At 52.8% G+C, this 142,270-nt stretch overlaps 1 protein-coding gene and 1 long non-coding RNA gene across 7 annotated transcripts; both read right to left on the reverse strand.

The window, feature by feature from the left end:
* Nucleotides 1-26,790: 26,790 nt before the first annotated feature.
* TCERG1L (transcription elongation regulator 1 like) lies at nucleotides 26,791-75,201 on the reverse strand. Of its 6 annotated transcripts, none has more exons than XM_085583013.1 (13): nucleotides 74,866-75,201; nucleotides 73,340-73,474; nucleotides 72,191-72,371; nucleotides 63,438-63,599; nucleotides 46,851-47,015; nucleotides 43,958-44,055; nucleotides 42,767-42,855; nucleotides 41,681-41,835; nucleotides 37,638-37,704; nucleotides 36,449-36,584; nucleotides 32,037-32,126; nucleotides 29,868-29,986; nucleotides 26,791-28,054 (listed from the first exon to the last, which is right to left on the reverse strand). In XM_085583013.1, the coding sequence occupies exons 1-13, from the start codon at nucleotides 75,136-75,138 to the stop codon at nucleotides 27,898-27,900; spliced, it is 1,827 nt and encodes a 608-aa protein (XP_085439139.1). In that variant the 5' UTR covers nucleotides 75,139-75,201; the 3' UTR covers nucleotides 26,791-27,897. The 6 variants fall into 6 exon arrangements, with proteins under 6 accessions (XP_085439139.1, XP_085439138.1, XP_085439137.1 ...); XM_085583012.1 differs by having other exon boundaries at nucleotides 37,638-37,707; nucleotides 46,851-47,012; nucleotides 74,866-75,199; XM_085583011.1 differs by having other exon boundaries at nucleotides 37,638-37,707; nucleotides 74,866-75,199.
* Nucleotides 75,202-89,817: 14,616 nt separating this feature from the next.
* LOC146767098 (uncharacterized) lies at nucleotides 89,818-99,831 on the reverse strand. The gene is made up of 2 exons (XR_014956206.1): nucleotides 99,159-99,831; nucleotides 89,818-91,816 (listed from the first exon to the last, which is right to left on the reverse strand). It is a non-coding gene; the product is annotated as an uncharacterized LOC146767098 (long non-coding RNA).
* Nucleotides 99,832-142,270: the final 42,439 nt, after the last annotated feature.

Here is a 142,270-nt window from a genome sequence, read left to right on the forward strand (position 1 = left end):
AAATGCACCCGAAGGCCCTGCAATAAATACAACTGCTTTTTATTCCCTTAATTCTGCCTGGCCAATGGTTTTGGGTAGCCCCAAAAAGGCATCAGCGGGGGCAGGGACCCGTCCCCGTGTGCCAGGGGGGTGCAGTGCCTGGGCCATGGAGCTGCCCTGAACTCCTGGTGCTCCCCACCTGAGCCTGGCCATTCCTGGTGCTGATTATTCACTTGCTCTGGCTCTTAGGGACAGCCATAAAGCCTGACAATGCCCTGGGGGAACGCTTTCAAAAAGGCTTTTTCATAAACTGGGAAAAGTGTTGTTTCAGCAATTGGAAAATAATTAAGGAGCAATTATGGGAGCAAAGAGAAATCCTGAGCATATAGGCGAGCTATTAAAATATGTTCCTTAAGAAATTATTGCAGTCACACTGGAAAGAAAAGCAGCTTTTAAATAAAGTTATGGTTACAACAGATTGAAAGGAGGGGGGAAATGAAAGGAATTATTCATGCTGGAAAGAGGAAATACTCACTGCCCTCCCAGCACACAGTCCATCTGGGAACTGGCCTTCCTTAATTTTCTTTTGAAAAAACATAATTGCATTTTTCCCTGTCAGTGTCCCAGGCCAGGCTGGAGAGTGGGAGGTGTCCCTGCCATGGCAGGGTGGCACTTGGTGGGATTTGGGGTCCCCTCCAAGCCCAGTCAGGGATTCTGTGGGAATCCAGAGCTTCCCTCTGGCTGCTCTGGGACCCTGGCAGGGGTCAGGAACCCCCTGGACAGAGCCCCCAGAGACACTGGCTGTGATCTCTGGCCATGGAAAAGAGTTTTCAATCTTACAGGGTGAATTACCAGCTCTGAGTGTTTGATATCAGTAATAATTAAATGTGGCACGGGTGCAAAAGTGAAATTTTAGGATTCTAGATTAGGGGTCCAAAGGGGACAAGATGGAGGAAATTGGGTGTGCCTTGTCCTTTTTCTCCTCCTTCATGCCCTCCATGTCTCACTGTGGTGTTGGCATTTTTCTGTTGGTTCAGGCTAGGGACACACTGTCCAATGTAGGTGACAGATATTGGCACGTTCTTGTAAATGCAGCCCAGGGAGTTTCTGGTATTTAATGTTTGTCACATCCCACTGAGGGCAGAGCCCCACACACTGCTCTGCAGGACAGAGCTGGGCAGGGCAGCAGAACATGTGAGAGATAAACAGAATAAACAACCTGGAAACAGCACAGACCAATTCTGGCTTCTGCTTTGGCAGCGGGGCACAAAGACAGAGACTTTTACAATCTCAGAATCATCAATACCTCAGATTCCAACAGGATTCTGTGCCCTGCCTCGAGCAGCCCAGCACAGCAATCCCTTGGGCCCTCCAGGAAGGAATTTCAGCTTCACCCATTCCCAAAGGTGCAGGAGCTGTGGGAAGCACAGGGATGAGAGGAGGCACAGGAGCTGTTCCCAGGGTTGAGGAATGCTGATATTTGTGTGTCACCTGCTGCCAGCTCCTCCTGCACTGAAGGGTTGAGGAGCTCACCTGGCACAGTGACACCTGGGGCTGCTGCTGGTGTCGCTGTCACCTGGCTGGCACAGAGCAGCTCCTCCTTGTGCAGCAGAACCAGGAGCTGCACTGATCCCACAATCACAGAATGGTTTGGGTTGGAAGGACCCCAAATCCACCCAGTGCCCCCTGCCATGGCAGGGACCCCTCCCACTGCCCCAGCTGCTCCAGCCCCAGTGTTCAGCCTGGCCTTGGCACTGCCAGGGATCCAGGGGCAGCCACACCTTCCTTCCTGAAAGTTTCCTTCTGAAAGGACTGGAGAAAGATGCTGGCTTTTGTCCCTATGTGTGTGTTGTGATTGCTTAAAATTGTTTCTCATTTTGAGGACGTTAAATAGTTCTGGTAAGGGCTAGCCTGAATTCTCATTTTGAGGACATTAAACAGTTCTTCTGATAAGGACTAGCCTGAATTCTCATTTTGAGGACATTAAACAGTTCTTCTGATAAGGACAAGCCTGAATTCAAAGGTGCCTCAAGCCCCAGGAAGGAGTTTGGTGCACAAAGCAAGGCACAATTCCCTCTGGAAATGACAGTGCTCCTTCTGGGGGATTGGTTCTCTCCGAGTTGCCGAGGTTCTGCTGGGTGTTTCTCCTTTGATAACCAAGTACACAAGAACAAACAAATCCACCCAGCTCCAGAATTATGATGGTTTCCTCCTTTTTATATAACGATATTTCCCTTGAGGCTGCTTTCATGGAGCCTGGAGGTGCCACCTCCGCTGCCACTGCAGCTCCTGTGCTGTGGGACAGAACAAAAGCCACGGAGAGCCTTGGCAGGGCTAATGAGCAGCGCTAATGACCCCTGATCAATCCTCCTTGTGGCCAGCCCTGCACCTTCAGCACTCCCCCCTCCTCAGGGGGAGCTTTACCTCGGTGGGGTTCCCTGCTGTTCCCATTTCCCTGCCAAGGCAGCCGCTCCTCCTGCACCCAGAACTGCTCAAAGTTGTTATTTCTGGATCAGCTGATTCTGCAAACACCACCACAAGTGAGAGAGTTCTCAGTGCAGCACCTCCCTGTCAAAGCCAAAATGCCTTATTTACCCAGGGAGCAGAGCAGGAAAAATCTGGGATTTCAGCCCGGCGTTGGCTGCTGACAGTGATGGTAGCTAAAGGCTATCACATGAAACATTGAATTATCAGCTCAGGTGCAGAACTGCAACGAGATAACAGAGAATTCTGAATAATAATTGATAACTCCATGCTGAAATCAATGCTATTAGACTGCACTGATGTAGAGGCTTCTTTTACCCATAAAACACAATTAAAAATTGAACTGGGGAGCTCTAACGTGGGGATCTGTGTCACATGTGTGGCTGCCAGACCTGCACTGACAGGCGTGAGAGCACAAAATTCCCAATGTGAAATGCTCAGAGAGCCCTGGCAGGGTCAGATTTCTGCTGGAGCAGCCCAGCTGTGGGGTGGGATGGCCAGCCTGCCTCCAGGAGCGATTCTCAGCCCAGTCTCACCATGGGGCACAGACAGAGCAAGGCCAGGTCCCTGCAGTCCCTTCCAACCCCAGGTGAATGATTAAAGAAATGTGGACATTGATCTAGCACCGATATCACTGGGTGCCTCCTCTGGATCCTCTGCAGCAGCTCCAGGTCCCTCTGTGCCAGCTCTGCAGGTGGGGCTCACCTGGGCACGGGGCACAATTCCCAAATTCCCCAAGCCACGGGGAGGAGGACAGGGCCCAGCTGCCCAGGCAGAGCTCTGGGAAGGAACTGGGGCATTGCAGCATCCCAGGTTTTCCCAGCAGTGCTCCAGCACTTCCCAAGGCTCAGGATCCATCCCCAGCGTGGAACTGAAGGCACAAAGGGCCCTGAGCCCCCGGAGCAGCCCAGAGCCAGCAGAGGGGGATTTGAGCTGCAAAGCTGATCTAATGAAGAGCAAAGCCCAGCTCTGCAGAGAGCAGCAGCTTTTAACAGCATTATTTGCTGTGCCTAAAGGTGACAGAGGAGCCGGTGTCAGCGAGCTCGGAGCCGTGATCGATGGAGCCCACGCTGCTTTTATTGGAACAAATGCTCCAACAAGCCCCATAATGTGATTGTATCTCCGGCTGCTCGGTGTTCTACAACTCCAGATCGCTCCCAGCCTCCTGCAGGAGACGGGCAATCATTTCCTGCAGCAAATAAAATAATTCCCTATTACTCTCTGTTATGAAAATGCCATTTGTTGTGATTTGATAAAGTGACTTCTGTTTAGCATCTTCACAAAGCAGAAGGGTTGATGGGTCTGATGGATTTTCCTCTCTTTTTTGCAGGTTTAGTTGCACCTGTTAAACACACACACATAATTTTCAGATATGGCTGGTTTGGGGATTGGGGGTACCACGCTGATACAGAGCATTAACTCCCACAATGGTTCTGAGAAGGGATGAGAACGGATCTCCCTCAATCACATTCCTGTGAACAAATGATCTCTGGGCGTACAAAGGCAATTTACAGGAAATATAACTTCGTTATTCAGTGTCTCACAACAAATGCCAACCAGAATTCCACAGAATAAACTCACAAAAAGGAAAGATCACCCGTGTTGGAAGAATAAATTGTTCAAAACGTTTCAGAGGCCAAAAAATCACAGCAGAACTTTTTAGGGGAAGTGACACATCCTCAGCACGGAGGGCTGGGCCATTCCTACAACCCCTTTGCAGCCCTGAACCCTCCCCTGGCAGAGCTCTGCCTGTGCTGCTGCCTCCCCTCTCTCCCTAAAGCTCCTGCAGCTCTCCAGAAATGATTCCCAGGCGTTTTACCCTCCCCAGAGAGTGCTGGGGGGATTGCAGCAGAGTCTGGGGAAGCTGGGGCTGCCCCACCTCTGCAGCAGGCAGCTGCTGCAGGAGCTGCAGAGGTGCGCAGGGAGCTCCAGATGTGCAGGTGCTGCTGGCAGGAGCCTGCAGGACAGGCTGCCTCATTACAAGGGATAATTAACGACAGCTGCCTCCGCGGCTGATTGCTGCCAGCAATTAAACCCCGAGACACATCGCAGCAGGCACCCAGCGAGAGGGGCTGGGCATTGCCTCACCACAGCCCTGAATTCCTGCCCCTCTCTGAGAACAGCTGGGATTTCTTTCCCAGGGCATCCTTTGCATTCTCTTAGGGAATCCCTGGGGCTGGAAAAGCCCTCCAGGACCATGGAGTCCCAGCTGTGCCCCATCCCCAGCTCTGGGTGCCACCTGCAGGGATGGATCCAGCCTTCCCTGGGCAGTGCCAATCCCTGACCCCCTTTCCATGGGGAAATTCCTGCCCACCCTGAGCCTGCCCTGCCCAGCCTGGAGCTGTCCCTCTGCTCCTGTCCCTGGTCAATGGAATCCCAGGATCACTGAGGCTGGAAAACTCCACCAAGCCCAGCCCAGCCCAGCCCCAGGTGTGAGCACTGAGCTCCGTGCCAGGGTCTGAGCCCCGTGCCAGGGTCTGAGCCCCGTGCCAGGGTCTGAGCCCCGTGCCAGGGTCTGAGCCCCTCCAGGGATGGGCACTCCAGCACTTCCCCGGGATCCTGCTGCAGCAGCAACCTCAGCCTGCAGAGAAACCCCTGCACAGATGGTGCCAAGGCAGGTCCTGGGCTGGGAGCTGGAATCCATTCATCATACACGCTCTGAAATATTTCACATTACAGCTTTTGATACGGGAGGAAACAAGAAATGTGTTCTCTCCCTCAGGAGAGGGGGAACAAAAGAAGTGTAATATTAATTTTAATATTATTTGTTGCCCACAACAGCTTGCAGAACATGAAGAGACCTCAGCGGGGTTTGAACACGCTGCTTTAGGAAGCTGCACCCAGGGTAGAGTTTATGAAAAATTAAAATTACACCACCAGGATTTTCTGCCAAAAATCCCTTAAAGTTTCATCATCATCAACAGGAACATTTGTCATCTTTGTAATGTTTTAGGTTGTATTTTCCCAAGTTTTATCATCCTTAGGATTCCCTCGGGAAGGGAAGGGCAGAGCAGTGACAGCATGTTCAGCAGAGCTCCAGCTTGCAGCCAAATACTCCCATTAAATACAATCAAATGTATTCTAATATTATACATGATCATAAACTACATTCCATACAACAGATAAATAAAATTAAACGTAATCCATGAGCTGCACATTTCCTTGCAGGCACAAGAGAAAGGCAGAGCAGGGAGGGGCAGATCCATCCCCCTGAGCTCTCCAGGACCCCTGTCCTGTCCTGTCCTTCCCAGCACATCCCTCTGGCTGCCCTGGCTGATCCCAGACCCTGGCACGAAGTCACAAACACCCGTGGCTTCGACTTTATCCTGTGGAAAAAGCTGCCAGCTCTGTGTGAGGAATTACAGACCACAAGGGTTTGAGTAGTGTGATATTTGAATTAACACAAGGTGGAAAATTTGAATTTTGAGGGTTTTAGAATGGGGTTCAGGGGGACAAGATGGAGGAATTTGGGCTTGTCCTGACCTTCTTCTCCTTCTCCTTGCCCTCCATGTTTTGGTGTGATGGTGACACTTTTCTGTTGGTTTAAGGCAGAGACATGTCGCTCTAGGACACATGAAAGCACCACACGAGGTGAAAAAGGGGAAGTTTATTTTCTGACTCCAGCATTTCTACTTTTCCAAAAGTGACAGTGGATTGGAGGGTGAACGTGCCACCTCTCCAATGACATTGGACAAACCACCAGTACATCCAATTTCTCTGCCTCTATGGAGGAATGGTAAATAACAGATTGTTTACAGAAAGTTGGGTGAGAAAGTTCTCTAACAGAACGTAACTCAGAAGAAGGATTTAGAAAATTCTAAGAATCAGGACAACAGAGACACTGTCAAAAGCCAGGGAATCTCAGAAAACGTGAAGCTCGACAGGACAAACGCAGATCTGAACCAATGTGGTTCATCAAACATTATCCCTTTATTTGAGATAAGATGGTATTTTATATCAGCTTCTACATAGTTTACAAAAACAAAGGCACTCTGGCAAGCTAACATTGTTTACCTTTTCCTTAAGGTGGCCTAAACCTTACACTATAAACCTATACTAATTCACACCCAGACAGCCCAGTGGTCCCCATCACACCTTAATACTATTTTTAACTGCACCACAAACTCTTCATTTTTAACTCCGCCACAAACTCTTAATTTCTAACTGCACCACAAATTCTTAATTTCTAACTGTGTCAGAGGCTGGAAGGCCTCACAAGGCCCAAATCTGAGGCCAGGACTGGAGTAGTTCAAATCTCATAACTCGTGTCCTCTTTCTCTCAAAAATGCTGGAACACCGTCCAACATAAATGATCGATTTGGGCACATTGTTATGAACAGTCTGTTTGTAACTTTTGATATAAATGCAAACACTGCCCGACAGGGCCGCCAGAAGCCATGGCCTCCTTCTGGACAGAGCTGGGCAGGTCAGAGAGAGAATGTTGAGATGAGGAGAAATAAACAGCCTTGAAAACACGACCAGACCCATTCCAGGCTCCTCCTTTGGCTGCAGGGCTGGGAATGACTTTCACCCTTTTTTGGGGTCCCACCAGCTGCCCTGACCCCGAGAAATCGAACCCCCAGCACCCTGCAGGGATGCCAGTGTGGAGCTGACCACTTCTGCTCCTGGCTTCTCCCATCCCTGGGGACACGAAAGCCGCTGAGTGAACGAGGGGAGAGGAGACCAGTGAACACAACTGGCTGCCAGCCCTTGCAGTGCCCCAGCTCAGCCCGGCTGGTTCTTAGAGTGAGAGCCAGAGGAACGGCTCACAGCCCCATTGACTCCCTCAGCAGCACAGGGAAGAAGAAAAACCACCCTGCTTTTCCATCCTTAAAGCACTTGCTGGTCTGAGAAAAGTGAAATAATGGCCCTGGATGGAGCCAGGAGCAGCAGCACGAGCAGCGGGGACACCTCTGCTGGACAGGCCAGGCTGGACACAGGGCAGGGGAAGGTGTCCCTGCCATGCAGGGTGGCACTGGTGGGATTTAGGGACCTGTCCCACTGTGAAAAATGCACATTTTATGGTTGGCTCTTTGCAAATATTACAGTGAATATTATATGTGTAATGTTAGAAAGTTATGCTGTTTTCATTCTCTTAAGCAGTGTGTTAAATACAGTTTTAGGCTGTAACACAATGTTAAAATAGAAAGTCTGCAATGTAAGATATTTTTTAGTAGCTCAAGAAAGGGATGAGATAATCAAGAAACTCTTTGCACAGAGATAACAGCGACAGGAAACCTAAAGAGTTACAGCCTCCTTATCAGGAAAAACAAACATTCTTCCACCTTCTTTATGGAACCACCAGGATTAAGGGAAGAAGTTGACAAAAACCAGAAAAAAATCTTAATTTGCAAGGAATTTATGCACCATGCATGAGATATATGACTATGCAACAGGCTGTTGCTTTTAAGGATTATTCCTTTGCTCCCAAGGCGTGGTTTTCGGAGCTCAATGCCCAAAAACATCCAGATATCCATAATTCTTTAGTTTTCAATTGTCTTGCAATTGTCCTAGGTCTAAATTTTCATTACTCTAATTATATTACTATTTTTATAACCATTTTATTATTACTGAACTTTTAAAAATCCTAAAAACAAGTGACTGGTGTTTCTCACACCACCCAAAGCATTCCATGGTCCTGGGGCTGATCCCTGCCAGGTCCTGCAGCCCCAGCCCTGGCAGCCCCTGGCCACGAGCTCCGGGCTGGGTCTCCAGACACTTTTCCTGGAGGGACGGGGAAAATCCCCAATTCTTCCCTGCCGGGGCTGCTTTCCCTCCCTGTGTCACCAGGTTTGTCTGCCTGCAAACTGACAGCCTGCTCTAGGAATCAACAGAGGTTGTGGAAGCTCTGAATTGTCTTTTCAACACGCATTTCCAGCAGGATTCTCGCTGGAAATAGAAATCTTGAAGTGTGCACACTGTCCTGAATGTATGGGTGTGTGCAAGTGCAGAGAGGCCTTGCCCCACTTCATTCCACTCTGGTGACTGATGCCAGCTTTTATTCCCTTTAACTCTCCAGGAAATCACCCCAGGAGTCACAAATAATAGAAAAACATCAGGCTCAGGAAGTTATCTCACTTTCCCCATCTGAGAAATCCCTTCCTTTCGTGCGCTGCTTTATCTGCTCCCCCCAAAAACTGCCTGGCAATGAGACAGAAAAACCGAGTGGCTTTGGGCTTGTCTGGAAGTGCATTATTGATAATTACAGGGTTTCCATTCCAGCCCCAGCCGTCCTGGCTGAGGACGAATTCCTTGTCAGGTGAAGCAGGAGCTGGAACTCCCCCCTGCTCTGTGCTGGCAGAGCAGCATGGAATGTGTTTGGAATTCCAACAGCAGCACGGAAGGGGCACTAAAAGAGATTTATGTGTGCCCATCGAGGATGCAGTTTGACATCTAAAGCCATGAGCTGGGGAAGCTGCAGTTGGAATAAATGGAAATGAGAATAAATAAATAGTGTTTTACAGGGGAAGCAAGTGGACAATGGGCAAGTACCTCGGGCTTTTAGAGCCTGCCTGCAGGAATATCACTTCATCTCCCACAACTCTGATGGGCTTTTTATGCCAAATCGAGCGATGTCTTTGTCACCTTAGGAGAGTGATGCTGAGAATGCCCAAGGGCTCTGTACCTGCCTGCCAGCACCGTGTGTCACCCTGACCTCAGCCCACTGCAGCCCTGCTGAAAATGTTAACTGGCACAGCCCCTGAAAATCAACAAAGCAGCTGGTTTACCCAAATCGCTCAAAATCCAGGCAGCAGTTCCCAAATTGTCACTGCCACTCCCCGTGCTGCCAGCTCCCTTAAAAACCAAAGCCAACAAAGATGAAACTGCTTAAGGAGCAGGAGTTTTTTGGGTTTTTTCCCTTTGCTAATATGCTCTGCCTTTCAAGCAAACATAATTTTACAGCAGCTTTAAATACGAGCACATTTGGAGCGTTTGTTCCACGCTGAGCACAGCCAGCAGAGACAAGCAGGAGGAAAGGATTGACTGGGGGCTTTTCCTGCAGCAGAGTTTTTCCCTCTGCCCCACCAGGCACCGGCAGCAGCTTCCATGGAAATAAATCACGGACACTGAGCATTTGTTGTGTGCAGGGAAAGCTGGACATGGCTCTCCGGGCTGGTGACAAGCTGGGGACAAGCACAGCTTGGGCTCAGAGGGCTTTTCCAAGCCCAGAGCTGCTGGGATCCTGTGGGAATCCAGAACATCCCTCTGGAAGGTCTGGGACCCTGGCAGGGGTCAGGAACCCATGGACAGAGATCACAGACAGTGTCTCTGGGGGCTCTAGAGCCCCCAGAGACACTGTCTGTGATCTCTGTCCATGGAAAAGAGTTTTCAATCTCACAGCATGAATTACCAGCTCTGAGTGTTTGATATAAGTAATAATTAAGTGTGGCACGGGTGCAAAAGTGAAATTTTAGGATTCTAGATGAGGGGTCCAAAGGGGACAAGATGGAGGAAATTGGGTGTGCCTTGTCCTTTTTCTCCTCCTTCATGCCCTCCATGTCTCACTGTGGTGTTGGCATTTTTCTGTTGGTTCAGGCTGGGGACACACTGTCCAACGTAGGTGACAGATATTGGCACGTTCTTGTAAATCCAGCCCAGGCAGTTTCTTGTATTGAATGTTTGTCACATCCCACTGAGGGCAGAGCCCCACACGCTGCCCTGCAGGACAGAGCTGGGCAGGGCAGCAGAACATGTGAGAGATAAACAGAATAAACAACCTGGAAACCAGCACAGACCAATTATGGCTTCTGCTTTGGCAGTAAGGGTGAAAGACAGAGACTTTTACAATCTCAGAATCATCAATAGCTCAGATTATGACAGGATCCCATGAACTGACCTGCAGCACTCTCTGGAGCCAAAGTGCCCCAAACTCGAGTGGAGGGGCTGCAGGAGCAGGGACCCCCGCTCACCATCCCTCCTGTGCTGCCTCCTGCCCCCTTTGCCTCTTTCCTGGCCTTTTTGTAGAAATGAGGTTAACGAGGGCACCACCTGCAGCTCAACCCCACTCCCTGGCACAGGGGACCCTGCTGAAAACAACTGTTTAAAATGTGGTTTGGAAAAAAAGATCAGTGACATTCCATAAGCCCCACAGCAAACTGGGGCGTTTAGACCTGGTATTTTATATGAAATATATAAAAAATAGATACATAAACCATGAGGTATTCCTTTGCAAAATGATTTACCTGTTTTCTTCTGGTCTCCTGTGTGTCAGATTAATCATTTTCTTACTGTAAGGATGTGCCCAGAGACAAAGGTGGGATGAGCTCTTGGAGCGGAATAAAAAATATATTACATCCATTTCAACATAAATGAATACAATTCTATATACTAAAGTATATAAAAATGCAGGTATGCATTGCCTTATCCATAAATTCATTTAATTATGGGGTTAATTGGTGCTGGAAGGGTGTGGGCTGGATGTAAACACTTGTTTGATTGCCTCATCCAGCCCACACAAGCCCACAGCAAGGGGGGAACATCCCCTGAGTGGCAGAGAACAAACCCAAAGTGGGACAGGAGAGCTCCTGTGCTGAGAGCAGCTCCCAGTTCCACCCCAGCACAGCCCAGCCTGGCAGAGACTGATGGGACACAACTCAATAAAGATCCCACATCTTCTGTAAACTGAGGCATTCATTAGGCTAGAAGGCATCATTCACGCCAGGTAATTTGTATTGCGCAGGTAATTTAGGTAATTACCTGCACAACGAGGTAATTTATATTACACAGCAAACCCGCCTCTCCCCCCTCGGTGGATTTGCTGTTGTTATCCTTGGTTAAACGACGCTGAACTTCCCACAAAAGCTGGAGCGGAGGCTTTGATGGGCTTTGAGCATCTTCACATGGAAAACAGCTCCTGGGCAGGAGCCGTGCGCCTCGCACCGCTGTGCTACTGGCTCTTATTATTTTCAGGAGAGGATTTATGGGATTGCTTGTAGCAGGTAAAAGCTGCTCTGTGCAAACAGTCCCTGCAGCTTTCTGAGGAGGAATCTCCTCCTTTTCCTAGGGTCAGCTGCTCCAGAGCTTGGGCAAGGGCAACCAGGCAGGGCCAGAGCTTGGGCAGGCACAAAATCCCAGAGCTGGCTTGGACTCCGTCATCCTGGAGGTCTTTGCTCATTAATGCTCCCGATTTTCGTTGCAGCTGGAGCGTTTCAGTGTCTATCAAAATGTCCTTGCCTGACAAAAAAAGCTAAAAAAATCCTCCCAGGCCTCCTTAACAAGCCCAAAAGATTGGAGGAAAGGGATGGGAGAGAGCCAAAGCTGAAACAGAAATGGGATTGCTTGTTCTGAAGGAAGTCCTTCGATGGCACTGTGCCACCACCAGCACCTCCTGCCCCTTGTCACAGCACCAGGGGCCCAGAGCTGGGCTGGCCTTGGGCTCCCCATTCCCCCCAGCCCTTCCCAGGGATCCAGCCCCCACAGGGGAAGGGGTCTGCCCACGCCCAGGGGGCATTTGGGGCACAGAGTTTCCCTGCAGCCAAAAAGGAAAGTCCCAAAGAAACCTGTCCCTCGGGCCAAGCTGCCAGTTTGTGTCTGATGGATGCTGAGGGACTCAGCCCTGCTCCCTGACAGCTTCCAAATTAAACTTTGGGCTGCTTAGGAGGATGTCAGTCAATAAATCCAAGTGTTTTAGAGATCCAAGGCTGTTTCTCCTGCCTGTTAGACAGGATGGATGATTTGGTCTGTGGGAATCTGGAGGCACCAACCACCTCAGCTTTCCCTGTTTCTGCCTCATGTTTATGTAGCTACTGAGGGAGATTTTGTGCTTTAAAAAGAACTCAGGAGCTGTTATCTGCTTGGGCTGAAATAACTCCGATTCCTGCCCACACCCACTGATGAGAGCAGGGCAGGAATTCCCAGGAGTCCCCCCCTTACCTGCGGCAGGAAAAACCAGCCCCATTTTGAAGCCAAACAGTTGAATTTCCCCTCCCAGGCTGCTGTCACATCTCTCCCTCCCCCAGATTTTACCCAGCAGCTCATGCAAGCCGCCTTTGAATCCCAGTGGGTTCCAACAGCTCACCTGAGTTTTTCTCCAGGGAATCCCTGGAGCCCTGAGCTCCTACAGAGCCAACAGAGGCAGCCCCGTTCCCCGTGCAGGAGCTGCTCCCCGTGGCCCCGAGCCCATCCCACCCTCTGCATGCCAACCCCACGGCTCCCTTTTCCTTCCAAGCCGCCCCCTTCTTGGGAATTCCTGTTAAACTCAGCAGATTCTGGGGCAGAGCTTCAGTCCCAACAAAAAAAATGCTCTGGACCCAAAAACGCACCCCATGCCTGTCGCTGTTGAGGCAGGACGGGAATGAAGAGACTCTGACCAGATCAGAAGGCTGTGAAAGTAAAACTCTGATTTAGTTAAAATACAGGGAGGAGCCTTGCAGTTTTAATCTCCAGAAAGAAAAACCCAATGTTTAACCCTCCTGTCTCAGGGCTGGAAACAAACCCAAGAGGTTTTCTTCACTCAGCTGGGGAAATAAGGCAGGGATGGGGAGAGGAGCCCCTCCCTTTGCTTGGGGCAGATTTTATCACCCTGCAAGAAGTGAAGGCACCTCAGAGAGCATTGGGATAGATGAGGAACTGGTGTGTGTCAACATTCCTTTAAAATCCTGCACTCGAAAATGGTGAAAATCCAAAGTTCTGAGGAGCCCTGAGTACAGCAACAGCTGAGGGAAAAAAGATCTGGATTTATCTGATGTGAATTTTGGGAGCTGCAAGAGTCAGCCGGCATCACAAAAAGAGGATGAAGCACTGCACCCCGGCCCTGGAATGAAATGTTAATGAAGGGATTTCTGTTTCCACACCTCCCCTCCATTTTCCTGTTGCTGGTGGCTTTGTTCCTGCTCCGCTGGGCCTTCCCCAGCCCATCCCCAGCTCCTGGGCTGCTTTTGATGTGGGGCTCCAGCAGCCCCCTGGAGCTGTCAGCATCCTGAAAGAGAAATAAATTCTGCTGTGTGAAAGGCACCGGGAGCTGCAGCGACTCCGGGATCTCCTGAGCACTCAGAAGGATTTATCCACAGATGAAAACCGCCTCAGGGCTCCCCACTGGCTTCGTGCTCCTCTTTTCCCTGCTCCCCCAGCTGGGATGGCTCCTCCTGACACATCCCTGACACCCACACAGGTTCCACACCCTGGATCCAAATGGGAATTCACATCCCCAGTTCACCCCCCAGGGCTCAGGGATTCTCCAAGGGTTCCAGCCAGCTCCTGGGCTGAGCTGGGAGCAGAACCAGGAGCGAAAACAGGAGCTGGGAGCAGAACCAGGAGCAGAAGCAGGAGAAGAACCAGGAGCAGCCAGGAGCTGGAGCAGAATTTGAGAGCAGAACCAGAAGAAGAAGCAGGAGCAGAACCAGGAGCAGTCAGGAGCTGGGAGCAGATGCAGGAGCAGTGGGGAGCTGGAGCAGAAGTTGAGAGCAGAACCAGGAGCAAAACCAGGAGCTGGGAGCAGAAGCTGGGAGCAGAAGCAGGGGCAGGAGCAGAAGCCGGGCCCGTTCCCAGCCCATGTGCAGCAGAGCAAATTATTGTTGTTTGCTCTGTAAGCAGCCTGAGCTCTTTTCCAGGGAAACCAATGAGGGCTTTTAATCTACTTAAAGAGGGGACTGGGGAGTTGCATGATCCACCAAAATCCAGCTTCCTGGCTGTCCTTCTGCTCCTGCAGGTCCCCTTTTCCAGGGGAACCAGCACAGGGAATGAGGGGCTTGTTCTAAAGAAAATATTCCCAGATTCCTCTCAGGTTGCCTTCTCCAAGCTCCATCCTCCTCCTTCAGGACACGACACCCTGGTGAGTTCTGTTCCATGAGATGTTCCATGAGATGGTCGGGGTGTGGTGAGTGGTGGGCAGGAGCAGGTTAATATTCACCGTTAATGGCAGGGCTGTAATTAGTGGCATCGGGAGCAGGTTAATGCTCACAGTTAATGGGTAATTAGTGTGTAATTAGTGGCATCGGGAGCAGGTTAATCCACAGCACCCTGCTGGTGACAGAGAAGGATGGTTGGTGGCTCCTGCCATCCGTGCCACCGCCCTCTCCATGCTGCTGTTCCAAAGCAGTCCCACTCCTCTCAGTTTCAGCCTCTGCACCCTCTGACATTTCTCTTTCAGCTCCTGCTCTGGACTGATGCTCTTGTTATTTATTCCATCTGATATTCTCAAATCAAGCAGTGGATCTTCAAAAGAAATCCTCGATCAAAGTGCGGCTCCACCTGGGCCTGGCTCTGGCCAGGTTAAACCTGTGCCTTCTCTCTCTGATGGGAGCGTGATCGTGGAATATTTCACTCTCAGGCTCTGAAGGAAATTCTGGTGATTGATAATTTTCCATTTCATTCCCTCTCATCTCCTTGGACTAAAGTGAAACAATCTTTTTTAAGAGAGCCTGCTTTGATGTTGCTGGGAATGTTGGATTCAGCTAATTCAGACAGATTTCATATTTATTTTTGCTGTTATCATCCCTGGCTGGGAGATACCTACACTGGCAGCTCTGGGATAATGGGGTGGTGATCCTGTGCCAGCAAGGGAACAAGTCTGGGATGTTTTGGGAGGATGGGAGGAAGTGGGGAAAAGCCTTTGTAGCTTCAAAAGGTGCTGAGATGGGGCAGCAGCATGGGTGCTCGTAACCAGAAATCTGCGGGAGCTTTAGGAAGGTTGGTACCCACAGCCAGTAATAAGGAAAAACTCAGGAAAGCTTTGGCTCAGCAGGAATTTCCCCCTGGAAAGGGGCTCAGGAACTGGAATTGCCCAGGGAGGGTTGGATCCCCATCCCTGGAGTGTCCCAGGAACTCCTGGAGGTGGCACTCACAGCTCTGGGCTGGGGACAAGGTGGGGATGGGCCCAGCTGGGACTCCCTGGGCTGGGAGGGATTTTCCAGCCCTAAGGAATCCAGGATTCTGTGTTTTTGGCTCCTGGGACCAGGGTCAGTGTTTGCAGCACCTTGAAGGAGAACTGGGTCTGTCCTGCTCAGGTCGAACCTCTCCAGAAGAAGCCAAGCACCTTCCCTGGAGCAGTTTGGCTGTAAATGTTCAGGGCTGAAAACACATGAAATAAGTGCAGGTTTGGAGCCTGGAGGCATCACCAGATATAACAACCACGTGAGGAAAAAGCAGGTACCAAATGTTCTCCACGTGGGGATTTAGACTCCACGTGCTTCCCAGTTACAGCAGAACCCTTGACGTTTCTGGAGGAGAAACCCTCCCATGGCAGCACTTCAGGGAAGGCACAGGGAGCCCAGAGCCCTGCAGGACCTTTCCCTGCTGCCACACCCCAAACCCCAAACTATTCCCTGTGCTCAGAGATGGCATCAGTGGGACAGGGGAGCCTCACCTTGCACTGCTGGGCCAGGTTCCTCCTGCTGTCCTTCAGGGGGAGAAGAAACGGGATCTGTCAGTGTCCCAGGTTATAATATTGGGGTGTATTCCATGACCACCTCGAGCTGCAATCCCTTTCTTTCCTTATCTGGTGGCTCAGAGATGAGTCCCTCCAGGAGGACCTGTTCTTTCAGCCACATGGCTGAGAAGATCACAGCAATGAGATCTTATTGTGAGATGCTCCACCCAGAGGGAGGAGCCAAACGATGCCATCAAGGATATCAGCGGGGTTGTACAAACAGCAAGTAAATCCCATTTTCCAAGAGGAACAGCCGAGACCTGCTCTGCACTGGACCTCCAGAGGGAAACCACATCAGTCTACAGGAGCACTGCTTGGACAGAACCACATCTGCCACCACCCCAGCGAGTGTCAGGCTGTATCTCTGACTCTGCCAGTGGCTCTTCTTTTGTGCTGTTGTATGTATTTGCTTCTTTGTTCCCTTTTCCTAATAAATTGTATTTCTGACTTAGAGCCCCTCGCTGGCTTTGCTTTTCCAACCAGGACAGTCAGCATTCTCCCTGCTGGACTGTCCGAGTGGGAAAGCGCCCAGAGGCAAACCCCAGCTGGATTTTTGCTGCACCAAAAAAGGGATGCAGCAGGCAGGCAGGACACGGTGCTAAGGATTCTCCGTGTGGGAGGCACTGCTTGAGAGCAGGAGGGGAGGACTGGCAGAGGAGCTCTCCACAGGCTCTCCATCCTGCAAGGATGAGAGCCCTCTCCAGCTGGGACAGGGCACTGCCAGCACCCACATCCCAGGGGGCACTGAAAAAAACAACCCTGTGACATTTCTGATGGCTGCGAGAGGAGTTTCTACTCAAAGGGTCAGGAGTTTTCCAGTCAAAATAGCCTCTGATAACAAGGAGAAAATTGGAATACGCCAATAGATCTTGTGTTGCTACACAGCCCTTCACTGAGCTGCCCGAATTTTCCATCTGCTCAATGTGATAGATTTATTTCCTGAGCTTTGAGGGCACTGAGAATTTGTATTGGGTTTTTATTTGGAGTCATTGATACAGCGCAGTGACAGCCTGATGGAGATCGGTGTGAGGGGAAGGGGATTGAACCACTCAAGGGTTGGGGCTGGGAGGGACCTCAGAGCGTCCCCCTGGGCTGGTGACGAGGACCAGCTTTGATGAACAAACCCTTTTAATGTCCCTGATTTCCTGATGTGAACCTGCCCAGCTCCCTCAGCAGGATGGGGCCCTGGGCTGGGTGCTTGTGTCTGAGGGAGCAGTCCTGCACAGCCCAGCTCTGGGTTTGAGCAGCCAGGTGACTGCTGAGGAAGGCAGCAGCCTCCCTGAAATGGAAAATGGAAAATGGAAAATGGAAAATGGAAAATGGAAAATGGAAAATGGAAAATGGAAACCCTCTCCCTCCAGATTGTTATCATTTTGAAATTAAGGGGCTCTGAGGCAAAGATGTGGGAAGAGGAAGAATGGTTCTGTACTAGGAAAATTAAAAATACAAATGCAATAGTAAAAAAACAAAAACAAACAAACAAAAAACCAAACCAAAACAACAACAAAAAAAAAAACACCAAAAAAAACCTCCCAAAAAACCCCCCAAAAAACCCCAAACAAACAAACAAAAAAAACCACAGCAACAACAACAACAACAAACATTAAAAAAAAAACCCTCCCAAAAAAATAAAAAACAAAAACCAAACCACTGCCAGAGTCCGAGCAGGCCCTGGCAGCCTGTGGGTCAGGGAGGTGGCAGCAGGAAAGGGCAGGGAAAGCAGACCCAGGACATTCAGAGGTGGGAGGATGGAGCTGGACGAACCCAGCCTGCCCAAGACACATTTAATATATATAAACTTTATGTATATTACATTTATATCAATTTTGGGAGATTTCTTGCGGGGCTGATGTGGGAATCATTCCCAGGCTCGTTTGCTCCCCGTGTGGCACTGATGGGCTGCATCCGACCTGGGGCAGAATCTCTGTCCCAGCCTAAATCTGTGGATTTGAATCAGAGTGGAGAATGCAGCAAGGGTTTCCCAGGGCCTCAGAAGAGCTGGGCAGGCAGAAAGTTGTCGTGATCAGCCAGGAGATGAGAAATCAAAGAAATGGGCTGGCTCTGTTCAAGAGGAAATAAATGAGAGGGGATCCTGGAGAGATTGGTGGAATTACAAAGAGAGGAGCAAGAGGCATCAAACCTGCTGCTTGATATCTCTTGCTGGGTATAAATCACCGATTTCTAACCCAGAACTAATTTTCCTTCTGACTTGCTTTGTTTCACTGAGGACACAGCCTTCCATGAGGTAAAGCAGGGAATTATCCGTGGAAAAGGAGCTGCCAGAGCATCCTGGGGCTGGAGCCTGCTGCCTGCAGCCTCTCCCTTCCTGGGACCTGCCTGGCACCCAGGGGTGCTCTGGAGCAGGGCACCACGGGGGCTGCACGAGATAGACCAAATAAATGCTAATATTAAAGCATCCCCTGGCAGCTCTGGGATGAAATATCCCAGCCTGCTGGGCTGGGCTAAGCAGACAAAGCCCTGCAGGCTCTAATTCCATGATGAACTCATTGGTTTGGAAGGAATAATCCCAGCTAAGAGGCTTTTGCTCAGCACAGCTGAGGGTTTGATCAGAGATCCCCCAGCAGTGCACGAGTCAGGTCCGTGGGAATGGCTGTGGGTGCCAAAATGCTGGCTGGGCTGCTGAGCAACCCAGCAGGTTTAGGAACTCCAGGTTTAGGGGAGTCCCAGGAGCATCGCAGCATGGGAAGGATAAACAAAAGGTTCTGCTTTGAGCAGATTTTACCTGAGAGGTGTCACAGCATCTGCCCACCCACCAATGGGGGGAAAAAGTGCAGCTCATTCCTTGGGCACCTGCAGGGATGGGCACTCCAAACCTCCCTGGGCAGCCCCTGCCAAGGCCTGAGCACCCTGATTAAAAAAAACCAAACAAACCCAAAACCAAAAAACAAGCAAACAAACAAAAAAACCCCACCAAAAACAAACAAAACAAAAAACAAACAAACCAAAAATCAAACAAAAAACAAAACAAAACAAAAAAACACACAAAGCAAAAACCAAAAAACCAACCAAACAGAAAAACCCAACCAAACCAAAAAAACCCACCAAACAAAAAAAAAAACCCAGACCCAACTGATGCCTTGTGAGGCTGCCCTGCAGCAGAGTCACAGAATAAAGCAGGGATTTATTCCAGGATCTCCTCTGGATCCACCTTGGGCAGCACCAGAGCCCAGCCAGGGCTGCACCCAAATGACCCAAAATGGTCCCAAAATGCACGAGCGCTCCCGGGGCTCTCCCTGGGATCAGTTCTGCTCCATTGGCACCTTGGAGTTCATTGTCCCATTCCAGCTTCAGCCCATCAGTCCCATCCTGCTTGTTTTTCTCTCTCCAGCCCACGGTGTTTGTGCTCCTGGGCTGAGGTTTGGATCATTTGTCCTTGGTGCCCAGCTGGAGCAGGAATTGTTTTGTGTCTCTGCTCTGTGCAGAGCTCAGCATCCCCTGGTATAAATCCCAGACCCACACCTAAAGCAGCACAGACCCTGGAAAAGAGAAAAGCCAAACCAGAGGGAAATCCTAAAGCACAAAGCGTGTCCTGTGGGATCCCGACTGTCGCTGTCGAGGCAGGATGGGAATGAAGAGACTCTGACCAGATCAGAAGGCTGTGAGAGTAAAACTCCAATTTATTCAAAATACACTGGTGTTTTATACAGAGCTTTGTGAGGACCAAATCCACTGGTTCTGAAGTGAAAACAACCCAGACCATTGGTGCAGAGTGCTTGATGCACAGTGATAGAACTTAACTATGAACAGTGTGAACAACAAGAGACATAAAGAATTATTTATATTCTTCTCCAGCTCTTTCCCAGGTGTCTGCCTGGCCAGAAACTCCCATTTCTCTCTTTGACTGAACCCACACCATCAGATATCAATCCCACACTGGGATTTATCCCTGGGGAGTGCCCTGGGCTGGCAGGAGGCAGGACAGGGCAGGACAGGGCAGGACAGAGCCCGGAGCCCACCGTGCCCATCTCCAGCTCCGCGCGCTCGGGCACCCCCATGGAACGGGGCTCGGGGACTGGCACTGCCCGGAGGAATGGATCCCACCCTGAGGTGTCCCGGGGCTGGGACATCCATGGAACGGGGCTCGGGGACTGGCACTGCCCGGAGGAATGGATCCCACCCTGAGGTGTCCCAGGGCTGGGACATCCATGGAATGGGGCTCGGGGACTGGCACTGCCCGGAGGAATGGATCCCATCCTGAGGTGTCCCGGGGCTGGGACATCCATGGAACGGGGCTCGGGGACTGGCACTGCCCGGAGGAATGGATCCCACCCTGAGGTGTCCCAGGGCTGGGACATCCATGGAATGGGGCTCGGGGACTGGCACTGCCCGGAGGAATGGATCCCATCCTGAGGTGTCCCGGGGCTGGGACATCCATGGAACGGGGCTCGGGGACTGGCACTGCCCGGAGGAATGGATCCCACCCTGAGGTGTCCCAGGGCTGGGACATCCATGGAATGGGGCTCGGGGACTGGCACTGCCCGGAGGAATGGATCCCATCCTGAGGTGTCCCGGGGCTGGGACATCCATGGAACGGGGCTCGGGGACTGGCACTGCCCGGAGGAATGGATCCCATCCTGAGGTGTCCCAGGGCTGGGACATCCATGGAATGGGGCTCGGGGACTGGCACTGCCCGGAGGAATGGATCCCATCCTGAGGTGTCCCGGGGCTGGGACATCCATGGAACGGGGCTCGGGGACTGGCACTGCCCGGAGGAATGGATCCCATCCTGAGGTGTCCCGGGGCTGGGACATCCATGGAATGGGGCTCGGGGACTGGCACTGCCCGGAGGAATGGATCCCACCCTGAGGTGTCCCGGGGCTGGGACATCCATGGAACGGGGCTCGGGGACTGGCACTGCCCGGAGGAATGGATCCCATCCTGAGGTGTCCCCGGGTTGGGGTGGGCACGGCTGGGACCCCCGGGCTGGCCGTGCCCTGCCCCAAATCCCCCTGTGCCCACGGGGAGGTGTTGGGGAAGGCACAGCTCCCATCGCTGCGCCCAATCAATTGTGGATCAATTAAACAATCTGCTGAGCTGGGGGAGCGCCGACCCTGCTGACACTCCTTTATTGCTCCGGGAAAATCTGCTTTATTGCCAGACCCCTGCTGACCCTCCAGACGTGCCCTTAACTCAGCACTGGGGAGGGGCACTAAACCTATTTCCCATTTGCTCATTTACAGTAATAGAACATTACCGTATATAAGCAGGATACAGTACTTGTAATACTGTATAGTAATAAAAAACATAACGTAACATAATATAAAATAATAGAAAAATAAGACATACATAATAGAAATACAAAACATAAATTTATATAAATTAAAATATAGAATATAGAATATAGAATATAGAATATAGAATATAGAATATAAAATATAAAATATAAAATATAAAATATAAAATATAAAATATAAAACATAAAATATAAAACATAAAATATAAAACATAAAATATAAAACATAAAATATAAATGTAAATACAAATAATAAAAATAATAATTAATAACGTAATAAAGAATTAATAAAATAATAACAATATAATATAAAACCAAAATATAAATAACAAAAATAGAATACAAATAATAAAAATAGAATACTAAAATATAAATAATATAAATAAAATATAAATAATAGAAAATTATACAGAATAATAGAAATAATATAAAATTCTATAAAATTATAAAATAAAAATAGTATAAAATTATAAAATAAAATGAGCCCAGGAGGTGGGACAGAGCCCTCGGTGCTGCTGGGCACTGAAACAGGGGGTTTTTCTGGGGAAATGCCCTGGTCCAGCCTCTGCTGCGGAAGGAACCGCCCGGCTTGCTCTCTGTCTGATTCTCGGACTGGAGCAGCTGAATTTGGGGATGTGACCTCGGGAAAGGCTCAGGGGCCCCTCAGCACCCAGCAGGGTGAAGCTGCTCCCTGCCACCCTCCCAGCAGCCTCCGAGCAGCCCAAGATTAAAAAATCCCTTCCACCAAGCAAAGTCTGCCCCCCTGCCTGGACTTGGCTCAGCCACACGGTCAAACAGGGAGGAATGTTTTCTCCTGCTAAAAAGAGCCTTTAACAGTGACACTTCCTTGCGAAAATGGGACTTTTCAGCAATAACAAAATCCAGTTTCTTTGAGGTGGCTCTGCAGAGCAGTGACTGAGGGCTGGGGGGTGAACCCCTGCCAAGCCTGCCCAGGCTCAGCTCAGCCCCCTCCGCTTCAGGGTGGAGGAGAGCTCCTCTCCAGGAACCAGCATTGTGAAAAATGCACATTTTATGGTTGGCTTTTCGCAAATGTTACAGTGAATATTTTATGTCTGATGTTAGAAAGTGATGCTGTATTAATTCTCTTAAGTAGGGTGTTAAACAGAGTTTTAGGTTCCAAAATAATGTTAAAATAGAAACTCTGCTATATGAAGGGGTTTTTTTTAGGAATGAGATACTCACTTCGAGGAACACCTAAATCTTCCAGAGAAGACAAATTTACGGTTTTCTTATCAGAAGAAGCGAATTTCTTCAGGCCTTGCTCAGACTGAAAACACAGTGGGGATTTAAGGAAACAGCTGACATACAACAGAGTTTCTTGTTTAGAACCGAATGTATATGCATTCTTCATGCATAACCATGAAGGATGTATGAATATGCAAAAAGTTTATTGGTTTAGGGGTGATTCCTTTGTTCACAAGGGATGCTTTTCATGACTCAGTGTCCAAGAGCATCTGTAATTCTTTGCTTTTTATTGTCTTGTAATTGTCCTAACTCTAAACTTTATTACTCTGATTGCATTACTATTTTTATAACCATTTTATTATTATTAAACTTTTAGAAGTTTTAAAAACCAAGTGATTGGCGTTTTTCACACTGCCCAGCCTTGCAAGCTCCAGGTGGAAACCACAAAGGGTTTATCAATCAGCACGAGGCTCTCAATCAGCACAGGTTTATTTATCAATCAGCACAGGTTTATTTATCAATCAGCACGGGTTTATTTATCAATCAGCACAGGCTTTATCAGGCATGGATAATCCCAAGCTCCATGCTTTGCTTTTGCCCGGGATCTCCTCTTGGGTAAACTTCCCTCCAAGCAGAGGACAGGTGTGGAATGCTTAAAGACACAGCAAAGCTGAGGGGAAAGTGTTGCTTTTCTCTCTCCAGGCAGCTCCACGTCCTTCTGATGTTGGACCCCAGGTCTGGGCTCAGCACTCCCAATAAACAGAATAATTTACAGAAAAACCTATGCAGCACCTCATGGAAGCAGTGAGCAGGATAGTCCAGCTCTTCATTTCTGCATTAGAATTTATAGTTTCCTTTGGCTTTTTTAATATTAAAAGTCAAAATGGATTTTTTTTTTTTTTTTCAGAAACTGCCCAAAGCAAAGACTTTAATTTTTAAGCAGTTCACTGCTCTGCTTTCCCCAGAGCATCCCAGGGAAATGGAGGTTTTGGTGCAGCAGTTTCAGAAGCTGACGTGGAACAAACTCTCTCTGTGCACTGCTGACACCAACAGAAGTGCAACAGAAAGCAGTGGCAGTGATTTGAAAGATTTACTCATTTTTAATTAGTGAGAAGCCACAAATCCATCAGTGCCTCACCTGGACTCCTCTCCTGTCAGTGCCAGAGAAGAGAATCCATCAATTCTGCTGTGCTGAGACCTTTCCTGCTCTTCACCCGCAGCCACAATCACTGACTGAGTGAGCCCGTTGCCCTGATTTTTAAAGGTGTTACCTTTTCTTTTATCATTCTTCTGAAAGTTTTAAAGTTCTTTTAAAAGTTTTCTATGCCTTCAGATGTTTACATATTTCTGATGGAGTTCTCACACATGTTCATGTAAATAATGATTGTTTTGCATTTTTTGTGGGAGCAGAGAATTGATGGGCTGTTGGTTTGACCAGTGTGGTTGGAGAGGTGGGAATTCCATCCTCCAATCCACTGCCACTTTTAAAATCCTATATATTGCGGGGTCAGAAATAAAATTGGCTTCTCCAGCCCAGAGCCAGCTCAGCACCCAGAACAATCCTGAACCAGCTCAGCACCCAGAACAATCCTGAACCAGCCCAGAGCCAGCTCAGCACCCAGAACAATCCTGAACCAGCTCAGCACCCAGAACAATCCTGAACCAGCCTAGAACCAGCTCAGCACTCAGAACAATCCTGAACCAGCTCAGCACCCAGAACAATCCTGAACAATCCTGAACCAGCTCAGCACCCAGAACAATCCTGAACCAGCCCAGAGCCAAGGACACGCTGCAGCTCCAGCCCCAAAAAGTGCAACCAGCAGGAATGGAGGAGAGCAGCCTGGGAGGGTGGGACTGCAGCACCTGGGGCTGGAATTGGGCACTGAGCCCGATGTGGGAATGGAGCAGAACTGATAAAAGTGTGAGAGCTCCTGGGCCGGGCTCCTGCAGGGCCCAGGGTGTGTCCTGGGAGGGCTTTTCATCAATCCCTGCTTCGTTCTGTGCCCGTGCCCAGCCCCTGGCACGGGGAGCTCCCGGGCATCGCTGCCCCGTGTGTCCCCAAGTGCCACCTCCACAGGGATGTCACCTGTAGGAACGTGTCCCCTGTTGAAGGAGTAAACAAGTTAGCCTCTGTCCCCTTAAAAAGGACAAAAGCCCAGATGTTTCTCTCCTCAATTTGGTTAAAAGACACTTCATGGCACCTTGGGGACTTCACCCCAAATGTAAGGAGAGCCAAAAAGTCCCACCTAAGCAATTCCCTAGAAAAAGAAGAAAACAAAATAAGTAAACCTTTTTTGTGAAGTGTTCTAGCAGGAGCAAGAACCTCTTGCCCTTGTTGGGTTTATCTCTGTAAAGAGCTTTTTTATTTTGCCTTTTATTAAAACTTTTTTGTTTCCAGCACTGTCACAGGAGCCATCCTGCTACTTTTGTGCCACCTGAGGTAGCTGAGCTATTAAAGGTGTGATGTTTGTCTCTGAGAGCCTGTAAGAGCAGGCTGGAATAGACAAAGCATGAATTATCCCCAGGGATGGGCACTCCCCAGAGCCCCCCGAGCTGTTCCCCCAGCCCCGGGCAGGGTCAGGCTCTGCAGGAAGAGGATTTCCCCTGCCTTTGTAACATCTCAGCTGCTCGGGGTATTTTGGAGAATATAGGAGCAGCGTTTGTTTCACAATAAAACCCTAAAAACACACGCTGCAATTTGTAAGGAGATCTGGGCAGAAGATGCAGACACATCAACCTGCAGCTGACTGTTTCTGAATTATTAAATCAATATTTTATTCTTTTAGGAGGAAAAACATCACATCTGAGGGGAAAATTATTTTTAATACAAACAAAACACGGGCCTTGAAAGTCTCAGCCTACCGTGCCTACGCTCACAGCCCACTCAGATGGAGAAGGTCTTTATTAAAAATGCTCTTTAAAGTTAAATGAATTCTTGTTTTGCAGGCAGTGCCTGTTCCAAGCAGAAGCACAGCTTTGCTGTGATTCCAGGGAAAGGCTTTTCTCTTCAAAGGAGAAAAAGGAGAAATATATAATAAAAAGATATTTTGTTTTGTGGGGTAAAGCCTGACCTAAGAACAGCCTGGTTTGGGTTGGAGGGACCCCAAAACCAGCCAGTGCCACCCCTGCCATGGCAGGGACCCCTCCCACTGTCCCAGCTGCTCCAGCCTGGCCCTGGGCACTGCCAGGGATCCACAGCAGCTCTGGGAATTTAATGGTTAATCCCCACCTGGTGTCATTGGTCCAAAACCAGCGATGGCCACATTGATTCCAACAGGTAAGTGTGGAAAAGTTCATTTGGAAAGATTTCCCTGAGCCCTTCCAGCACTCCCAGAGAATTGGGGACCCTGGTGTCCTTGAAAAGCTGCCCAAAATGTGCAGCTCAAGCAGAATTTACAAAGGCAGGTTTTTTTCTCTTGGAATAAATAACAAGCTGAGAAAGGAGTGTTCAGAGAATGTTCAGTGAACTGGCAAAGATTTCTTTGCCTTGTTTTTATCAAACCCTTCATTTTTATCAGTAGCTAACTCCAAAATGATCAGCTACAGAAGGCACTGGGAGGAAGGAGATCATCTTTAAGGTCCCTTCCAAGCCAGACCTTTCAATGATTTACCTTGAAAATTATCCTCAGAGTTAAATATTTATTGGCAAATTATTTGCTTATATTAAAGAAGAAGAAAGAAAAGGGATGGGGTTGTGATCTGCAGTGAAACTGAGAGCACAGGATCAGTTCTCTGACTGAAAAAAAAAAACCAAATAAACAAAAATTAATCCTTGATTCTCTGCCAAGGCCAAGCCCTGCTGAGCACCTGGATAAGGAAATACAACGGGTCAAAAAGCAGTTGTAGGCTCCTTCCTCCCTCAAAGGAGAGGAAAAAGGTTGAGTTTAGAGCAATTTTGACAAATGGAAGCATCCAGTCAGGGCTGAAGCCAGTTCCCTGCCTGAGAGGAACTTCTCCTCCAAGCCAGCTCCAGGTCTCTCTCTGCAGCAAGGGAAAACTCCATCCCCTTTCCAAGGAAAAGCACCATTTCTGCATTCCCAGTCTCTCCCATTTCCTTTCCCATTGTGGAGAACTGAAACACAACAAGCCCAGGTGGAAGAAACCCACGGAAAAGTGCCGGGACCCAAGAGAGCTCCGAGGAAACAGAATTCCATGGGAAGAGCCCGGGAGAGGCAGCGATGGCCAGTGCCAGCAGCACTGCCAGGGAAACACAACCACAACTGGAGCACAAATCACCTGGAGCTGCTGGCAGAAGCAACCCCAGAGCATCTCGCTGTGAATCCAGGGGAGGAAACTCGGAATCTCCTGGGAGCTGTGCCGTGGTTTGTTTTCATTTCTCTGGCTCCATTTCTGCTCGGGATTAGCTCTCCCAGCAGTGCTCACAGCAGCAGGGAAACCTGCTCCCAGGGGAGCAGCATGGAAACTATTTACCAAAGCAAACCCAAGCGAAGAAAGCAAAATGTGAAGAACTAAGTTAAAAAAAAAAAAAACAGTCACAAAGTACTTCAAAAAGAGAGCCAAAATGGCTTTAACTCTTGCTCAACCACCAAAACATCTGTAGCCTTGTTGGGAGGCTAAAACGCAGAGAAAAAAACCATCCCAAACTCACCAAAACCTCCCAAAATCATCCTTTGTACATCTTCACATTGCCCACATTATTTCCTGGAATCCCAGAGTATCCTGAGCTGGAAGGGACTCACAAGGATCCAGTCCAACCCCAGGCCTTGCACAGACATCCCAACAACCCCTGCCCCCATCCCTGACAGCATTTTCCACTTGAGTTCTGACAAAAAAAAACCCAAAAAACTCTTCAAAAAAAGTTTTGCCCCTGAAATCAGGCTTGAAATGCTTCTTAATTACAAAAGTTAAATATTTATTTATACAAATAGGATGAGAAAAATCTCATGCAGACTCTTCACACACAGGAACAGAACCCAAGTCCCACTGGGATGGCTTCAGCACAGAACTGGGGTTGGAAGGCTGAGGGGGACCCCGCCCACGGCAAGGTCTGGGTCGGAGAGTTCTCCTAAGGAACATGTGCCAAGGTTTTCACACTCTTCACCAAGATCAACAATTAACAGCTGATTACTACTACTCAGGACTGGACAGACGATGAGCAGCGGGAGCGGATCCTGCAGACCACCAGAGCCCACACGCTTGGTGGAGATGCAGAGTTGCCAAAAGATCGCTTGAGATAATTCCCCTAAATGATGGAAATGCCTTGAGATTGCTCTGGATGGCATCTGCTTCTGCTTAATTATAAATCTGCATTGGAGTCATAACTTGTGTATATTACAAGTAATTTGCATAATTAAAACAATTAAGGGATCGACATATCATGGCAATTAGAAATGCATCAAACTCTGGATGTTGTACAAAAGAGAGCTTCAATATGAAACATTAATTCTTTGAGAACAAAATATCCTTCCCATTCCTGCAGCACAGCCTTCCCAAATCCAGCGGGCGCTCCCCAGACTCCGTTCAGAGGTTTTCCCTGGCTCCTCCGAATTCGGGTGCTGCTGGTGGCCCCGGGCGTTCCCTCCTTCCTTGGAACCTTTCCCACGGCCCCAGCCCGGGCTCGTGCCTTTATTGCCAGCTCCAGCTGCCCTTATCTCATTTTCCGTAGCCTTATCCTGTTTTCTTTGTCCCTCTTTTTGAGGATGAGGATGAACTGGTTGAAGAAATGCTCCTGGTCCTTCTTCTTCTGCACGAGGCGGAAGCGCTGATCCCGGCCGTGCTTCTCGGCGAATTCCTTGAAGGTTGTCCTGTGGAAAACCAGATTTTGGGAAGCTGCTTTGTGGAAAGTCAGATTTTGGCTGAGCCTGCCACCCCCAGGCTCCTGCACCTGGACCCACGCCAAAAATGAGGGCATGGCAATGTTGGACAGGAGCAGTGTTACTCTGATTTTTAAAAGTGTTAAGTCCAGATGCTGTTATTGGACACAAAGGTATACAAATGTTTGGTAAGTTTAAAGGTTAAAAAGAAAAGTATTTTATTTAAGTATTTGATATTTATAGAATTCTAGAGGTGACTGTGGATTAGAGGATGGAATTACTACTTCTCCAGTCACACTGATTAAACCAACAGTTGATTAATTCTCTCTTCTTACAAAGAGGAATGTAAAACAATTATTATGTATATGAACAGTGTGTGAGAACTCCAGTAGAAATATATAAACAGATCAGAAGGTTGAAGGAATTTTATGAGAACTTTAAGACTTTTAAAAGAACTGTAGAAGAAAACTTAACCCTTTTAGAATTCAGAGTAACAGAGCAGGATGGAGAACGGGGGATGGAGGGAGGTGAGCCCACACAGAGGCTCTGGACACCTGGAGCACTGCAACGAGCAGGGACGAGCTCTGGGATGTCACAGGGATTGGGGCTGGCACCAATGGCACCTCACTGACCAGGACAAGGAGTTTTTATTCCAGCTCCTGCCCGCTCTGCATTTCCACAGCAAGCTCTCTCCTAGCAGGGCTTTCTACCTTCATTGCCTTCCAGGCTGCATGCCCAGCTCCTTTCCCCAAGGTGACTCTTTGCTTTTTATTGGAAATATTTGGGATTTATTCCTCTCCTTGCGTGCCTAAATCAAGGCAGGGAAAGGAGCTTCCTCAGTGCTTTGTGTCACAGTCAGCTCCCAAAACCCTTCAGGCGTGGAATGCTCCTGGCCTCTGGGCCAGCACAGCTCTTCCCCTGGGGACTGGGAACAGCAGTGCTGGAAGCAGGGTTTGGGTGGGACATCAGCCCAGAATATTCCTGATTTTGTTGTAAAACGTTTCTTGTAATTACAATTATTACAGCCCCACGTGCTGTTTGGATCCGTGTGCCCACGCAGGTCGTGCTGAATAGTTATCTGCATGTTTTATCAGAGAAAACAGTAATTTCTTTGTTCCAGCAGTTTAGCAATATTTATAACATAAACCCCTTTATTTTCATGTAATTTACAAATGAGAAAGCACTGCCCTAAGCACTGCCACTGTGTGAGTCTGGATCCACCACTACAAAAACAAGGTAAGACATAAATTGTGCCTTGCACGCTGTATTTCAATTTAATCACGGAATTGTAGAGTCACAGAAGGGTTTGGGCTGGGAGAGACCTCACAGATCATCTTGTTCCACCCCCCTGCCATGGGCAGGGACACATTCCATGAATTTAATGGCATGGCATTAACAGGAACTTGGAGAAATTATATTTCTCTTCCACCAAACCCCAGGACTAAATACAATTTCTGAGTAATTACACCTGCATGTGCAATATGGATGAGAATGAACATTGTGGTACTGATTTTCCATAAGTAATGTGTGTTCTATAATCCCAGCGTATACAGGAGTATAAAATAAATGTGCTGTGAAAAGTGTTGCACATTCTGAGGGAGAGAGGGAGAGGGGGAGGGACAGGGGAGACAGATGGAATATTTCCTCTCCCAGGAACACAACAGAATACTGGGAAATATCAGGGAAGAGATGCCACCCCAGCATTGGAAGAGGCACTTCCACTTGCTAGGAAGAATTCAGGGCTGAAAAGCTCAGCCTGAATAACAAAGCCGAGCTTCCCAACCCTTCCTGAGGCAACACCCACCTTGGGGATAGCTTGGATTCTTCCAGAAGCTTCTTGAATTCTTCCTTGGCCAACAGCAACTTGTTCTTCTTCTCTTTGTACTCCTCCCTGACCCGGGTCTTGACAAACTGCTCGAAAATCTGGCCAGGGAAGGGAGCCAGGACAAGGAATTACTGGTGAAGCAGGACAAGGAGTTACTGGTGAAGCAGGACAAGGAGTTACTGGTGAAGCAGGACAAGGAGTTATTGGTGAAGCAGGACAAGGAGTTATTGGTGAAGCCCTTGGGGGTTTTGGCAAGCCCAGGGCCTGCAGTCCTCATCCCCTCCCCACGTGTCCAGGAGTTTTTATTCCATCACCTCCAAGGCCTGGCGCTCTGCTCTGGCTGTAATTGGGATTAATTAAAGGGCAGCCATGTTTATGTTAATCCCAGAGGCCCAGACTGGTTTGGGTGGGAAGGACCTTAAAGCCCAGCCAGTGCCACCCCTGCCATGGCCCACGGGCCTGGGCTGCTCCAAGGCTGAAGAAATGATTCCATGATTCCAAGGAGTATGTCCGGATTGACTCATCACATCCAGGTGCTGTCCTTGCCCATTCCCTGAAATAAATCCCAAACTCCCTGCTCAGGCTCTTTAGCAGCACTTTCCATCCTGGCAGCTCCTCATACATTTTAATTCCTGCATTTCTTTATTATTTTTGTTTCACTTTTTTTTCCTTAGGAAAGGAGATATTGGAAAGGGAGCAAATGAAGATGTATGTGCCCAGTCCTGTGGTAAATACCTACAGGAAGCTCTCTGGAGAGCCACGGGACAATATGGAATAAGTTCATTTTTTATCCTGTTTATTTTAAAAATGGACTGTTCCATATTAAAAATTATTCCTTCTGCAGGATGACAAAAGACTTTTAAGGGAGAGAAATAACCACAGAACAGCAGCGTTCACCTTCTCTGCAAGATCCCTGCATCTCTCCTGAATTCTGTACACTCATCTGCAGACTTTGGGACCCCTGGTGACAATTAATGCCAAAATCATCGAGGCAGCAAAACCCCTTTGGAGCTCCCCAGCAAAACGAGTCCCTGTCCCGGCCTCAGTGCTCTGTCCAGCACCAAACCCTGCCACACTCCTGGGAAATGTCCTAAACCATGGAAATCCAGCAGTGTCTGCACTGTCCAAATAATCCGGGCTAGAACCGTTCCCCTGGGGCCACTGCCCTCCCCACAGCCAGGTCCCGATTTCCAGTCCCTGTTCCCAGCTCCCCATTCCCAGTCCCTATTCCCAGCTCCCTACAGCCAGTCCCTATTCCCAATCCCTATTCCCAGCTCCCCATTCCCAGCTCCCTGTTCCCAATCCCTATTCCCAGGTCCCTGTTCCCAATCCCCATTCCCAGTCCCTATTCCCAGCTCCCTACAGCCAGTCCCTATTCCCAATCCCTATTCCCAGCTCCCTGTTCCCAGCTCCCTACAGCCAGGTCCCTGTTCCCAATCCCTATTCCCAGCTCCCTACAGCCAGGTCCCTGTTCCCAGCTCCCCATTCCCAGGTCCCTGTTCCCAGTCCCTATTCACAGCTCCCTACAGCCAGGTCCCTATTCCCAGCTCCCCATTCCCAGCTCCCTACAGCCAGTCCCTATTCCAATTCCCAGGTCCCAGTCCCTTTTCCCAGGATTCCCAGGCTCAGGAGCTGCTCCTGCATCCCAAGGCTCCCTGTGATCAGACCTTGGAGCACCTGATTGTCCAAGGAGAGAGCCCTGAGAGCCAAAGATCATCCTAAGTGGGAAGGGACTCACAGGGATCACAGAGTCCAACTCCTACATCCCCAAAACTTCACAGAGCCCAACTCCAGACCCCAAACCCCACAGAGCCCAACTCCAGACCCCAAAACCCCACAGAGCCCAACTCCAGACCCCAAAACCCCACAGAGCCCAACTCCAGACCCCAAAACCCCACAGAGCCCAACTCCAGACCCCAAACCCCACAGAGCCCAACTCCAGACCCCAAAACCCCACAGAGCCCAACTCCAGACCCCAAACCCCTCGCCGTGCCTGGTGGGCACCCCCGATGGGCAGAGCCAAACCTGTGAGTGTCCAGCCAGCAGCTGTGCTGGTGGAACTCTCTCACCCTCCCAGGACAGCTGCTGCAGGGTTTCGGTGGGTCTGGGAGGTGTTTGCTGTGCCAGGGCTGGGCAGGGCTCACTCACCTGCTTCCTCTCCTCGGGGTTGAGCAGGAGGTAGCGCGGGTCGAACACGATCTTGTGCAGCTCCTTCTCCCAGGTGGAGAACGCCGACACCTGCGGCACAGACAGGGCACGGGGCGTGGGCAGGGGCAAACGTCCCAGAGCTGGGCAGCCGAGCAGCCTGGGCAGCGTTCTGGGGGTGCCCAAGGAGCATTTCAGACTCTGGCAGGGCTCTGGTGGCCCCACACGGCCAGGATGGATTTGCTCCTCAGTGAGGCTCTGGGAGATGCTCCCTCCCCACCCGTGCTGGAAGGGGCTGAAACAGAGATTTTTGGAGTTCACTTGAGTTAACTAAATTAATGGAGCATTTAAATTTTAGCTTGTAAAATTATGTGTTGAATATTTTTTTTTTTTTACTTAAGAAACCTCTGCCCTGGTACAAAGGGCATAGGGAAATGCAAATTTCTTTAGCTCCTTGCATAAAGAACAATACCAGAGGAGACCAAGGACGCAAAGAACCCAAAGGGGCTCCTCTGCCCCCAAGCCCATCAAGACTGACAGACGTAAAAATGTACACACAAAGGAGAAAAGTCCAAACATTCAACCATGAGGAAGACCACGATCTTCAGCCTCAGGGACCCCCGAGGGATCCCCTCAGGGCCACCACGGTGCCCAGAAGGGCCAGGCTGTGTTTGGCACCGGGGCGAGGCCAGGGTTGGACATGCACGGAAAGGTTGTGAGATGTGCTGCCCGTGGAACACCTTTGGGAATAAAGTGTGGGTCAGACTGGGGCTCAGGGCAGGAGTTTTTATGAGGGATCTCATTGGGAATAAAGGTGTGGGCCACACCAGGGCTCAGGACAGGAGTTTTTATGGGAGTGATCTCATTTGGGAATAAAGGTGTGGGTCAGACTGAGGCTTGGTGCAGGAGTTTTTATGAGAGGGATCTCACTTGTGCCATCACTGCCATCCACACCCACTCTAGAACTACCCCAGCCTGTGCAGTCTTTTTGTTATTTATATGCAGTTATTTCTGTTATTTATCCCGTGTATTGCCTCAGAACCTGCAGCAGCAGGTGCTGTTTGTGAAAGGCACAATTCCAGCTCCAGAGGGGAGCTGGGACCCCGCTGAGGCACAGGGAGAGCTGGCAGTGACATACCCAAGGCCCCACCCCACAGGCACTGGGGTGGGGATGTCACATCCAGCCACTGGAGTCACTCACGGAGCCCTTTGGGTTGGGAGGGACCTCAAAGCCCACCCAGATCCATCCCCTGCCTGGGCAGGGACGATCCCACTGCTTCAGAAGCTTCCACAACATCCCTGCTAACTCACTGGCGACAGAAAAATTGGAAGGAAATAAAATATTCTGATCACTCCAACTAATTACAAAGGAGTGAATTCGCTAAAAATAAAAAAAAAGGATGTGAAGTAGAATTAAACAGTAATTAACACTCCAGCAGGAAAGCTCTGATAAAGCAAAGTGGCTTTAAGTGGACTCGTTTTCCTCTGAGAGCGGCTTGAGATTAGAAAATGCAAAGCTCAGGCTGCCTTTGGGGTGTGAGGCCATTGGAAAATCCTAAATTCAGGCTGCCTTTGGGATCTGAAGCCACTGTAAAATTCGAAATTCAGGCTGCCTTTGGGATCTGAGGGCATTGGGATACAAGTTCAGGCTGCCTTTGGGATCTGAGGCCACTGGAAAATCCTAAATTCAGCTGCCTTTGGGATCTGAGGCCACTGGAAAATCCTAAATTCAGGCTGCCTTTGGGATGTGAGGCCATTGGAAAATCCTAAATTCAGTTGCCTTTGGGATGTGAGGCCATTGGAAAATCCTAGATTCAGCTGCCTTTGGGATCTGAGGCCACTGGAAAATCCTAGATTCAGCTGCCTTTGGGATCTGAGGCCACTGGAAAATCCTAAATTCAGGTGCCTTTGGGATCTGAGGCCACTGGAAAATCCTAAATTCAGGTGCCTTTGGGGTCCCACAGCCCCAGCTCCCTGCCTTGTCCTGAGCCCTGGGGGTTGCAGCACCAGGAATTCTCTTCTCCTGGTGCCTTTCACACTCTCCTGGACATCAGCTTTGCTCCCAGCACAAATCCCACCCTGAGCTAAGGCTAATTAAGCTCAGACTAGTTCATCACATCATCATTCCAGCTGATGATTTTGTGATTAGCAATTATTACACTGCACATTTGGCAAACATCACCTAAAATAACCTGGTATTTCTGATTTCGCTCCAGCTACACTGCACACACAAATCCCCCTCTCTCCCTGGGATTAAAAAGGGAAAACCTTGAGAAAAAACACTCCATGGAAGCCTTGGGAGCAGCCCAGCAGGGAGAAGAATTTCCTGGAAATGCTGGCTTAGAATGTGGATATTTGATGCAGGGTGGGAGAGGGAGCCAGGAAGAACCTTAAATTTTCCTCTTCCCCTTAGAATTTTGTAGAAACTCTGAAACTTCCAGAAGAATATCCAGATTACATTTTGATAGAGGAAAACTCACCCCAGACTTGAGAATAAAGAATGCCTGTATCTTGGAGCTCCCCCAAAGCCCCACTATTTTTAAAGTGTTACAATAAATATTCTTCTCTTGACATAATTTCTGTAGGAAGCTGCAGAACTCCACTGGCAAACTCCATCTGCTTCGAGCTCTTTGTGATCCCATCCAGCAACTCCTTGAGGAGGAAAGGGCAGGGGATGGTCATGAAATAATCAGATTTAAATGGCATTCATGGTCTCCCTGTGCTTCAGGCACGCCGAGCAGCTGCTGTGAGCTGGGCAGCTGGAAAATGGTCAGGGTAAAAGCAAAGTAACTTCTCTCCCTATTTTTAAACATCAGCGAATCCAAACAGTGAATTTCCCAAATTTCTTTATTTTAGGAGCAAATCTTACATAGAAACACCTGAGAATCCTGTCCTAGAACACCTCTAATCCTTCCAAACACTGACTTATTGCTCCCGAGTTCCAATCTGGCAGCAAAGCCTTCACCCAGGGCTCCTTCGTGGCCCTTCTGCATTTCTGCAGCATAAATAACGAGCAGCATTAATAAAGCAGCTCTGGCGTGGGGATAACTCATTGCTGAGCTGCTGAAGCTCTAATTAGCCCCCTTTAAAGCCTGCTGATTACTGGGATAAATTTTACAGGCTTTGGTGCCTGACAAGAGCCACCTTGGCTGTGTTTCCTGCAGGAGTGACATTCCCTCCACGGGGCACCCGTGGCAGTGGGGGAGGCAGAGGATCTGCTCCCACTGCTCATTTTACACCTCCTGTGCCCACGGAGCCCAGCCCAGAGCATTCCCTGTGCCTGCAGCTCAGCACAGCTGGAACCACCTCCAGACATCCCTCCCAAGGGCCTGGGGAGCATTAATGGCTTTATGCTGCGACAGGATGGGGAGAAGGGATTTTGGGAATTGGGAATTGTTCCCTGGCAGGGTGGGCAGCCCTGGCACAGGTGCCCAGAGCAGCTGGAGATTTTGGTTAGGAAAAGTTCTGGGGTTTTTTATTTATTGTTTTCTTACTTTTCTCCCCCTCAGGAATTTTGCTCCTTTGCTTTCCTTCTCACTCTGAAATTGAATTGTGTTCCTTACTAGCAATCCACATGCCAAAAATGGCTTTTAATTAAATTCTTTTTTGGTATGTTTGCAAATATAGGTAATTCTGGATTATTTCCAGAGAGATGATGGTGCCTAGATGTGAAATTTGGATCTGCTGCCTTCCAGAACAGGGTGGTTTTCTTGAGAATGGTAAGTCCCTGAAATGCTGAAGTATGGCTAAATTGAAAAAAGGTAAAATTTAGATGGAATATCGGGCAGGAATTGCTCCCTGGCAGGGTGGGCAGCCCTGGCACAGGTGCCCAGAGCAGCTGTGGCTGCCCCTGGATCCCTGGCAGTGCCCAAGGCCAGGCTGGGCACTGGGGCTGGAGCAGCTGGGACAGTGGGAGGTGTCCCTGTCATGGCAGGGGGACACTGGGTGGGATTTGGGGTGGCACTGGGTGGATTTGGGGTGGAACTGGATGGGATTTGGGATCCTTCCAACCCAAACCAGGCTGGATCCTGGGGATGTGGGGCCATGGCAGGGTGGCACTGGGTGGGATTTGGGATCCTTCCAACCCAAAGCACTGGTGATTGCACGATTTTGGATGGGCAGTGAGTGACACTGGCTCCCCAGTGCTGGAGTTTGTGGTGATGGACACCCCAGGGCTGGCCAGGACAGGTCAGTGCCCACAGCCCCAGGTGCCCCTGAGCCCTGCCCATGCTGGGAGGGCCCCTGGACGTCCCTGGGTTTGTCTGGAAGGGTCCCCGTTCCCAGGGGTGGCGGGGGGACACAGCAGCAGCAGTGCCAGCAGGGCTCAGGGACAGAGCCCCAGCGCTGCTGGCTGCTGAGCCAGAGCCAGGGCACAGCTCCGGGAGCTGCTGAGCCCCAGCAGGGCTGGTCCTCACCCCCCTCTCCAGCAGCATGTCCCTGAAGTGCGTGATCCTCTCCTCCAGGGGCGGGGAGAGCCGCGGGGCCGAGCCTTCCTCCCCTGCCTGCTCCTCCTCAGCGCCAGCCGTGCCCGCAGCCTGGCACTGCTCTGTCCTGTGAGGGCAAGAGAGGCAGGAGGTCAGCCACGCTCCCCAGGCATGGGGATTGCATCCTGAGATCCTTCCATCCTCCCCGGGACATCCCAGGAGCTGCCACACAGCTGGGGAGTGCCCCGAGCTGCAGCCGGGCTGGAGGCACTGCACTGCACATTCTTCTATTTCAGGAGTTCTCACAAGGAGCACAGAGGGAAGAAAGAGAAAACAATTTCTGATTCTGCTCCTTGTTTTCCCATGTGGAATGTGCTTGGAGAATTGTTTACCTGGGGTGAGTGCTTGGTTGGGTTCTGGTGAGGGTTGTTGGAGCCTGGTGGCCAATCCAATCCAACCCAATCCAATCCAATCCAATCCAATCCAATCCAATCCAATCCAATCCAATCCAATCCAAACCAATCCAATCCAATCCAACCCAGTCCAATCCAATCCAATCCAATCCAATCCAATCCAATCCAACCCAATCCAATCCAATCCAATCCAACCCAATCCAATCCAATCCAATCCAATCCAATCCAATCCAATCCAATCCAATCCAACCCACCTGGGGCTGGGCTCTCAGAGAGGGGCACGAGTTGGGAGTTGGTCAGATATGGGAGTTAGAAAAAGTCGGTTTGTAGTTTTAGTGTCTCCTTTAAATGGTATATTAATGTGTTATAGCATAGTTATAATAAAGAAATCATTCATCCTGAGCTGAGTCACACATCAGCATTTCTCCCCAAGCCCACCTGCATTTCCAACAGGCTGCAGCAGCTCCTGCCCAGGCAGGACGGTCACTCGGGGCCTTCAGAGGGACCTGACACCCGAACTCCAAGTGACAGCTTCATACAGCCCTTGCCAAGGAGGGGGGACCTTCAAGGGGTCATTTTTCATGCCAAAAATCACTAAAGGATCCAATTCAGCACAGCTGTAATAATCCACTGATGCCTCAGATTTGGCTTTTCTATTTTTCAGGTTCTTTTTAGTGTGTGGGTCTTGGATTTATATCAGGGGATGGTGAGCTCTTTGTACCAACCCTTCCCACCATTAGCAGACACAGGGAGACCTCAGAACTCACTTATTTCTCTTGGTTTTGATGCTCAGCTCATCGTTTTCATCCCCCGGACAAGAGCTAACACACTTGTCTGCTGAAAAGAAAGAAGTCATTATCAGACTTGAATGAGATAAATGGGAATACAAATTCCTCAGATTGACTTCTCTTCCCTTGTCTCTGCTGCTCAGGTATTTCCTGGCTTTCATCCCCCACAGAGGGCTTTAAAAACAACAAGTATTTTATAAAATCCTTGGAATTGCCTTCATGCAAATGGAAGCGACAGCAATAAAGTGACCCTTTCCAGTCAGCAAAATTCCTCATTTTTCATTCATGACATGATTGCTTTAAATCTTATTATTGCTTCACCTGCTCCTCCCTCCTCCCTTCCCTTCAAAACTGCTGAAGACATTCCTGCAAAGTCATTTCCGAAGGATTCCCTCCTGTCCCATCTGTCCCCTGGGCTCAGCCAGTCTCAGGGGCCTTTCCCAGGAATTCCAGCAGCAGCTGGCAGGGCTGGGGGATCCCGCAGCCCCCACGCTCCCGAGGCTGCAGAGCAGCTCCACGGCCAGGCCACCCCTGCTCTGCCCTGGCTATGGGTCCTGAGGGGCTCCGAGCCTGGATTTTCAGTCCCAGGCAAGGGGAGCAAATCCTGACTCTGAAAACAAACCTGAATTCCGAAAGCTTTTCTCTGCACCTCTGCCAGCTGCAGCTCTCACCAAAACCCCAAGGGACACAGAGGTCAGATCCCTGCACTGGAGGGATCCCACACAGGCTGGCAAAGATTCCCTGCTGGATCCAGGGACGGGCTTCAGACTCCTGCACGAGGGCCAAAGGGCCCAAAATCCCCGGGGGATTCCCTAAATGCCATCAACACTGGTTTGCAGCTGGAATTCTACAGCTGTGTCCAGGGCCAGGCTGGACACTGGGGCTGGGAATGGGAATGGATGGGATTTAATGGCACTGATGGGATTTAATGGCACTGATGGGATTTAATGGCACTGGGAATGATGGGATTTAATGGCACTGGGAATGGATGGGATTTAATGGCACTGATGGGATTTAATGGCACTGGGAATGATGGGATTTAATGGCACTGGGAATGGATGGGATTTAATGGCACTGATGGGATTTAATGGCACTGGGAATGATGGGATTTAATGGCACTGGGAATGATGGGATTTAATGGCACTGGGAATGGATGGGATTTAATGGCACTGATGGGATTTAATGGCACTGGGAATGATGGGATTTAATGGCACTGGGAATGGATGGGATTTAATGGCACTGATGGGATTTAATGGCACTGGGAATGATGGGATTTAATGGCATTGGGAATGGATGGGATTTAATGGCACTGGGAATGATGGGATTTAATGGCACTGGGAATGGGTGGGATTTAATGACACTGGGAATGGATGGGATTTAATGGCACTGGGAATGGGAATGGGATTTAATGGCACTGGGAATGGGTGGGATTTAATGGCACTGGGAATGGGTGGGATTTAATGTCCCTCCCAAGCCAACCAGTCCATGACTGGGTGACTCCATAATGTCCATTTTCCATTAATTAGCTGGAAAAGCTTCCTGAGCCCGGGCAGCCAGGCAGGCCCTTGAGCAGCTGAGGCACGGATGGAAGCAGATCAATTGCTCTGGGCCCTGGACCTCCTCTCCAGCCCCATGGGATGCCCTGATGGGAACCCACCAGGGAAGAGCCACCTCAATCCCCTGCAGCAAACACTTGGTGGAGGAGGAGAAATGCAGAAACGAGTAATTTCTCATTCATGCCCCAATTTAAAAAGCACTCGATCCTTCAGCAGACACAACTCAGAGCATCTCGTGGATAACTTTGCTTGACATCTATTTTTTTCTTTTTTTTTAAGATGTTTGATTTGAAAATTCTAATTAAATCTCAGCAGCAGCCACTCAGCTAAATAAATGTGGGAAGCATTGTTGGGGACACGGAGCTCGTTTGTGTTATTTATTTACTGGAGATTACAAGCTAAGGGAAGAGGTAACAAATAATCCCCCTCACCTCAGAGCTAATCTATACTAATTATAAACTGCTCCAGCCTCAGTAACCACAGGGCCCAATTACAGCAGGGAGGATTAAGACTATTTAACAACAATGGAAGTCATGGCCATAAAAAACCAGGAGCATGAATCAAATCTTTGTGGTAGAGATAATACATAGAAAGGATGGAGTGCAGCAAAAAATAGATTTTTGAAGTGGCACCTCTCAGCCCTGACTTAAGACTCTTGTGTTAATTAATTGCAGAGCAGGAACAATGCTAGAGACCGTGAAGAATGACCCTCAGCTTTGTCTCTGGCCATCCCTTGGCAGGAATTCACTGAGCTTGCAGCAGATCCTGCAATTAAAAGCTCTGTTTTGCTCCTGAAGAATGAGTTTCAGCAGATAGGCTTTGGAGGAATTTCATCCACAGCTAAAGCTCTTCAAGGCATACCCAAAAATGATACAGGAATGTACACACAGGCTCCTGCTGTGGAAATTCACAGAGGAAAATGGAATTACAGGAGGACACAGATAGAGACCCCTCCTTGGAGCTGCTTTTCTGCTGACAGACAAGCTGAAAGTGGCTCACTTTATCTCCCTGCAGGCATGGGGCTGGTGGTTCTGTGGGGTTTGCAGGGGTTCTGAGAGGTTTGCAGGGGTTAATTATGGGTTTACAGTTGCTCTTTGGGGTTTGCAAGGGTTATTTGGGGTTTGCAGTGGTTAATTAGGGGTTTGCAGGGGTTCTTTGGGGGTTACAGTGGTTATTTGGGGTTTGCAGTGGTTATTTGGGGTTTGCAGTGGTTCACTGGGCTTTGCAGTGGTTATTTGGGGTTTGCAGAGGCTCTTTGGGGTTTGCAAGTGTTTGCAGTGGTTCTTTGGGGTTTGCAGGGGTTAAATAGGGGATTACGGTGGTTATTTGGGTTTGCAGTGGTTCACTGGGCTTTGCAGGGGTTAATTAGTGGTTTGCAGGGGTTAATTAGGGGTTCTTTGGGGTTTGCAGGGGTTCACTGGCAGCTGCCCCCCTGAACCAAAGCCACTGCCCATCCCTGCTGCCCGGGGGGACAGGGCAGGTCCTGCAGCAGCCTGGCAGTGCCACCAGCCCGACTCAATGATAAATCCCAGCCCTTGGAAACAAGCACAAAACTCCCACTTCCTTCCCCCTGGCCTTTCCTCCCTGTCCAGTGCAGAAGAGGCAGCAGGGGAGGACAGTGACAGCTCTGTCACCACCAGCACGGACAGTGCGTGCTCTCCCCACCAACAGCAGCACAATTCCAGAATCCCCGGCAGGGCCAAGGCCAGGAGCAGCCCCAGGAGAGCCGTGCCTGATGTCCCAGCACGGGACAGCAGTGCCAGGCAGCAGAGCCCCGGGAGCAGCCATGGCACACAGCAGCTGCCAGGAGCAGGAGAGCTGCCCCAGAGCTCCCAGTGCCACGGGCACTCCCAGCTGGGATTTCTGCTCAGCTGGGCTGGTGAGCAGGACAGATCACCTTTGGAGCCTGTTTGACCTACCTTCCTCATCAATTCTTCACTGAATTAGAACAGACTTTCCTCAACTATGTTATATTAAGATGTTCTATGAACATTTTCCAGGTAGTTCATGGCATCCTATTCATCGGCAGAATTTAAGGATTTGTTTTGCCTCAGCCTGCTTTGTAGTTTGCTCGGCTTGCTTGGAAACCTTGAGGCCCATAAGAAATTTTGACAGTTCTCAGATACTGTCAGTTCAAACAATTAAAAAATTATTACAAATGATCTTTGTATCACAGATTTTAGAACAACAACAGCCTGCTCTGGGGCTGTGCGTTCTGAGGGGGACTCAGAAAAACCAGCCCCCAGAACTCATCTGCTCTGGGGAGCCACCTCTCCTGCCCTGCCAGCACGGAGGGGCCCGGTCCCCCTGCAGCATCCCAGGGAAAACAGGGATTTTGGGTGAACAGCACTTTGCCTCTGTCGGGAGCATCCCTGGCTAACTCAGCTCGAGCTCCAGCGAGCCCAGCCAGCCCCGGGGCTCGGGGGGCTCGGGGGGCTCGGGAGGGGAGCGGGGCCCTCTGGTTACTTGCTGCAGCCTCCAGCTTGCGCTTGTGCGGGGGGTCCTCGAGCAGCCGCGCGATGTCCCCGCGGTGCCGCAGCGCCAGCGGCCGCTCCCACACCGACAGCTGCGTGCTGGCGTTGAAGAAGAACACGCGGTCATCGCCAGTCCACACCACGCACCTGGGGACAACCCGGCCTCAGAGCCTGCCCACACGGCAGGGACCCGCCCGCAGAGGGGGCACTGCGGCCCTGGGACCCCGGGGAGCACCCAGGGACACCCAGGGATGCCCCAGGGACACCCAGGGACACCCAGGGATACCCTAGGGACACCCAGGGACACCCCAGGTACATCCCAAGGACACTCAGGGTCACCCCGGGCACACCCAGGGACACCCAGGTACACCTCGGGCACACCCCAAGGACACTCAGGGACACCCCGGACACACCCAGGGACACCCAGGGACACCTGGGCACACCCAGGGACACCCAGGGATGCCCCAGGGACACTCAGAGACACCCAGAGACACCCTGGGCACACCCAGGGACACCCAGGGACACTCCAAGGACACTCAAGGACACCCAGGGATGCCCCAGGGACACCCTAGGGACACCCAGGAACACCCCGGGCACACCCCAAGGACACTCAGGGACACCCTAGGGACACCCAGGAACACCCCAGGCACATCCCAAGGACACTCAGGGTCGCCCTGGGCACACCCCAAGGACACTCAGGGACACCCTAGGGACATCCAGGATCACCCCAGGCACACCCAAGGACACCCAGGGATACCCCCGGGCACACCCTGGGTACACCCAGGGACACTCAGGGACACCCTGGGCATACCCCGGGCACACTCAGGAACACCCAGACACACCCCAGTGTGGACTTGGAGCAAAGATCCCATGGCTGCCAGCCCCTAGGTATAAACCAAATAAACTAAACCAGGTATAAACTAATTATTGCAGGGGTAAAGGCGATAAAAATCCTTCTATCGGCCACTCAGGCCACAAAGTGCAGTGCTCTGTCCCCATGGCAGCCCAGGGAGGGTCCTGGGGAAGGGGTGGCCCAAGGGAAGGGGTGGCCCAGGGAAGGGCCCTGGCAGCTCCTCACCACGGCGATCCTGGCACTGGGGCCGATGCCACGGGCTTGTTCCCGCTGGAAGCGCTGTCAGCCTGACACAGGAGCTTGAAGGAGTGATCCTGGAGGCACAGGGGGGTGAGTTAACAAACACAGAGCTGCTCCTGGGGTACCAGCCCCCCTCAGCCTGCAGCGGGGCACCCTCTGGCCAGGAGGGGCTCTATGGACAGCGTGCTGCCCCTGGCACAGCCCAGGTGAGTGGGGATTACAGAAATGCCTCCCCACTCAGAGCAGCATGCAGGACAAAGCAGCCCAGCAGCTCTGGCCGTGCCAACAGCTCCCGTGGCACAGCGGGTGAGGGATAACCCCGGGGGAGGCACCCAGCAGGGGCTGGGGGGCCGTGCCAGCCCTGCTCCTTCCAGCAGCTCCCCTGGGACTGCCCGGGGCCATCAGCACTGCAGGAGGGACAGCCTGGCCCCATCACACAGCAAAACAATGCCTGGAGCTGCTGGAGAGGTCCAGAGGAGGCACCAAATGATCCCAGGGTGGAGCCAGCCTGGCACATCTGGGGGGCACATGGACAGGAGCAGCTCCAGGGCTGGAGCCCCTCTGGAGCCAGCCTGGCACACCTGGGGGTTCACCTGGGCAGGAGCAGCTCCAGGGCTGGAGCCCCTCTGGAGCCAGCCTGGCACACCTGGGGGTTCACCTGGGCAGAAGCAGCTCCAGGGAGAGCTCAGAGCCCTGCCAGGGCCTGGAGGGGCTCCAGGAGAGCTGCAGAGGGGCTGGGGACAAGGGATGAGGGACAGAACACAGGGAATGGCTCCCACTGCCAGGGGCAGGGCTGGATGGGAGATTGGGAATTGGGAATTTTTCCCTGGCAGGGTGGGCAGCCCTGGCACGGGTGCCCAGAGCAGCTGTGGCTGCCCCTGGATCCCTGGCAGTGCCAAGGCCAGGCTGGACACTGGGGCTGGAGCAGCTGGGACAGTGGGAGGTGTCCCTGCCATGGCAGGGGTGGCACTGGGTGGATTTAGAGTCTTTCCCACCCAAAATGCTCTGGGATTCCACGGGGACCCTGATCCCCTGACAGTGCCAGACCTCCTGCCCAGCTCCAAGGTAAATTCAATCCATGGCTCTGTAAACCCCACACAGAAGGATCCCGAGTGTGCAGCCCGGCCCCGAGGAGGGTTTGTGCAGCTCAGGGGCTCTGGGGGCTCCGGGACAGACCTGGCCACTGTCCCTGCCCCTGGGGACACTCTTCCTGTCCGTGGTGTGCAGGATCAGCGTCGGGGGGCAGGCGGCTCTGCTCGACTCCTTGCCACGCTCTGTGAGGGAAGGGAGCTCTGTTAAGGTGCAATAAATAAACTCACAGCAGGCCAAAACTGCTGAACAATCCCCAGAGCCTCCTCCTGCCACCTCCTGCCCTTTGCTCACAGCCCTCGTGCCCGGGCTGCTCTCCAGGCAGCCCATGGCAGTCCATTTCCACTGGAACCAGGGAAATCCCATCTCCTGCCCTGCACAGAGGCTGTCTCCATCCTGAAATCCCAAACTTGAGCTGGATGCTGCCTACAGCAGGTGTGTGCCAGCAGGGGCACAGCAGGGAGGGGCAGGGAGGCAGCGGCCGTGGGACAGAGCCAACACCCCCCCAAAGGATGTTCAGAAATGTGGGGTTGTCTTAATCTGGCATTTCTGTCTGCTTGTCCTCTCCAAACGCATCTCTGGGCTCTGAGCTGGGGGAGCTGGCCCACCCCTCGTGCAGCAGGGAGGACAAGGTGTGTGTGACCCCTCTGCACACCCCCAGGCCCTGCCACGTGTCCCTGGCTGCCCCCGGACCCCCAAAGTGTCCCAGGCCAGGCTGGACCCTGGGGCTTGGAGCCCCTGGCCCAGGGCAGGTGTCCCTGCATGGCAGGGAGGGGCACGGGATGGGATTCCAGCCCAGAGCTCTGGGTTCCATGGGGCAGAGTCACCTGGAAATGCCACTCCAATTATTTCACAACTCCCTGGGGTACAGAACAGGCCCCCATCTGACTCTGCTTCCCTCGGAACTTCCCAGAATCATAAAACATTCAATCCATGGCATTTTGCTCAGAAGATGGCTTTATGGGAGCAGAAAAGGAGATTTACAAACCAGAGCCATTAATTTCCACATTAAAGGAGCCAGGAGCAGAGAGCTGCTGATACACATCAAAAGGGGCTCGAAATTCATCTTCTTTCCCTGCATAGCTGTAATTGGGAATCAAAGCCCTCCCAGGCACTTGGGTCCTCTGGACACGGGGAGGTGTCGGTGCCTCCTCCTGCCTGGCACTCAGGGGTGGCACAGGGGACAGCAGTGCCCCAGGGACACGAGCAATGGCCAGAGGTGACGCTGGCACTTTTACAGCCAGCACTGACTTGAGACGCAGCCATGGATTCCACAAGACACTGAAGCCATCACGAGACATTTCCAGCTCCTTTTTCACCCCAAACTCAGCAGCACGACCAGCACTGGTGAGTTCTGCTGGAGGAAGTGAGGAGGTGGGGATAAAGGCTCCTGATTGAAGAGGCTTCTCCCAGGCTCCAGGCAGGCAGGGACATGAATAATTCAGAGATGGCAAGGAAAGGTGAAGCAGCAAAACTGCCTTGGGTATAGCACAGAGGATGTTGGGTGTGATCACAAACATCTCCTTAAGAGCAGAATTAGAGAGGGAGGGGAAGAGGGAAGATGGATTCATGCCTTGAGGAGCTGTGGACAAGGCATAGTCAACATTTGTTTTGTAAGAGGCCAAACCTCCATTAATCTCAAAAAAGTTTAACAGTTTGACCCTTAAGTGCTCCCAAGAACTGGATTTTTTAAGCACACACATGCCACACTGTGGGGTTTATCCTCCCCCAGAACCTCCCCAGGCCAGCTCTGTCTGTCCCCACAGCCTCATGGCTCTGGTGTCTGAGATCAGCCTAAAACCTTCCCTGCCTGACCCCCAGCTCCTCTTCTGCTGCCTCTTACTCAATCCAGGTGTGGGACCCCAGCTCTGATCCCACCAGCCAGGTCCTGGTCCCAATCCAGGTGTGGGATCCCAGATCTGGTCTTGTCCCAATCCAGGTGTGGGACCCCAGCTCTGATCCCACCAGCCAGGTCCTGGTCCCAATCCAGGTGTGGGATCCCAGCTCTGGTCCCAGCACCACAGACCCTGAGCCAGCCCCACCCCAGCAGGTCTGGGGGTCCCATACCTGCAGGACAGGACAGGACACACCTGGCTGCCAGTGAAACACAAACTTTAAGGAATTTAGAGATTTTAGAGGAGCTAAGATTTTAGTTAGAGATAAGCCTTACTAGAGTTAATTGAAATAAATGAGTAGGCCTTGATGAAGAGTTAGTAATTAACTAATACTTGATTTCTTGTCAGCACAATGTTTAGTTAGATGGGTTTATAATGGAGAATACACAAACTGATAAAGAGCTTTTAGGAACATAAGACAATTGTGGGGCTCCTCTGTTCTGAAATCAATTGAAGACAAGGAATGGGAGTTCTACCAAGAGTTCATTTGTCATATTTGCATTGAAAAGGTAGAAAGGTCAGAATGAGGAAGACTTCATTGACTTCCTCATTTTGGGACCCCTCCCCATGAAAGGGACACTGACCCATTTCAAGGAACAAACTTCATGTTTAATAGCTTTTGAAATGATTAGCATAGGAAGTGAGGGATGGGATGTACCAAAATGATGAATATTTGCATTTTGGGTGTTCCAATACTTGTATGGATAAAAAGGCTCTGTAATCACCTGGAAGGAACGGTGTGGATTTGGGAATGGGATGTACCAAAATGATGAGTATTTGTATTTTGGGTGTTCAATACTTGTATGGATAAAAGGGCTCTGTAACCACCTGGAAGCTGCGGTGTGGAATGGGATGTACCAAAATGATGAGTATTTGTATTTTGGGTGTTCAATACTTGTATGGATAAAAGGGCTCTGTCATCACCTGGAAGCTGCGGTGTGGATTTGGGAGCGATCCCACACCCAATAAACACTCACTTTCTAACTTTAACCTGTCAGAGAGGTTTTGTCCCTCACAGCTGGATATCGGTGCTGGATCAATGTCCACATTCCTTGAATCCTTCCCCAGGCCAGCCCAGCACCCACCTGCTCGCGCGGGCTCCAGCAGGTTGGTGGCCAGCAGGGTGACGGCGGGCGCGGTCACGGCGGTGACACGGGTGACCTGTGCTGGCAGCAGCGGCCCCGCGGCGGTGTCCAGCCTGGAGGCAGAGCCTGAGAGCAGAGCACAAGGCAGCAGTGGGACTGTCCCTGCTAAAGAACAATTCCCTTTAAGACCCCCAGCGTTTCTGCCCAGCCCTTGGCACTCGAGGCCATGGGCAGTGGTGGCACGGTGATGCACTGGGGGATCTCAGGGAGCTTTTCCCACCCCAGTGATTCAGGGAATTCATCTACTGAGCGCATCTCCTGCTCCCACTGCAGGGTTAAAGCAAGCTCTGTGTTCAGCTCGATTCCTGGCCACGATGCCCATGGATTTTCAGCCGATAAACAGCGCCAGAAATTTCAAACTGATGAAAATGTGGCCCTCTAAGTAAGAATTTGCCAGGATAGATCAATGCCCTCCCAGCAGGTCACAGAAAGATCAGTGTTCTCATTTTAAATGGTTTCCACTGGTACTCATCACAACTTCTTGGTGTCCCAGTCTATCCATGGGAAATGATTTTGCCAGCACTTCAGAAGTGCAGCTTTCTCCAGGGACACAGAGTCTGCTCGGACAAGGCCCAAAGCAGAAACTCTCTGATTTGCTCACGTGCATTATTCACGAGCAATCAGTGACCCAGGGTTGCTGCTAGAACCAGGCCAGCTCAAGCAGGCTCCCCAGCCCTGCAGATTAATTCCTGCCCCACCTGAGGCCAAACCTGGAGCACCCATTTCCGATTGACTGGGGAGGTTTTCAGCAGCTGAGCCACACAAGAGGCACCCAGCCCTGTCTCCTGGCAGGGTAAATCCATGTCCCATTTCCCAGCCAGCACTGCCAGTGCCGTTTGTTGTGTATTTATAGCTGTGCATCACATCCCTGCTTTAGGGCAGGCTGGGAATAACACAGTTCCCAACACAGCCCAAGCTGCAGGATTTCCTGTCCCTTCCTTTCACCAGCTGCCACGGGCTGTCCAACAGCTCCCATCCCAGTTCTGCCCATCCTGGAATGACATGGATCATTTCTGAAACCTGCAGTCTGTTCTACAAGCCACTCACACACTCTGAACGCTCTCATGGATCTGTGTCCCTGCAATTCCAGGTGCCACAGCACAATATTCCAGCACAGAACGTGGAATCCCAGCCTGCTGTGGGCTGCAAGGGACCTCAGAGCCCACCCAGTGCCACCCCTGCCATGGCACGGACACCTTCCCTGGCCCAGGCTGCTCCCAGCCCCGTCCTTGGGTTCTGTGAATTCTCTGCACCCAAAACTGGAATAATTTCCATAAGTTGTGTAATTATCCCCTGCAATTCCACCCAGCACTCGAGACGAGCTCTGCTCATTCCCCACCTCGGCTCCTCCGCCTGCTCAAACGTGACTTGCCATTATATAATTTCAGCTGCTTCTTTATGTTGATTTATTATCCAATCCAGGAACAATATCAGTGCATCTTTTGATGTGATGGAAGCAATTATCCCACAGCTTCCATCCGCACCAGAGTCAAGTATATATAAATATATATTCATATACACACATATATGCATTTCATACATGCGGATCGAGTTCAAGTGCTTATTTTAATTATAACTGCCGCTCACCAAATAAGCTGGAATGATTTAAGGCAATCTTAACCTTTAAGGAATAAATATTTATGCTTTGGAGCTCTTTGTGCTTATGAAGAGCAGCCTTTGCAATGGATGGCTTTGGAATACAAATCCAGCCTGGCTGGAGCTGAATGCCACGATGCAACATCAGCCTGAACTGAACAGAACCCAGGCTGGAACTCCACCTGAGCGTGAGCCCGCACGCCGAGTGTGTTGGGATTAAATTTAGGCCAATTTTACTCTAAAACAGCCCTGAGGAGGGGGAGGGAGGAGGAGAGTGTGGTTCCCTGTGGAGTTTTGGGTGCTTGCAGAGCCAGGGCGGGCTGATGAGCCAGCAGTGCCTCTGGAGAACATCTGCCCACTCCTGAGATCATTTCAGCCATTGCCCAGCACCTCCCAAACACAGCCTCCCCTCCTTCCTACTGCTCCTGGCCCTGTCACCCTGTCCCTGTCACCTCCTGCTGTCCCTGCCACCTTCTCCAGCCTCTGCTCACTTCCCCAGCCCCGTGGGATGTGAGGAGTGCCTGTAATTGCCAGCCCTGTGTGAGGAGAAGGAGAAGGAGAAGGAGAAGGAGAAGGAGAAGGAGAAGGAGAAGGAGAAGGAGAAGGAGAAGGAGAAGGAGAAGGAGAAGGAGAAGGAGAAGGAGAAGGAGAAGGAGAAGGAGAAGGAGAAGGAGAAGGAGAAGGAGAAGGAGAAGGAGAAGGAGAAGGAGAAGGAGAAGGAGAAGGAGAAGAGAATAATCTGAGCACTCTGATGAGGCTGAGGCAGCTCGGGCAGAGGCATCAGCACAAACTCCTGCCTGAGATGAGCCAGGCCCAGGCTGGTGCTGCTGAGGGACGTTCTGGGCAGAGCAGAGCAGGCTGCAGGGTGGGCTGGGGAGGGACAATCAAGGTAAATCCACACCTCATGCAATTCTGGCACTACTGGAACACCACCAGGGAGGAACTGGCCCATTCCCAGCCCCTTGGTGGGGGACAGCAGCACCAGCTGGCATCAGCAAATCTCAGAGTCACTACGTGTTGCCCTGATTTTTAAAAGTGTTAAGTTTTCTTTTATAGTTCTTTTGGAAGTTTTGAAGTTCTCATAAAACTCCTTTAGCCTTATGACAATGTTTACATATTTGAGAGTTAGAGTTCCCACACAATTTCATGTAGAAATAGAATAGTTTACATATTTCTCTGTGGGTGGAGAGAAATGATTGATTGATCTTTAGAAAAGTGGTAAGCCCATCCTCCAATCCACAGTCACCTTTAGAATTCTATAAATAGCAGATGTTTGAATAAAACAGGGTCTTTTTCTCTTTTGAACTCACCAAGCTTCTGTGTACTCATTGTGCGTCCAGTAGTGACAGCTATGGTTGGAAAGGACCTTTGAGACCACCAAATGCAGCCAGCACCACCACCATGGTCACCATCAAACCGTGTCCCCAGGTGCCCTGGAGCCCTCCAGAGATGGGGATTCCACCACTCCTTGTGCCAGGGCTTTACAACCCCTTCCCTGACAAAACCTCCCCCGAATTCTGAGCTGAACCTGCCCTGCTGTGGCTGCCCTGCCCTTGAGAGGAGCCCCCAGGGCTCGTCCTGCTGCCACCCAAGTGTCCCCAGCACGGGGAGGAGGAGTTGGTGACATGCTGGGATGTCACCAGGCAGCCTGATGGCAGAGAAATCAGTGACTGCAGCTGCTGTCCTGACAGGCAGGCCCAGAAATGCACCCAGACATTTTTATTAGTGCTGCTGTCACCTCCCGAGCCCAGGAGGTGCTGCAGGTCAGGCCTCAGGGACCTGCTCCATTCAGAAGCACAGTCCATCCTGATGAGATCATTTGGGGCACTCCTGCCTCTCTGCAAAAGACAAGAGAAGTCTCTCTGCTTGAAAAAAAAAAAGGAAGAATCGAGCAGCAATAAAAATAAAATCGACTTTTTCCCAAGCAGGCAGCATCCTTGAGCTCCATGCAGCCCCCCAGCTCTGCTCCCTTCCCCTCAAGGACACCCCCACTCCTCCTCGAGGCAGTTCTGGCCGGGTAAACACGAGGCTGCCCAGGAGCCACCTCTGAGAAATTTTCCTTCCTCCTCTGTTCCTTTGTCAGGCCCAGACAGGTTCATTAAAAACATTCAGCACTTTCTGAACCTGATTATGCCCTTCCCTGTGCCTCAGAGCTGGGGACGTGTGGTGCTTCCTGAGCAGCAGCTGCCCTTGGTGCCTGCACTGGGGCTGCTGGGGAGGAGATCCTGGCACAGCTGGCACAGCTGGCACAGCTGGCACAGCTGCTGCAGGGCTCAGCACAGCTGCCCTGCCCCACTGCCAGCCCAAATTCAGCCCTGGGGTGAGCTGCAGCCCAGCTGCTGCTCCCTGGGTGATGGAGAGAGCCCCAGCAGTGCTTTGGGAGCCAAACCCAGCCAAATGGGGCTGGGAATGGCCATCCCTGCCTGCCCTTCCTGCTGGGACCCAGCCCAGGGGCTCGCAGGGCACCGGGGTGGATGGGCAGGGCTCCGGCCCACCTGGGAACAGCAGCAGCAAGCCCAAGGGCGAGGGGCACACAGGGCTGGCCTGGGACAGGGGACACACCAGGCACAGAGCCTGGGGTGCCAGGCTGCTGGGGGCTGCCTCAATCCCACTAAATCCCATCCAGGGACACCTCCTGTGGGAATCCAGGGCTTCCCTCTGGCTGCCCTGGCAGGTCTGGGACCCTGGCAGGGGTCAGGAACCCCCTGGACAGAGCCCCCAGAGACACTGGCTGTGATCTCTGCCCATGGAAAAGAGTTTTCAATCTCAGAGGATGAATTACCAGCTCTGAGTGTTTGATATCAGTAATAATTAAGTGTGGCACGGGTGCAAAAGTAAAATTTTAGGATTCTAGATGAGGGGTCCAAAGGGGACAAGCTGGAGGAAATTGGGTGTGCCTTGTCCTTTTTCTCCTTCTTCATGCCCTCCATGTCTCACTGTGGTGTTGGCATTTTTCTGTTGGTTCAGGCTGGGGACACACTGTCCAACGTAGGTGACAGATATTGGCACGTTCTTGTAAATGCAGCCCAGGGAGTTTCTGGTATTTAATGTTTGTCACATCCCACTGAGGGCAGAGCCCCACACGCTGCCCTGCAGGACAGAGCTGGGCAGGGCAGCAGAACATGTGAGAGATAAACAGAATAAACGACCTGGAAACCAGCACAGACCAATTATGGCTTCTGCTTTGGCAGGGGGGCTGAGAGACAGAGACTTTCTACAATCTCATTTAAATATCATTTAAATATCACAGATTCCAACAACCTCCCACTGTCCCAGGTGCTCCCAGCCCCAATGTCCAACCTGGCCTGGGGCACTGCCAGGGACCCACAGTCCACTTCCACCAGCAGGGAGGAAAAAGGAGGAGAATTTTATAAATCTGACTTTTCTGGTCTCCTCCCCAGTCAGAAACAACCCTGGAAACGTTGGCAGCATCCCTGGTTTGGGCAGAATGAGCCCAATTCTTTGCCCTCCATCCTTCATCCATCCGTCCTGTGCTTTGTGTTTGTTTGGGTTTTGCCATTCTTAAACTGAAAAAAGGAAGTGGAAATTTCTCCTGAAGAGCTGAGCTCCTCTCCTGCTGCCCTGGGAAGTGACAGAAAGAATCCATTTGTGCCCTGGGGTGGAGCACAGGAGTGTTGTTATTGGACACAAAGTACGAAGGACACAAATGCTTGGGAAATTTAAAGGCTAAAAAAGAGTGTTCTGGTATTTATAGAATTCCAGAGGTGACTGTGGATTGGAGGATGGAATTACTACTTCTCCAGCCACACTGGTTAATCTAACAGTCTATTAATTTTCTCTTCTCACAAAGAAGAACACAAAATAATCATTATTTACATGAACAGTGTGTGAGAGCTCCAGTAGAAATATGTAAACAGATCAGAAGGTTGAAGAATTTTTATGAGAATTTTAGGATTTTCAAAAGAGCTATAAAAGAAAACTTAACACTTAAAAATCAGGGCAACATCGGAGAACAACACCGAGCTGGAAGGTGAGGGGTGACAGCAGCAGGGATGTTTGTCCCTGGCAAGGCAGAGCAGGGATGGCACAGCCTGGCACTGGCACAGGGGACTCGAGGCCACCACCAGGGCTGGGAGAAGCAGGATTTTGGCACAGAAATGCTTTGGGTTTTTTTTAGTTTAAAATTGATGGTGTAGAAGCCAAGTCACCCCACAGGATTCCATCAGGCGAATAAATTGCCCTGGAAGGGGGTCAGAAAATTAGTGAAGGGTCTTCTGTGTCAGGTGAAATGAAAAATAAAAGCATGAATGAAATAAATAAAATAAAAGGCACAGAACTAATAAATAAAAGGCACGGAACTACAGCTGGGGAAGGATTTATGCACAGCTAAATCAGTGTACAGAGAGCAAAACTACGGAGAGCCATCACGGGTCTGTTCCGTGGGACATTCCCACCCTGGCAGTGTCCCGGGCCAGGGCCAGGGCTGGAGCAGTGGGCAGTGGGAGCTGTCCCTGCCCTGGCACTGGAGGGCGTCTGAGCCATCCCAGCCCATTCCACGGCTGTGGATCTCCAGCAGATCCCAGCTCCTGCTGGCCCCAGCCCGAGCCCGCAGCCTCCCAGCGGAGCAGGAGTTTGTTCTGCAGGGTCGTTTGGAGCTCTCATCTCAATCTGCATGGCCATAACCACCTCAGGAGCTGCTGCATGCTGGAGTAAATTGCTTATTGGAGCGGGAAGGGAAGAGGGAGAGAAGAAGTCAGCAAGAATTCCTGAAAATCTGCAGAGTCAGGGCAATGAGCACCTTCTGCAACGAGCTGTGCTGTGTTTCCCTCCCCGCTTTCCCCTCCTTTAACAACCTGTTTTTTTTGCAATTTCCACCAAATGAGCAGCGAAACGAGGGAAGGCTTCAAGAGCAAAGTGAAATCCAAACCAATCAACCCCCCCTAAAAGCAGGAGTGTCACATTGAGCCATTTCTTACAGCCCTGTCTGTGCTCTGGGTGTTTGCAATGTCACCTGTAAATCCAGCCAGGGAAACGCTCCTGCCCCGAGGGAGGGGACACTGCAGGACGACCTTTGAAGGGCCCCTCAAAACCAAATTATTCCATGGATCTGTGAGAGTGACAGTGCCAGCAGAGCCCCACACCCCAAACCGCTGGGTTTAGGGGATGAAATATCCCCCAAAGCCCAGTGAAGTGCCCTGCTCCTCTGTGCCAGGGATAACCTGGGGAAGCCACAGCTCTGATCGCCCTTCAAAGCCCTGCTGCACATTTGGGGCACCTGGGGAGTCCCAGCTTAAAAATTCCTCAGAGGAATCACTTCAGACAGGGTTTATCATCCCCATTTCTTCTCTTTTGGGGGGAATGGTTGCTCAAGGCCCTGTGCCCATCCCAACAATCCCTTGCCCAGCCCTGACCAGCTCTGGTGCTGCCCTTGTGATCCCAGGCAGGAATTCTCCCCTTTGTGCCAAATCCCAACATTGGCTTTAAGTGGGAAAAAAGAAGTTCAAAGTGGAACAAGAACCCTGTGAGCAGCAGAAGCTAACAGGAAGCATTTCCCAACTTTTGATGAGATTTCTCATCACAAGAGCTGTAGGAGCAGGGCTCACCACAGCGGAATTGAACCTGACATGTTGAATAACAAAAACAGCAGGATTGTTAAACCCCATTCAAGCCTTGCTTAGAAAAGCAAATGATGCAAATCCTCGTGGGCTCAGCTCGTGGCCCTGGGTGAGTGCTGAGCTGAGCCCTGCTCCAGACCCTGCTGGGCTCAGACCCACAGCTGCAGGCTGATGTCACTGCAGGACACGTGAAAGCACCACACGAGGTGGAAAAGAGGAAGTTTATTTTCTGACTCCAGCATTTCTACTTTTCCAAAAGTGGGTTGGAGGGTGAACGTGCCACCTCTCCAATGACATTGGACAAAGCACCAGTACATCAAGTTTCTCTGCCTCTATGAAGGAATGCAAAACAATAGATTGTTTACAGAAAGTTGGGTGAGAAAGTCCTCTACAAGGATGTAAACTCAAAAAGCTTTAAAAAATCCTGAGAACCAGGGTGGCAGGCTGGGAATGCAGCTCCTGCTGGAAGCTTCCTCTCCCTGCTCTGGTTTGGAAGCTGAGCAGCCAGGGAGGGTTTGGGGGGACTGCTGGGTGCCTGTGCCACGCCAGGAGCTGGCCTGGACCCTGTGGGGCCCCTCCAGCTCAGGATGTGCTGCGACGATGTCGGAGCTCAAAATGTCCCTCAGACATTTTTGGATGTTCCGGGTCCAGGTCAGAAGCATTTGAGACCCTGGCAGGCAGCTGGAAACAGCTGTGATTTTGGGATTGAGCCATGGAATGATTTACCAACCTTGCAGGAAGAACAAGAAGTCACAAAAGTTTAGATATTATAGTAGAAGTAGTCACAGAGCAGAGGGAAGAATTTTTGAGTGCTGTACAGGGGGGTTTTTACTTTGTACATGGGGGTCAGAGGTTTTAACATGGATTTGGGATTTGGGCCTGCCCTGTCCTCCCTCTTTCTTCTTCCTTACCTCCATGTTCTTGGTGATGTTGGCACTCACATGTTGGTTTAGAGTAGAAAATCACCATTTAATATAGGTAATAGGCATTGTGAAAAACTGTAACCATGTAACACGTAATGTACCATATAAAAGATAGAAAAGCACCATTTAATATAGGTAATAGGCATTGGGGGAAAACTGCAAACATGTAACACGTAATGTACCATATAAAATATAGAAAATCACCATTTAATATAGGTAATAGGCATTGGGGAAAAACTGTAACCATGTCACACGTAATGTCCCATATAAAAGAGAGCAGCAGCCCTGGGTGGGAGAGAAGAAGCAGTCGGGGTCAGAGAGGATGTCAGGGTGTGTGTGTGCCTCTGCCTGAGCTGTGAGCAAACCACAGCAGCCCCAGAAGAAAATCTTTTAGATAACTTGCAATAAACTGCCTTGAGACCAACAACAGAGACTGCTGAGCCTTTCTTTGGAAGCACGGGTTGGAGGAGAGACTTTTCCACCACACGGAGCCACCCCTGACCTAGAGGTGAGCTCCAGCATGACCCCAGGGTAAAACTCCCCTTTTCTCACTCATTTCCACGTGCCCTGATGTGGAGTGTGAGCCCCTTCCTGCAGAGCCCCAGGGGTGGCTCCTCCTTGAGCTCGCTGCGTGCAGAGAGGGACTGGAGAGCAACAGGCAGCAGAATTTATCCTGGGGAGCACAGAGCATTCCTTTAGGGACGCTGCTGGCATTATTTGGGATTTTGACACGTTGCTCTGAGTCACTGAGCTGCTCTGGCAAGGTGGGAATGGCTCTCCTGCAAAGGGATCCCACAGGACACCACAGGGGGAACTCAGAGTGGAACAGGGGCTGGCAGGAGGGATTTTCTGGGAAGGACAGAATCCCAGCCTGGCTTCTGTTGGAAGGACCTTACAGCCCATCCCACCCCAGCCCTGCCAAGGGCAGGGACACCTCCCACTATCCCAGGCTGCTCCAAGCCCCAAATCCTTCTCCTTTCCCCCTTCCACCATCCCCACACACTGCATGTGCCAACAGAGCTGCAAGTGCAATAAAATCCATGAAATTCCATTTAGCACTCTGGGGAAGCTCCTATGGCACGCTTAAAGATGGGAAATGTAATTATTTTCCCTATTTTATATTCTGGCCAAGAAGGAAGATTCATTTTACCTCATCGTATTTCTTTACACTTTAGTGGGGCCTGGCTGAGGAATGGGGGAGTCAACCAGGAAACACCCAGAGCTCCAAAGCAAAACGGGGTGCAAACACCCCAACAGCAGGAAAATCCCTGTGGATTTGGTTCCTGCCATGCAGGGGGCTGGAGAGCAATAGCTGTTTGACTGGAATAATAATAATAAATAACAATAGCAATAATAATTACACCACAAACCCTGATCTCTCAGCCTCAGAGACACCCCCCCCCCACGTCCTGCCATGGTGCCCTGGAATTTCTATTCCCTCATCATAAACTCCCAGTCAGGTATTTCTGTATTAATTTTAGTTTCCAGGATGAAGTGTAGCAGCAATTTGAATGGCTCACAGGATGTTTTGTGGCACAGGGTTTGCTCTGCTCTCAATCCCCTTAGAGAGAATGTCTGGAGCATTCCAGGGTCCCCTTCTATTCCAGGGAATGCTGAGATTATCCTTTCCCTAACACGCCATACTCAGAATTGCACCAGGAGGCAAAAGACCCTGCAGATGCAAATCCTAAAAATGGAGATCAATCCAGTTTTGCACTGAGTTTACCCCACATCCAGCTCTGATTCAGGCCAAACATTGGGAATATATTAGTTTAAATCCACTCTGTTGCTTCATTTTACAGCATCAAAACCAGTTCCCAAACAGCTGAATAATAAGTTGAACACATAAAAAATAATTTAAAAAAAATCCTTTTTTTTCCCCCTCACTAATAAGCAAGACAAAAGCACACAAAGCACCATCACCCCCATCTTTTACAGGGGCCTCAGCAGGATTTGCTGCCTTGCTGCCCTCTCCAAGTCCCCCAGTATTCCTGCTGGGCACCCCCACGCAGCACAAAAGCTGGGCCTGAACATCCCCTGGGAATTATTTTGCATCCCAGCACTATTCCACTAAGCCTTGGCCACACTGCACAGTTCCTAATGCTTTAATTGCATAAATAAATTTCAGGACGCAGCAGCAGCCACCAAAACAAGGTGTTCCCTCAGCCCTGATTAAAACTCACGGGATTCTCACAGGAATTCTCATTCATTCATCTTCTCCTGGAGAGGGACAAGCAAGGACTCCTGCTGGAATGATCCCATTATCCTTCCAAGGTTTATTCCTTTCTTTCTCTGTGTTTGGGTTTTCCTTCTAGGACTTCTGCTCCATTTACAAGGCATATATCCAGTTTAGCGAGGGCTTTTTAAGCTACACAAATCTCAGTGAATCTGGGTCTGTAACAGAAAGAAAAGAGCCCGACCTGCCCCTCAGAGGGACCCAGGGAAAATGAAAATTCCTGTGCCAGGTGACCCCGAGGGCTGGGGAGATCCCCCTGGCAGGGCTCCGAGCAGGGCAGCAGCTGGGAGCTGACTGAAACACTGCACAGCACTGCACTGCTCCCAGAAAAACCCAGCTCAGTGCCTTAACAAGCACTTACAGACACAGTAAATTAACTCTGACTCTCGTGACATTTACCAAGAGCTGGGCGCCACGGAGAGGATTTGGGTTGTTTGTCTTTTGTAGCTGCCACTGGGGTATTGATGTTTTTCCTTTTGTCAATACCTGCAGTTACATCCCAGGCACTGGGAGCCTCTCCTGGAGCACAGCGTGGGAGCAGCTGCCTAGCCCTGAACCTGGCCTAAACAGGACGGGGTTGTGGTTTTTCCTGGTGCCCAGCCTGACCCTCAGCTCCTGCCCCTGCTCCCCAGACATCCCAAAGCCTTGGGAATCCCCTGTTGGTACAAAGTGCACTGAGATCCATAAGCCCAGTGTGGTCCATCCAGGGATTTGCACCAATAAACTCCCCCTGACTGGCTTTGGGTGGTGCAGAAATGTGCAGTATCACAGAGCTGTGCCTGACCTCACCCTGCCTGTCCTCCTCCTGCTTGGCAACCCAAAAAAGCTGAATTTTCACACTGAGAGCCACCAGCCCATTTCTGACAGAGTCCGAACTGGGCAGCTCCAGCTTCCAGCAGGGACTCCCCGTGCAGGGAGGAGGGAATTGGAACCATTTCAGTGGGTGCTGTGCATTGTTTGAGCCCTGTACCCCCTCACCTTCCCTCTGGTGTGCCAACACAGGGAACCAAAAGGGGATTCTGTGCTGCACATTAGCCCAGGCAGGCAGCGATCACTTTAATAACTATAAGCATTCATTACTTGCTTCGTTACCCAGCATTAGAGCTGGGCACATCATTTACAGCGAGCTCGTTGGAGCCACCCAGCACTGCCAGGCCAGCCCGTGCCAGTGCCAGTGCCACCCACGGGGCACAGCCAGCAGGGCCAGGGGAAGATCCCTGAGGAGAGGAACGCCACGTTCCTGCCTGAATCCAGAGAGGAACACCACATTCCTGCCTGAACCCAGAGAGGAACACCACGTTCCTGCCTGAGGAATGCCACATTCCTGCCTGAGCCCAGAGAGGAACGCCACGTTCCTGCCCTGAGCCCAGAGAGGAACGCCACGTTCCTGCCCAGAACCCAGAGAGGAACGCCACGTTCCTGCCTGAAGCCAGAGAGGAACGCCACGTTCCTTCCCAGAACCCAGAGAGGAACGCCACGTTCCTGCCTGAACCCAGAGAGGAACGCCACGTTCCTGCCCTGAGCCCAGAGAGGAACGCCACGTTCCTGCCTGAAGCCAGAGAGGAACACCACATTCCTGCCTGAGGAACGCCACGTTCCTGCCTGAACCCAGAGAGGAACGCCACGTTCCTGCCTGAACCCAGAGAGGAATAAACTGCCTTGAGACCGATCAACAGAGACTGCTGAGCCTTTCTTTGGAAGCAGGGTTGGAGGAGAGACTTTTCCACCACACGGAGCCACCCCTGACCCAGGGTGGGCTCCGGCACTCTCCCAGCCCAGGAGCCATCTCCAGCCGTGCCCTGAGCTGGCTCAGCCAGCAGCCCTGCCAAGGAGGGACTGACAGACACAGACAGAGCTCGGCACAAAGCTGGCACCGAGAGCTGGCCTTGACACACAGCATTGAGGTGCAGAGAGGAAAAAGGCTCCGTCACTTCCCAGCTGTTCCGTGGCAGCCTAAACCACCACATTTAAACCCTTAAATAATGCTGAGAGCCAGGGAACAGGTGGCAGATGGATTCTATGGCAGATGGTGCCTTTTTTAATATTTGTGCTCGCTGCTAATTTACAGAGTCCATAAGCACAGACTCATCTCTTACCTTCTTCACTGCCACCATTAAAAACCTGCATGTGAGGAAAATAAACACCCACTTCTTTATGCAGTAGCTGCAGAGGGGTGTTAGAGATTACCAGACACCCCATTCCTTAATTACTGCAGGTAAGTGCTGGTGGTTGCAGATTTAATGCATTTAGGGTTCCTTTGAGGCAGATTTCAGAGCTTGCATGGCAGTGCTGGGAAATGCAGTTTCCTCCCCCAGCAGAGCCCAGGAAGATGCAGCACAGCGAGGAGCTGCATCTCCTGTTTAGTCTTTATGTTAAACCTGGCACAAAATCCACGCTCACAGCCAGGCTGCCATGAAATATTTAAGGGAACATTTGCCTGGGAGATGCACGAGCAGCACCAGCAGTAGATGCAAAATGAAGAAAGGAAATAAAAGCAATAGTAACCCAAAATGGGGTTACAATGGCATTGCTGGAAGCTTCTCTGCTCACCTCGCTGGGGTGGGAGCAGAGGGCAGAGCAATGTGGGGCCAAGGCCCCTCTTGCTGCTCAGAGCCTGAGCTGGAGCCTCTCCAGCCACAGATCACTCCATGGACAGGTTCCTCAAGCTTCAATATTTTATTCCATATAAAACAGCATTTTATGCTGCTATTAAACCCAGCACTTTTATGCTGCTTCTCTCCCACACGTTTATTTCATCATTACACGTTTTCCTCGGCTCAGCACGGTGACAAACCAATCCCCAAGGGCAGCCCTGATGCAGAGCCAAGCTCAGCAGCCTGCAGCAGCCAGCACCTCCCAGCCCGTGCCCAGCCCCGCTCCCAGGGATCCAGCCGGGATCCCTCACAGCCTCCTGCTGCACATGGCTTTAAACTCCTTCAATAGCCTCTGCTCCCCCACTGCTTTGCTTCTGATTTTCCTTCCCAAAATGTAAGATAAATGGTATTAAAAACGAATTTTTTTAAGTGACCCCTGCATTGTGCGCGCTCGCGGTTCCCTGAAATTCCTGGTGATTTGCTTTGAGGGATTCCAAGGAATTTCCTCTGTGAGGATGGAAAAGCAGCAAAGCCTGGATGCTCACCTGCCCTGTGCCCTTCCCACAGCTCCCACCTCGTGTTGGCACCCTGCTATTCCCAAAGCTATTCATTAGGAATCCAACTGTATTCATTAGGAATTTACTGCAAGGCTGCAAAACTGACTACAATCAAAGGTCTAAAATATAAATATTCACTCCTAAGACTGAGCAAATCCCTGTGACTGCAGACACAGGACTACACAAGGTAGAAACAGGACACTAATTTCAAACAGAATCAATTAACAGGGGATAATCAATTAACACACACAATTCAGCCTTCCAGGCACCAATAAACATGGAGAGTGAAGTTGGAAAAAATGTCATTTTGGGGTTTCTGAGGTCATTAGCTCCGAGTGCCACCTCCAGGTGACAACTTCAGGGATGGGATCCAACCCTCCCTGGGCAGTTCCAGTTCCTGAGCCCCTTTCCATGGGGAAATTCCTGCTGGTTCCACCCTGAGCTCCCCTGAGCCCAGCCTGAGGCCGTTCCCTCTCCTCCTGTCCCTGTTCCTGGAGCAGAGCCCGACCCCCCGGCTGTCCCCTCCTGGCAGGAGCTGTGAGAGCCACAAGGTCCCCCCGATCCCCCTTTTCCTGCCCCTTCCCTCCTCTGGGCCCGTCCCCAGCCCTGCAGGAAGGAATCCCTGGGATCCATCTCTCATTAAACTCTCCCACCAAGGCCACCCCAGAACTGCACCTTCTGCAGAATTCCATCTCCCTGAGCCTTGCTGTGCTGCGCTTCAATTACCAAAAAGATGGAAAACGCACCCTCATTTACATTTTTAACTTAATTGGCAGGTAACTGGTCTAAAAATAGCCCCGAGCATCCCAGGTGCAGTTCCAAACATTGTCCCAAAGGCTCCTGACCAGCCAGACCTGCCTGGCCAGGCAGGGCTGCCACCTTCAGAGAGGTTTCACTCAACACCCAAAAAGAGGGATTTCCCCAGGACACACAAAAGGAGGTTTTTCTCCAGCACACCCAGAAAAGAGGGGTTTCTCCAGGACACACAAAAAGAGGGATTTCTCCAGCACACCCAGAAAAGAGGGATTTCTCCAGCACACCCAGAAAAGAGGGGTTTCTCCAGGACACCCAGAAAAGAGGGGTTTCTCCAGGACACCCAGAAAAGAGGGATTTCTCCAGGACAACCACACCTCAGCTCTGGGAAAGGACCCGGGCTGAGCTCTCCCAGAGTTTGTAACTAAAACCACCCAGAGAATTGCTTGGGACTTCACCAAGTGCTGTCCCAGGCTGTGCAGACACCTTGTGAGTGCCCGTGAGCATTTTGGCTCAGCTGGGAACCCTCACCACACCCTGAGGGTGTTTGTCCTGCACTGCAAGGCAAGTTTATTCAATTGCCATCTGTTAGAGGTGTGGCACTTATCCTCTGTTAATCAGGCAGTTTGCTTTATCTCTTCCACAGCCAATCCTCCCCTCGGGGAGATATCTGCTGATAATGAACCATTGAATGTCACAGCATGACTGATAAGAACTAGAACAGCCCATTGTGAAGGCTCCACCCAGAGGGAGGAGCCAAGCATTTCTACCTGGATATAATCTGGATTCTTGGGACACCAGCATGGCTTTTCCTGCACTGGATTTCCCAGAGGAACAGCTGCCCCTTCCACTGCAGGAAGACTATACCCTTTTCTACAGGATCACTGCTCCAACAGAGCCACACCTGCCACTCCAGGGACTGCAGCCACAAATCCCAAATAAACTGCCACCAACAGCCTGTGCAACAAATTGTCAGGCTGTACTCTGACTGTCAGTGTTGTTTTGGTTCACTGCACTGTTTATTTTATCTTTTATTTTCAATCACAGAATCCCAGAAACACAGAATAATGAGGTTGGAAGAGACCTCTGAGATCATCAAGTCCAACCCATGCCCTAACGCCACAACTAGACTGTGGCTCTTAAACATATCCAGAAATGGTGATTCCACCATCTCCCTGGGAAGACAATTCCAGTATTTTATTATTCTTTAAGTGAATTTTTTTTTCCTAATATCCAACCTAAACCTACTCTGACATAGCTTTAGACTGTGTTTTCTTCCCTAATAAAGAAATATTATTCCTGCTCCCATGTTTTTGCCTGAGAGGCCCCTTTAATTTCAAATTTATAACCATTCAGAGGAAGGGGGTTTCCATTTCCATTTCCATTTCAGGGGCGGCTCCTGCCTTCCTTAGCAGACACGTGGCTTTCCAAACCAAGACAGCGTGCTGCTGGGGCTCAGAGGTTTTCCCACAGAACCCCCTCAGCTGAGGGAGGAACCAGCTCAGCTGCCCCCAAATGTCACAGCACACACCCATGACAAACATCCTGAGCACACAGCCCGGAGAACACCTCCAAACTGCCCCAGAAATGCCCAATTTACCTCTGGCAGTGCCACCTGTGCCCAGCATCTCTCAGAATCCAGGGCTTCCCTCTGGCTGCCCTGGCAGGTCTGGGACCCTGGCAGGGCTCAGGAACCCCCTGGACAGAGCCCCCAGAGACACTGGCTGTGATCTCTGCCCATGGAAAAGAGTTTTCAATCTTACAGGATCAATTACCAGCTCTGAGGGTTTGATATAAGTAATAATTAAGTGTGGCATGGGGGCAAAAGTAAAATTTTAGGATTCTAGATGAGGGGTCCAAAGGGGACAAGATGGAGGAAATTGGGTGTGCCTTGTCCTTTTTCTCCTTCTTCATGCCCTCCATGTTTCACTGTGGTGTTGGCATTTTTCTGTTGGTTCAGGCTGGGGACACACTGTCCAACGTAGGTGACAGATATTGGCACGTTCTTGTAAATCCAGCCCAGGGAGTTTCTGGTATTGAATGTTTGTCACATCCCACTGAGGGCAGAGCCCCACACGCTGCCCTGCAGGACAGAGCTGGGCAGGGCAGCAGAACATGTGAGAGATCAACAGAATAAACAACCTGGAAACCAGCACAGACCAATTATGGCTTTGCTTTGGCAGTAAGGGTGAAAGACAGAGACTTTCACGATCTGGGGATCGTTTGAACACGTCAGACTCCAACAAGCACCCACCAACACCCTCGCGCCGCGCTGCCCCGGCCGGGCATTACCTGGGCAGGGCGAGGGCAGGAGCGGCGCCTTGGCGGGGCAGCAGCCGAGGAGGGGACAGGGCTGCGGGCCGGGCCCCGGGCCCTGGGCGGCCGCGGGCTCCAGGGCCAGCAGCGCCAGGCCCGGAGAGCCGCCCACGGCCTTGAGGCTGTTCTGGCAACCACCTGTGGGACAGAGAGAGAGAGGCGTGAGGGGGAGCTGGGGCAGAGCAGCGGCGCCGGGACGTGGGCACGCGGTGGGACAATGCGGTTCGTCCCGCCCGGCCCCGCAGAGACAGCGGAGCCTGAGCAGGCGTGAGGTGGGAAAAATCGGATCATTGCGTTCACGCCGGGCTCCAGAGCTCAGGAAGCACAGAAACACAGAATCATTCACAGCGGAGATCCGCAGGGTCACCAGGTCTAAATCCTGATCAGCCCCCACCCTGTCCCCAGCCCAGAGCTCCGAGTGCCACCTCCGGGTGACACCTCCAGGGACGGGCACTGCCACCCCCCTGGGCACCCCCTTGAGCACCCTTTAGCCCCTCACCATCCTCTCCCCAGCCTGACAGTGGCAGGGAAGACCTCCAGAGCTCAATCCTGGCTAATTATGTTAAATAAACAAGAACAGGAGTGATAAAACTCTTGAGGAGCAGAGCAAATCTGACAAACAGCATCTGTTCCTCCCTGCCGAGCTCAGCATTCCCAAATTAAGCATTCATCACCCCACCCCTGCAGGCACTGGGGACACCTGAGGCTGCACAAAGCCCCAGCTGATCCCCTCCTGCCCCAGGCCCTCCCTCACCCCGAGGGTCCCTCCCCGTGCGTATCCCAGCATGGAGAACAGGGATGGGGTTTGGGGAGGGGCACTCTGGGGTGGGGATGCAGCCCCTAAACAACGCCAGGACAACCCCAGCAGGGACCTGGGGTGAGATCACGGGATCAGGGAATGGTTTGGGCTGGAAGGATCCCAAATCCCCCCCAGTGCCCCCCTGCCATGGCAGGGACACCTCCCACTGTCCCAGCTGCTCCAGCCCCAGTGCCCAGCCTGGCCTTGGGCACTGCCAGGGATCCAGGGGCAGCCACAGCTGCTCTGGGAATTCCATCCTGTGCCAGGGCTGTCCACCCTGCCAGGGAACAATTCCTAATTCCCAAAATCCCATCTAAATCTACTCACTGTCAGCTTAAAGCCATTCCCTGTCTCCTGTCCCTCATCCCTTGTCCCAGTCCCTCTGCAGCTCTCCTGGAGCCCCTCCAGGCCCTGGCAGAGCTCTGAGCTCTCCCTGGAGCTGCTCCTGTCCAGGTGAGCCCCCCCAGCTCTCCCAGCTTTGTCCCAGCCCTTTACAAGCAATTGTTTCCCAACAAAATAAGCCCTGCATTAGCAAAGCAGAAGTTTAACATTTTCAGTGTCACCAAAACAAGTCCATTATTTCCACAGTCATTATTCCTCCATGCCAAGAAACACCTGCAAGATGCACTAAGAAACAGGCACTCAGGCCAAACAAACCCCACAAATATTTAAGTTTTGATCACTTAGCAATGGATAAATGAAAACAGACTTTTCTGCCAGACCAACAGTGGAAATTAAAAAACAGAAAATAAAATACCGTCAGCGTCCAACCAATCCAAGTGCTAAATACAAGCTGACTGTTCATTCACCTGGGAAGTGGAGCAATCCTTCAGTGAGATCAAACTCTGCCCTCCAAGAGCCTGTGCTCATTGCAATTCCAGCTGCCTGCTGCTGGGAGAAGCCCACAGAACATCTCCTGCAGCTCCTGTGAAAGCTAATGCTGCCTGCAAGCACCGCTTTGCTGCGCCTTCCTGCAGGGCACACGAGCAGAAAGGTTGTTTACTTCTCATTTCGGTCTTTTCTTCTGGAGAGGAGGATGTGATTTCCCCAAAGAGGGCAGGAAACAGGAGAAGGACGTGAGCCCGGGCAGGCTCCCGAGCTGGGCTGCCTCATTAAACTTGCATCAATCCCCTCATCAAAGTTTCATGCTCGGCTCAGAGACAACTTTGGGTGGTTTCCCCTCCTTTGATGAAGTTCTCTGTCCTTCTCCCCTGGATTAGGAGAGGAATTCCACGGAGGAAGGGCCATGTCTGGGGGTGCAGGGCTGGGGGGAGCACGGGCAGGGGTCAGCGGGGTCCTGCCACGCCTCAGCTCAGCAGATCCCCTGGTTTTTGGGGCTCAGCACATCCCCTGGTTTTTGGGGCTCAGCAGATCTCCTGGCTCTTGGGGCTCAGCACATCCCCTGGTTCTTGGGAGGTGACCCCAAGATTGTAAAAAGTCTTTTTCTCCAGCCCCACAGCCAAAGAAGGAGTCTGAAATGAGCAGGGTCAGCTTCTCAAGGTTGTTTCTTTTCTCTTATCTCCAACATGCTTTCCCAAGGAGCTGGATCTGTCCAGCAGGACAATCTGCACAGACACCCCCACCTTGGGGTGGTGTCACCATTTTATACCAAAAACTGCCTGTGCCATGTTTACAATAACGTGTTGCCAATATCTGTCATTTCTGTTGGGCAGTGTGTCTGTGCCTTAAACCAACAGAAAAGTGTCACCAGCACAGCAAGACATGGAGGGCAAGGAGAAGAAGAAGGAAGGACACGCCCAAATCCCTACATCTTGACCCCCTTAACACCTTATTTTAAAACCCAAAATTTCTAATTTTCCACCCTGTGTTAGTTCAAATATCAAATCTTACTCAAACCCTTGTGGTCTGTAATTCCTCACACAGAGTTGGCAGTTTTTTCCACAGGATAAAATCAAAGCCACAGGTGTTTTTACTTCATGCCAGGGTCTGGAGCAGCCAGGGCAGCCCGAGGGGTGTCCTGGTTCCCACAGCTGCCCATCCCCTCAAACACAACCCAGCTCTGCCAAAGGCACTGCCAGCTGCCCAGGGCTCCCCCAGAGCTGGGGGCTTCCACCCGAGGAGTTCTCCTCACAAACAAACCAGATCTTGCTGCGAGGTTTTTTTTAAAAGTCCTTGAAAGAATTTTAGAGTTCCCACTAATCACCCCACACTCACAGAGGGAATTTAGAAAGCCAAACGCCATGAGAAGAGGAGTCAAACACCATCAGTGATACTGCAATGAGGGGGAAAATGCAGGATTTTTTCCAGCAATGGTGTTTTCCCCAGCTCTGTTTTTGCCAGGTCTGGTACCCCCTGGCAGTGGGGCTCAAACTTCTCTGAATCCCAGAGTCACTGGGGCTGGAAAAGCCCTCCAGGATCACCAAGCTGTGCCCCATCCCCACCCTGTCCCCAGACCAGAGTCCTGGGTGCCACCTCCAGGAGTTCCTGGGCACCCCCAGGGATGGGACCCAACCCTCCCTGGGCAGTTCCAGTGCTCCTGTTCCCAAACCATCAGCACACCTGGCACCAGTCCTGCTGCACCAGGAGTGCCAGTGCAGTGCCAGCCTCCAGCCCAGCCCCCACAGCCCCCAGCCCAGCCAATGCCTTTAACCAGAATTTTCTGTGTTTTTAAAAAGTACTCTCTGCATGTTTAAGCTCTGATGTCTTTAAGCAGAATTTTCTGTATATTTAAAAAGGATTCGCTGCATCTTTAAGCTCTGATGTCTTTAAGCAGAATTTTCTGGATTTTTAAGAAGGATTCTCTGCATCTTTAAGCTCTGAGTCTTTAGGCAGAATTTTCACTATTTTTAAGTTGGATTCTCTTAATTTTAAAGCTCCAGGACTTCAAGCAGAATTCGCTGTCCCTTCCTTTGACCTCAGCTGCAGATGGAGCCCGATGGTGCCACTGTCACCCTCAGCCCCTTCTGGGTGCAGACAGATGTTGCCAGGTGTGCCAGGCAGCTGCTGCTCAGTTTGCTGAAACTTCTGTGCTTTACAACCCCAAAAGGGGCCAGGCAGGCACAGGGCCACGGGAGAGGTGGAAGGATTCTGCAGGAGGGAGGTGACGGGTACAGGACACAAGGGGCTGAGGACATCCCAAAGCACAAATTCGGATTTGTGCAAAACTTTCACCTCCTGTGGAACAAAAGTCTCCTTCTCAACCTGACCCTGTGTTTGGAGTTCCAAAAAAACTCTGAACAGCCTGATATCCTGCAAAGGGAATAAACATATCCCAGAGCAAAGGACACAAACACAGGGATATTCCTGCAATGGGAACACACACAGGGATGTCCCTGCAATGGGGACACACACAGGGTTGTCCCTACACAGGGAACACACACAGGGAACACACACAGGGATATTCCTGCAATGGGAACACACACAGGGATGTCCCTGCACAGGGAACACACTCAGGGATGTCCCTGCACAGGGAACACACAAAGGGAACACATACAGGGATGTCCCTGCAAAGACAAACACACCAATAGTCCTGGAACTGGAAACAAACCAAGCCAGGGATTTCCCTGCTTCCCTGGTGTCCCTGCTTCCCTGGTGTCTCTCCTTCCCTGGTGTCTCTCCTTCCCTGGTGTCCCTGCTTCCCTGATTTTCCTGCTTCCCTGGTGTCCCTCCTTCCCTGATGTCCCTGCTTCCCTGGTGTCCCTCCTTCCCTGATGTCCCTACTTCCCTGGTGTCCCTGCTTCCCAAGGGGGAGAGCAGCTCCCAGCACTGCCTCTGTAGCCCCCAGGGATTTCCAGGAACAGCCCCCTGGCTTTCCTGCCCACGTGCAGTAAATAGAAATCCCTGGCTGCTCACAAACAGCCCTGCAAGCCCCCGGGCTGGATTTATTCACACGGAGCTCTGGGGGTCAGGTGCGATGATGTTCTAGAAAGGTCAGGACAGCAGCCTCGCATAAAGACATTGCTCGTGGGCTTATTTCTGTAGTTGAAGTGGGAGAACAAACTTCACTCGAAGTTTCTCTTGTTTTGGGGAGATAATGGGAAAAGCACCAAAAAACCCATAAACTTAATGAGCAAAACAAAAACTTCGTGAAGCCTGTGGTTAAAGCCAAGCATTCCCAGACCTAATAAAGCACTTGGCTGGCAGTGCTTGAATGCTCCACAAACAAGGAGAGGTTTGATGGCTTTTCAGGGACATGAATGGGGTCCTGCTGTGCTATTCTCTGTCCCCAAACAGGGAGCCCCAGCACACGCACTTAAATACAAGATAATCCAATTTGGGAAGCCAAAACCCGAGTGCTTGTAAATGGAGATGTGCTTGGAACACAGAGCTCGTGCTTAGGAAACGCAGGAGGTCAGGGGTCCTGGGTGGTGTCTTTCACGAGAAAACAGAACCCAAATGTCATGGAGAGCAGCCCCATTTCATTCAGACTGTAAACTGGGATTACCGAGCAAACTGGGCCTGTGTAGGGATGTGTGTCTGCATGCCAGTGCCAGTGCTGACAGTGCCTTGGCTCTGTAAAGGGCACTGCCAGCAGGAGAAAGCAAAGACATGCAGGAGAAGGATCCAAATGTGACCTCCTCGGGATGTCCCACCCCACATCCTGGTCTCCTCACAGGGGACACGTGGAACCAGATCAGCTGTAAGGCCCATTCCTGCCCCAGCCGTTCCCCAATTCCCTGAAAACCTTCCCAGATACGGGCACAGGAACACCCCCTGGGCCAGGGAGCACGGGTGGCGATGGCCCTGAGGGCCAGGAGTGCCAAACAGCCCAGCACACCCCCAGATGACACCCGTGAATGCCCTGTGTCACAGGGCTCCAGCTTCCACCTAATGAGTGGTGGAACCCCTCCACAGGGTCCTGCCACCCACCCAGCTCACAGGGATGTGCAGGACACCCAGCTGGCACAGACACAGGGGGCACGGGGCACCTGGGCAGCCCTGAGCTCACCCACAGAGCGCAGGAGACAGAAACGTGAACCCTTCCTCCTTTCCTTTCCTTTCCTTTCCTTTCCTTTCCTTTCCTTTCCTTTCCTTTCCTTTCCTTTCCTTTCCTTTCCTTTCCTTTCCTTTCCTTTCCTTTCCTTTCCTTTCCTTTCCTTTCCTTTCCTTTCCTTTCCTTTCCTTTCCTTTCCTTTCCTTTCCTTTCCTTTCCTTTCCTTTCCTTTCCTGGCACTGCTGCCAGGGGCACAGGGCACCCTTCTCCCCAGGAGCACCCAACACAGAGCACAGGGCACCCTTCTCCCCAGGAACACCCAACACAGAGCACAGGGCACCCTTCTCCCCAGGAACACCCAACACAGAGCACAGGGCACCCTTCTCCTCACAAACACCCAACACAGAGCACAGGGCACCCTTCTCCTCACAAACACCCAACACAGAGCACAGGGCACCCTTCTCCTCACAAACACCCAACACAGAGCACATCACACTGCCCGTGCCCCACAGCACCTGGGGCAGCAGGACGGGCATGGGGCCACCCTGCAGGAGGGGCCACGGGTCCCTGGCGAGCTCTGGAGTCCCAGATGGGTTGGCACCAGCCACAGCAACAGCTCCAGAAGGATAGGAAGGAATTCCTGAGTGGCCCTGGCACAGGATGGAATTCCCAGAGCAGCTGGGGCTGCCCCTGGATCCCTGGCAGTGCCCAAGGCCAGGCTGGGCACTGGGGCTGGAGCAGCTGGGACAGTGGGAGGGGTCCCTGCCATGGCAGGGGGGCACTGGGGGGATTTTGGGATCCTTCCAGCCCCAACCATCCCAGGATTCTGGGATCCCGTTATTTACAGAGGTGCCTGGGGGGATCTGAGCTGTTCCCTGCCCCTCTCCCGCCCAGGGAGCTGAGCTGGCAGGCAGCACTGGTCCTGCTGCTGCAGGGCTCCTGAGCAGACAGCCGTGGGCACTGCCCAGGGGAGGAAACCGAGGTGGCAGCAGGCTGGCAGTGTCCCTGTTCTGCCTGGCACTGCCCCTGAGCTGCTCCCAGGAGCACTCCTGACTCACACCTGCCCCTCTGCACCTGGTAAAATACGCCTGTGCTCGTGTAAAATACTGAAATATTTTAAAACATGGAAGGCTTTTAAAGGTGCAGAAACAGGAGGGGCTGTGGCTGCCCTGCCCAGACCCCCTCCCTCAGCAGCACACCCAGCCTGGGATTCCCCAGGCACACAGCTGCTTTTATGTGCAATAAATACCAATAAATCCTCTAATAGACAGAAATTAATTAATACCAGGGTTTCCCCACAGCACTGACTCCTGCAGCTGAGCCCCAGGCAGTGCTGGCAGGAGAGGAAGGCTGAGCCACAGCTCTGCTAAAACACCAAAGTCCAGACCCAACTTGAAGGGGCCGACATGTGCCAGGGCACTCCCTGCTAATTAATCAGGCTGGTAACGAGCCCAGGAGCGAGGATCCCCCCCAGCACCTCTGCCCTGATGGCAAACACGACGTCCTGGGTGCTGCACAGCTCCCAAATCCAAACTGCTTTTGGGGAGAGCCCCTGGCAAGGGAGCCCTGCTCTCAGCCCCAGGGACAGCACCTTTGCCCTGAGGAAGGCAGAACAGCTCGGTGCAAGCCAGCAGCTCTATAATTTCCACTTTAGGGGTGTAATTAGGGGCTGAAACATCAGAGACACTTTCCTCTTCAGCAGTATAGAACTGCTATTTTAATTTACTCCTGCAGCCACAAAACAGAGATTCAGCCCTGCTGGAATGCACTGTCTGCTCTTGTCCAAGGATAAATGCTCTTTTCCAGGAGTAAATCTTAAGTTACCTAAAGCATCACAGAATATTTACACAGTTAATATTTATAACTTTTCGTTCCTCTGTTCAGTTATGCAGATTAATGGAATTTCTTTCACAAATGACTGCGCCATAATGAGATGATGGATCCAGTGCTCCTCTCTGCTGCTGGCTGTCTGCACAGATCCCCCCAAGACCTGGAAACTGTTGGAACTCAAAATGTCCCTCAGACATTTTTGGAGGTTCCAGGCCTTGGTCAGAAGCATTTTAGACCCTGGCAGGCAGCTGCAAACAGCTGTGATTTTGAGTTTGAGCCATGGAATGAGTTACCAACTTTGGAGGTGGAACAAGCAGTCACAAAGGGTTAGATGGGACAGTAAAAATAGTTACAAAACAGACAGAAATTGTTTTAGTATTGTACAGGGGGTTTTAGCACCTGTGCAGGGGGTTTTTACTTTGTACATGGGGGTCAGAAGTTCTAAGATGGAGGAAAGTGGGCTGATCCTGTTCTTCCTCCTTCTTCTTCCTTGCCTCCATGTTCTTGGTGATGTTGGCACTCACAGATTGGTTTGGAGTAGAAAGGCACTTTGTAATATAGGTAGTAGGCATTGGGGAAAAAAACATAAACATGTAATACGTAATGTACCATATAAAAGACAGCAGCAGCCCTGGGTGGGAGAGAAGAAGCAGTCGGGGTCAGAGAGGATGTCAGGGTGTGTGTGTGCCTCTGCCTGAGCTCTGAGCAAACCACAGCAGCCCCAGAAGAAAATCTTTGAGATAACTTGCAATAAACTGCCTTGAGACCAAACAACAGAGACTGCTGAGCCTTTCTGTGGAAGCAGGGCTGGAGGAGACTTTTCCAGCACATGGAACCCCAGAGCAAGCCTGGGGTTCTCACAGGAAAGGAGCAGCCAGCAGAATCCATCCCACACGGACCGTGCCACGGAACCGTCGCGTCCCCGAGGCTGAGGGAGATTTCCACGTGGGAAATAAACTCAGGGGTGGGGAGTGGCTGCTCCCGTCCTGGCACAGGTCAGCGAGCAGCCACAGAGCAGCCCGGCACGCTCTGCTGCCATCACACAGGGCCCTTTCTCCTGCCAGGGCATTCAGAGGGCAAGCTGCACCTGCCCATCGAGGCTCTGCAGCTGGCTGGAAGGCAATCTTTGCTTTCCAGGGTGTGCAGTAAGGGAAAACCACCGGGAAACAGGCAAGTACTTAATGAGTGCTGTAATTATTTCCTGACCTGGGAGGAGCTGAGGGGCCAGCAGCAGCGTGGGCAGTGGTCTGGAGGCAGCAGCTGGCCTGGCCACAGCCAGGGCCACTCGGCTGCTCAGCAGCAGAGGCTTCTCAGCCCCCTGCAGCAGCCGGGGCTCCTCGGGCTGGATCCAGGCCGGGTCCAGGGCAAAGGCGCTGTTCAGGTAGATCTGTCCAGAAGAAAGAAAGGAAAACGTTACAGTCTGAGGTCCCCGACTCAGAAACACGAGTGAGAAGGAGTCTTTAACTCGGCATTTCAACAGGCAGAGCCTCAGCTGGGGACAGACTGCCCGAGCCAGGCGGGTTTCTGCTGCCTCGGGGCTGATGAGGCTGAAGTGAGCGCTTAAAAATGAACTGAACACGACTGATCAGTGCTGCAGCTGCACGGGAGGCAAGGAGTCCTGGAGGCAAGGAGTCCTGGAGGCAAGGAGTCCTGGAGGCAAGGAGTCCCTGGCTGGGCTGCCACAGCCACTCCCTGTCCTGACACAGCCACCCCGAGTGGCCCCACTGCACCAGGGACTGCAGCCACCTCCCCAGCCAGGGGGGACAGGGGAGTGAGGGACAGAGGGGACAAAGGCACAGAAATAGCTCAGGGACAGAGGGGACAAAGCACAAAACCAGCTGAGGGACAGAAGGGACAAAGGTACAAAACCAGCTGAGGGACAGTGGCACACAGCCAGGTGCTCAGCACTCAGCTGGCAAAGGGGCAGATGTGGGGAACAGGGCTGGGACGGGGACACGGGACCCCGAGGGCCACCCTGGCGCCAGGGATGTGGCAGTGCCCACGGTGGCACTGCTCTGCCAGCACTGACCTGTGGCACCCCTTTGGGACAAACAGTGGGAAAACCAGGGAGAAAGGGAAGATGGAAAAGCCCCTGATCGCATCTGGGAGGCAAACGAGCACATTCTACGCAAAGGAATAAACATTAAGGACATTTTAGTCCTATTAAAATTTGGGAGCAGTGAAGCTGTAACTGCTGCTCCATCACCTGCCCCTTCCAGCATCCCAACCTTCCTCCTCCTCAGGGTTCTCCTGACAAACAGCGACCTCCCAGAGCCCTAAACCCACAGCACTCTGCAGCTCAGGTACTCCAAAAAAAAGCCCCCAGAGCCCTCAGCACGCCAGGCTCGCACTTACTTTGCAGCTGGGCAGCCTTTTATCCATCCAGCCCTTCGGCACCGCGGCTGAGTACGCGGGCGGGAGCACCGGGACGAATTCCACGCTGGAAGAAGGGGAAAATCCTACGAGCGGGGAATGAGCTCCAAATATCCACTTCGGAGGGGCCGGAAAAAACCAGACACACAAGAAGAGGAGGAGTTAGAAGGGTTTTACGCTGAGTAACCGATGCTTTCCATGATTTCCTAATTCCGCGAGAGAAGAGCACGGCAGATGCCGGGATTGCCCCTTCAGCCGCCAGGCTGGTGCTCGCCGGGCACGGCCCGGAGCGGCTCGGGGCGCAGCTGGAGCGGGGCGCGGCGGCCGCAGCCGGGGCTCCGCTGCTCGCAGCGACCTCGCAGCGCCGGCAACAGCCTGGAAATGCCTCTGGAGAGCCCAAGCGAACGGCAGAGACGTTTTTAGCTCAGCTTAAAGTCGCCCGGCCAACGGGCTCCCGCAGCAAAAGCAGCTCTGCAGGTTGGTGGAGCGTCTCCCGCTGGGGAATAATTGATGTTCCCGTTTCATCAGAGCAGCGCCGACTGTTTTCTCGCGAACCGCAAGAGACGCTCGAGCTCGAAAAGGCTGGAAATCATCACACGGAATCGAGCGGACGCCACGGCGCTCGCGGCTCGCGTTTATTTTTACTTCTGTCTACCAAAAACCATAAAGCCGAGGCCAAACTGCGCGCACGGCTCCGACCCCTCCGCTGAGAGGGGCGAGCTGAGCGCTCCGCTGCTGCCAGCCGCCTCACGGCAGCAATTAATAATTGAAATATTCATCAGGGAAAGCCCTGGCGCGACACGCTGGTTCCAATGACACGGCTCAAAACTTTCGTCTTTATAAATATTCACAGAACGCTCGGCGGCGATGCCGCCCCGGCTGCCGGGAGCATCGCTCCCGTTCCGGCCGCATCTGCGGAAAGCGCATCCCGCAGGCGGCGGGGAGCCCGAGCCGAGGGACCCCCAGCCCCTCTGGGACCCCCGGCAGCCGAGGGACCCCCCGGCAGCCCCTCTCCTCCCGGAGAAATCCCCGCCTCACGCTTCCAGAGCCTCGGGAAGCGACGCGCTCCTGCACACCGGGACCGCGACCGGCGAGCGAGCCTGGGGGATGCGGGGCTGGGAAAGGGGGCACGGGGCTGGGGAAGGGGGCGCGGGGCTGGGAAAGAGAGGGATGCAGCGCCCCGAAGGAGTGGGATGAAAAACCCAGGAAGGGTGGTACGCACAGCTTGGGAAGCGGGGATGCAGAGCTTGGGAAGAAGGGGATGCAGAGCCCGGGGAAGGGAGCTGTAGAAGCCGGGAAAAGAGGGATGCAGTGCCTGGGGAAGAGGGGATGCGGAGCCCGGCAAGCGGAGGATGCGGAGCTCGGAAAAGGAGGATGCGGAGCCCGGGTAGCCCCCGGCGCCCCGCGGGGTCCGTTCTGCCGCCGCGGGCGGAGGTCTCGGTGCCGGGGCCGGCGCCGGGCGGCAGCTCCCGGAAAGTTGGGTGCCCGCACGGCGGCTCCGCCCTTACCTGGCCGTGCAGGAGCGGCTCGGCGGCCGCGGGCAGCAGCGGCAGCAGCGGGGGCTCGGCGGGGCCGCGCCAGCCCGGCCCGGGCCGCAGCAGCGCGGGGGGCGGCAGCAGCAGCGGCGGCGGCGGCGGCGGCGGCGGAGCCCCGGCGGCGGCTGCGCCCACCCGGAGCAGCCCCGCGGCCGCGGGCAGCACCCAGGCCCAGGGCGGAGCGGGGGGCTCGGCGGGCGGCGCCCACAGCAGCGGCGGCGGGCGCGGGGCGGCGGCCGGGAGCATCCTGCATGGCCCGGGCCGGCGCCGGGGCCGGGAGCGCCGCGCTCCGCTCGCCTCCGCCGCCCGGCGCAACTCCGAGCCCGCCGCACCGCGGGCAAGCTCCGCCCGGCGCGGGGACAGCGGGGCGGGGGCGCGGCGGGGCCGCCCCGCGGAGGGGAGGGACGGACGGACGGACGGACGGACGGGTGGATGGAGGGAGGGAGGGAGGGATGGAGGGATGGACGGACGGATGGATGGAGGGATGGATGGATGGATGGAGGGACGTATGGACGGATGGAGGGAGGGATGGAGGGATGGAGGGACGTATGGACGGACGGATGGATGGATGGATGGAGGGACGTATGGACGGATGGAGGGAGGGAGGGAGGGAGGGAGGGATGGATGGAGGGGGCGGCGGGCTCGGTGCAGCCCCCGCTGGGAGCGCGGGTTCGCTGTAGGAGCCGGCGGGATTTTCGGGTCATCCCCGGCGGCCGCAGGTGCGGGAGGCAGCCCCTGCCCGCGGGCACCCCCGACACCCCCAGGTTCCCGGAGCCCCCCTCACCACTAAAATCCCCCAGACACCCCAACACCTCCGAGCCCCGGAGGTCCTCAAGCTCCTCGCCATCCCCAGAAGCCTCAGCCCCCAAACCTTCCCCAGCCCCCCAGTCTCCCCCTGCCCCAGGCCGTGCGAGTACACGGCACCAGCGAGCTCAGGTGTCCCAGCTATCCCACGGCTGCCCCTCAGCCGAGACCCTTCCGTCGGCAAGGAAAATAACACGGATTTAAACCGCCAGAGGACAGGCTTAGGTGGGACTTCCCTAGGAGCAGGGGGACAGGGTGCCCAGAGCAGCTGTGGCTGCCCCTGGATCCCTGGCAGTGCCCAAGGCCAGGCTGGGCACTGGGGCTGGAGCAGCTGGGACAGTGGGAGGTGTCCCTGCCATGGCAGGGGGCACTGGGTGGGATTTGGGGTCCCCTCCACACCAGTCTGGGATCCTATTGATTTCCTGCAGACAAGCAGAGAGCAGCCTGGGGCCGCTGCTGCCGGAGAGCAGCGCCCGTGTCCAGCCCAGCCCAGCCCAGGCGATTCCAGGCTGAGCCCCCAGGGCTGTCAGTGTTCCTTCACAACCCGTGGGTGTCTCCTTTAACCGTGGGTTTGTCCTTTAACCCGTGGGTTTCTCCTTTAACCCGTGGGTTTCTCCTTTAACCCGTGGGTTTCTCGTTTAACCCGTGGGTTTCTCCTTTAACCCGTGGGTTTCTCCTTTAACCCGTGGGTTTCTCCTTTAACCCGTGGGTTTGTCCCTAACCCGTGGGTTTCTCCTTTAACCCGTGGGTTTCTCCTTTAACCTGTGGGTTGTTTCTCCTGCTATCTCCTCCCTGCTGTGAAAGGAAGGAGCTGAGCAAGCCTCTGCTGACGGCATCGCAGCTTCCAGCAGCTCCAGCAAAAAATTAAAGGAATGAATAATGGCAAAATGGGCCAAGCCTGAATTCACACAACACACAAATGGTTCAGCTTCACCGTTTAAAATCATTGCAGAGGAGTTTGATTCCCATGGCAGCAAATAACCTTAACAAAGGTAATCCCCAAGAAGTTTTGGAATCAAATGATGATGATCTGTGGCTAAACACGGGATCAGGGAAATACATGGCTTCTAATTACCCTGAGAGACACTGGGAGATGGAGATGGGAGTAATGCACAAAATGACCGAAATCAGATGGACAGAGGATCACTGCTAAATGTTTTAGTGTGTGGCTGTTTGTAAAACTCAAAACCACATCCTGGTAATTGGGACCGAGCAGAGGAACAGAAACACAATGACAAGATCAACAGCAAGAAAACAACAAACAGAAAGGGTCTGTTCCTATGAAATGCAGAGGTGCTTGAGGAGCTGGGTTTGCATGCAATGCGGGAAAAAGGCACCTGAGAGTTGATCAGTGTCACCTCTGGTGCATACCTTGGCCCTTGAATACTGCAAAGAGCACTTTAGGCAGCCAAAAAGACAATTTAGCACTGAAATAAAAGGTTTAGACCCATCATCTTCATTTTTAAGTCTGAAAAATGAGTCTGAGCACTCCGAAGAGACATGCCTTTTGTTAATATCTACATTATGGATTTCTCTCCCTGAGGACATTCTTCACCACTTTTCCTCCTGCCGGGCTGCCTGGTGAGACAATGCTGGGTAATGACCAAACCCTCTGGTGCTGATGCACGAACAACCGAAGGAAAGGGGAATGTGGACCAGCAGCCACCCCCGGGGGTCCCTTTAATTTGGAGTGGTGGCCCCGGGAGCCTGGGTCCTGCAGCACACCCAGAGCTGTGGCAGCACATTTCTTTTTTTTTTTTTCCCACAGGGTTTTTTATAGAGAAGCACAGAGGGAAGAAAGAGAAAACAATTTCTGTTTCTGCTCCTTGTTTTCCCATGTGGAATGTGCTTGGAGAATTGTTTACCTGGGGTGTTGCTTGGTTGGGTTCTGGTGAGGATTGTTTGAGCTGGTGGCCAATCCAATCCAATCCAATCCAATCCAATCCAATCCAATCCAATCCAACCCACCTGGGGCTGGGCTCTCAGAGAGGGGCACGAGCTGGGAGTTGGTCAGAGATGGGAGTTAGAAAAAGTCGGTTTGTAGTTTTAGTATCTCCTTTAAGTAGTATATTAATGTATTGTAGTGAAGTTATAATAAAAACATTCAGCTGTCTGAACTGGAGTTGGACATCAGCATTTCTTCCCACCAGCTTCACCTGTATTTACAATACAGAGATATCCTGTGGAATGCCCTGAGCGCAGCTGCACCTGTGGCACGCTGGAGCCTCTGGAGGTGCCAACACCACCCAGAATCCTGGCACAGCCAATTCCCAGTGAACAAATCCCACTGCCAATTCCCAGTGGATAAACTCCTCAGAGTCCCGGGGCAGCAGCAGGGACAGGAATCTCCTCTGCCGATGCTGCGGAAGAGAGGAAGGGTGAGCACATCTGTTGCCCTGATTCTTAAGATTTTCTAAAGCCTTCTGAGTTTACATTCTTGTAGAGAACTTTCTCACCCAACTTTCTGTAAACAATCTATTATTTACCATTCCTCCATAGAGGCGGAGAAATTGGATGTACTGGTGGTTTGTCCAATGTCATTGGAGAGGTGGCACGTTCACCCTCCAATCCACTTTTGGAAAAGTAGAAATGCTGGAGTCAGAAAATAAACTTCCCCTTTTCCACCTTTGCAATAGCAGCGGCTCACATCGTGTTTTCACGTGTCCTTCAGCGACACACATCCAGCCCAATCCAGCCCAGCCGTGCCAGGAGCTCTGTTCCTGTGGGCACAGCTGGCACAGCACCCAGGGCTGCTCAGTGACCCTGCAGGGAGGGAACACCCATGTGAAAAATCCCGGCAGGAATTCCCGTGTGAAAAATCCCAGCAGGAATACCTGTGTGAAAAATCCCGGCAGGAATTCCCATGTGAAAAATCCCGGCAGGAATAAATACTCGTGTGAAAAATCCCGGCAGGAATACCCCGGCAGGAATACCCATGTGAAAAATCCCAGCAGGAACACCCATGTGAAAAATCCCAGCAGGAATACCCGTGTGAAAAATCCCAGCAGGAATACCTGTGTGAAAAATCCCGTCAGGAATACCCCGGCAGGAACACCCGTGTGAAAAATCCCAGCAGGAATACCCCAGCAGGAATACCTGTGTGAAAAATCCCAGCAGGAATAACTGTGTGAAAAATCCCAGCAGGAATACCCCGGCAGGAACACCTGTGTGAAAAATCCCAGCAGGAACACCCATGTGAAAAATCCCAGCAGGAATACCTGTGTGAAAAATCCCGGCAGGGATTCCCGTATGAAAAATCCCAGCAGGAATTCCCATGTGAAAAATCCCGGCAGGGATTCCCGTGTGAAAAATCCCAGCAGGAATACCTGTGTGAAAAATCCCGGCGGGAATTCCCGTGTGAAGAATCCCGGCAGGAATTCCCGTGTGAAAAATCCCGGCAGGAATTCCCGTGTGAAAAATCCCGGCAGGAATTCCCGTGTGCTGCAGGACTTCAGCCTGCCCAGGAGCCCCTTCTCAGGCTCGGGGATGGTGGGGATGGCCTTGGGCTCCTCGGGCAGGACATGACCTCTGGCAGGCTGGGTGGAGAAAAGGAGACAGCAGCATTCCACCTGGAAAATTCCCCCTGTAGAAGATCAGTTTCTGCTGGACTCAATCAATTTGATTTCTGGTATTTATACAATATTCACAAGCTGGTTTTATCTAAAGTTGGAGTTATTGATACCAAAACTTCAAACTCTGGTAATTTAGGAAGGAAAAACAAACGAGGGCTCAGTGCCCTTCAGTTCCTGCTCAGCTGAAAGGACAAGGGGGCACAGGCAAATACACAAGCCCAGATTGGTTTGGGTGGAGGGACCCTAAATCCCACCAGGGACACCTCCCACTGTCCCAGCTGCTCCAGCCCCGGTGTCCAGCCTGGCCCTGGGCACTGCCAGGGATCCAGGGGTGGCACAGCCTCTTGGGGAGCATCTGAGTCCATTCCCTCAGATCCTCAAATTCTTCTGATCCCGTTGGACGCAGAAGTTGAAGTCACTTCTCTGCTTTCACAGGTGCAGGGTAAGGCTCGGCAGGGTTTGCACACACAGAGATCACTTTGAGTAGCTCTGAGAAGAAACAGAAAACATTCAAACCAAGAGAAATAAAACAAAAAACAACAACAACAACAACAAAACCCCCAAAAACCAAAAAAAAGGCATCTTTTGTGCGTGCATGAGAGCCAGAGAGGCTGGAAACATTCTCTTTCTGAATTGGAGAATAAAGAGCAGAGTCAGTCTGGGAGGGTTTGCTTTGTGCCAGCTCCCGGAGCACAGCTCCAGTGCAGGATTTAACCCCCAGTGCCCCTCCACAGCAGCAGAGGGATGGAAGAAAGGCAGGATAAAGACACTGCCCCTGCCCCCCGTGTGCCAGGGCTCTCCTGAGGGCACACACAGCTCTCCTGGATCCAGGCATCCATGGAAAACCCTCCGGAAAAGCTTCCACGCCCAGCTGGGGGCTGAGCAGTCGGGAGGTGCAGCAGCTCAGCTCCCTCTCCATGCAGAGATGGGGGAGGATGGCTCAGCCCACGCTCAGGGCAATTCCAACCTCCTGGGACTCAAAATACACCTGGTGATGCCAGGGGGAGATGCCAGGGGGAGATGCCAGGGAGGCGGGGGCCTCCCTCAAACCCTGGCATTGCTGATGCCAGTGACCCTGGCACAGGATGAATTCCCAGAGCAGCTGTGGCACCCCTGGACCCCTGGCAGTGCCAAGGCCAGGCTGGACACTGGGGCTGGAGCAGCTGGGACAGTGGGAGGTGTCTCTGCCATGGCAGGGGGGCACTGGGGGGGATTTGGGGTCCCTCCCACCCAAACCAGGCTGGGGCTCCCTCATTCCGTGGATGTGCTGCCCTGGGGTGCAGAAGGGCCCCAGGACCAGCACTCCTCCCTCCCATGGGAGCTCTGCTGGCAGATCCCAGCAGAAGGAGACACATCTCCTCCACCCTGGCAGAGCCAGCAGCCTGTCTGGGGACTCGGGATCTCCAAGGAGACGCTGCAGAAGCGCAGCCTCCTCACACTTGCACCTTTCAGCCCTGCAAGACACAGGAGTGGCACCAGGGTTGAGGGGAGGTTTGCAGCTGCCTCAGCCCCGGCTGTTTCCAGGGGTGCTTCTCTCATTCTCATTCCTCTGCCGTCCCTGGAAGCCGGAGAACTGGTCCTCTGCACCACCACTCATCTCATAAGCATTCCAGGAACCTCAGGGAGCTAAGGGAGAAATTCTGAGCGTTGCAGCTTCTCCGTGGAGCCAGATCAATGAGTTCACTCCAAATAACTTGTCTGGAAATTAACTCCTTCATGAATTTCAGCAGAATGTTTGTGTGAGAAGCTCCAGACATCCTGCTGTTCCCAGTATGGACAGGAACTGCAGGGCCTTGAGGGATGCTCGTGTCATCACAATTCTGGAAGCACTGGGGCTGGAAAAGCCCTCAGGATCACCGAGTCCACCCTGTGCTCATCCCCACCCTGTCCCCAGCTCCGAGTGCCACCTCCAGGGATGGGATCCAACCCTCCTGGGCAGTTCCAGTTCCTGAGCCCCTTTCCATGGGGAAATTCCTGCTGGTTCCACCCTGAGCTCCCCCGGCCCAGCCTGGGGCCGTTCCCTCTGCTCCTGTCCCTGTTCCTGGAGCAGAGCCCGACCCCCCGGCTGTCCCCTCCTGTCAGGAGCTGTGAGAGCCACAAGGTCCCCCCGATCCCCCTTTGCTCCAGGCTGAGCCCCCTCAGCTCCCTCAGGAGTTCCCAGCCCCTTCCCAAATCCCTCAGGAGTTCCCATCCCCTTCCCAGCTCCCTCAGGAGTTCCCAGCCCCTTCCCAAATCCCTCAGGAATTCCCAGCCCCTTCCCAGCTCCCTCAGGAATTCTCCATCCCCTTCCCAAATCCCTCAGGAGTTCCCATCCCATTCCCAGCTCCGTTCCCTGCCCTGGTCACACTCCAGCCCCCCAGGGCTCTCCAGAGCTGCCCCAGGAGTTCAACCCATGAGCGCAGGGAGAGGATTCATGGGCACTGGTGTCTCACACGGGGGAAATCATCACCACCTCTGCATTTCATCCATTATCCCAAGGTAAAACACATGGCTTTGGCTCCTTAATTAGGTGGTTTCACCTCCCCACATTAACGCAATTATGTCAAAGCTGATTGCAAGTTTTAAACTTCACTTTATCAGCCGAGCAATTACAGCTTTATGGGCTTTATCCTCTTCGCAGTAACTTTAATACACTTTTGTTTCCTAATTATTTCCCTTCCCAGATTATTGCTGTTAAGTAACATCACCATAACTCCGGGGTCAGGACTGGAGACAGGCCCCAAATCACACAGCACACTTCCCGCAGGAACCAAGGTGGCAACAGCAGTGTCAGGTTACAAACAAGGCACCGAGCAGTAATTACTGCACTGGAGCCCTTCCCCTTGCATTTCCCCAAGCAGTAATTATTGCACTGGAGCCCTTCCCCTCGCATTTCCCCAAGCAGTAATTACTGCATTGGAGCCCTTCCCCTTGCATTTCCCCAAGCAGTAATTATTGCACCGGAGCCCTTCCCCTCGCATTTCCCCAAGCAGTAATTATTGCACTGGAGCCCTTCCCCTCGCATTTCCCCAAGCAGTAATTACTGCATTGGAGCCCTTCCCCTTGCATTTCCTCAAGCAATAATTATTGCACCGGAGCCCTTCCCCTTGCATTTCCCCGGCACTGAAGCCCGGGATGGCTGCACAGGCACTCAGCAGAAATGGGCTCTGTGTTCCCACAGGAGAATTCCAGGATGGAGCTCCCCGTCCCTGCCTGCCTCATCCCCACGGCGGGGATGGCGTTCCTCAGCCTGGTCCTTCTCCTGCAAGGCAGGACAGGGATGGACAGGGATGGGCAGGGATGGACATGGATGGGCAGGGATGGACATGGATGGGCAGGGATGGGCTGGGATGGACAGAGATGGGCAGGGATGGGCAGGGATGGACAGGGATGGGCAGGGATGGACAGGGATGGGCAGGGATGGACAGCGATGGGCAGGGATGGGATGGGATGGACAGGGATGGGCAGGGATGGACAGGGATGGGCAGGGATGGGATGGGATGGACAGGGATGGGCAGGGATGGACAGGGATGGGCTGGAATGGGCAGGGATGGGCAGGGATGGCATGGGATGGACAGGGATGGGCAGGGATGGGCAGGGATGGACAGGGATGGACAGGGATGGGCAGGGATGGACAGGGATGGGATGGGATGGACAGGGATGGACAGGGATGGGCTGGGATGGGATGGGCAGGGATGGGCAGGGATGGGATGGGATGGACAGGGATGGACAGGGATGGGCAGGGATGGGATGGGATGGGCAGGGATGGACAGGGCTGTGATGGGACCTGCCTTGGACTCTCCTGAGCTGCAGCTCTCTTGTCCTGGAGGGGCTGCAGAGCTCCAGGGTGGGCTGCAGGACATGGGGACACCACAGGGACATGGAGATTCCGCAGGGACACAGGGACACTGCAGGGACATGGGGACACCACAGGGACACAGGGACATCAGGGACATGGGCACCTAAAGGAGTCCCTATTACTGCTCAGCCAGGACTCATGACTGTCCTCAAACACCGGATCCCCTAGCCCTGAACACTGCAAATCTAAGACAGAAGCTTTCCAACAAAAACACAAACCCAAACCAGCCCCACGCCTGCTGTGGCAGACCTGTCCCTTCCCTCTGCAGGTGGAACAGCTGGGGATGGGGAATCTGCTGCTCTGGACTGGGCTTTAAGGAGGACTGATAATCACTGAAATCCTCCCTTCCTATTAGAAAATTCCTCTGCTCTCTTCAATTTAAAAATACCCTGAGCAACTGCTGGTAGTGCCATTCTACTGCAGAGGAAAAAAAACAACTCGGATTCTTTTTAGGATATTTCTGAGCAGATGAAAATTGAAAGAAAAAAGAAGTCTTTCAATGCAGGCGAAGCTCAATCGACGAGCGAAGTCCTAAAGGGAAAAGGGAATCAATTCCAGAGGGTCCTGCTGGCAGAGGACATTTCCATCTGCCACGGGAATTGTATTGCTAATGAAGTTCTGGGGTCTTGTGACCCTCGAGAAAGTGGGGGGAAGGTCCCTGAGGTATCCCAGCCTTCTGTGGGCTCTTCTGGGCTTTGGCTGGGGCTTGTTTCTTGGTTCCTTTAAGGGTTTTCATGGTTTTTTTTTCAGAGAAAACTCCATAAAAATACCCAAGCATTTATCCTCAGTGGGGCTTGCTTCCCTAGATTCCTGAGGTGACACCAGGAGGGGCAGTTCCTGTCACCCCCAAATTCCTGAGGTGTCACCCACAGGGCATTTTCAGCACCCAGGTCTCTCAGGTGTTACCCCAGGGCAGTTCCTGTCACCCAGGTCTCTCAGGTGTCACCCACAGCACAGTTTCTGTCACCCAGGTCTCTCAGGTGTCACCCAGGGCAGTTCCTGTCACCCAGGTCTCTCAGGTGCCACCCCAGGGCAGTTCCTGTCACCCAGGTCTCTCAGGTGTCACCCAGGGCAGTTCCTGTCACCCAGGCTCTCAGGTGTCACCCAGGGCAGTTTCAGCATCCAGGTCTCTCAGGTGTCACCCACAGCACAGTTCCTGTCACCCAGGTCTCTCAGGTGTCACCCCAGGGCAGTTCCTGTCACCCAGGTCTCTCAGGTGTCACCCACAGCACAGTTCCTGTCACCCAGGTCTCTCAGGTGTCACCCAGGGCAGTTCCTGTCACCCAGGTCTCTCAGGTGTCACCCACAGCACAGTTCCTGTCACCCAGGTCTCTCAGGTGCCACCCCAGGGCAGTTCCTGTCACCCAGGTCTCTCAGGTGTCACCCCAGGGCAGTTCCTGTCACCCAGGGCTCTCAGGTGTCACCCAGGGCAGCTCCTGCACCTGCCCAGGCTCTGGTGAGCTCAGCCTGCCCCAGGCAGGAGCAGGAGGAGCTGCTGCCCTGCTGGGGACGTGCAGGGCTTTGTGCCAGGCTGACAGTGACAGACACGGCAGAGAAGACCCCAACTCCTCAAAGGGGAGGAAGGTACCCCCGGTGCCCCCGTGACAGGGAAACGTGGCAGTCCAGGCAGCTCCTCTCACAGGCAGGGCCATCAATGCATTATGGAGCTCCCCGTTTTGCTCAGGTTCTGTAGCACAAGCTGCCAGGAGCACAGAACATTTCATGCTTTCATCTCCCAGAAATAATTTGACAGTGCTTGAGGATTTGATCGCTGCGATTACATTATTATTGTTTGTTGAATACCAATAAAAGCTTTAAAAAAAACAACTCCTCACTGCCTGTTGCAGCAGCAGAATGGGCCAGCACAGGGGACATGGAGGATTTTTCCTTTCCCATGGAATGGGGATGAGCAGGAGGGCTTCCCACCAGCTCCTCGAGCCCCCAGTGCTCCACTGCTGCTCCTGGTGGGGCCAGGGTGTCCCTGGAGCAGCTGATCCTGATGGATCCCGTGGTGGAGCAGCCCAGCTCAGCCCTGGGCTCCACACAGCTCACTCTGATCCTCCAGACCTACAGAATCATGGATGGGTTTGGGTGGGAGGGATCCCAAATCCCACCCAGTGCCCCCCTGCCATGGCAGGGACACCTCCCACTGTCCCAGCTGCTCCAGCCCCAGTGTCCAGCCTGGCCTTGGGCACTGCCAGGGATCCAGGGGCAGCCACAGCTGCTCTGGGCATCTGTGCCAGGGCTGCCCACCCTGCCAGGGAACAATTCCCAATTCCCAATTCCCAATCTCCCACCCAGCCCTGCCCCTGGCAGTGGGAGCCATTCCTGTGTCCTGTCCCTCATCCCTTGTCCCCAGTCCCTCTGCAGCTCTCCTGGAGCCCCTCCAGGCCTGGCAGGGCTCTGAGCTCTCCCTGGAGCTGCTCTCCTGCAGCAGAACTCCAGCAGCACACGGAGCTGGGATCTGCAGGGCCCCAGCACTGCGGGAGATGTGCCCCAGGTGTTCTCCTGCCCCAGGTGTTCTCCTATCCCAGGTGTTCCCCTATCCCAGGTGTTCTCCTATCCCAGGTGTTCCCCTGCCCCAGGTGTTCTCCTGTCCCAGATGTTCCCCTGGCCCAGGTGTTCTCCTGTCCCAGATGTTCCCCTGGCCCAGGTGTTCTCCTGTCCCAGGTGTTCCCCAGGTGTTCCCCTGGCCCAGGTGCTGTCCCCAGGCACAGAGCCACGCTGGCTGAGGCTCGGCTGCCCAGGACAGGCAGAGCCCCAGCCCTGCCTCCTGCCCCGAAGCCAAGAGCCAAACTCCACAGGAGCTCAGCAAACCCCACCAAGCTCCTCGTGCCCGCTGCTGCTCTGGGACCCCTGCAGGGCCCGGGATTGCTCAGCTCCGAGGGGCCCTCCAGGCTTTGTGCCAAACCCCAGGGTTTGCTTGGTGCCAGCTCCAGTGCAGGATTTAACCCCCAGTGCCCCTCCACAGCAGCAGAGGGATGGAAGAAAGGCAGGATGAAGACACTGCCCCTGCCCCCCGTGTGCCAGGGCTCTCCTGAGGGCACACACAGCTCTCCTGGATCCAGGCATCCATGGAAAACCCTCTGGAAAAGCTTCCACGCCCAGCTGGGGGCTGAGCAGTGGGGAGGTGCAGCAGCTCAGCTCCCTCTCCATGCAGAGATGGGGGAGGATGGCTCAGCCCACGCTCAGGGCAATTCCAACCTCCAGGTGCAGCCCTGGCCCCACAGCCCCCCACAGCCCCCCAAAGGCTGTCCCACCACCCCTGACACACCTCAGCTCCTGTCCCACCACCCCTGACACACCTCAGCTCCTGTCCCACCACCCCTGACACACCTCAGCTCCTGTGCCACCATCCCTGCAGCACCTCAGCTCCTGTCCCACCACCCCTGCAGCACCTCAGCTCCTGTCCCACCATCCCTGCAGCACCTCAGCTCCTGTCCCACCTGTATCCACTGATGAGCCTCTCTGGGGGCTCTCCAGGGAAGGTTCTTCAGTGAGGGTGGGCAGCCCTGGCACAGGTGCCCAGAGCAGCTGTGGCTGCCCCTGGATCCCTGGCAGTGCCAAGGCCAGGCTGGACACTGGGGCTGGAGCAGCTGGGACAGTGGGAGGTGTCCCTGCCATGGCAGGGGGCACTGGGTGGGATTTAATGTCCCTTTCCACCCCAACCAGTCCATAACACTCCAAATCCCCAGCTCTGGTGGGGCAGCAGAGCAGAAAAGTGTTCATTTCCCACCCTGAATAATCCCATTTCCTCATTTTCAAAAGTTGAGTTTAAAGAGAAATTCAACCTTCTTCCCTTTGAATTTTCCTTCTGATCTCTGTGTAGGAATATTTCAGGGGTTGCACTGAACCAACTGGAAAGTAATCACATAAAGCTCCTGTCAGAATTTCTTAGTGCTCCAGCTAATGAAAGGACAAATAAAATACCAGCATTATTGCCAACCTTTGAAAGTTGCCTTTCCGAGGAGTCCTTTTTAAGTGCTAATTAATCAAATCAGTGATATTTTTCCAGGGTCAGTGACTCATTACTGCTGCTCTTGCTGGAAGTGAAGAAGGCTGAAATATTAAACTAAATAGATCATAATTCTTCCATAGATGGCCAAGCTGTGGTTGAGGCAGGAGCAGCATTCTCTTGAGTCAAACCCATTCTGAATCACTTTCTTCTGCCTCTCTCTCTCCTTTTGATGGCACTACAGAAGCAGGAGATGACATGAGGAGAAATGAGTCCATGAACATCTGACTGGCACTTGACTGGTGCAGAGGAGCAGCACCAGGGCTGCCCCAGCTTCGGAGCCCAGGGATCCCTCTGGCTGCCCCCAGAACCTGCCAGGGGCTCGGGGACCCTGGCACAAAATAAAAACACCCGTGGCTTCCATTTTAGCCTGTGGAAAAAGCTGCCAACTTTGTATGAGGAATTACAGGTCACAAGGGTTTGAGTGGTGTGATATTTGAATTAACAAAGGGTGGAAAAGTAGAAAGTCTGCCCTCCAGCAGCCCATTCCATTTATCATCATCTTCCTGAGGAAACACGCTCAGACGTGAACCCAACGCAGCTGAGCACGGGGAGGATTTGTCTTCATCAACACAATGGAATATTCAAAGTCTCCCAGAGCCTCTTTGTGTAATGCCAATGCCAATCTCCGTGCCACAGAAACACAATTTAGGGCTTGACATCATGAGTTATTACAGGCTATTAGATAGGTTTTTTAATTTCTTTTCTTAACTGATGCCTGTCCTCAGGATCAAAATGATATGCAGCAATGTCTCTCCACAATCTCACGGGGATGATCTCGAGATTGCCACGAGACAAAACGTCTTGGTGAGGTTTTCAGGGCAGCAAAAGCTGCTCAAAGTCTCTGGCTTGAGCAGCCTTTGTGGTGTTCCAGCTCTGCCAGAGGCTCCACCGGGAACACCAGAGGATAACCCCGGAGCCCCAGCCTGGTTTGGGCTGGAGGGAGCCCAGATCCAGGCAGTGCCACCCTGCCATGGCAGGGACACCTCCCCCGTGCCAGGGGCTCCAGCGCCAGTGCCCAGCCTGGCCCGACCTCTCCGGGGAACCCACAGAAGTGTCCTTGCTGCTCAAAGCCAAAGCTCAGCTCGGGTGTCTCCACCTCAGGGCAGAATCCTGTGCTGGAATTTCCTCCCGATAAGGAAAGGCCCCAAATGCCAAATCCGTGTGTTCTGTGCTCTGGGGCTCCTTTATTCCCTTTTCACCCCGTGGGGAGGGGCTGACGGTGCCCATCTCCCCCCTCCATCCCCTGGGCACAGTCAGATTTGGGCAGGCTCAGCCCCAAATGACAGCGGGGCTCGGGGCAGCAGGAACTCCTCACTGCTCAGGCTCCCAGGCTATTGAAGAAAGAGACACCCTGAGTTTTATGTGCTGCATTTCTTTAGGGAAATTTGGTGTCCCAAGGCCCAGGAGATGCTTTATTCGCCCATCCAATGGATCTGTGTCCCCAGAAGCCAGCAGATCCAAATTTCACATCTAGGCACCATCATCTCTCCTGAAATAATCCAGAATTACCTGTATTTGTAAACGTACCAAAAAAGAATTTAATTGAAAGCCATTTTTGCCATGTGGATTGCTAGTAAGGAACACAATTCAATTTCAGAGTGAGAAGGAAAGAATAGGAGCAAAATTCCTGAGGGGGGGAAAATGTAAGAATGCAAAAAATAAAAATCCCCAGAACTTTTCCTAACCAAAATCTCCAGCTGCTCTGGGCACCTGTGCCAGGGCTGCCCACCCTGCCAGGGAGGAATAATGAGGATAAAGCTCTAATCCTCTGGAAAGAGGGATTGACCCCGACCCAAATTCCCCAGGGTCTCTCACTGGGCTCGTGGCACCCCCAGCGTGTGGCACCATCTTCCCCCAAGAGTGATGGGAGGAGCCAGGCCCAAATCAACACAAAGTGGGAAAAGAACAGCCAGGCTGGAAAGTTGGAGTAACTTCCAGCAGCCTTTCCCCGGCTCACAGATGGCAGCTATCTCCTCCCCAATCTGCAGAGCAGTGGCAGGGAAGGGATGAGAGCTCAGCTGAGCACTTTAGGCTAATGTTATTCATAAGCAAGGCTTATCTCCCTCGGTACAGCTTGCATATTTTCATAAATAACTGAATTCCTTAAGCACTCACGGCCTGGGAGCCAAGAGCTCAGTGTCTCACCTCGTTTCTCAGAGGAAATGGATTTATGGCCACCAGGCAGCTGCCTCCCATCAGGGCGAGGTTCTCAGCTGGCTCTGATGGACCCTCCTCAGCTCTGCAGGTGTGAGAGCAGCAGGGCCAGGCTCTGAGCCCCCCTGAAACCCCAGCGGCACGGAAGGGCACAGCTGGCACAGCTGGCACAGCTGGCACAGCACCTCCCTGCCCACTGAAGGACAACCCCTCTCCACACCAGCACCAGGCCCTGCAAACACCACCCGGAGCCTTTCCTCCCCACAGGAGAAAGGGAGAATCCCAGCAGGCCTGGAGACATTCCTACAAGCAGACATGCCAACAGCTTTCAAACCTACACCCACTGAGAGGGTAGCTTTTAATTAGCTTTAAATGGCAGATTAAAGTTGGCCACTGTCACTGTGACTTTGTCTACTTCCAAATTTTTCATGGCTTGAAGTAGCAATTTATTGTTTTGTACCGAGAGATTCAGAAAAGTCAAGCTGAGAGTGGTTCCCAGGGAATAAATCATCTCACTGCGATAAACACTTCCCTTAAAATTGCTTTTTCCACAGTTTATTAGACCTTTTATTTTGGAGGAGGCAGTTCCACAGATTTTCCTCTGCAGTTTTAGTGATTGATAATTAAGCTCATGTGGTTTGACTATTCCTGTGATTTCAAAGGCAAATCTTCCGCTCACCCACCCAACGCTCACCTACAGCAACGTGTTCTATTTCAAAATAAGAGAACAATGGGAACATGGCAAGAACAGGAGAGGATTCCTCATGGACAGGGCTGGCCAGGCCTGGCACGGCTGCCAGGGCAGGGCTGGACCCCTGGCAGTGCCCAAGGCTGGGTTGGACATTGGGGTTTGGAGCTCCTGGGACAGTGGGAGGTGTCCCTGCCACGGCAGGGCTGGGATGAGATGCTCCTGAAGGTCCCTTCTAACACAAACCATTCTGGTTTTTACTTAATTTTTTTACTTATGTAAGCTGATTTGATTTAACATGGCCAATTTTTTTGGTATTAATAAAATCACGCCAACAGAGCTTCCTCCCCTGAGTGAGTTCTCCCACACTCGTGCAGAAAGGGCAGGCGTGCCCGAGAATTCTCATCAGGAAAGGATTTCTCTAACAAAATAGGGAATGTCATCCTTGGTTTATCATATGGGAAGCTGAGGATGACTGCAATTCTTGTCCTGGCTAAGGCAGGAAATTCCAGATTTAAACATCTCAACTCTGACATCCTCGGCCCTCGCTTTATGGAGCTGCTTTGCCATCTCCTGCTTTGTGTTCTTCACTGCCTGCTAGCATTGCAGCCTTTTCATTCTTAGAAATGGGCCATAGCCGGTGTAATCCAAATAAATCCATCTCACCTTTCAACAGAAACAATGAAAAGATAGATAAGGAACAAAAGCTGAGGGCTCTTTGTCACATGTTCATAAATGAATAAAAGTACATGATGGAAAACTCTCTGAAACAACATCCAGTCACCGGCGGTACTTTTAAGAGACACATCACTAATGGTTCATTTAACTTTGCAGTATCTTAAACTCCCTCGTTTTGTGAAGCTGGAATTATTTATGAGACAGTTTATTATGAGCAGATTAATATTCATTGGGCAGCTGGCAGCTGTGTGCTCACATCTCGGGCTTGCAGGAGAACCGAGCCCTCATTTCGGGCGTGGGGACAGAGCTGGTTGCAGCCAGGGTGAGAGGAGCCAGGTCATCAGGCACCGTGGGTGGGGAAGGAGCCACACCTCGGGGGAAAGGAGCCACACCTGAATGGGAAAAAGGAACCACACCTGAATGGGGAAGGAACCACAACTGAATGGGAAAAAGGAACTGCACATTTCCAGGGAAAGGGATCCCACATTTCCAGGGAAAGGAACCATACATGAATGGGGAAGGAGCCACACCTGAATGGGGAAAGGAACCGCACATTTCCAGGGAAAGGAACCACACCTGTCTGGGAAAGGATCCACACTTTCCTCAGGCCGGGCTGGGGGCAGCAGCAGCTCCTGAGCCCTGCTCTGTGGCTGGGCTGGGAGTTTACTCTCCTCCATTCCTGCTGGTTGTACTTTTTGGGGCTGGAGCTGCAGCGTGTCCTTGGCTCTGGGCTGGTTCAGGATTGTTCTGGGTGCTGAGCTGGCTCTGGGCTGGTTCAGGATTGTTCTGGGTGCTGAGCTGGCTCTGGGCTGGTTCAGGATTGTTCTGGGTGCTGAGCTGGTTCTGGTTCAGGATTGTTCTGTGTGCTGAGCTGGCTCTGGGCTGGTTCAGGATTGTTCTGTGTGCTGAGCTGGCTCTGGGCTGGTTCAGGATTGTTCTGGGTGCTGAGCTGGTTCAGGATTGTTCTGGGTGCTGGGCTGGCTCTGGGCTGGTTCAGGATTGTTCTGGGCTCTGGGCTGGTTCAGGATTGTTCAGGATTGTTCTGGGTGCTGAGCTGGTTCAGGATTGTTCTGTGTGCTGAGCTGGCTCTGGGCTGGTTCAGGATTGTTCTGGGTGCTGAGCTGGCTCTGGGCTGGTTCAGGATTGTTCTGGGTGCCGGCTGCACGAATCACCTGTCCATAATTACCCCGGGACGCCCAATTAGCGATGGCACTGCAAACGAGGGCACCCGGAGCTGCAGACAGAAGCCACAGCTGGCAGTGCCCTGCTGCCCCAGCAGTGCAGCACTGCGGCTGTGCCCGGGAGGGAAGGTGCCAGTTCTGAGAGGCAAATCGAAACTTCCTGGGCATCTTTAGCAGCTCCTGGCTCAGGATCTCACTGCTGCTGTGGCTGGGAGGGAGCTCAGAGCCCCCGGTGCCACCCTGCCATGGCAGGGACCCTTCCCTGGCCCAGCTGCTCCAGCCTGGCCCTGGGCACTGCCAGGGAGCCAGGGCTCCTCTCCTGCACCCTTGAGCACAGACCCAGGCTAACTTTTCACTGTTTTGACATTTTTTTGCTTCTCCCCACTCTGCCTGGTCCGGGCTGGACCTGACATGGGCAGCTCCAGCCTTGTGCCAATAAAACCCCAACCATCCTTGTGTTGTCCCTCCAAACATCATCATTTTGACTGCCAGAAGTGAGGCCAAGAGCCCCCCTGGCTCATCCTGCCCTTCCCTCTGCTGTCCTGCAGCCCTGCTCCTCCCCACACGCAGCAGCAAAGGAATTGCAGCACATTTTCACTGTTCAATATCAAATCAGGTACATCGGGGTCAGTGCTTCACCTGGAGCACTGCAAAGACCATTCTCATTTGGAACATTTATTTTCCATTAAGCTTAAACAGCCAGCTTGAGAAAGGACCCTCCTCACCTCACCCCCTCTCCCAAAACCAGAGGGGTTTGGAGAGTCAGGAGAAGGCACAGAGCTACAGAAAAGGAAAATAAAAACCCGTTGGATGCTCAAATTTCCCTCTGATGTTTTATCGTATTAACAACGTAAAAAAAAATGTTTTTTTTCCACCAGCACCATCACTTGTGACCCCCAGTCTAAGCCCAGCCATAACATTATTCCCTGGGGACCCTTGAAACCAGACAAGTTAATATATGTTAATACAGGAAAAATCAACTCAGCCTTGAATCTCCTACTGAGCCCAGCGCTTTTGTAATAAGCCTATTTTTGTTCTGGGTATTTATAATATCCCACCTGAAACCGAAAACAAGGAGCAGTTCATCAGTTGCTCCAGCATTTGCATAAATCTGTGGCTGGAGCTGATGCTGATGAGGCCGTGGAGCCTTGCAGCCCCAGGAGAAGGCAGCAGCACCCCCTGAGCAGCCAGAACCCCCCAGGCCCCGTGCCAGGGGAGGTTTCCTTCAGCACAGACACGGCAGGGACGGGGCACACGCCAAGGGCCTGGCAGGGCACCAGGGACACCTTGCAGCAGCCCTGGGGCACAGTGGTGCCATGCCAGCTGCACGGGGGTGTGAGCCCTGTGATGTGAGCCCATGAGTGTGACCCAGTGAGTGTGATCCCTGTGAGTGTGACCCAGTGAGTGTGACCCAGTGATGTGATCCCTGTGAGTGTGACCCAGTGAGTGTGATCCTGTGAGTGTGATCCCTGTGAGTGTGACCCAGTGAGTGTGACCCAGTGAGTGTGATCCCTGTGAGTGTGATCCTGTGAGTGTGATCCTGTGAGTGTGACCCCGTGTGACCCCTGTGAGTGTGACCCAGTGAGTGTGACCCAGTGAGTGTGATCCCTGTGAGTGTGACCCAGTGTGACCCCTGTGAGTGTGATCCTGTGAGTGTGAGCCCATGAGTGTGACCCCTGTGAGTGTGACCCCGTGTGACCCCTGTGAGTGTGATCCCTGTGAGTGTGACCCCCGTGAGTGTGATCCTGTGAGCGTGACCCCTGTGAGTGTGACCCCATGGCTGTGACTCCGTATGACCCCCGTGTGACCCCATGGCTGTGACCCCCCTGTGACCCCAGTGTGACCCAGTGTGACCCCAGTGTGACCCCAGTGTGACCCGGTGTGACCCCAGTGTGACCCGGTGTGACCCAGTGTGACCCGGTGTGACCCGGTGTGACCCCAGTGTGACCCCAGTGTGACCCGGTGTGACCCGGTGTGACCCCAGTATGACCCGGTGTGACCCGGTGTGACCCGGTGTGACCCCAGTGTGACCCCAGTGTGACCCGGTGTGACCTGGTGTGACCCAGTGTGACCCCAGTGTGACCCGGTGTGACCCGGTGTGACCCGGTGCTCTGTCTGTCCAGGAGCAGGGGTGCTCCCATGGGGCCTGACCTGGCCAGAACCTCCTGCAGGACATTTCGACCTTTTGGTTTCACCCTCCCGAGGCACTCCAACCTTTCCGTGGTGCCGGAATGAACGCAGGAGCCGCCCGGCTCCCGCCACGCTCCCTCTCCTTCCTTCCCCAGCCCGCCCCACGTCCTCCCGTCCTCTCCCTCGCCCCGGGCTGCTGCTCGCTTTTCCTGCCCTCCCCTCATCCACAGCACCGTTCATCTCTGCAAAATATTTGTAACGTGAATTAAAACTGCAATTTGCACAGAAGTTGTAATTTGTATGGACATCCTAAATTGTAGAAAAACACATTTCCTCCAGCAAATACTTGGCTTTTATGTTTTCTGGGTTTGGAACACAATGAACGCCCTCATTGCAGATCTGCTGTTTCCTTCTGAATTCCTAAAAGGCAGGAAAATGGTTAAGGATTTGTAAACTCTTCTCCTGTATTTTCAGAAGTGGAAAACAAATGAAGTGAGTTCCATTTTGGGAGAGTATGGGTTTGGGTTTGGGTTTTTTTTTTCCCAAATATCCTCCAGGGCAAAATTTTGATGCAGCAGCAGCAGAGTCAGGTTGTCTCACGCATGAACAGCATCATATATATATACATATAAATATATACAAAAATATCTACCTCAGAGGTTTCAGTGTTTGAAATCACGCCAGCAATGGCCTCTGTTTCCTCTGTGGCATTAATTCCCAGCTGCAGGCGGCTCAGAGCATTGGTGATGGACAATTCCCTGGTTTCCATCAGCTCCATGACCTGGCTGGAGTGACCCAGGCTTGGAGCATTGCTGATGGACAATTCCCTGGTTTCCATCAGCCCCACCTCAGCCCAGCCCTGGCCGGGAGCCGCAGCAGCTCCGGCCCCTCCCGCAGGGCTGTGTTCATTAATTAGCCCTGCCGTTAATTGGGGATGAGCCGGCAGCTGCCGGCTGCTAATGAGGCGCAGCTCAGAGAATTCTCCGGGTGGCTGCGGCACCGAGCTTGGCAGCCTGCCTGGAACTCCTGGAATGGCAGCGAGGAACCCACGGAACCTCAGGGAATTCATGGAATCACAGGAACCCATGGAATCACAGGGAATTCATGGAATCTCAGGGAAGAGCCCATGGAATCTGATGGAAGAGCCCATGCAATCACAGAGAAGAATCGATGGGATCACAGAGAAGAACCCATGGAATCTCATGGAAGAACCCGTGGGATCACAAGAACCCATGGAATCTCATGGAAGAACCCATGAGATCACAGAGAAGAACCCATGGAATAACAGAGAAGAACCCATGGAATCTCATGGAAGAACCCGTGGGATCACAAGAACCCATGGAATCTCATGGAAGAACCCATGAGATCACAGAGAAGAACCCATGGAATCACAGAGAAGAACCCATGGAATCTCCTGGAAGATCCCATGGGATCACAGAGAAGAACCCATGGAATCTCCTGGAAGATCCCATGGGGTCACAAAAAGCCATGGAATCTCCTGGAAGATCCCATGGGATCGCAGCCTCCTGCCTGCCAAGGCACCTCAGACCCCATCCAGCCCCTCCCAGAGCTGCTCCCAGCCCTGCCCCACCGGCCCCGAGAGCTCCGGGAGGGGTTGAGGCTCAGCAGAAGCCCAGCCCAAGCTGGTTTAGCTTTTCCCGGGTATGGCAGCAGCTCAAGCACTGACGCCGTGCTCTGAAGTGGGAAAAGCAGGAATTCACGTTGATTCCATGTGCATTCCCTGCTTCCAGAGCACACGGCGCTGCTGCACACCTGAGAGGGCATTTCGGTGGGGTTTTGGGCAGGAATCGCTCCCTGGCAGGGTGGGCAGCCCTGGCACGGGTGCCCAGAGCAGCCGTGGTGCTCCTGGCTCCCGGGCAGGGACTCAGACTGCCTGGGAGCAGTTTGGATGGGATTCTGTGATGGAATCGTTCCCCGGGAGGGAATTCCCAGGGAAGCTGGGCCCCTGGCAGTGCCCAGGGCCGGGCAGGATGGGCTCGGAGCAGCCTGGCACGTGCGAGGTGACCCTGCCAGGGCTGGGCTGTGACATCCCCCCAGTCCAATTCTTTAACCACCTACAATGGCTTTTCAACAACTGGAGATCCAGGCCTCCAGTTTACTTTTTCTTTGCATCAAATCTCTTTGAGGACCTCACTGAACAGGAGATTCAGGTGAGGAGTTTTTGGGGTACAGGACAAGAGTTTGCTGAAATAAATATTTTGATAGTAAACAAAATCCTAAATTGGACTGTGGTGGTTACTGTGCTGCAAAAGGACTTTGAAATACTGGCTCTCTTTTTTTTTTTTTTTTAATTAGAAGGTCATCAAATTTGCCATATAATGTTGAAATGCAAAGTATAGCAGGATTTTTTTTCTGCTTTTTGGGGAAATAAAGCATCATGGAATCACTTTCTCCTGTTTAAATACCATGGGGCACTGAGAGCTGGTGCACTCAGAATGCAAAGCAGGGAAACACTTAGATTAGAACAATTAGTGCAGAAAACATCTGCATTCCTTGTTAACCATAGGGACCATCCAGCAAAAGTGGGGGTTTTTTTAAAAAAACGGTAATTGGAATTCATTAAAATAACTTTGCTTCAAAGTAAACATTAAAGCCATTTCTGAGCTTTTTATTTCCATGTTTACCTCATCAGCTTCCATCTGGTTCAGGCTCTCCTGCCTTGGAGGGAGAGGCTGGACTTTAAAGGAATGATTGCTGAAAGGCTCCAGCCCTGCCTGCTCCCGGGCACTGCTGCCAGCTGAGGTGACACTGGGGGGGCACACGGGGCCCTTGCCCCCCGAGGCACTGCAGGAACACGATCTGGGAATTGGGAATTGTTCCCTGGCAGGGTGGGCAGCCCTGGCACAGGTGCCCAGAGCAGCTGTGGCTGCCCCTGGATCCCTGGCATTGGACACTGGGGCTGGAGCAGCTGGGACAGTGGGAGGGGTCCCTGCCATGGCAGGGGCGCACTGGGTGGGATTTGGGGTCCCTCCCACCCAAACCTGGCTGGGGTTCTCTGGTTCTACACACAATTGTGATCCCACCCGGAGCCCGCAGCTCCGATGGGGCCGGCCCGAGGTGTGCCCGGAGGGCAGCAGGGCACGGACAGGAGCACGGGGTTTGTGTCCCTCATCCCGGAGCAGGGCTGGAAACCATCCCACACATCCCAGGTCAGCCCAGCCCCAGAGGAGCAGCGAGGCACCGAGCGGAGATGGGAGATGGGAGATGGGAGATGGAAATGGGAAATGGGAAATGGGAAATGGGAGATGGGAGATGGGAGATGAGAGATGGGAGATGGGAGATGGAAATGGGAGATGGGAGATGATGGGAGATGATGGGAGATGGGAGATGGGAGATGGAAATGGGAGATGGGAGATGGGAGATGGGAGATGGAAATGGGAGATGGGAGATGGGAGATGGGAGATGGGAGATGGGAGATGGGAGATGGGAGATGGAAATGGGAGATGGGAGATGGGAGATGGGAGATGGGAGATGGGAGATGGAAATGGGAAATGGGAGATGGGAGATGGGAGATGGGAGATGGGAGATGGGAGATGGGAATGGGAAATGGGAGATGGGAGATGGGAGATGGAAATGGGAAATGGGAGATGGGAGATGGGAGATGGAAATGGGAGATGGGAGATGGAGATGGAGATGGGAGATGGGAAATGGGAGATCAGAGATTGGAGATCAGAGATCGGAGATCAGATTGGAGATCAGAGATCAAAGATGATCAGAGATCAGAGATCGGAGATTGGAGATGGGAGATCAGCGATTGAAAATCAGAGGTGATCAGAGATCGAAGGTCAGAGATTGGAGATCAGAGATCAGAGATCCGAGATGGGAGAGCAGAGATCAGAGATTGGAGAACTTAAATCAGAGATCGGAGATCAGAAATCAGAGATCAGAGATCGGAGATGATCAGAGATCAGAGATGATCAGAGATGATCAGAGATTGGAGATGATTAGACATCAGAGATCGGAGATTGGAGATGGGAGATCAGCGATTGAAAATCAGAGATGATCAGAGATCGAAGGTCAGAGATTGGAGATCAGAGATCGGAGATGATCAGAGATCAGAGATCAGAGATCGGAGATGATCAGAGATCAGAGGTCGGAGATGATCAGAGATCAGAGGTCGGAGATCGCAGAGAGCTCCGGGTCCATTCTGCACCCTGCAGAGTCCGCGGTGGGGCCGCTGATCCCCCTGTCTGCAGAGCGGGGCAGAGGAACGCAGACCAGAGAACGCCGAGGCCAGAAATCCCGGGTTGACACGGCTGTGCCGCTGCCTGCAGTCCCGTGTCGTGCCAGCGACAGCGACAGCGACAGCGACAGCGACAGCGACAGCGACAGCGACAGCGACAGCCGAGCTGCTGGCTGGGCACTGCCCGGAGCTGGGGTGAGCGACCCCAGTGCAGAGGGTCAGACCCTCCCTCGCTGGGGCTGTGCCTCATCCCCTCCGGGGCATCCTCCTGCCCCTCATCCCCTCCCTGAGCTCCTCCTGCTCCTCATCCCCTCCCTGAGCTCCTCCTGCCCCTCCTTGAGTCCTCCTGCCCCTCATCCCCACCCAGCGCATCCTCTCACCCCTCATCTCCTCCCTGAGCTCCTCCTGGCCCTCATCCCCTCCGGGGCATCCTCCTGCCCCTCCCAAATGCTCCTTCTGCCCCTTCCAAAAGTTCCTTCTTCCCCTTCCAAAGGCTCCTTCTTCCCCTTCCAAAGGCTCCTTCCAAATGCTCCTTCTTCCCCTTCCAAAGGCTCCTTCCTGCCCCTCCCAAATGCTCCTTCTGCCCCTTCCAAAGGCCCCTGCCCCTTCCAAAGGCTCCTTCTGCCCCTCCCAAAGGCCCCTGACCCTTCCCAAGGCTGCCTGGGAGCCACAGACACACATTTCTCAGAGAGTCAGGTGTGAGCTGTGATTTCCCAGCAAAGCAAGGAAATCCCGGTTGTTTGGGGTGCAGGGCTGCCCTGAGCCCCCAGCCCTGGTGCCCTGGCAGAGCAGCTCCTGGCAGGAGGCTGCAGCCAGGTGGGTTCTGCTCCCGAAGAGCCTGGGGCTGTGCCACGGAGCTTTGCACTGGAGACTGGGAGGGTGCAGGGAGTCCCCAGCCTGGAGGGACTCAGCAGAGCTGTGCCGGGGCGCCTGGAGTCCCTGCGTTCTTGGATTTCAAGCACACACCCCTTCACTCTTTGATCTCTTAAAGCCACTCACCCAGAGCTTCTCATCCCAGATTTCCCTCCAGGGCTGAGGCTTCTCTGTTCAGTTCCTGGGAATTGAGGGATTCTGGGAGCCGACCACAGCTCCCTGAATGAAACCTCTCTAATTTTTCCTTTGTACTTAAGCTCCTTCAATGTTTTTGCAAGTCTAAAATTTGTTTTGGAATAATAAAGTGAATACATCTGCAGCTGAGAATGTTTGGCTGCCAACGCTTACCCAGACTATTAAAGGAAGTTTTTTAAAATAACAGCTTTTTCTGACTTCAGCAGCATAATTACACATATGCTCTTAGCAGAGCTCACCTGCAGTGGCACCTGCTTGCAGCAGATTAAAGCTCTCAACCATGTATTTGAGAGAAAAGCCAGCCTAGCAGGGGGAATGAGCCCTCCTGCTGGAACCAAGGGTATAAAACTGCTTTTCAAGGAGCAGGGGGGATGTCTGGGGCTGGGGGAGGGAGAGGAGCGGGCACGTGCCTGAGGGAATGCTGGCACAGCCACCAGCAAGGTGTCCGGAGGAGGAGTGACCCACAGGTTGGGCTGAGATGGGATTTTGGGAATTGGGAATTGTTGCCTGGCAGGGTGGGCAGCCCTGGCACAGGTGCCCAGAGCAGCCCCTGGATCCCTGGCAGTGCCCAAGGCCAGGCTGGAACACCCTGGGACAGTGGGAGGTGTCCCTGGGTGGCACTGGGTGGATTTGGGGTCCTTCCCACCCAACCCATGCCATGACTCCACCAATTCCAGGCTCAGCCTGACCCCCCTCACAGGAGCCTGCCTGTTTGTGATGATCCTCGGGGTCTTTTCCAGCTCCCTGATTGCAAGATTCTATTTTTCCCCGCGGAGCTGAGGAGGCAGTGCCAGAACCCTCTGCCTTCTGCCACCGTTCCCTTGTGCAACACCCCGGGAGGAGCGAGAGAAATCCTCCCACCGCCTTCCAGAGCTCAGAGCAGACATGCCAACGAGGACAAGCAGGTATTCGCGGGGAAAAAGAAAGCTTCGTTTTCCTTATCTGCCTTCCAAGGGCAGCAGGAGCAGCAGAATGAAAGGATGCCCTTTGAGCCTGCCCTGCTCTGCCAGCAGGCAGCAGTGACAGCGGGAGGATAATGGGCTGCCAGCGTCAACGCCAGTTCCTTGCCGTTTGTTCATTTGAGGAATGAAAAGAGGTGCTGAAGAATTCTCCTCCCAGTGTGTCTAAGAGCTCTGTCACCTCCTCAGCAGTTACCTCCCTTCTGCTCCGTGCAGGGACGCCTCCTCCTCCAGAGCCCCGAGCACTGGGAACACCTCCTTTAGGGGAATTTGTAGATAATGTCCTCATTGCTTTCTTTCTCCTGAAAAGTTCAGCGTCTTCAGACAATTCTCACTGTGTTTTTCTCGGCTGTGACATTTGGGTTTCTGAAGGCAGCTGAGACTGAAGATGTTGACAAACCTCCCCACTCATCACTTTGTACAAATGCTTTAGCACAATCCAAGGTGTTTTAAAAGCTCCTTCCAGGAAAACCCCCAAATCCTTGTTGGTCCTGAATCTCCACTTGCAGCCTTCCTTCCCCTCCAGATGGAAAAGGCCCAAGATCCTGAGATGTCCCAGTTTGGCACCATGTTTAACCCCTTCACCTCACCGACCCTTCTCCTGAAAGGGCTGGATGTGGCCCATTCAAAGATAATATTGCAGGTTTTTTGCCACTCCAGGGCAGGAGCTCCCCCGGTGCCATCTGGAGCTGCAGTGGGCTGTCAGGAGCAGTGGCACAGGGAGGATGGATGGTCCCACGGGCTCAGCCCGGCTGGCTGCACGCACCCCGAGCACCCAGGGTCTCTAAAACGCTGCCGAGGTGGAATCAGAGCAAGGCTGGAGCGGGATGGGTCCCACAGGGCCCCTCAGATCCCTCCCAGCCCCTCCCAGAGCTGCTGCAAAGCCTCTCCCCAAAGCCCTGCTGGTGTTCCCTGGGAGCTGCAGGGGTGGAACCTGCCCACCAAAGCCTGCCCCGGCCAGGGTCAGCGCTGGGCTGCCAGCCTGGGGCAGACCCTGGGCTGCAATCGGCTCCGGAAGGGCTCCAAAGGGTGCCAAACCCGGCCAAGAGACACAGAGGGCACAGGTGGCCTCTCCTGCCTCACCAGGGTGCTGGCACTCGTGTCCCTCTGCCCTGCCCCGTTCCCAGGTGCTGGGGTGGGGAAGGGAGGAGGTTTGGGGTGGCACGAGGGGTGCTGGGCGCTGAGCTCGGACCAGACACCCCAGAGCTGCTCTGCCCTGCGGTTATTTCTGGGCCCACGGGCAGTGCCCAGGTCCCTGGCAGGGCAGGACAGATTTGTCCCAAGGCTGCTGAAACAAACGGTGACTCTTTTAACTCTCAGCCCTTCGTGGCTGGTGCAGGGGGAGCAGTAAATCCCCGTTAGCCGGGACTCGCTGCAGCGACGAGGTTCATCACTCAGGCAGGCACAGCCCCGTGCTGCATTATTAAAGATCTGTTATTACACTGCATTTCTGAGGCCAGATAAACCCCACCGAGCAGCTGGGGCCTGTTTGCTCGGCGTTAGGCTTTCTGATAAGCAAAGAAAAAGTGATATTAAAACATTCTGCTAAGAAATTTCTTGTAATAAGAAGATGGAGTAGCAGATAGCAGAGCCACCCATAAAACAATTTCTTTGTATGGCTTTGGAAGTAAGTGATAAAGTCGCTGATAGGTGAATCCCACCCTCCCCTTTGCTGTTTCTCCTTTTTAAGCCCCAGGAGAGGTTCATGGAGGAGGCTGCAAAGTGCAGAGCAATCCCCCCAAGGAATCACTCAGCTCTGCCAAGCATCTTCAGCACAAACCCTGCGAGCTTCTTGATGCACTATTGCCATCAAATTTCATTTAGCAGAACTCAGACGGAAAAAGAGCTGCATCTCTTCAGGTTGGGCTGCAGAGCAGAAGGAAATGAGCCAGAGAATGGCTTGGGCTGGAAGAGATCCTTTAAGGATCCCTTAAGGTCACCTATTGCCTGCTGTGGGCAGGGACACCCTCCTGTCCCTCATCCTTTGTCCCCAGCCCCTCTGCAGCTCTCCTGGAGCCCCTCCAGGCCCTGGCAGGGCTCTGAGCTCTCCCTGGAGCTGCTCCTCTGCAGCCTGGCTGGGAGTGAAGCTGCACAGCCCCAGGACAGGGAACTCACACCTGAACCAGCCCTTGTTTGCTTTGCAAACAGCAGCTCCTGTTATCCTGGGAAGAACTGGAGAGCAGAGGAGAGAAAGGCAGCTCTGCTTCCCTGGGTGCTTTGCCATCCCTCCTGCAGCCCCTGTGCCTCCCCTGCTCACTCCAGAGCGTTCCCAGCCCAGGTCCTGCAGCAGGAAAACCCTGGGAGATGGCAGGAGAGGCTGGTACAGCCCCAGAACCCGGCAGGAGGGGCAGGTACAGCCCCAGGTCCTGGCAGGAGAGGCTGGTACAGCCCCAGGTCCTGGCAGGAGAGGCTGGTACAGCCCCAGGTCCTGGCAGGAGGGGCAGGTACAGCCCCAGAGCCTGGCAGGAGAGGCTGGTACAGCCCCAGGTCCTGGCAGGAGGGGCAGGTACAGCCCCAGAGCCTGGCAGCACAGGCACTGTCCCACTGCCCCCAAAATGCTCCCAAACTGGGGCTGCTGGCACCATCCCAGTGCCCCCAGATATCCTCCTGGCACCCCCATGCCCGGGAATGCCAGAGCAATGACCCCTCCACCTGAAGGAAGCCCCACTTGCCGTTCCCAGGTTTGCAGGGGACAGCTGGGGATGGATTTTCGGAGCTGCTGCTCCCTGCACGGCAGTGCTGGGTGTGCTGAGAGATGGAGCCGCCCCTCCTCACCCCCAGGCTGGGGCTGGATGTGAAACCCAGGGCCTGGCACACGGCTTCTGGCTCCTCATGGCTCTGTGCCCCTTCGCAGCCACCCTCCCTGGCTGTGCCAGCAGCTGGGGTGGGGATGCTGGGCAGGGACAGGAGCAGGGACAGGGGCAGGGACAGGGACAGGGGAAGGGACAGGGACAGGGACAGGGGCAGGGACAGGGGAAGGGACAGGGACAGGGACAGGGGCAGGGGCAGGGGCAGGGACAGGGACAGGGGCAGGGGCAGGGGCAGGGGCAGGGACAGGGACAGGGGCAGGGGCAGGGGCAGGGACAGGGACAGGGGCAGGGACAGGGACAGGGGCAGGGACAGGGGCAGGGGCAGGGGCAGGGACAGGGGAAGGGACAGGGACAGGGACAGGGACAGGGACAGGGGCAGGGACAGGGACAGGGGCAGGGACAGGGGCAGGGACAGGGACAGGGGCAGGGACAGGGACAGGGACAGCTCCAGCAGCAGCTCCAGCAGCTCCAGCAGCTCCAGCAGCTCTGCCTGTGCCCTGTGCCCACAGATCTGTCCAAACCCGGAGCTCTGAGCTGCTGCTGGCTGTTCTCCCCTGCCACAGGTGCGTTGTTGATCTGGTTCATCCGAGTGGCTTCACAGAAGGAAATATTCTCTTGTGCTGCTCATTTATGGCTGTCCCCAGCACGAGTGTGCTGCCTATTACCTTAATTGACTGAGTTTTAAACAACTTTCAGGCTGGCTAGAACCAAGCTAACTTCAAAAGGCTTCATCAGCCTCACATTTCCTCCTCTCCCCGTCCCTTGCTCATCCTCACCCAAGGGTGACCTTGAGGATTTCTCCTGTGAGTTTGAAGGTCAGGCAGTGGAGCTGACGACATTTGCCCTGCCCTGCTCCCAGCAAAAGCTTATTTAGATTTAAGTTGCCGGCCTCATTATCTCAGAGGATATTTTCCTGCTGCTGGAGCCGATAAAGATGCTGCTGCTGAAGGGAGAGCAAAGTCCAAAGGAGATGGTCATAAGTCTTTTAATCTTTAGAACTCTTTTTTTTCCCCCCTAACTCTGACGTATCAAAATGAACTCAAACCTTTGGTGTCCCACAAAGGAGAGCCTGGATGCATTCTCCAAAGGAGCTTTTCCCTGTAATGAGTGGCACAGAACAACCAACCACGGACAGAATCCAGCCCCATTAAAATGTAAAAGAAGCCAAGAAGACTGCAGTGCTTGATGAAGAACCAAACAGCCTCACCTCCGAGGAGGCAGGGCTGGTGCATCAGGGAACTGCAGACCGGAGTGTTATGTGTAGTAAATATAATTCACGCCATTCCTTGTATGAAATATGGAATATTGGATACTTCTTAGATCATGCCCGTCGTATAAGTTCCCCCCTTGCAGGCGAGACTGGGTGTATTTTGGAAACTGAGTCACAAGTAAAAGGATGTGGCTGGGCCAGGAGATGGGGATGGGCCATGACTCCAGGTGTTGATCATCGGTGCTGATCATCCCATAAACGGCCCGAGATGGATATCACGGAAATCCTCACACAGATCCATGTGAATGCAGCCTTCCTGTAAATCTCATCAGGGATTCACCTACTCCAGACACTGAATTATTCCTCCTCATCACCAAAAAAAAGGAAAATCTTATCAACCTATGGACTCTGAATAGAAGAAAAGACTGATTGCTGAAATCTTGGCTTCAGGCGGAATTTTCCCTTTAAAAACCCGCTTGTGCCAGGATGGAGGTGTGTGGGCATAGGGGAAAACCTCTCCTGAGGCTGACTCCTTGTTGCACACCCAGGGTCGATCCCGGGCTCGGCTCTGTCTTTTTCCGTGGCTGGCTAGATAGAATTTGACCGCTAATAAAATTATTTTTATTTTTAATCTGGCTGAATAAATTCTCATTTATTACAGTGTTCACACACAGCCCTGCAGGAACATCCCCCTCAGGAGCTCCCCAGGGAAGCACAGAATCACAGAATAGTGAGCTTGGAAGAGACCTCCAAGATCATCAAGGTGTTTGGTGTTCATCTGGAACACCAGCCCTGATCTGCTCCTGATCTACACCAGCACCAAGACAGGATCCCCACACAGAGCACAAACACCATCAGATGATAATTTTTTTCCCCCCAAATAAATATGCTTTCAGGAAGGTTTTATCCACTCTCAGGGGCGATTAACTTTCCTTTAGACTCTTATGTCTCAAAAATAGCAAATTTAGCATCAACCTTAGCACAGAATGAAGTGAGAACAAAACCTTTTGGGAAGACAAAGGGCAGCACGGGGGAAGAGCCCTTCAGAGCTGTATTGCACCTTTCCCTCCCCAGCCAAACGCTGCTCTGCTCCCGGGCAGTCCATCACACTCACACTCACCCCTCGGTCCAGGATCCAGGGCCAGACAGCCCCGAGAGCTTTTCTGAGCCAGGGCAAAGCAGCCTTTGCAGTCCACACAAAGCGAGACTAATTTATTTTTCCTTAATTAATCACCTGCAATTCCTCCCTCCTTAGGCTGAGCCAATGAGGTGTACATTGCCGGGGCAGCTGCACCGTCCGGGCTAAATTCCAAAGGAAATGTTCTTCGGGAAGCGGGAGGCATCAGCACATCCCGCTGAGCCCACCCACCCCGGGGGCTTTCTGGGGACATTCTGCCCATTTCTTGCTCCCCGAGAGCAAAGTCAGGGCTCAGCAGAGAGCCGAGGGCTCAGAGCGCTCAGGAACACAAACTGGGGCTGGGGCAAGCCCTGCCCAGCCTGGCCCTGGCATTGCAGGGGGTGCCCGGCACTGCTCTGTGCCAGGGCACAGGGCAGGATTTTGGGATACAGACCCAGCCCTCCTTCAGCTCCCCCTCATCCCCTGGTGGCCCTGTGCCCTCCAGGCTCAGGGATAAACCACTGGGGTTTTCCTCCCTTCCCTACAGAACCGAGGGGTTCCAGGCTGTTGTGGTTTGACACGGGAAAAGAATTTTCTTGTAAGGAAGAGGTCAGTTTATTTAGGGTTTAGGTTTGGATACTGACACTTGGGGTGACTAATTAAAGGTAGACAATTATAATTAAGTTTAACCTACTTTATTCTCAATCACATTTCACAACATTCAATTAACAAGTTACACTTTCATAAGGGCGCTGGCACTGTGCCAGTGTCAAACCATAACACAAGCTCACCTCCAGGGTTGTTTTTCCAGCTGGGATTTCTGGGGGTGCGAATCGGGACCTTCACTCAGCCAGAGGAGCTCCAGGAGCACACAGGGACACGGCAAAGGCTGGAGGTGCAGCCCCAGTGGGACCTCTGGTGCTGTGGCACAGCTTCATCACCCGCACTGATTTCCAATGACGGCCCCGGCGCCGAGGGAAGCGCAGAGATTGTCATTAATTGCAGAAAAACAGACTTGCAAGGCGTGGAGCCAGGCCAGCGCTTGCAGGCTGAGGCTCTCCGAGAGGCCCATCGTGCTGGGAGCTCCATTACGTTCAGCACAACCCAGATCAATGCCATATATTTGAATTAAACGTGCATTAATACCCCTATAAAGGACTGGGGCCATCCAGTCAATTTTTGGATTGTAAGCACAGCCTTTGTTAATCTAGTAAAAAACCCCATTTCTGTCAGCCCTAACTCTGACGGTGGAACTGCACCAAGCACAGCTCTTCAGTCGCTGCCATCCTGTAATTATTCATCAAACTGACAGGATAAAGATCCTTTTTATCCATCTTCTATTTCATCTCGAAACATCCCAGCGCTTTGTGAGCAGCAGCCCCGTGCGTTTCTGAGGATTTTGGCAATAAATAAATGCTGGCAGTGCTGGCTGCAGGGGAAGGCAGAGCCCGTGCCTGTGCTGTACATCACCCACTTCTGCTGCTCGTAGGGCGAGGGGGGTGTCAATACTAAATCATTCATAAATATTAAATAATTCATCTTTTGAATGGATTCCCCAGCCCTACAAACTGCCCAGGGGAGATCCTCACACTCTAGAATATTTTACTTTTACCCAGCTCTCTCTGAGTGAGAGTTCTCCCTCCAATTGAGTTTCCAGAGTTAGGCAGGGTTGAACCAGCCCCACCCAAGATTTGCTGAGCCAAAAGCCAGGCTGGGCTGGAGCTGCAGGAAGGGAACAGCAGAGCACGGGAACGAGGGATGGTGCTCACCCCACTCGGAATGGGCTGCTCGGAATGGGGCAGGGAATCCTGGAGTTCCTTAGGGCAGGGAATCCTGGAGGTGTTTTAGGACAGAGAATCCTGGAGGTGTTTTAGGGCAGGGAATCCTGGAGTTCTTTAGGACAGGGAATCCTGGAGGTGTTTTAGGGCAGGGAATCCTGGAGTTCCTTAGGGCAGGGAATCCTGGAGTTCCTTAGGGCAGGGAATCCAGGAGCTGCTGGTCCTGCTTTGGCAGCGGGGCCGTGTCCTTGCTCGGGGAAAGGGCAGCAGCCTGGATCTGAGGCCTTGCCCTGCTAAACCCAGCCAGGAGCTGGAATGTGCTGCCTGGGGAAGCCTGGGCACACACAGTCAGGGAACCATGGGCTGGTTTGGGTTGGGAGGGACCCAAATCCCACCCAGTGCCCCCCTGCCATGGCAGGGACACCTCCCACTGTCCCAGCTGCTCCAGCCCCAGTGCCCAGCCTGGCCTTGGGCACTGCCAGGGATCCAGGGGCTGCCACAGCTGTGCCAGGTCAGGGGCTCTGAGGAAAATGCTGTGTGGGACACAGCAGACAGGATAGCAGTGCCAGCCTGTCCTTTGGAGCAGTGGGGTGGCAGTGCCAGCCTGCCCTCCGGAGCAGCCCGCTGGCCCAGCTGGGAAGGAGGCAGCCCTGCCTCAGTTTCCCCGTGCCCCGGGGCTGCGGGGCTCAGCCAGGAGCCCGGAGCCAGCATCCCGCAGGCCAGCACGCCCAGCCCCGCGGAACCAGCCCCGCATCCATCTCAGTAATTGCCAAACCCATTAGCAGCAGCGGGGGCTGCCACCTAACGCAGCGTTCCTTTTATTTACCTGCATTACAACGCCAAATTCAAATTACCTTCATTTGAATCGTAATGGGACGAGCGCGGATGGTCTGCAGCCAGCAGCGGGGACGTGTGGCTGTGTTATAATTATCCTAATTGCTGTTTGGGAGGAACGCGGTGAACTTTCAGCGCTTGGATGGAAGGGGCTGGACAGAGCCCCAGCCAAAGCTTTTCTGGCTTTTGTCTGAGCCAGCAGGTCCAGCCTCAGCCCCAGCGTGCAATGCCCACAGTTCCCATGGCAGCGTCATTCCAGCATCATTCCAGCCCTCTCCTGTCGCCAGAAGTGATTTCCTGGCCTCCAGAGGTTTTAGAAGCAGCAGCAAACTCCCCCTGCACGGCAGCATTTCTGTTCTGCCATTTACCGACCTCCGACCAAGCCTCACCAGTATTACTCCCCTTACAGACCCCACTGCAATGGGACACACCAAAACCAGCTTTGTTCCCACAAACTTGGAGCGTTTTGAGGACTTTGTGGTGCCACAGTGATGAGCTCTCCTTGCTGTGATTGTGAGCTGGCAGCAAATGGTGCTCACCTAAAATTAGTGCCCCAAACCCCCAAAGCTCCCCGTTATTCCACTCAGATATCGCAGGATTAAATAACAAAAAATCCTTTTCAGAATTGCTACAGTAAGGATTTCATGTTATAGAGGAAAGCCAGAAATAATTGCTTTAACAGCTTTAAATGTCTGTACTCAGCCAAGCACAAAATTTCTGCAAGACCTCCCAGAAAAGGTGTTGGATAACTTGCAGAGCAGCTTTTTGTCAGATTGCCTGGGCTGGAAATAACCCAAAAACCAGGATCTCCTTCACCTTATTGACTGCCACGGCCTTGGGGATTTACAAAGTGTCATTACTTGAATTTATCCTCGGCAATGATACTTCCTTTCTATAATTTAGGGCAGGGAGAGGCAAATTTCCTACTTGAAAAACAAATTCCTCAAGGTAGAGGACACGTCTCTGCTGAAATACTTCAGCTCCCAATGTAGCTGTTCAGTGCAGCACAATTATTTATGTGGCAGGGAAATTCAATTCCAGGGTGCTTTCCACAACCTGAACCGCCGCTGTTGGGAGGGGGAGCAGTGACCCTGCCCAACCCTGAGTGTGTGAGGATGGAGCAGGGAAAACCTGCCTGGGACACTGCCATTCCACAGGGATGGAACAGGGAATGTGCCTTGGACACTGCCATTCCACAGGGATGGAGCAGGGAAAACCTGCCCAGGACACTGACATTCCACAGGGATGGAACAGGGAATGTGCCTTGGACACTGATATTCCACAGGGATGGAGCAGGGAAAACCTGCCCAGGACACTGATATTCCACAGGGATGGAGCAGAGAAAACCTGCTTTGGACACTGACATTCCACAGGGATGGAGCGGGGAAAACCTGCCCGGGACACTGACATTCCACAGGGATGGAGCAGAGAAAACCTGCTTTGGACACTGCCATTCCACAGGGATGGAACAGGGAATGTGCCTTGGACACTGATATTCCACAGGGATGGAGCAGGGAAAACCTGCTTTGGACACTGCCATTCCACAGGGATGGAGCAGGGAACAGGACTTGGACACTGCCATTCCACAGGGATGGAGCGGGGAAAACCTGCCTTGGACACTGCCATTCCACAGGGATGGAGCAGAGAAAACCTGCTTTGGACACTGCCATTCCACAGGGATGGAGCAGGGAACAGGACTTGGACACTGCCATTCCACAGGGATGGAGCGGGGAGCTCTCTCTCCTCGAGCAGCTCTCCAAGGTCCTGATCCCGGCTCTCCCAGTCCCCATCCCGGCTCTCCCAGTCCCGATCCCTGTCCATCCCGACCCCTGTCCATCCCGATCCCTGTCCACCCCGACCCCTGTCCATCCCGACCCCTGTCCATCCCGACCCCTGTCCATCCCTGTCCATCCCGATCCCTGTCCATCCCTATCCCTGTCCATCCCTATCCCTGTCCATCCCGACCCCTGTCCATCCCGACCCCTGTCCATCCCTGTCCATCCCGATCCCTGTCCATCCCTGTCCATCCCGACCCCTGTCCATCCCGATCCCTGTCCATCCCTGTCCATCCCGATCCCTGTCCATCCCTGTCCATCCCGACCCCTGTCCATCCCGATCCCTGTCCATCCCTGTCCATCCCTGTCCACCCCGATCCCTGTCCATCCCTACCCCTGTCCATCCCGATCCCTGTCCATCCCGATCCCTGTCCATCCCTATCCCTGTCCATCCCGATCCCTGTCCATCCCTGTCCATCCCGACCCCTGTCCATCCCTATCCCTGTCCATCCCTGTCCACCCCGATCCCTGTCCATCCCTATCCCTGTCCATCCCTATCCCTGTCCATCCCGACCCCTGTCCATCCCGACCCCTGTCCATCCCTGTCCATCCCGATCCCTGTCCATCCCTGTCCATCCCGACCCCTGTCCATCCCGATCCCTGTCCATCCCTGTCCATCCCGATCCCTGTCCATCCCTGTCCATCCCGACCCCTGTCCATCCCGATCCCTGTCCATCCCTGTCCATCCCTGTCCACCCCGATCCCTGTCCATCCCTACCCCTGTCCATCCCGATCCCTGTCCATCCCGATCCCTGTCCATCCCTATCCCTGTCCATCCCGATCCCTGTCCATCCCTGTCCATCCCGACCCCTGTCCATCCCGATCCCTGTCCATCCCTGTCCATCCCGATCCCTGTCCATCCCTGTCCATCCCGACCCCTGTCCATCCCGATCCCTGTCCATCCCTGTCCATCCCTGTCCACCCCGATCCCTGTCCATCCCTACCCCTGTCCATCCCGATCCCTGTCCATCCCGATCCCTGTCCATCCCTATCCCTGTCCATCCCGATCCCTGTCCATCCCTGTCCATCCCGACCCCTGTCCATCCCTATCCCTGTCCATCCCGGCCTCCCAGGGCTGGCCGAGCAGGAGCTGGCCTCCAGGCTCTGGGATTTCCAGCTCAGGTCACTGCCGAGGCTGCGGATAAGAATTATAATAAAAATAATGATCAATATCAGGCTAAAGGCAATGAACGCTCCGCAGAGCTGGGCTTTGGAAAATATTGTGTGGCTCGAGCCTCAAGTTAATCTCCACACAAAATTGCAGTGCTGGCTTAGGCTGAGTGTGGAACAAATGCCCTGGCTCCTGGAAAATCTCCCTATGAACAGATATTACCAGTATCGATCAGCTCAAATTAAATATCAAATTAAAGCCACCCAGATTATGGAGCTCAGGCTTTGGAGGTGCAGAAAGAAGCCAAGGAAGAGTCAGATCTCCATCAAATCACTCTTCCCATGGCAGCTGTGGGGCTCTGGGCCCTGCACAGCCCCATGAAACCCCCCCAGGGATCCAGGGCAGCCCCAGCTGCTCTGGGAATCCCATCCCAGCCCCTCCCACCCTCCAGGGAACAATTCCTCATTCCCAATCTCCCGTCCATGCTGCCCTCTGGCAGTGGCAGTTCCCTGTGCCCTGTCCCACCATGATATCCGAATAAACTCCGTTACATACACCTGAGACAACACCCGTATTTTGGGAACAGAGCTCCCAGTCGGAGCCCATTCCCACTCTGGGGAATCACAGCTGCTCCTCTCCCTCTTCCCTCCAGCTCTGGCAGGGACATCTGCGCCAGCCAGCTGGGGAATTTCAACCCAATTACCTCGCAGGCACAAAGGGGCAGCTGTCATTAAGGTATTGATTAATCGCGTTGAAAGTATTCCGAGTGACATTGAAAACTTCAAGGCCTTTGTCACCAGCACAGACCAAAAGCAAACTCCAGCCCCTCCCAAATCCCCCCATGCTTGTCCTGAGTGTGCTCTGCAGACTTCAGGCTGCAAAAATTGCATGTTTGCCTCTTTTGCTGAAGTGTTGTGTTAGTGTTGGGCTGCGATGCTGAATTCGAGACTGTGTCGGAGTTCCATGTTCCAGATCCCAGCCCTGCTGAGGGACCTTGGAGAATCCCAGCCCCGCTGAGGGACCTTGGAGAATCCCAGCCCCGCTGAGGGACCTTGGAGAATCCCAGCCCTGCTGAGGGACCTTGGAGAATCCCAGCCCCGCTGAGGAACCTTGGAGAATCCCAGCCTCGCTGAGGGACCTTGGAGAATCCCAGCCCCGCTGAGGGACCTTGGAGAATCCCAGCCCTGCTGAGGGACCTTGGAGAATCCCAGCCACACTGAGGGATCTTGGAGAATCCCAGCCACACTGAGGAACCTTGGAGAATCCCAGCCCTGCTGAGGGACCTTGGAGAATCCCAGCCACGCTGAGGGACCTTGGAGATCACCCAGTGCCACCCTGCCATGGGCAGGGCCCTTTCACTGCCCCAGCATCCAGCCTGGCCCTGGGCACCTCCAGAGCTCCTTCCAGCCCCTCAAGGTGCCTCCCAGCCCTCAGCAGGCTGGGGTTGTGTTTCCCCATCTCCCCAGGACTGTGACACAGCCCCAGCTCCGCCAGCAGGAAATCCTGGGCGCTCCGAGGTGCACGGGTGACTCATGTAAAAGGTGACTCACTTTCCTCTCAGGTAGGAGTTATTTTTAGGAGAATTACTCACTCCAAGTGTTGATGTCTGTGTGAAGCAGTGAGACATCTAAGTTCAGAACAAAATACTGTAGAAGCCTTGCACAAATGCCGTGCTTTCCTACTTTTAAGGCAATTGCCTGAAATTAATTCACATGTGCTCAAAATCCGTAAGCAAAGCTTGACAGTCACAAGAGTTTAAAGCTAAATTTAAGCGCAGCATTAACAAAATCAGGGAACCGTCCATGGGAATTTCCAGGTGACAGAAGTGATTTAATAAACGTGGCTCAAGAGGCAGCTTAGGGCCTCTGTCCTCCCACTCCCCCCATGGTTCTGCTCACTCAGGGATTACAATCTCCTGTTTTAGCTGCAGCAGCTTCTCTAAATTCTCACAATTGGATCTGATTCCCATCATTTGGAGATCATTTGGAGTGCCCCAGCCTTGGAATACCCTAAAAATGCATTGAAAATATCCCAAAATGCACTGAAATACCCTGATAAATCCTTTGAAATGCCCTGATAACTGCATTATTCACATTTGGCTCTCCAGAAAAAAGCAGCCATCCCAAAAGGAATATGTCTCAGCAAATAATGCAACACCACAAGGGATTACCTGGATGAGGTTTCCCACAGCAGCACATCCATCCCCAAATGTCAATCCCCATCCCAGAGCCTGGCTCCAGCAGCCCCACCTCGCCACTTCCAGCCAAGGAAACGGTGCTGGATGAGCCCTCCTGCAGCTGGAGGCTTCTGCTCCTTCCTGGAGCTCCTCTGGGCATCCAGCAGGCTGAGACACACAAGGGATTCATTTAAAAGTGGGAAGGGGAAAAAAAGGAGGAACCCAAGTCCTGGAGCAACTTTTGAGCAGATGGGAAATAGTCAGGCAGGAAATCCTGGGACTCAGTGCCTTAAAATGAATGACTCAGGATGACTTTAAACATTTTTATCAATAATGAACTAGGGAGGAGTTAATGCCATTGTTGGCCTCTTCTCCCAGCTCTAGGCAGAGGAGAACGGGAAACGGCCTCGAGTTGTGCCAGGAGAGGTTCAGGCTGGATACTGGGGAAATTCCTGCCCTGGAAAAGGACTCAAGGCCTGGCACCCACAGTGGAGCCCCCTCCCTGGACGTGTTCCAGAGCCAGGCAGAGCTGGGACTTTGTGCTGGGGTTTATTGGGCGTGTTAGTGGGATCTGGGTGGAGTTTGGGACTGATGGCCTGGGATGCTCCCCTCCTCGGCCACGCTGTGGTTCCTAAGTCCCTGGGACTGCTCAGGGGTGGGGATGGTGCTGGCCCAGCTCTGGCACCAGCTCAGAACCCGTCCCCGTGCCAGGACACCCAGGTAGGCTCAGCGCTGGCTGAAGGCACCTCTGGGGAGCCCAGAAAACAGCCCCAGGTCCCTGCCAGGGCTGGGAGAGGACAGCAGGGCTGGAACAAAAAAGAAAAGCAGCCGTAGGACAAAAGTGGGACTTTCTCCCTGCCTTGAAAAGCCTCCACACATGCCACACCTTCGTTAGGGCTGCTGTTCCTGGGACCTGAGGCCCCACTTCAGCTTTCAAGCGTTTCAGACACAAATAATAGAAAGTTTCTAACTCAAAAGAATAATCTCCTGTCAGAGAGAGAGCAGCAGGCACGGTGAACACTTTAAAAGCTTTGGAGATATAAAGATTTCTTGTATTTCTCAACAAGCCAGAGGCTTTGATTAAAGGTTAAAAATAGAAAATAGGGATGGAATTAAGTTGTAAAAGAGCCCCCTCAAAATATAATTTTTATACTGTTGCTATGGTTCAAAATGTTTTCATGCTAAGTCTCATTTTTCCTTTTAAAATTGATCAGAATTCATTTTTTAATGGATTAATTTAAAATTATTTCCTAGATTCAGGACAGAATTTGCAGAATCCAGAAGGACTTTGCAAAATGACACAGAATCACAAGATAGCAGAATGGCCTGGCTGGGAAGGGACCTTGAGGCTCAGCCACGGGCAGGGACGGCTGCTGCTGTGCCAGGCTGCCCCGAGCCCCAGCTCCAGCGGGAGCTTTGGGAAATCACCCTGGGAGCAGCTGTGGGAGCTCTCCCTGCCTCAGGACTGCGCCACAAGCACAGCTCCACCTCCACTGCACTTCCCACACCTTTTCCACCAGTGCTGCCTGGGTGCCAGTTCCTGTGGATTTGCAGTTTGGCAATAATGGGAAATGCGAGTCTGGGAATGCTCAGATTTCCACAATGCACAAAATCCCCAATCCCTGGGCCTTGCCCAAACACAGCCGTGCACAGCCCCTGCTCTGGGGCTCGGTTCATGGAGCAGCACAGCCCTGATCTCACCAGGAGCCCTGGGGAGCTCCCTTCCCTCAGCAGAGGTGCCCAGCACGTCCTGCTGATACCTGGGAGCTCCCTGTGCCAGGGGCTGGGCACGGGCACAGAACGAAGCAGGGATTGATGAAAAGCCCTCCCAGGACACACCCTGGGCCCTGCAGGAGCCCGGCCCAGGAGCTCTCACACTTTTATCAGTTCTGCTCCATTCCCACATCGGGCTCAGTGCCCAATTCCAGCCCCAGGTGCTGCAGTCCCACCCTCCCAGGCTGCTCTCCTCCATTCCTGCTGGTTGCACTTTTTGGGGCTGGAGCTGCAGCGTGTCCTTGGCTCTGGGCTGGTTCAGGATTGTTCTGGGTGCTGAGCTGGTTCAGGATTGTTCTGTGTGCTGAGCTGGTTCAGGATTGTTCTGTGTGCTGGGCTGGCTCTGGGTTGGTTCAGGATTGTTCTGGGTGCTGAGCTGGTTCTGGGCTGGTTCAGGATTGTTCTGGGTGCTGAGCTGGCTCTTAGCTGGTTCAGGATTGTTCTGGGTGCTGAGCTGGTTCTGGGCTGGTTCAGGATTGTTCTGGGTGCTGAGCTGGTTCAGGATTGTTCTGGGTGCTGAGCTGGCTCTGAGCTGGTTCAGGATTGTTCAGGGTGCTGAGCTGGTTCTGGGCTGGTTCAGGATTGTTCTGGGTGCTGAGCTGGCTCTGAGCTGGTTCAGGATTGTTCTGGGTTCTGGGCTGGTTCAGGATTGTTCTGGGTGCTGGGCTGGGACAGCCACACCTGAGGGCATCGCTGAACAACCCAGTGAGGGAAACAACAGAGGAGAGAGGGAACGAAGGGGATCGGCCCCAGGTGCCCCAGGCAGGCCGGGGTTGGATATTGGAGAATTTCCTCACTTCAGGGGGTCAGGCCTTGGAGGGGCTGCCAGCCCCCATCCCTGGAGGGTCCCACGGGATCAGAGCTGGGTGTGATGTTCGGGCTGGTGGGCACGGTGGGGCTGGGTTGAAGGTTGAGTTTGATGATCTTGGAGGCCTTTTCCAAGCTCAACACTTCCATGATTCCCCGGCTCTGCCTGCCCAGCCTTTCCTGAAGGTTTGGGGCACTTAAGCAGAGGCTCAAACGCTGTTTGTGCACAGCTCAGTACAGGCCCTCGCTGTGCCCACCTCGCCTCTGGGTGGGAGCCCGTTTCCCTGGGCTTCCTGCAGAATAAATGGGATTAAAAGCCCGTGGGTGGCCCCGCGGGCAGCGCTGCAGCCAGGGTGTGTGCAGTGCCCCGTGCTGGCGCAGAGCATCGCTCACTAAAGCTGCTAACACAGCCTGTTTTCTGCTCAGGCGAGCAAGATATCCTCACAGGAGGGCTCGGGCAGCTCGGAAATAGCAAATTCTTATGCATGATGTAATTCACTGGAAGCTTCACCGAGCTGGAAGTGCCTGACCTTTTGATCTTCGGCAAGTAAATGAACACCCTGAGGAAGCTCAGGAGTTCTGTGCCCTCAGTGCAGGACAGGGCACCTGAAGGGCTGAGGAGTTTAAGCATTTCTTTTTGTTATTTTCACTTTAACCAACCAAGACTTGGGGGGAAAAACAGGTAAGAACATATTTTAAGTGTTGGTCAAAAAAACCCTTCAAAACACATTTGCCCGAAGGTTCAAAGAGGTGTCTTTGCAAGGTGGGAAATTCCATATGAACTGTGTTCAGCTGTTAATTGGCATTGGAGAGGGGGGAGAGGGTTTTTTAGCCATCACATCTGCTTTCATCGGCCAGCTAAAAAAGGTAATTCTGCCTTCAGAGTGATGCTGTGTGAGGATCTCTCTTCTTCCCAGGAGAATTCCTCAAAAAGGGAGTTGTGTAAGTGCTCCTGCCTCCCCTCCAGGCCTATTTCAAGCTTCTAATCTGACATCTAATACTGATTGGTGCCTCTTTCCCTCTCATGCATTTGAATTTGTTCCAGATATAAAAGGAAATGGAAATGAAAAAAAAAAAATCTGGTTCTGTCTAATCAGTCTCAGGAAGCACCTGAAACCTAACCCTGGCTGTGTCTGCAGGACTGAGGTGGGAAGCGTTGGGAAAGCCACCATCCCAAACCTTATCCCATGGCATCATCCACTCCTGTCCCACTGGCACAGTAAAACCTGAAACTGGAATTGAAAGGTAAAGCCCAGAAAAGGAATCAATGCTTTCAGAAAGTCCCAGGAAGCAGCTCACGCTCAGATAAATAACAAAGCTCAGCTCTCCTCCCAGGCAAGGCTTTGTGGAGCACACCTACCCAGGGGTGAAGGGGATCCCCAAGAAGTGCTGGGAGCTGCAGAGGCCAGCCCATGAGCCCGGGGACCAGCAGGCTCTGCCCTCTGCACTGCCCACCAGCTCCTGCCCACGTGCAAAATCCAGTTCCTGGGGCAGCTCAGCCTGCCCCGTCTGGGAGGAGAAGCCAGGTGGGAGAGTGGGCTCAGCCCCCTGGGAGGAGAAGCAAGGTGGGAGTGTGGGCTCAGCCCCCTGGCAGGAGAAGCCAGGTGGGAGTGTGGGCTCAGCCCCCTGGCAGGAGAAGCCAGGTGGGAGTGTGGGCTCATCCCCTGGCAGGAGAAGCCAGGTGGGAGTGTGGGCTCAGCCCCCTGGGAGGAGAAGCCAGGTGGGAGTGTGGGCTCAGCCCCCTGAGAGGAGAAGCCAGGTGGGAGTGTGGGCTCAGCCCCCTGAGAGGAGAAGCCAGGTGGGAGTGTGGGCTCATCCCCTGGCAGGAGAAGCCAGGTGGGAGCGTGGGCTCAGCCCCTGGCAGGAGAAGCCAGGTGGGAGTGTGGGCTCAGCCCCCTGGCAGGAGAAGCCAGGTGGGAGTGTGGGCTCATCCCCCTGAGAGGAGAAGCCAGGTGGGAGTGTGGGCTCAGCCCCCTGGCAGGAGAAGCCAGGTGGGAGTGTGGGCTCAGCCCCTGGCAGGAGAAGCCAGGTGGGAGTGTGGGCTCAGCCCCTGGCAGGGCTCTGTGCCACCGGGGCTCTGGCACACCAAACCGGGCAGAGCCCGCTCCACCCCCAGGCACGGAGCACGGGAATGGAGGGAGGAAGGAAAAAACATCTGAGACAGCAGGAGAGGAAAGCACAGGGACACCAAATACAGCTGAGGATTTTGCCTCCTTCTGGTGACCATCCTTAGGGACACACACAGAGCTTTCCAACATCAGCCAAGGCGCTTTGGTGCTTATTGCTGAATTCTACTTATGGTTATTTAAGTTATAAACAGGGCTACTGATTCTAAACCTGAAGTGCTAAAATGATTCCAAGTAATGCATGTCCAGCTCTGAAATCCTGAAGTTAATTTTAGCCATCGCTTTCAGAAATAGGCTGCCTTGTCCTGACAAATCTATGTGGGCCATATTGTGAGGAGAACTATCAATATTTGAATAAATTTTACATGCAAGCAAACTAAAATTATCTTTATATCGATTCGGCAGCAAGTGCTCCAGCAGGGGCTGGATGGAATGGCCAATAAATTGACAAATCTACAAAACAGAATGGGAGAAGCATTTGAAAAATGGGCAGCTGGCTGCTCCCTGCCATCCCCCATTTCCTGGTTAATGCACCCAGGCTCGCTCTGAGCCGAGGTCATTGCTGTGCCTGGCTCCTCTCCGGTGTGCCGGGCTGGCTCCCCCAGTTTGGCTCCCCTGGGGCAGCTCCACAAACAGGGGCAGAGCCCAAGCCCTGAGCACACCCTGGGCAAGCTGAGATGTCCCACCCAGGGAACTGAATTTTGATTTTTATTTATCTACACAGTCCAATATTTCTACATATTCAATTAAAACATGCCTTTGATGAACAAATCTCTCCACGCTAATAATCTCTAAAATATCCCAGGCTCCCTAAAATCTGAGTTTCAGGGAGAACAAAGAGCACTGCTGCAACCTGAAAAAGTTAATTTCTTCACGCTGCTGTCTCTTCCATTTTCCAGCCCTATTTCTATTCCTAATTAAGCAAACTTGAGTGTGATCCAGAAATACAAAGAGGAGTGGTTGTATTTGGAGGCAGTAAGAATTTTAAATGTCTTGCTTTTAGCCTCAAAACTGAATTCAGGTGAGCAAAAAGTAAGTAAGTAAAATATATATATTTTAATCCCCCATGTATCCCTCTATTAATCACAATTACAACACTTCAAAGAACATCAATTTCCTGCTTTTAAATTTTCTATAGCAACAGTTTGCTGAAAGAGTTTGATTTCCTTCTATTATGCCAATACTACCCTGGTAGAAATTTCAATCTGTTTAGACAGAAAGAAGCGCAGAAAGTCACATTAACAACGAGCATAAAGAAATGGGAGCTCTCAATGTCTCTTAATTGATGCCATTTCCCTCTGGGGTTTTTTAAAGTATTTTTTTCCCTACCAGCTGCCTCACTGCACCCCACTACACCCCACTGCACCCCACTGCACCCCACTACACCCCACTGCACCCCACTGCACCCCACTGCACCCCACTACACCCCACACAGTGCTGAGCCGCAGGGCAGGGCAGGGCTTGGGAGCAGGAAATCCAGAAATATCTCACCTGGGGAGCAGAGATCTGGGGATCCCCCACACATCCAGAAATACCATCCAGGGGTCCCCCACACCTGGGGAGCAGAGATCCAGGGATCCCCCACACATCCAGAAATACCATCCGGGGGTCCCCCACACCTGGGGAGCAGAGATCCAGGGATCCCCCACACACCTGGGATTGGGGGATCCAGGGCTCTCACCTGCTCAGGCTTTAACAAGGTTCTGTCCACCTGGACATCTCTTTGAGGTTCTGCAGCCAGCCCAGGATCCTCAAACTCAAGAAGGACATGGAGGTGCTGGAGATGGTCCCCGGAGCTGCTCCAGGGCTGGAGCCCCTCTGCAGCCAGCCTGGCACACCTGGGGGCTCACCTGGGCAGGAGCAGCTCCAGGGAGAGCTCAGAGCCCTGCCAGGGCCTGGAGGGGCTCCAGGAGAGCTGCAGAGGGGCTGGGGACAAGGGATGAGGGACAGGACACAGGGAATGGCTCCCACTGCCAGGGGCAGGGCTGGGTGGGAGATTGGGAATCAGGAATTGTTCTCTGGCAGGATGGGCAGCCCTGGCACAGGTGCCCAGAGCAGCTGTGGCTGCCCCTGGATCCCTGGTAGTGCCCAAGGCCAGGCTGGAGCAGCTGGAGCAGTGGGAGGGGTCCCTGCCACGTCGCTGCATGGATGGATTTGGGATCCCTTCCCACCCACACCGCTCTGGAATTCTCTTGCTTTCCTGCCCCTCTGCAGATGCTCGCTGTGAGGAGAGGGGCAGCAGGGCCAGGGCAGCCCTGAGCAGCCAGGGCACCAACCCAGCCCTGCAGCACTCGTGCCACCCGAACTCAGCAGATTAATTGGCAATGAGCTCTGCTTAGCCACTTCTCCCAAGACACGCCGGAAAAAAATTCAATCGAACTCGTGTTAAGCTGATTCCACGCCGCAGTACAAACAAAGTGTGGAGCAGCCTAATCCTCTTACACCGGGGAACAGGCTTCTAAAGTCATTATTTAATAAGATTAAATACTGCAGGTCATAAAAATGAATTTATACAGCTGCCATGGTTTAACAACGACATGTCTGCAGCGTGGGACAGATTTCCTCCCCATGGGGAGGCAAAGGTGAGCACAAGGTGGGGCTGCCCTGGAGCCCTGGCAGTGCCCAAGGCCAGGCTGGGCACTGGGGCTGGGGCACCCGGGACAGTGGGAGGTGTCCCTGCCATGGCACAGCACTGAAACCTCCTCTTGGAATGCAGACATTCACTTAAAATAGTTCAGTAGTTATTTTTAAAAATCCCTTTCAGGCACAGAGGTCGTGAACTCCCTCCCAGCCATACTGATTTCAGCAAAAAGGAGGAAATGAAAGGCTTGGATTTCATGAACTCTTTTCTCTGCTTCACCCAAACCTTGCTTAACCTTTCTATTCCTTGCCCGAATTTACCACATCTTGCTCCTGAGACCTGAAAGAGGGAGGGAAGAGAGAACAAAGGCACCCATCAGCACTCTGCTGCTCAGTCATGAAACTCCAGATACTCTGTTAGATTCATTGAATCCAGAAACAGCAGGAGCCTTTCTTACATTAAAAAATAAAAAATACAAATACAAATACATATACATATGTAATTATATATATGTTAAAAATATTTCATTATATTAAATTATATAGTAAAATGTATTTATATATAATATATAAAATATATTATATAACATATATATTATATATATTATATATTTAAAATATTCTATATTATAAATTAAAACAATTATATATTAAAAATATTTCATTCTATTCCATGATATAGAAATAGATCTATAAAGCCCTGCTTGTAAAAGGTCTGTTTGCATTTGGAGACACTAATCCCAACCCCTAAAACCCACAGCCAGCCTAAGCCTGCCCCAGTGCTGCCAGGTGCTGTTACCTGGGAACATCCCCCAGCACAGGCAGTGCCCTGGCTGCTGCTGCGTTCCCTGGCTCGGAATCAGGGAATTGGGGGGCTGGAAAAGCCCTCTGACACCATCAGATCCCACCGCTGCCAGCAGGGCCACTGCCACCACTGTCCCATGTCCCCAGGTGCCACATCCACACTCTGGAATCCCCCAGGGCTGTGCCAGGGCTGGGCACATTTCCCAGGGAGAAATAATTCCAAACACCCCATCCAGACCTCTCCTGGCCCGGCCTGAGGCCGTGCCCACCCTCCAAGCCACCCCACAGGGAAATCCAGCAACCTCCCCAGTTAAAACCATCGCTCATTGTTTGGGCACTGTACAGGAAAGAGCAGAAGCTGCAGCCACAGAAAGGATCCTCACCACTGGCATTTTCTGAAGCAATATTTCAACAAAAGGGAAAAGCCTTCCATCACCTCCTGGAAACGCCAGCTCGCAGAGAAATAAATATCTCTTTTGTATCAAAGTGATTCCCAATGCCTTTGATAAATCTTACCACTGTGCAGTAGAAACAACCCCATGAAGGGCTGGAAGAATCATCTAAATGCATCTGAACAACTCTGTTTATTTTGTATTCCGGAGCGCATCGCGCCAGCCCGCAGAGCTCCTCCATTAGTCTTTAAAAATAGTATTAAAGGACATTTCCGTCTATTTAAATTATGTCTATTTTCATTTAAATGAGTTGCTAAATAACAAGCTCCACGCCAGCGTTATGCTGGAGTGTGTGACTGTGAGAAATACACTTCAAACAAAACAAATTAGGGAACCTGGAAATTGCTACAGCAGAGCAAGGACATATTTTTGGGCAAAAGTAAACAGAGAACAATGGCAAGTCATCAAAAATATGATAATAAACCCCCCGTGCTCCGTGCATGAGGAACGGCACACAAGGAGTGGCTCACTGCACTCCTGTGAGGGCTTTATTTATAAAACAACACGCAGAGCTGGCACTTCCCTTCCTTGACTGGAGAGGGACTAATTCCCTTCCCAGCCTGGCTCCTGAGCGCGGCAGCTCGCTGGGAATTCCGAGCTGTCCCACCATCCGTCCGTCAATCATCCATCCATCCATCCATCCATCCATCCATCCATCATCCATCCATACATCCCTCCATCATCCATCCATCCATCATCCATCCATCCATCCATCCATCCATCCATCCATCCATCTCTCCATCCATCCATCATCCATCCATCCATCCCTCCATCATCCATCCATCCATCCCTCCATCATCCATCCATCCATCATCCATCCATCATCTCTCCATCCATCTCTCCATCCATCCATCATCCATCCATCCCTCCATCATCCATCCATCCATCCCTCCATCATCCATCCATCCATCCATCCATCCATCCATCCATCATCCATCATCCATCATCCATCATCCATCATCCATCATCCATCCATCATCAATCCATCCATCCATCCATCATCCATCCATCAATCCATCCCTCCATCATCCATCCATCCATCCATCATCCATCCATCCCTCCATCATCCATCCATCCATCATCCATCCATCATCTCTCCATCCATCTCTCCATCCATCCATCATCCATCCATCCATCCATCATCCATCCATCCATCCATCCATCCATCCATCCTTCCATCATCCATTCATCCCTTCCTCATCCATCATCCATTCCTCCATCATCCATCCCTCCATCATCCATCATCCATCATCCATCCATCATCTCTCCATCCATCCATCATCCATCATCCCTCACCCATCCATCCCTCCCTCCATCCCCCAGGACAGCACTCCTGGGACAGCCCGGGGCTCCCAGCCCAGCCCCAGGGCTCCGCCTGGCTCGGCAGAGCTGCCCTGGCCGGCTCAGGGACAGCTCGGTTCTCCCAGAGCTCTCCACCCTGGAGCTGTGGATTTACGGGAGCTGAGTGCAATGAAACGGAGACAACAAACCCCAAGGAACCCTGGCATGGAGGCTGGGACTCCCAGAGTTCACCACCTCTGCTCTCACCACTTTTCTCCAGCTGGTAAAAAACATGGGGATTGGCCTCTGTAGGACTCAAACCTCATGGGAATAAAGACTGGCTCTGCTGGCTTAGGATGAGATTCGTGGAACCACAGAATTATGGGATCAGAATTATGGAATCCCAGCCTGGTTTGGGTTGGAAGGAGCCAAAATCCCACCCAGTGCCCCCCTGCCATGGCAGGGACACCTCCCACTGTGCCAGGCTGCTCCAGCCCCAGTGTCCAGCCTGGCCTTGGGCACTGCCAGGGATCCAGGGGCAACCACAGCTGCTCTGGGAATTCCATCCTGTGCCAGGGCTGCCCACCCTGCCAGGGAACAATTCCTTCACTTCCCCAAGTTAAAGAAGCATCAAAGTTTGCCTTGAACTAAAAAACCCCTTCCATTATAATCAGGAATCTGTGCATTACCAAATCCATCAAGAGCAGGGTAGAGAGGAAATGCTTCACGTGGGACACAGCAGCTCAAACTCCAGTGCTGGGAACCTCTGGAAAAGGGGCCTGGAATTTGGAGCTTCCAGAGCAAGCTGGGCACATCCACCCAGCAAGGAGAGGTGGCTCTGCTGGCTGCCACTGCCACTGGGATTTTCAATCGCTGCCGAATGAATGCAGCTCCTCATGCTCTGCAGCAAGCCGAGGCCAGGGGCTTATTCAGCCACCTACTACGTGTTGCTTGGATATGGATTATTATTTCCCAAGCAGGATGTGGAATATTTTATTTTGGTACCAACGGATCTTGCTCACACGCAATCATTTGCATTCTTAAAAAGCCAACCCAGTCTGCTTTGTAACTCCTGTAAGCCCAGAAAAAGCATCCCCCTACTCCCTCTGTCTTGGGAACGCAATTTTCACAGCACACTAAGTATCTTCTGATTAGAATTTTGGGGTTTTTATAAAAATACAGCTCTGGCATGCCAAGGCGCATTAGGCAAGACAAGGAACAAAGTCACACAGTAACAAGGAACGTCATAAATAATTAATAAATATAAATATGTGAACTGAGAACAGGGATCAGAGCATGTGTGAGTATCTGGGCTCAGTGCAACACAAAAAAAGTGACTCACACGTAAACCACCCTCTGCCATGGCTGTAAAGCTGCCCCTCTCCCCTGGAACTCTGGAATGGCTTCTAAAAACTGGAAAGGTTTGGGTCTTTTTGTTGATGTATTTCCAAAGGAATAAATCCATCTTCTATAAACAGAAAGTGTAGGAAGCTTTCTCAATATAGGTAATTTGCATATATATTTACCCTCTGGAATACTGCCAGCTCCAATGAGATGTAAAGAAACAACTCAATGTATACATTTGGTGCTCTAGCCATGCCACAAATCATGTGCACTTAATTCAACAGGGCCATAAACCCCAAAACTACAGCAGTAATCAAGAACCTACTTAACCTTTCTCCAGCAACACCACGAAAGTTAGTGTGAAATATGTGACAATCCCCTAAAATTATAACGAAAGGGCAGCAAGCAAGGTGTGCTGTAAAACACAATCAGCACGAAGGCAAGAAAAAACTGGGAAAACAGAAGAAAAATTAGTTCTGGAGTCACGCTCTGTAATAGCTGATGTATGCTCACAATAAAATGAGATGCAGGATGCAAAACTCCTTGAAAATAAAAGCATAATTTCAACACTATTCAGCCAGCAGGTCTAAGAGTTACAGAATTCCCGTGGGTTGGAGGAAAAAGAAATGAAACTGTAACACAGAATCCCAGAACCTTTAAGGCTGGAAAAGCCCTCCCAGCCCAGGGAGTCCCAACCGTGCCCCATCCCTGAGCCCCCTTTCCATGGGGAAAAAAATTCCTCCTAAAACACATAAAGGTTTTTTAACCCAAGGCCATAAAAAAATTCCCAATTAAGGCTCAGGTATGTTCTGTCAGGTTGATGGAATTGCAAGACAGAGAAAAGAAATCCAGCACAATTAGGAGGAGTTTTCCTGCAGAGCCCGCCTTGGTTCAGCCAGATATGGAAGCTCAGATGGACACAGCTATATTTCAATACATATATTTATATATAATATCTCTATATCTGGATTAATTAATTAAGTTTTAATTTCTCCAAGATAACCTAGAGCCAAGTGCAGACTCCCCCCACACAAAGTCCTGAAGGCTTTCACCAGCAGTGTGGTACTGTCCCTGCATGCACTTTTAAAATAAAGAAATAATGTAATATTTAAAACTTCACCTCCTCAAAGTCAGACCTCAAATCTACACTTGGAAAATTAAATAGTTTGCCTGATCACAGAAATCCCAAATGGTGAATAATTTCTGTCAGCCCACACGTCTCTTTTGTAGAAGGGGAGAATTAAAACATTCATAGGTATTTGTAAAGTGAAATACAGATTTACTTCAAGAAAATTCATGGCACAGCATGGTTGGAGGTGGCACTTTGAGGTAATTACTGCAATTTCTTCTGCAATTTCACAGCCAGGTGAGGGAACCTGTGCGGTATTTGGAACATTTAACGTGGGAAACGTGTGCTGCTCTCAGGGCTGCGGGGTCTCGGGACAATCCTGCAGCTGAGGTGGAGCCAGGGCTGAGCCCCCAGAGCCCCCAGAGCCCCCAGAGCCCCCCAAGCCCCCAGAGCCCCCAGAGCCCCCAGAGCCCCCCAGAGCCCCCAGAGCCCCCCAGAACCCCCCAGAGCCCCCAGAGCCCCCAGAGCCCCCCAGAACACCCAGAACACCCAGATCCCCCAGAGCCCCCAGAGCCCCCCAGAGCCCCCCAGAGCCCCCCAGATCCCCCAGATCCCCCAGAGCCCCCCAGAGCCCCCCAAGCCCCCAGAGCCCCCAGCCCCACTGCCAGGAGCAGATCCTGTGCAGGTAAGCGTGGAATGGGAAGAGCCAACTCAGGACAGGAGCAGCCCACGGGGTTTTGCTTCCCAAGCACTGAACGATGGAACCAGGGAATGTCCTGAGCTGGAAGGACCCACCAGGACCATCCAGGCAGCCCCAGCCCTGCTCCCGTCTGCTTTCTGAGCCAATTCACTTTGACGTGCCCTGGAAAGCTTAACCTGGGATGGGCTGGAGAATGGCAGAAAATGGCTTAAAAACCCAATAACTCAGGCTGGTGTTCGTGCCTCATCCTTGAGATACTTCCCTTCTGAGAAGTCTTCTGATTTCCCAGCCTTTCAAATTTCATCTCTACAAATCTCTTCCCAGCCTCGAACGGCAACAATTAAAATCTACTCGTTAGAAGCACCATTAGCTACAGAAAGCAACAGGAAAGGTCAGGGACGAGGAGCTCGTGCAGACTCCCCCAGAGCAGGTAAGGAGGTGTTTTGACAGGAGGCTCCATTTGAACTAAATAATGCATTCCATTCTGGAGCTGGGTACAAATGGAGGCATGTAGAGCTCAGAGTCTGGAGGTGGGTGGCTTTGGGCTGTAATTTTAATTAAGTGCTCATCCCTCTCTGCAGTGCTTGGTATTTCTGTGCTATTAAAGGCAGATTTGGGGTGGTTGTGCTGCCATGCCAACCCTGCCGCTGGCGAGCACCGAGCAGGGCTGAACAGAAAACTGGCAGGGAAAACCTGGGGCCAGCACTGACCTCCTGTGTCAGTGACCACCGTGCTCTGCTGTCCCAGGGCGTGGTTTGGGGATGGAATTCCCCCAGGGCAGCAGAGCAGCAGCCCGTGGCTCTTCAGCACCTCCAGCCCCACCCCAGTGCGGGGATCCAGGGGAGCCGGGCAAGGGCCAAGGCAGGTGGAGGCTTGGCCTCCCATGGGTTTCCTTCCCTCCCATGGTTTGGGGTGTCTCCAAAGCCAGGAGGAGCCCCCACACCTGGGCAGGGCCAGGAGTGACCTCAGCCTTCCCAAAGAGCCAGAACACAGCCAGGGCAAGGTCTCACCCAGCAATCAGCTCCTGGCATTCCATAATCAAAAGGGGGCTGGTGGGAGCCATTCCCATCCCAAACATCCTCTTTTCCAGAGCCAAACCCTCTCCTGGGCAGAGCAGGGATGGGGAGCCTGGCTGGGCCCTTGGTTTGGGGATGGGGATGCTCTGCCCCGCCCGCAGCAGCATGGGGGGGACCACGGCCCAGGGTGGGCACAGCCGGGTGCTGCTGCTGCCTTTGAGGCTGCCCTGCAGCAGAGTCACAGAACAAAGCAGGGATTTATTCCAGGATCTCCTCATGGATCCACCTTGGGCAGCACCAGAGCCCAGCCAGGGCTGCACCCAAATGACCCAAAATGGTCCCAAAATGCACGAGCGCTCCCGGGGCTCTCCCTGGGATCAGTTCTGCTCCATTGGCACCTTGGAGTTCATTGTCCCATTCCAGCTCCAGCCCAGGCAGTCCCACCCTGCTGGTTTTTCTCTCTCCAGCCCACGGGGTTTGTGCTCCTGGGCTGAGGTTTGGATCATTTGTCCTTGGTGCCCAGCTGGAGCAGGAATTGTTTTGTGTCCCTGCTCTGTGCAGAGCTCAGCATTCCCTGGTATAAATCCCAGACCCACACCTAAAGCAGCACAGAACCTGGAAAAGAGAAAAGCCAAACCTGAGGCACACGGAGTGCAGGTACACCCCAGCAGAGGCAGGACATGCCACGCTGTGCCCTCGTGGCCCAGCAGCTCTGCAGGACTCAGAGCAGCAGGAAGGCAGAGCCACGGCTCGGGGTGGCACAGCCAGGCCGGGTGCCCGGTGATGAGCACACTGCACTGCCAGGAGAGCTGGAGAGACCCAAATAAACGGGTTCTATCATCTCCTATTGCTCAAAATGTCCCTCAGACATTTTTGGAGGTTCCAGGCCTTGGGCAGAAGCATTTTAGACCCTGGCAGGCAGCTGCAAACAGCTGTGATTTTGGGTTTGAGCCATGGAATGAGTTACCAACTTTGGAGGTGGAACAAGCAGTCACAAAGGGTTAGATGGGATAGTAAAAGTAGTTACAAAACAGAGGGAAATTGTTTTAGTATTGTACAGGGGGTTTTTAGCACCTGTGCAGGGGGTTTTTACTTTGTACATGGGGGTCAGAAGTTCTAAGATGGAGGAAAGTGGGCTGATCTTGCTCTTCCTCCTTCTTCTTCCTCACGTCCATGTTCTTGGTGATGTTGGCACTCACAGGTTGGTTTAGAGTAGAAAATCACCATTTAATATAGGTAATAGGCATTGGGGAAAACTGTAACCATGTAACACGTGATGTACCATATAAAAGATAGAAAAGCACCATTTAATATAGGTAATAGGCATTGGGGAAAACTAAACATGTAACAGGTAATATATCGTATAAAAGAGAGCAGCAGCCCTGGGTGGGAGAGAAGAAGCAGTCGGGGTCAGAGAGGATGTCAGGGTGTGTGTGTGCCTCTGCCTGAGCTGTGAGCAAACCACAGCAGCCCAAGGAGAAAATCTTTGAGATAACTTGCAATAAACTGCCTTGGGACCAACAACAGAGACTGCTGAGCCTTTCTTTGGAAGCAGGGCTGGAGGAGAGACTTTTCCAGCACACAGGACCCCAGAGCAAGCCGGGGGTCTCACACCCTTCCAGCCTCTCGGGATACCACCGGCTATTTCAGGACCTTGTCCGGCACCGAGGATGATCCAGAGGGAAAACGGGCGGAGCTGCTCAGGGCAGGGCAGGAGCTGCCAGCCGCACTTCCAGAGATGAATGGATGCATTCCAGAGTCCCCGAGCTCCAGGGAGGGGCACCCAGCCCGTGCCCAGCCCGTGCCCATCCCGTGCCCGAGCAATGACCTGTGCAGCAGAACAGCAGAGTTATTTCCATGATGCACATTCTACAGTGCACGCAGCCTCTCCCCTTCAAAGGCACCCCGAAAACCCCACTTTGTTTCTCTCCTCGCAGAAACCGCTCATTTTCCAGCTCCGGAGACATGAATATTCATGGATATTGTTTGCATGGGGGGCTGCCCTCCACGCCATCCCAATTTCTGAAGTCCGAACTTCTGCTAAGCTGCAGAACTCCGATGGACACTTTGCTTTTAATTACTTTCCGAAGTGCTCGCCGTCTGACACTGAGGGATGCGTTCTTCAGCTGGGTGATGCATTTATTTACTCCGCTGTGCTTTTGGAATGTGCGGAATGTTTATAATTAGGCTGTGTAACCATGCGAGCCTTCAGCTGGTGTTTGCTGGGTTTAAAGCAGGTTTGTTCTGCATCTCCAAAGCAGGAAAAGCCACAACGCACCGTGAACGTTGTGCGCTAATCTTTGTACTTCCAGGCTAGGGGAAAAAAACACTTTAAAATTGCAATTGTGGCAGTGGAATGCTGGCGAGGGGCAGGGCAGAGCTGTGACAGTGACACCCCAGCACGGTCCATCACTGCTGCCCTGGCCAGCCCTGGGACCAGCCCGGCACCATCTGTGCAGCTCCCGGGGTCACTGCACTCCAAAACAGCCTAATTCCTTCCAATTAGGTATTTTATAACCCGGGATTAAAGGATGGGGTCGTTTTCTTCATTATTCCACACACCCATTATTTTAAAATTGTTCTTGCTGGTTTCTGCACTGAGGAATTCACATTTGGTGTCAGGTTGAACCATCTGTTAACACACATGTGATTTCAAAATTCTCCCTCATGTCATCCTGCAGCAGAGTCCCCACCCATATGTGATTATCTCCACCACACAAATGTTCACTTTCATCTTCCCAGCTCTCCATATAAATTTCCTGGTGAGAGCTCAGCACTCTATGATCTTCCCTTAGAACACTGGCAAAAGGTGAACCCAGGCCACAGAATGCACAAATATCAAAGATTTGCCACCTTCCCATGCTGCTGTAACAGCTGGAGCCAAAGAGAGCTATGCAATATGTGACTTTTCTGCTCAGGAGCTCAAAAATTAATAATGGAATATTCACTAAGAATCACTTTTTCCTCCTTCCCCCCTCCCCCCCTTCCCCATGAAAACAACCTCACAAATTCCCATTTTCTTTCCCATAAAGTCTCAGTCATTACCAAATGCACAGAAAACACAGATTTTGCACGGGGGAGTGGATCTGGAGGGGCTTTAAGGCCTGTCCCAGCCCAGCCCAGGCTGTGATCCTGTGAACACTCCCAAAAGGAGAGGGGGCAAGAGAGGGGGTCCCTCCAACCCCCCCAACCCAGCAGGGCCCTCCCTTTGTGGGGCAGCAGCTTTGCCCCTCCTGGGACAGAGCTGCTGCTTTGGACATCTGTAAATGTCACCCAGCTGCAGAATCCCAGCCAGGTTTGGGTGGGGGGGACCCCAAATCCCCCCAGTGCCACCCCAAATCCCCCCAGTGCCACCCCAAATCCCCCCAGTGCCACCCCAAATCCACCCAGTGCCACCCCAAATCCACCCAGTGCCACCCCAAATCCCACCCAGTGTCACCCCAAATTCACCCAGTGTCACCCCAAATCCCCCCAGTGCCACCCCAAATCCCACCCAGTGCCACCCCAAATCCCACCCAGTGCCCCCCTGCCATGGCAGGGACACCTCCCACTGCCCCAGCTGCTCCAGCCCCAGTGCCCAGCCTGGCCTTGGGCACTGCCAGGGATCCAGGGGCAGCCACAGCTGCTCTGGGAATTCCATCCTGTGCCAGGGCTGCCCACCCTGCCAGGGAACAATTCCTGCCCAATATCGACTCTGAATCAGCATCCCAGTATCCCGTCCATCCCTCCCTTCCTGCCCCACCCCACTGCAGCTCTGACCCCCCCGAATCGCAGCTGTGGGAGCTCCAGGGCCTGTCCTGGGGCAGTGCAGAGCCCCGTGCCTTTGGGAAGGGGTTTGGCTGAAATAGAGATTTTCAGAGTTCACTTGAGCTAACAAGATGAATGTATCACGAAAGAAACCTCTGCCATGGTACAAAGGGCAGAGGGAAACGTAAATCTTTGGAGCTTCCTGCATAAAGGACAATACCAGGGAAAACCAGGGAATGCAAAGAACCCAGACAAAGGCCCATCTGTCTCTGGAAAGAAAAAAACCCAGATAAGGAGACCCCTCTAATCTTCAATCATGTCAAGGCTAACAGACATACTCAGATAAGACCCCAAAGGACCAAAAGCTCATGCACAGAGAGGAAAAGCTCAAAAGTTCAACCATGAGGAAGACCACGATCTTCAGCCTCAGAGACCACCAGAGAGCCCCGGGACCACCACAGAGAACCAGGCATGTCCAGAAGGGCGTGGACCTGTTTAGCATGAGAGAGGAGGACAGGCAGGGCCAGGGGTTGGATATGCATAGAAAAGTTGTGTAAGGTATTGCACATGGAACACCTTTGGGAATAAAGGTTTGGGTCAGACTGAGGCTTGGGGCACAAGTTTTTGGAGGGTGATCTCCTTGTGCTGGGCACTGACATCCATACCCACTTCAGAACTACATCGAGTTGTGGAGTCTCTTTATTTATTCCACTTATCGTTTCATTTCATGGCTCCCTGAGCTCCCCGTGGCAGGAACAAGGGGGCTCAGGTCCCTGGGGGAGCCCACGGGAGCAGCCCCAGCCAGGAGCAGTTTCTGCAAGTCTGCAAGTCCCGGGTGCAGGGAACGACACTCCATCATTTTCTTTCTCTCCTTCGGAGATTTAAATAGGTCAAGTCCCCGGCTCGGCGCGGAGCAGGAAATTGTACATTGCCACAATTGCGTTTCAGAATGGATAATGGGCCCATTTAAGTGTTATCATTAGAGAAACGACAGCAAAATACAGCTGGGCAAGTCCCCCCCTTCCCCACGCACTCCTGTGCTGTGATGCCTCTAAGTTATTCCAATCTGCAGCTCCTTGCTTCCCATCACTGCCTCGCAAACACAGAGACGAGAAATTGGATTAAATGATGTGCTGGAGAGAAAGAACTCTGCTGGTGTGCCCAGGTGAGTTCCTGAGCCTCGCGGTGCCCGGGGGGCAGGGGACAGAACCTGGCACTGCAGCAGCTTTCCAACAGCACCAGGTGAGCCCAAAAACCCAGCTGAGCACTGGGGTCCTGTCACAAAAATAACGGGGAGAGACGGGGAGGAGGAGAGAGGAAAAGAGAAGCAAAACTCCACACACACGTCGCTCATCGGAGGCCGTGACGCCCTGCTCCCAATTCCCAATCTCCCACCCAGCCCTGCCCCTGGCAGTGGGAGCCATTCCCTGGGTCCTGCCAGGGAACAATTCCCAATTCCCAATTCCCAATCTCCCACGCAGCCCTGCCCCTGGAAGTGGAGCCATTCCCTGTGTCCTGTCCCTCATCCCTTGTCCCCAGCCCCTCTGCAGCTCTCCTGGAGCCCCTCCAGGCCCTGGCAGGGCTCTGAGCTCTCCCTGGAGCTGCTCCTGCCCAGGTGAGCCCCCAGGTGTGCCAGGCTGGCTCCAGAGGGGCTCCAGCCCTGGAGCAATGTCCATGGGAAACACAAAACCACAGGACACAGATCTGAGCCCTGAGCCTGCTGCTCCTCCTGCCCCAGAAGGGTGCTCACTGCCCCGGGTGGGTGCTCACTTCCCCAGGTGGGTGCTCACTTCCCCAGGTGGGTGCTCACTGCCCCAGGAGGGTGCTCACTGCCCCGGGTGGGTGCTCACTGCCCCAGGTGGGTGCTCACTTCCCCAGGTGGGTGCTCACTGCCCCAGGAGGGTGCACACTGCCCCGGGTGGGTGCACACTGCCCCAGGTGGATGATCACTGCCCCGGGTGGGTGCACACTGCCCCAGGTGGATGCTCACTGCCCCGGGTGGGTGCTCACTGCCCCAGGTGGGTGCACACTGCCCCAGGTGGGTGCACACTGCCCCAGGTGGATGCTCACTGCCCCGGGTGGGTGCTCACTGCCCCAGGTGGGTGCTCACTGCCCCGGGTGGGTGCTCACTGCCCCAGGTGGGTGCTCACTGCCCCGGGTGGGTGCTCACTGCCCCGGGTGGGTGATCACTGCCCCAGGAGGGTGCTCACTGCCCCAGGTGGGTGCTCACTTCCCCAGGTGGGTGCTCACTGCCCCAGATGGGTGCACACTGCCCCAGGTGGGTGCTCACTGCCCCAGATGGGTGCACACTGCCCCAGGTGGGTGCTCACTGCCCCGGGTGGGTGCTCACTGACCCGGGTGGGTGCTCACTTCCCCAGGTGGGTGCACACTGCCCCAAGTGGGTGCTCACTGCCCCAGGAGGGTTCTCACTGCCCCAGATGGGTGCTCACTGCCCCAGGTGGGTGCCCACCTGCCCCAGGTGTTCCTCCCAGTGGGAACATCCCTGGGGGAGGAAGGCCCTGTGGCAGGGGCTTGTCCCTCACTGAGGGCAGCTGGCACCCAGCCCGCTGCCCTGCCCCTCCCTGGCACTGGCAGATGCTCACAGAGCTGCAGCAAGCTGTGAAATGAGCTGCCAGTCAGCAGAGCCAGCTCGGGATCATGTCTGCCTGCTAATACCCACTGCCATCAGCTCCCAGAAACCAGAGCCCTGCTCAGAATCAAGAGGGCTTTGGGGCGATGTAATTGTGGAGCAGCTTTTGAAGGCAGTAGATTTGAATTGCCACTCCTCGCCAGAGAGGTGTCCGTGAGTGCTCAAGTCAAATCCTTTCACTGATCCTAGTGGAAAATGCTAAAACAGAGCAAATGAGAACGTTAAACCCTACTAAAAGGATCCAGATGATTTACCATGCAATGGGGTTTATTCTTTAGTGACATTTTTCCTGACTGAATGAAATTCGGATGCTTAAAGGCTGCATCCCAATGCTGCTGATTAGCTGTGTGACTGGAGGGATGTCTGAAGGATTCAGATAACCAGCACTTGGGATTACATTGAATTTCTGGGTGAATTTTGGAGCCAGGAGAAGCGTACGAGTTTCAGATTATCCCCAGAGTGCATAAGGAGGCAGCACATGTTCAAGGCTTGCCTGCATCCAGGGGCTGCCCAGAGGCAATTCTGCATTTTCTGAGGGATGCACCGCAGAAGAGGGAAGGGGCTGGCAGGGGGTTCATGGTGCTGGAGGGGAAGCAGGGGAGCACCTCTGGAGAAGCAGCTTCTGTTGTAACCCGGGGAGAAGAGCAGCACGGTGCCCTGCTGCTGGAGGGGCACCCGGGGACCTCAGTGCCCAGCTCCCCTGGCGCTGTGGGACACGAAACGAGGGCTCAGAGCTTGGTCAGTTCACAAGAGGAAAAGAGAGAATTTTGTTTCTGACCTCGCAATATATAGAATTTTAAAAGTGACAATGGATTGGAGGATGGAAGTGCCACCTCTCCAACCACACTGGTCAAACCAACAGCCCATCAATTCTCTCCTCCCACAGAGAAGATGCAAAACCATAATTATTTACATGAACTTGTGTGAGAACTCCAGTAGAAATATGTAAACATCAGAAAGCACAGAAAACTTTTAAAAGAACTTCAAAACTTTCAAAATAACTCTAAAAGAAAAAGAAAACACTTTTAAAAGCAGGGCAACACTCACCATTAGGGAGGAGTGTGGGTCTCAGATTCAGTCAAAGAAAGAAACAGAGTTTCTAGCCAGGCAAAAGTCTGGGAAAGAGCTGGGAAAGAATGTAAATAATTCTTTATCTCTCTTGTTTTTCACATTGTTTATAGTTAAGTTCTATCACTGTGCGTCAAGCACTCTGCACCAATGCTGTGGGTTGTTTTCACTTCAGGACCAATGGAGTTGGTCCTTGCAGAGCTCTGTATAAAAGAGTGGGGTATTTTGAATAAATTGGAGTTTTACTCTCAACAACCTTCTGAGTCAGACTCTTCTCATTCCCGTCCTGCCTGGACAGCGACAGGAGCCTTCCTGGGAAGGTGCTGGAGCTGTTGGGCCTCCAGCCCCTTCCCACCTCCCGGGGGGACCTGGGTGGCCAGAAAGGCTCAGCCCTGCCCAGGGAGACCCAGCCCTGGATAAAGGTGTGGGCCAGGGCAGCCTCACCTGGGCTTTGTGGATGTTCTCAGTTCAGTCAGGGAGAAGAGAGAGATTTGTGCCAGGCTAAGCCTGGGGAGAAGTCAGAGAGGAACATAAACAATTGATTACCTTGGTTTCTGTTCAAATTGCTCACAGATGTGTTCTACCACACTGACCCGAGTCCAGTGCCCCAATTGGGGGAAATGTTTTACCCACCCCAGCGGGTCCTGGCAGGGCACACCACCCGCAGCCCGGGCTGGCAGCAGGGCAGGGCACGGGGAGAGCCCCCAGACCCGGCCTGAGGGCATTGGGAATAAAACCAGCTCAGGTTTTATTCCTGGGATTGAGTTGTCCTCAGACAAGGACAACCCAACCCCAGCAGCCAGAGCCCTGCAGCTTTCGACAGGAAGAAAAACAAATCCCAAGGGAGCAATCCAGAGCAGAATTCTGGGCAGTATTGATAAAAATGCTGTGCTAGCTGTCAGTACACCTGGGAGATTCTTCCAAAGTTTCTCTTGAAGGGGTGCTAGGAGCGTGCACTTCCAGCGCTGGGAATCACCCTGTGCCAGAGGTTCAGGATGCCATTTTGCCAGTGTTTGCTCACTCCAAGGGGTGCCAGCTTTTGCCACTTTCATCAGCTTGTGATACCACACGTGTTCACCTCTCACTATCAAACAAATGCATCACCCTCGAGCCCTTCACTTCTGACTCCAGCACAACACCCAGCACCCTGCAGGCCACATGGAAACCTGATAAATCCCTCAGGAAGGAAAGGGAGCAGAGGGGAAGGTGATTTTAAATAGGAGGAAATTATTCTCTCATTAAGCTAATAGATGGGGCGTGTCAAAGCAGGAGCAATCGTGGCTCCATGGGATGGAGGTTGGGCTCCAGTGGCTGAAAAATGGGTGATGAGGAGGAGCTGAAGCCCCAGTCCCTGGCTGCTCTGCTGCCCATGGACCAGCCAGGTGGGGCACAGGGCTGCTGCAGAGCCAGGCATCCTCCCAGGGAGAACAGAACAGGAAAGCTCTGCCAGTATTGATGCAGCAAATTTAAAAAATTAAATAAATTAAACCAAGCAAGCCCCTGTCAGGGCAGGACTGCAATCAACGTGAGGAGGCAGCAGCAGACCCTGCCCAGCCTGGCTGGGAGCAGCTGGAGCAGCACAGACACAGAGCCCGAGGCAAGCAGGGAGCCCCAGCAGGGCCAGCTCCTGCTGCCCAGCACAGAGAACCACAGAACTGCCTGGAAATCCCCCCAGACCTCCGAGGCAGCCACCCCAGCCCTGCCCTGTCCCCACGTGCCACATCCACAGGGCTGTGAAATGCCACCAGGGATGGGCACCCAGCCCTGCCCCTGTCCCCAGGTGTCACATCCACAGGGCTGTGAAATGCCCCAGGGATGGGCACCCAGCCCTGCCCAGGCCAGCCCTGCCCCTGTCCCCAGGTGCCAGCACCTGCCCAGGGCTGTTGCATCCCCCAGGATGGGCACCCAGCCCTGCCCTGGCACAGAGAGGGGGCACAGCCACGCTCTCCCAGCCCCAGCACTCCTCCTCCCAGCTCCCCAGACGCTCAGAGCAGGAAAGGCTCTGCACAAAAAGGCAATTCAGGTCCCTCAGATGAATTCCTGCTACAGCACAGGTCAGGTTCCAAAGGCTGGATCCCAAAGCCAAAGTATAAATGAAATGCTTGAGGAAATATTATTTACACGTTGTGTTTTCCGAGAGCAGCAAAGCATTGTTTTTAAATGATGTTTCTAACCCTTTTTGATAAACTGTGTATACAAAGAATAAATTCCAAGTCAGGTCCGTGACGGCTGTCAAAGCTGCAGCATTTATTTACAGGAAAGAGGAACGGTATTTTGACTTCTCCTGAGCAGCCTTGCAGGGAGGGGAGCTTTCTGTGACTTACATGCACAGAGAAATGCCACATTAGTCAAAGGTCTATTTCCCCACTGCAGCGGGAGCATTATTTGGCAGCGACCTCCAAATGGCCTCTATCTTTCACTGGGGTGAGGGTGGAGGGAAAGGCACCAGCAGCCCTGGCAGCCCTGAATAAACGGCATTTCAGAGGTGCTTTACTCTGCTGAAAGATGGAGGAGCCACCCCTGGCGTCCTGCAATTCCAGATTCCCCTGCCCTGCGGTGGCACAGAGCCCCTCCTGTGGAAGGAGAGATCTTCCCCCTTGGAAAAGCAGCGAGGGAGAGGATGCAGCAACAAAGGCAGCGGGGCAAAGAGGAGCCTCCTGCAGCCAGGCACGAAATTGCACCAACAACTCGCAGAACAAAGCCTGCAGAGGCCGGGAAGGACCAGTCCTGCTCGAGCACGAAGCCACGCTGGAGAGGCAGCAGAGCTCTCCAGAATGCATGGAGGCACTCCTGCTGCCTGGCTGCTCCATGCCCCTCCATCAGCACAAAGCCCTGCTCAGGATCCTGCTCAGGAACCGCCAGGGATGAAGAGCAGAGAGCACTGCCTGGAGCCCACGTGCTCCTCGTGGTGCCACGCAGAGCTTCATTCACTTTTGGGGGGATCTGGCAGCTCCTGAGGGGTTCACTCGGGGTGACTTCGGTGTCTCCTTGCCCTGAGACAGCCCGGCTGTGCTTTGTGTCCCTTCTGTGTGGAGCAGCTGCACACAGGCCACAGCAAAGACTCTGCTTGCCAGCCCAGCCTGGCACTGCCACACTCCCCAGCCCTCCTGGCCCTGCTCTGGTGGCCCCGGGGTGGCCGTGGGGCCCTGGGGTTCAGTGTCCCATGGGGGCTGTCCTGGCTGCAGCACAGCCACAGAAACCCAGCTCAGCTGCTGCTCCTGCCAGGAGAGCCAGCTCTGCCTCAGGTGAGAACCATGAACCTTCTCCTCCCCTCCCTTCCCATTTTCCACCCATTTTCCAGGGCTGTCCTGGCTGCACACACCCAGTTCACCTGCTGCTCCTGCCAGAGGAGCCAGCCCTGCCTCACCTGAGACAGAACCTTCTCCTCTCCTCCTTTCCCATTTTCCACCCATTTTCCAGGGCTGTCCTGGCTGCACAAGCCCAGTTCACCTGCTGCTCCTGCCAGAGGAGCCAGCCCTGCCTCACCTGAGAGCCATGAACCTTCTCTCCCCTCCCTCCCCATTGCCCCAGGCAGGGAGCCCAGGCAGCCCAGGAGGTGACCTGGCTGCACGGGGTGCCCGCAGAGCACCTGGGGAGCTGTGCCAGGCAATTCCTGCCCGCTCAGCCTCAGCAGGAGCAGCCCCAGCCCCAGCTCCCTCCCGGGTTTAGCTCCAGTTTCCAGCACTGCCGAGATGGGAATTCTCATCTTTAGGCAAGAGCCTGGCAGCAGTGCTGAGATTGGCTGTTCAAGGAGCTCTCTGGCAGGACCTCAATTTCACCTTTCAGGAGCTGAGCAGAAAACAGCCCTGTGTTTTTTGCAGCCCTCACCACACATCCTGACAATCCATCTCCAGCAATGGCCCTGGGCCCAGGTGATGTGCAGTGATTTATGTGCAGTGACCCTGGGCTGGGGGATGTGGGGGAGCCCCTCCTGATGGGGTCTCCTGGCAGCGCCCCCCTCAGCTGCTGCAGTGCCTTTATCTGGGAAAAATTGCCAGTATCTGGGAAACATTGCCAGTATGTGGGAGACAATGCCATGAGCTGGGAGACAATGCCACGAGCTGGGAGACAATGCCACGAGCTGGGAGACAATGGTTTTTGAGCACCTGTGCCCCTTGGAATTCACTGTGAAGTTTTCATTCCCTCCTGCAGGCTCAGACTCCTCAGCTGGGTGCTGGTGACACCAAGTCCCAGAAGGAATCCTGCAGACATCACATCTTTGGGGGAAGTGGGAAGGGAGCCCATACTTGTTTCTCCTTCAGTATTTGTCAAAACTCAAAGTATCTGTCAGGAAAAACATGGTCTAACAGGCAGGACTGGGAGCGTTGCTCTTCTCCCTGTCCTCAACAGCAGCAGGAAAAGTTGTGTGATCCAAAACCTGAGCAGCTCTGGCACGGGGAGCTCCGATGGAGGGCAGAACCTCCTGGGAGTTTCCAGGGGCTGGCAGCTTATGGGATGGGCTGGGAGAGAGGCGGGCACCCCTCCCCACTCTGATCCTCGCCCTGCCTCCTGTTGGGATCACTCACAGTCATTTTATCCCAGAGCCACCGGGGCTGGAAAAGCCCTGCCAGCCCAGGGAGCCCCAGCTGTGCCCATCCCCAGCTCTGAGTGCCACTCCAGGGATGGATCCAACCCTCCCTGGGCAGTGCCAGTCCCTGAGCCCCTTTCCATGGGGAAATTCCTGCTGTGCCCACCCTGAGCCTGCCCTGCCCAGCTGGGGCTGTCCCTCCCCTCCTGTCCCTGGCAGTTACAGAGGGGCACATCTGGCACATCTGTGGCTTTGCCCTGCAGCAACCCCACATCAGCCCCAGAGAGCACAGAAAGGTGCCGGGGGGTGCCAGGGGGTGCCAGGGGGGTGCCAGGGGGGTGTCAGGGGGGTGCCAGCCTGGCACTGGCTCAGCAGGAGGAAATCCTGGGGCTCAGGCTCTCTGGGACTCACCCACACGTGAGTTTTGGCTGCTAAAGCCCTGAATAATTGATAGGGAATGAAACGTGTGGGTTTTTAACACAGCATGACCCCATCAAGTGATTGTACAAAACGATTCAGGCTCCACTCCTTTTCCCCTGACACCCGATTTTGTGCTGCACAGCGTGTTCTGCTCCTCACACAGCCCTCACCACGGGCTGAGGCAGAAAATAAAGCAGGATAAATTAATCATTATCAGATGCCCAGAACAAGAATATTTGCCACCTTTTTATGTCACAAATCATAAGTTTCATTGCCACAGCCACTCTTACCATTCCATCTGCTCGTGCTTGAAAGCCACTAAGAGGGCTCTGAGCTCTCCAGTACAAGGACAATAAGAAACGAACCCGAATTATCAACAGCCTCACAGCGTCTGAACCCAGGGGGCTGTACGAGCTGCAAAACATTTGCTCCACTTCAGCAAAGACTTATTTTATGTCCTTCAGTTGTAAAGCTGAGGAGCAAGGCAGCAGCTCGGTTCCAGGGTGGTGAGACAGCCCGGGAGCCCAGCGGCAGCCCCAGGACACCCCCGGGGCTCCTGCAGGAGCTGCTGCCCCCAGGACAGGACCTGCCCCGCTGGGTGCTCCTCTGGGGCTGGGGAGAGGCAGGGAGAGCCAGGGAGGGATCCCCAGGGAATGGGATGGGATGGGATGGGATGGGATGGGATGGGATGGGATGGGATGGGATGGGATGGGATGGGATGGGATGGGATGGGATGGCAATGGGATGGGATGGGGATGGGATCCCCCAGGGGATGGGATGGGGCTCTCCCTGCTCCTCCTCACAGCCAGGATGGGTTATCCCAGTGGGGATGGCAGGAGAGGGCAGAGTGCCCATTTGGGGACAGGTTCCCTGAGGGATGCAGGTGCCACAAATGGAATTCCCATTCAGAGCTGCCTCTGAGCACCCTCCAAAAGCAGATGCAGCAGCCCAGCACCTTTTTTCAAGATTATTAAAGTATTTAATACGTAAATGGAGCCAAACCCCAAACTGCCCGTTCCCAGCACTGTCACATCCCCTCCTTTGCTTCTCCCGAGCCCGGGGGACTCTGGCTCCTTCCCCACAGCAGGGTGCCTGTGAAAAATGCACTTTTTATGGTTGCCTTTTCAGAAATATTACAATGAATATTATATGTGTAATGTTAGAAAGCTGTGCTGTATTAATTCTCTTAAGTAGTGTGTTAAATATAGTTTTAGGTCACAACATAATTTTGAAAGAGAAACTCAGCAGTGTAAGATTTTTTTACCAGCTCAAGCAAGAGATGAGATAATCAAGAAACTTCACACAGAGGTGGCAGTGACTTGGGGCCCATAAAGAGTTACAGCCTCCTTATCAGGAAAGATAAACATCCTTCCACCTTCTCTCTGTCTTTATGGCACCACCAGGATTAAGGGGAAGAAGTTGACAAAACCCAAAAAAGTTCTTAATTTGCAAGGAATTGATGCATCATGTATGAGATATATGAATATGCAATAGGCTGTTGCTTTTAAGGTTATTCCTTTTTTCACAGAGGATGCTTTTCATGACTCAGTATCTGAGAGCATCTGGACATCCCTAATTCTTTGCTTTTTATTGTCTTGTGATCGTCCTAACTCTAAATTTTATTACTCTGATTGCATTACTTTTTATAACCATTTCATTATTATTAAACATTTAAAAATTTAAAAGCCAAGTGATTGGTGTTTTTCTCAGTGGGGAGAGGGGTCCCTTTGCCAGCACCCAGCACCCCAGGCACACCCAGGGGAGGGAGACGCGTTCAGCTGGGACTCCTGAGATTTAAACCCTCCCCTTCCACATTTCACCCCAGCAATTTAGCACCAAACTGCTCTGCAGCCAAGAGAAAGAATTGAAGGAAAATGAGCAACACATCCTCTCGAGGGGTCATGTTTTCTGGGTCACATCTGGCAGCTTTGATGAAAGGTGTTTTGAGAATAGTTCGTGCTCCAGCCTGGTGGGTACGGGGCTCGTTGCTGGGTCAGTCTGCTCAAAGTACAGCCCAGGAGCTTGGCAAGAAAGCCAAAGGAACAGAGACTTCTCTGCAGTTTAAAGGGGCTGGGTTCAGGCAGAGGTTTTCAGAATATATAAATATATAAATATATAACTGTATTTTAAAATTATAAAAAATATATAAATTATATAACATTAATAAAATTAATAATAAATAAAGGATATAAAAATATAAAAATATAAAAATAAAAATAATATCTATAAAATAAAAAATATAAAATATAACTATATTAAAATATTGACATATACTATATATAAATATTAAAATATATAACACTATATAGATATTAAAAGATATAATATAAAATATATAAAAATATTAAAACCATTTCCAGTGTGAGCAGGCATAGTCCGAGCCCCCAGGGCACAGGGGGTTCTTTGCTCCTTTCCTCTCCCTGTCCCATCAGGGCACAGCTCAGGCAGTGCTGGACACGACACCGGCTGGAGCTGTTCAGCCTTTTCCTTTCCTCTGCTGCTCCATCCCTGCCCGTTTGTGCTTTCTGTCGCAGGAACTGAAAGGAAAATGGAAATCAAAGGAGCACAAGGCGGAGAGCCCACGCGTGCCTTGGCTGCAGAGGGGAGAGCAGAAATGCAGAGCTGCCACTTCTCTGCTTCCAGCAGGAGAACAAAACTGCTCCTGTCCCTGGGAGCCTTGTGCCAGCACAGGTGACGAGTGGGAGCAGAGACACTGGGAGCACTTCCCCACTGACCTGATGGTATTTGGTGATGGGCTGAGGACCAACAGCCACGGGGAAAGGCACAAAAACCAGACTGGAGCCCCCCAGGAATGCCAAGAAACGGGGCTGCAGCTCAGGAGCAAAAA

Source organism: Lonchura striata, chromosome 6 (genome assembly GCF_050655825.1).
Source record: "Lonchura striata isolate lonStrDom1 chromosome 6, ASM5065582v1, whole genome shotgun sequence".
Lineage (NCBI taxonomy): Eukaryota > Metazoa > Chordata > Aves > Passeriformes > Estrildidae > Lonchura > Lonchura striata.

Bases quoted from the DNA above. Each gene is read 5' to 3' on its own strand.
- TCERG1L (XM_085583011.1), bottom strand. From the start codon at position 75,138: ATGCTCCCGGCCGCCGCCCCGCGCCCGCCGCCGCTGCTGTGGGCGCCG. The intron at 63,600-72,190 runs GTCAGGAAATAA...TCTGTCCCACAG, and splicing joins GGCCCCTCAGCTCCTCCCAG to GTGGTTGCCAGAACAGCCTC. The intron at 37,708-41,680 runs GTAACCAGAGGG...CTTTCTTTTCAG, and splicing joins CAAGCTGGAGGCTGCAGCAA to CAGACAAGTGTGTTAGCTCT.